General features: G+C 48.9%; 3 protein-coding genes, 1 long non-coding RNA gene, 1 other non-coding gene and 1 pseudogene across 8 annotated transcripts; 3 read left to right on the top strand and 3 right to left on the bottom strand.

Moving 5' to 3' along the window:
* The first annotated feature begins 12,917 nt into the window (after positions 1-12,917).
* LOC135318429 (uncharacterized) lies at positions 12,918-26,387 on the top strand. The gene is made up of 2 exons (XR_004138997.2): positions 12,918-13,241; positions 25,962-26,387. It is a non-coding gene; the product is annotated as an uncharacterized LOC135318429 (long non-coding RNA).
* PPP5C (protein phosphatase 5 catalytic subunit) lies at positions 24,838-47,066 on the bottom strand. Its single transcript, XM_031458930.2, has 13 exons — positions 46,863-47,066; positions 40,722-40,963; positions 33,643-33,790; positions 32,777-32,898; positions 30,691-30,756; positions 30,272-30,370; positions 29,365-29,470; positions 27,793-27,935; positions 27,584-27,671; positions 26,756-26,796; positions 26,483-26,661; positions 25,560-25,641; positions 24,838-25,353 (listed from the first exon to the last, which is right to left on the bottom strand). Exons 1-13 carry the CDS (start codon positions 46,981-46,983, stop codon positions 25,291-25,293), a joined length of 1,500 nt encoding a protein of 499 aa, XP_031314790.1. The 5' UTR covers positions 46,984-47,066; the 3' UTR covers positions 24,838-25,290.
* A 103-nt stretch (positions 47,067-47,169) lies between these two features.
* HIF3A (hypoxia inducible factor 3 subunit alpha) lies at positions 47,170-79,280 on the bottom strand. 4 transcript variants are annotated; one of them, XM_031458923.2, is made up of 15 exons: positions 79,226-79,280; positions 73,809-73,999; positions 72,567-72,712; positions 70,556-70,640; positions 70,141-70,253; positions 69,477-69,685; positions 67,917-68,023; positions 67,607-67,754; positions 62,731-62,849; positions 61,532-61,722; positions 60,511-60,615; positions 56,474-56,745; positions 55,417-55,534; positions 53,336-53,417; positions 47,170-52,141 (listed from the first exon to the last, which is right to left on the bottom strand). In XM_031458923.2, exons 1-15 carry the CDS (start codon positions 79,249-79,251, stop codon positions 52,044-52,046), a joined length of 2,010 nt encoding a protein of 669 aa, XP_031314783.1. In that variant the 5' UTR covers positions 79,252-79,280; the 3' UTR covers positions 47,170-52,043. The 4 variants fall into 4 exon arrangements, with proteins under 4 accessions (XP_031314783.1, XP_031314782.1, XP_031314787.1 ...); XM_031458922.2 differs by lacking the exon at positions 79,226-79,280 and having other exon boundaries at positions 73,809-74,631; XM_031458927.2 differs by lacking the exons at positions 72,567-72,712; positions 79,226-79,280 and having other exon boundaries at positions 73,809-74,011.
* A 12,154-nt stretch (positions 79,281-91,434) lies between these two features.
* LOC105104038 (tripartite motif-containing protein 60-like) lies at positions 91,435-93,951 on the bottom strand (annotated as a pseudogene).
* Positions 93,952-94,609: 658 nt separating this feature from the next.
* TRNAA-UGC (transfer RNA alanine (anticodon UGC)) lies at positions 94,610-94,682 on the top strand. Its single transcript has one exon. It is a non-coding gene; the product is annotated as a tRNA-Ala (tRNA).
* Positions 94,683-101,575: 6,893 nt separating this feature from the next.
* On the top strand, positions 101,576-103,037 carry LOC116154976 (insulin growth factor-like family member 1). The gene is made up of 4 exons (XM_064490015.1): positions 101,576-101,600; positions 102,294-102,347; positions 102,461-102,725; positions 103,028-103,037. Exons 1-4 carry the CDS (start codon positions 101,576-101,578, stop codon positions 103,035-103,037), a joined length of 354 nt encoding a protein of 117 aa, XP_064346085.1.
* The last annotated feature ends 3,980 nt before the right edge of the window (positions 103,038-107,017 follow it).

The raw sequence follows: 107,017 nt of genomic DNA, 5'->3' as shown, positions 1-107,017 counted from the left end.
AAGTTTAGTAATAGATTCAAGTGTGTTTATTATAGACTAAACAGATAAAGTGCATACGTAAACAGAAACAAAAGTGTGCGGGGTCCTGGGTATAGCTCAGTGGTAGAGCGTGTGCTTAGCATGCAGGAGGTCTTGGGGTCAATCCCTAGTACCCCTGTTAACAACAAAATAGTATAAATAAGTAAGTAAAAGCAAGCCAGTGACGAGAGTAAGTCACAAAAGGAGGTTGATGAATTAAATTCTCTGCATTGAGATCCAAAATGAAAAACAAAGTTCTCTACTTCTCTTTTATAATTTGTATGTCTGGATCAAAGACGATTTATCATGGATGTTATGGTTGATTTGAGAATATTTACTTCAGATTTTGAAGCAGCAAACTTGACATTCTGCTTTTAATTTCTCTTTTTAAAAAATTTTTATTTTATTGAGTTATAGTCACTTTACAATGTCGTGTCAAATTCCAGTGTAGAGCACAATTTTTCAGTTCTTCATGAACATACGTATATTCATTGTCGTATTCTTTTTCACTGTGAGCTACCACAAGATCTTGTATATATTTCCCTGTGCTGTACAGTATAGTCTTGTTTATCTATTGTATATATACCTGTCAGTATCTACAAATTTCAAACTCCCAGTCTTTCCCTTCCCACCCTCCTCCCCTCTGGCAACCACAAGTTTCTATCCTATGTCTATGAGTCTGTTTCTGTTTTGTATTTATGTTCATTTGTCTTTTTCTTTCTTTCTTTTTTTTTAGATTCCACATATGAGTGATCTCATATGGTATTTTTCATTTTCTTTCTGGCTTACTTCACTTAGAATGACATTCTCCAGGGACATCCATGTTGTTGAAAATAGCGTTCTGTTGTCGTTTTTTATGGCTGAGTAAATTCCATTTTATAAATATGCCCACATCTTCTTTATCCAGTCATCTGTCGATGGACATTTAGGCTGTTTCCATGTCTTGGCTATTGTAAATAGTGCTGCTATGAACATTTGGGTGCAGGTGTCTTTTTGAAGTAGGGTTCCTTCTGGATATAAGCCCAGGAGTGGGATTACTGGGTCATATGGTAAGTCTGTTCCTAGTCTTTTGAGTATAATCTCCATACTGTTTTCCACAGCGGCTGCATCAAACTGCATTCCCACCAGCAGTGTAGGAGGGTTCCCTTTTCTCCACAGCCTCTCCAGCATTTATTGTTTGTGGACTTTTTGAATGATGGCCATTCTGACTGGTGTGAGGTTTTACCTTATTGTAGTTTTGATTTGCATTTCTCTGATAATTAGTGATATTGAGCATTTTTTCATGTGCCTATTGATCATTCGTATGTCTTCATTGGAGAATTGCTTTTTTAGGTCTCCTGCCCATTTTTGGATTGGGTTGCTTGTTTTTTTCTTATTAAGTTGTATGAGCTGCTTATATATTCCTGAGATCAAGACTTTGTCAGTTTCATCTTTTGCAAGTATTCTCTCTCATTCCCATAGGTTGTCATTTTGTTTTGCTTATGGTTTCTGCTTTTAATTTCTAATAATTTTTCTTGAGTAACGCATGGCTTAAATGCAATGAAATTACTAAATATTACATACAGTTCTTCAGGGTTCTTTTATCTAGTGTTATGGATGCTAGTGTACCTGTTAATTCTAAAAGATCAGAATCATGGGGAATCACAATAAAATCCAACCCCTCAACCAGTGGCCATCCTGCTGCCCTCCCTGATCATTATGGGATGGATGGTGTCACACGGAGGGGCACTCAAAAGCCTGGAAATTGCTTGGCCACACCTACTGACTGTGTATCCCCAGTGATCAGGCTCAAGGCCTCCTGGGCTATGACTGTGGAGAACACTCCAGGGTCACCAAACATGACTGTGACTAGTAGTAAAGGATGCTGGGAAAATGAGTCCCTGGTTTTAAGCCTCAGAAGCAGAGGTGGGTAGTGAAGAAGGGGGCTGCGAATGGTGGTTGGGTTACCATAGTAACCACTGGAGTTCCGTGTCATGAATAAGGAAGAATTTGAGAGAAGGAGGAAAGAGAAAGTCCTATGGGTGGCGGTGGCGGTGAGGATAATTCCTCTCCCTGAGGTGTGGGGTTTACAGCCTGGGAGGCCATCCGTGGTAAGCTGTGACTCTGGAATCTTCTGTAACAAGGGAGAAATAACAATGACAACAGTAATAATTAGTATCTAACATACGTGCGGGGCAGCTGTTCTACAAACACAGGCTCATTTACTGCTCCAACAAACCCTATTATTATTCCTATGAGTATATCCTCGCCAGGCTCACAGCTTCACTCTTATTCCCCGCAATGTGTTCCCCACTCAGCAGTCAGAGGGAACTGTCTAAAAGTCAGGATTTGTCTCTCCTCAGCTCAAAGCCCTCCCATGACTCCTGCCTCACCCCCTCACAGTCCTTGCTGTGGCCCCAAAACTTCAGACAATCTGCCCTTCCTCCACCCGTCATCTCTCTGACCTCATTTCCCCCTCCTTCTCACCTGGCCAGCCACACTGGCTTCCTTGCTTTTTTGTTGAAAACTCCAGGCAGGCTCCTGCCCCAGGACCTTTGCACTTGCTAAGTCCTTCTGCTAAGGTTCTTCCCTGATTTCCATAGGACTTGCTCCCTTGCCTCCTTCAAGTCTCTACTGAAATGCCCCTTTGTCCATCAGGTCTTCCTAACCCAGTCCCCTAGCTCTGTCAGTTCTCCCTTCTTGATTTGTTTACTACATAGCAGTTACCACCATCTGACCTCCTAGAGAGTTTACTCATTTCTTTTGTTTTTCTCCTTCTCTAGAATGGAAGCTCCTCAAGGGCTGGGGTGTTTTGCTCTCATTCATGCTGCTTCTCCAGCACTTAGAACAGTACCTGGAACCTAGAAGATGCTCAATAAATATTTTTTCCAATTGATTTTTAAAATTGAAGTATAGCCAGCTTTTTTTCCCCCAGTAAATATTAGTTGGATAAAGAGAGCTAATGTTTATTGTGCACTTACTGGTTTCCAGCACCACCCTAAGCCCTTCCAATGTATCCATGCATCAAACTCTCATTTCCGTGCTGTGAGGATTCAGTTCTCCCCAGTATCCAGATTGAGAAATTGAGGTCCAGGAAGAGGAAGAAACTTGGTCTACCACGTTTCTGCTATGGTAACGAACTACAAACTTAGTGGCTTAAAACCACACACATTTATTGTCTTCAGTTCTGGAGGTTAGAAGTCTAAATAGGTCAGCAGGGCTGTGCTCCTTCTGGAGGCTCCCGGGGCGAATCCTTTTCCCTGCCTTTTCCAACGTCTAGAGGCCTCCGTATCCCTTGGCTCAAGGCCCTTTCTTGCATCACTCCAAACTCTGCCTCCCTCCCTCTCTGACTCTGACCCCTCTGCCTCCCTCTTTTCTTCATAAGAATCTTTTAGATTCCTTTGGGCACACCTGGATAATCTAGGTCACTCCCTATCTCAAGATCCTTAACTTGATCACATCTGTGAAGTTCCTTTTGCCACGGGAGACAACACGTTCCCAGGATTGTGTCTTTGGGGGGCATTATTCAGCCCATCCCCGTTCCTAAAGTTACATCCAGAAAATTAACAACAGCGCTGAGAAATTAACCACTGGCGTCTGGCTGACTCCAGCCCGCCCCCACCCCCCACCTCCGCCTTCCTCTATCCTTACTGGCAAGAGGGGACCCGCCACAGGCCCGCCTTTCTCTGGGGGCTCAAAGCGATACTTCCCGTGCCGCCTTGGAAGGCCTCCAAATTCTGGGCGCCGCGGCCCCTCCATCCCCGCAGCTCCCTCGCCCCTGCCACTGAGCTCCCGCTCCTGGAATGGAACTTGTTTCCTTTGGACCCTGGTTTCTGAACACTCTTCCAGGCCATTCCGTCCCCCTCCCCCTCAGCCTGGGGACATGCTCTGTTCAGGATTTTTGCTCATACTGCACCAGGTGGCGGGTTGGAAGGACCCACGGGGTCAGATGGCGCCAGATTCCAGGGCGTAGAGCGCACGTAGTATTTGCAGGTGGGCTGGGGACTAGAGAAGGGGCGCCACTTCTCCTCGGGCAAAAGCCATACCCTGCCACGACGCCGGGAAAATTCAAACTTGCCAGCCTCCCGGATTTCACAGAAAGCCCAGTACCACAAACCTCAAATGCATAACTCTCCTGTTTTTCTAGTAAGTTTTCCTCTCCAAGGCTGCGGCTGGTGAGTCTCCTGTCTCCTCAAACCGCCAAGGGCTCCCGCCCAGCCCGAATCCCCAGCTGCTGATCTGGCAACTTCCTCTATTAAGAACAGAGGCGAGACAGGCAGTGAGCGCAGAGAGGTATTGCCCGGTAGAGTTCTGAGTGTGGATTCTGCAGGCGGACTCCCCACCTTTAGGAAGCCTTGACTCTTCCCTTCTGCGTGACCTTGAGGAAGGCGCTCCCTCTCTCAGGGCCTCAGTGTTCTCATCCATAAGATGGGGATGAAATCATAATAGTATCAGCCTCAGAGGATTGTTATGCAAATAAAATGAATTATATCTGCAAAGTGCTTAGAACAGAGTCTGGCAGGGAAGTGCTATACAAGTACATAAGGACACAAATGAACTTATTTATGAAACAGGAAGAGACTTACAGACATAGAAAATAAATTCATGGTTACCCAAGGGGAAAGGGGGGAGGGATAAATTAGGATTTGGGGATTAGCAGATACAAACTACTGTGTATAAAACAGATAAACAACAAGGTCCTACTGTGTAGCACAGGGAACTATAGTCAATGTCTTGTAATAACCTATAATGAAAAAGAATATATATATATGTATAACCAAATCACACACAATTATATACCTCAATTTTTAAAAAATATAACCAATAAAATTAATAAATAATGAATAATTAAATAAAAATTAAAATAATAAAAATATACTTCAATTTTAAAAAAATAATTAATTAAGAAAAAAAGAGCCACCATTCTTGAAGTCTCAATGGACACACCTTCTGCTCACTCTTTCAGGGTCTGATTTCTGTCCCCACCTCTCAAACAGGAGCAACCCTTGCCAAGGTAGCCAGGTGTCTAACTTGTAAAGCCAACAGAACAGCCACTTCTTCACCATCATCTGACTATTGCCACTTCCCTGAAGCTCCCCCCTAACCCTGCGCTGTTAACTTCTTATTTAGAAATAATTTCAGGGGGAGGATACAGCTCAAGTTGTGAAGCACATGTTCAGCATGCACAAGGTCCCGTGTTCGATCCCCAGTACCTCCTCTAAAAATAAATTAATTTTAAAAGAATTTAAAACTTACAGCTGAGTTTCAGGACTAGGACCAAGAGCTCCAGTATTTCTGTAGCATTCTGCCATGTATATGTCATCATTCTCTCTTTCTCCCCAGCTTCTCCCTTCCTCCCTCTGTTATGAGGTATGTCCCTTCCTGCAAAATAGATACGTCGAAGTTCTAATCCCCCAGGAGCTCAGAAAGTGAATGTATTTGGAAATAGGGTCTTTGCAGATGTAATCAGTTGAGATGAGGTCCTACTGGAGTAGGGTAGCTCTGTAATCCCATGGGCCTTGTGTCCTGTAAGAAGACAGCCACGTGAATGAAGACAGAGGCACAGAGATGAGCCACGTGATGACAGCGGCCGAAATGGGAGTTGTGGGGCTACAAGCCAAGGAGAGCCGAGGCTTGTCAGCAAACCACCAGAAGCTAGGAAGAGGCACTGGTGGCTTCCTCTAGAGGCTACAGAGGCAGTGTGGCCCTATTGCTTTCAGGCCTCTGGCCTCCAGACCTGGGAGAGAATACATTTTTGTTGTTTTGAGCCACCCAGTTTGTGGCACTTTGGTCTGTCAGCCCTAGGAAGCTGACACACCCCAGCCCCTATCCTTTCTCTGTATACATTTTTTTTAACCATTTGAGGCTTGCACCCATCGTGTTTCTTTACCCCTAAATATGTCAGAGTTCACTTCCTAAAAACACCCTCTTTGCCTTTTTTTTTTTTAAAAAAAAAACAGTATCACACACTTTGCTGTATCGTGTAAGCAATACATCTTGAGGATTTCAGCGTATCGTTTCATAGAAAGGGAGTTTGGTCTAATTCTAATCTCTTGGTATTCAAACACACAGTCTCTTGCTGCCTCCCCTCATGTGCATTCTTTTCTCCTGTTTTGGCGGGGAGGTAATTAGGTTTATTTATTGATTATTTAATGGAGGTACTGGGGGAATCGAACCCAGAACCTCGCGCGTGCTAAGCACACGCTTTACCGCTGACCTGTACCCTCCCCCGCACAGTACCTTTTCTTGATTCCTTTCCTTCTGCCTGACAGCCATCCACCCGGGGGGCCACCTCTCCTTTCTCCACACCCTCTCTTTAGATGATCTCATCCTGCCCCTTGGCTTAAAATACTTCCCATGTGCCAATGACTTCTAAATTTATATCCAAGTCCCATCACTGCCCTGAACTCCGAGCCTGAGTGTCTAACTCTGGACGCCTGCTAGGCTATCAAATTTAAGACCTCCCCAAATGGAATTCCTGCCCTCCCACCTCGTTTCTCCCTCAGGCTTCCCCGTCATAGTGAATGGATGCATGGTCATTCTAATCATCTGAGCCAAAAACAGTCATTAAAAAAAAAAAATTTTACCGAAGTGCAATTTTTGTCATGTAAAATTAATCATTTCAAAGTGTGCATAAGTGGCATCTACTACCTTGACCGTGTTGTGCCACCATCACCTCTAGTTCCAAGACTTTTCACCACTCCCCCAAAAGGAAATCCGGCACTCAGGAAAGAGCCACCCCTCTCCCCCGCCAATCCTTGGCAACAACTAATCAATTTTATGTCTCTACAGCTTTACCTAGTGTGGATTACTTAATATACATGGAATCATACAACGATGTCCTCAAGGCTCACGGATCTGGTAGCACGTGTCAGAACTTCATTCCATTCCGAGGCTGAATGATATTCTATTGTATGGCAATACCGCACTTTGTTTATCCATTCATATATCAGTGGACAGATCTAGTTCTGTAAGAAGGTACATGTATCAAGGTAGGAGACTGCGCCATACTTTTTATTTAACAGCATGTCAGTTTGATGGATAACATTTAAATATTTAACTATATACAACGTAACAACAGCAATTCAAAATGGGGAAGGACTGGAAGAGACATTTCTCCAAAGAAGGTATGCAAATGGAAACAAGCATATAAAAAGATGCTCAACATCGTTAGTTATTAGGGAAATGTAAATCAAAACAATGAGATACCACAACACTCGCTAGGATGGTTATTATTTGAAAAAAAAAAACAGAAAGAAAATGAAAAGAATAAATATATTACTATTTATCTAAATATATATGACTGAATCACTATGCTGTACAACAGAAACTAACACAACATTGTTAATTAACTATACTTCAATATTAAAAAAAGTTTTAAAAAGTGTATGTGATGGAAAAAAGAAGTGTATATGCTGCAACTTTTCGAAGGACAGTTTAGCAAGAGCAGCTCTGTGGGAGCCCTGGAGCCCCGCTGTCTGAGTTCGTTGAATTCTGGGTTTGCCACTTATTAGCTATGTGGCCCAAAGCAAGTTAATTTGTTCTTTATGTGCCTTAGTTGCCTCATCTGTAAAATGGAACAAATAATAGTACCTTCCCTTAAAGGCTTGTTGTTGGGAGGATTGAATAAATTAATAGTATAAGGAGCCTGGGACCCTGAATGGGATTGTGGAAATGGGGAGGTAGTGCATTCAGTTGCATTTTTAGCCAAAAAAGTGTTTACTGAGCACCTGCTATAAGCAGGGCCTCGTTCCAGATTCCAGAGGCACAACCTCAAACAGGACAGACCCCTCTCCCACAGCATGGTGTAGGTCCCACTTTATCCACCCCCGGAGTTCCGGGCACTACTTTTTACTTGTATTGATGGCTGTTGGACTCGTGAATGTGTCCCTAGTGTTAGCATAAGGCTTGGAACAGAGCTTGGAACATAAATATATATGTATATTTAAACAGGATTAGTTGCCCAGGATCTGAAAATACTTAAATTCAGAAATCTATGTTCCCCAACTCCAGTGCTCTTCCTTGACCTGCAAATTCCTATAAATGCTTTGGTCCTTAGTTACCTTATTAAACCCCCCCACGCTGGGGGTCCCATGTCACCCAGAGAAAAATTTCCAAGTCCACATCAGGGGCTACATAGTCCTGCCACCCCCTCCGCTCTCCTGCCACCTGCTTTTTCTCCAGCTTTTTCCTTAACTCTCCCCAGTCACATGGCTGTCTCTCCAGTTAACTCTCCTTAACTCTCTGTCCCAGTCACACTGCTGTCTTTGCTATTCCTCAGACATACCAGGCAGGCTCCAGCCCCAGGGCCTTTGCACTGGCTGTTCTTTCTGCTGGGACCACGGTCCTCTCGAATATTCACAGGGTCACTCCTTCATCCCCTTCAGGTCTTGGCTCAGACATTGCCTCTGTGAGACTTTCCTCAGCACACTGTAAAACATTACAACAGCCCCCCAAACATGTGTGCATACACACTTTTTATCTCTCTTTCCTGCTTTATTTTTCACCAGACCACGCTTTATCATCACATGACCTATTATATACCTTTCTTATTTATTTTGTCTCTGCTCTGTCTGCCCCACAGAGTGTTGGCTCTCAAAGGGCAGGGAATTTTGTCTACTTCATTGACTGCTGTCTCTCCAGTGCCTAGAATCTAACAAGTAACTTATTTGAGATACATGATAACAGATAATATGCTCATTTCCTTTCTTTGTAAAGCTTTCTTACTCCTCAGCAGAAAAAGACCCTCAAATTTTAAAAAGTGAGTAAAGATATGAACAGAAATTTCACAGAACAAATGAAATCAAAATAACAATGTGAAAATTAACTGTGTGACCCTAGATAAGTGATTTAACCTCTCTGGTCTTTTTCCTGACTGTAAAATACAAGAGTTGCTGAACAAATGTTTGTTGAATGAATGAACAACTAAATCAATCAAACAACTCGTAGATTGGTAAAAATTAAATGACAGTACAGATACAGGGCTTAGAATGTTGCCTGGCACATAGCAGTCCTATGAAAGTGTTAGTGATGACTCATTTTAGAAATAGTATTATTGTTATGATTGTCATATGCATCCGTCAAGGTCCCTTCCAGTGTTACCTCCTCCAGGAAGCCTTCCCAGATGAGATCAAACAGGATCAGTTGCTCAGGGTCCCCAGAGCACTTTACGTAGTTCTCTCTTTAAATTCCAGCAAAACATGTCTCAATTAGTATACTCTGCATTCTTTGCCCCACACCAAAGTCAGAACACATCTTCGTGATAATTACAGGGCTTCTCTCCCTGGCTGTAAACAGGCTGCCCTGGCCTGCCATAACCACTGGACTAAGCTCCTAAAAGCAGGGCTTGTTTCATTCACTCAAGTATGCCCAACACGTCGCTGGAGCCTGGAACAAGGAAAGTTCTCAAGCAATATTGGTAGATCGAATAAGTGAACCATTCTGTTTCCCGCTTCTCGATTTGGAATGTGCATAAACTCAGGGGTATGCAATGGTGCCCCAAGGATTCATAAATCCATGGCAAAATTTTTTTTACCAAGGGGCGTGTTACAAACATCTTTATTACAAGTCTTTTTTCCCCTCGTTTTGTTGAAAAATAATTGACATCCATCACTAAGTTGAAGGCATACAGCATGATGGTTTGACTCACCTATGCTGTGAAATGATTACCACAGAAAGTTCAGCTATCATCCACTTTCTCATATAGATATAATAAAAAGGAAAAAAGGAAGAAAAGGAAAAAGATTTTCTCCTTGTGTTGAATACTCTTAGTACTTTTTTTTTCTTTTTTTACACCCTCATATTTATTTATCAGGTAAACAATATGTTTAAAAATCACTACTGCTGAGAACTCTTAGTACTTTTAAACCAACTTTCCCACATATTGTGCCACACTGTTAGCTGAAGTCATCACGTTGTACATTACATCCCTCATGCCTGTTTATCTTATTACTCAAATTTTGTATATTTTGACCACCTTCATCCATTTTTTCCACCCTTAACCCCTCTGTCTCTGGCGACCACCAATCTCTTTGCTATATATGTGAGTTTGAGTTTGTGTGTTTTTTCTTTAATTTTTTTAATTGAACTATAGTTGATTTACCATGTTGTGTTAATTTCTGGTGTCCAGCCTAGTGATTCATTTATACATACATATTCATTTTCATATTCTTTTTTATTATAGACTATTACAAGGTATTAAATATAGTTCCCTGTGCTTACAGTAGGACTTTGTTGTTTATCTGTTTTATATATAGTAGTTAGTATCTGCTAATCCTGAACTCCCAATTTATCCCTCCCCACCCCCTCACCCCCTGGTAATCATAAGTTTGTTTTCTATGTCTGTGAGTCTGTCTCTGTTTTGTAAATAAGAGCATTTGTGTCATTTTTTTAGATTCCACACATAAGTGATATCATATGGTATTTTTCTTTCTCTGTCTAACTTACTTCACTTAGTATGATGTCCATCTCCAGGTCCATCCATGTTGCTGCAAATGGCATTATTTTACTCTTTTTTAATGGCTGAGAAGTATTCCATTGTATAAATATACCACATCTTCTTTATCCAGTCATCTGTTGATGGACATTTAGGTTGCTTCCATGTCTTGGCTATTGTAAATAGTGCTGCTATGAACATTGGGGTGCATGTGTCTTTTCAAATTAGAGTTCCCTCCAGATATATGCTGGGTCATAGGGTAAGTCTAGTTTTAATTTTTTAGGGAATCTCCACACTGTTCTCCATAGTGGCTGCACCATACAACATTAGCACCAGCAGCATAGGAGGGTCCCCTTTTCTCCACACTCTCTCCAGCATTTATCATTTGTGGACTTTTGAATGATGGCCATGCTGACCGGTGAGAGGTGATACCTCATTGCAGTTTTGATTTACATTTGTTCTCTTTCTTTACCGGAACATGATGAAAACAAGATCTCTTGTTTATCCACACATACATTTTCTCTTAGTAACTCAGATGGTAATGAATGAATGGTGATGTGCATCCAAATCACCTAGGTCCTTATTAAAATGCAGATCCTGAGGCAGGAGGTCTGGGCTGGTTCCTGGGCGTCTGACAGTATATTTTATTCTATCATCTACTCACACATCCATCGCTACTTTTTAAGGCAACGGAGCCTACGCAGTGATTGAGTATCATCTCTGCAGTTAGATTCGCTGAGTGTCAAGACTTCCTGGATGTGTGATCTTTAGACAGGCAATTCATTTCTCTCTGCCTCAGTTTCCTCATCTGTAAAATGGGAATTATGACTAGTACCCAACTCATAAAAAGTATTAGAGGAGTCAACTCAATGACCCATCATAAGTGCTCAGTGAGCGCATGCTGTAATGATCAGTGTAAGGACGTTATAATGATGCAATGAGTTAATTCATCTGAAGTGCATAGGACAGTCCTGTGAAAAACACAGGATGCTTGTACAGTTTAACTATTACAATTACTAAGGAAAATGTTTTGATTTGGGGATGCAAGGTGTCATCTTTTTCTTTTCTTTTTTTAATTAATTATTTTTTGGCAGGGAGAGGTAATTAGGTTTGTTGGTTTGTTTGTTTGTTTGTTTTTAGAGGAGGTACTGGAGATTGAACCCAGGACCTCATGCTAAGCATGTACTCTACCACTTGCGCTATACCCTCCCCCTATAGTTACAAAGTAAGGTGAGATTTAAATCTATATTGATTCATTCAAAGCACATGAAAAGATCCTCAACTTCATACATCACTAGGGACATGAATATTAAAACCATGATGAGATATCAGCCCCACTGGCCCCCTTGCTTTTCTTAAAACACGCCAAATTCATTTCAACCACAGGGCATTTGCACTTGCTGTTCCCGTATTCTGGAATGCCCTTCCTCCAGGAATTCACATGGTTCCTTCTTTCTCATTTAGGTCTCAGGTTAAACGTCACCTCTTCAGTGAGGCCCTTGCTACTATCTATCTAGGACAGCTCTGTTCCCTCAGCCTGCTTTGTTCTTTTTAGCCCTTGATTTAATATGGTGTGTCTGTTTATTGGCCGAACATCAGCTTCCCAGGAGCAGGGATGCCTGTCTGCTTGTTCACTGCTGTCCCTCCAGTGCCTGTCCCTGGCTTCTAGAGCAGGGCTCTGTTGAATAGTGTCCCCCAACATTTGTGTCCACCCAGAAACCCGGTTCAGATGAACTCATACTGGATTAGAGTGGGCCCTAAATTCAGTGACCAGTATCTTGATTAAGAGGAGAGACACACAGATACACAAGGAAGGAGGCCACGTGGTGACATGGGCAGAGACGAGAGTGACCCAGCCCTAAACTAAGAGTCTGCCAACGACGGCCAGCAAATGCCAGAAGTGGAAGAGGCGAGGAGGGGTCCTTCTCTAGAACCTGTGGATGGGGCTTGGCCCTGCCAACACTTTGATTTCAGACTTCCTGCCTCCAGAACTGTAAGAGAATACATTTCTGTTGTTTTAAGCCACCCAGTTTGTGACGGGTGGCCAGAGTCCCTAACCCTAACCAGCTTCTGGTGGCCCCAGGTGTCCCCGGGCTTGAGGCTGCATCACCCTAATAGGGAAGAACAAATCGGACTCCATACTGGGTCTGTCTCTTTTACTTTAACTTTTGTATTCTATCACTTTTGCTACAAGGTAATCACTAAAGGGATGTTGCCTACAAGTTTAAGTTGTACATAATGGCCCATCCCTGGGAATCCTGCCTCCCAGGTAGTAAGCATTAAGCTAAAATACCTTTGTTTAGCTCACAGGAGACATCCTGACCAGGCCCCCCTGTGAATGACAGCGGGAAGGAAGCAATGAACACCTCCCCTCCAAGTTTGTCCCACCCTTGAACGAATCAGACCCCACAGCGGGGGTTCTCAAACTGGTCCTTCATCAGAATCACTTGGAGAGCCTTTTAAACACAGATTGTGGCCCCTCCCTTCTCTGCCCTCTGCCCTCCGCCCTCCCATCCCCAGCAAGAGGATCCGGTGAGGCCCCGGAGGTGGGAGGTCCCTTGGGTAGCCTGAACTGGTACCAGGGCTTTCAGTAGTATTTTAAATCCAAGGAGGCTTCCAATGGCGCCAGCAGATCCCAGTCCCCAAATGCAGCCTTTTGGTCCTGCCCGGGTTGTGGTTTCAACTGTGATTTTCAGGGAGGAAGTCCCAGAACTGCAGTTTTGACTCCAAACCTAGCTGCCCCTCACGTCACCAGGGAGAAAAACCGTGAGTCACAGACATGGAGGGGATAGACGCCATCCTGCAACAGGTAAGGACCATCCCAGGCCCCATGGTGGGGTGATAGGAAAAGAGGAAACTGTTGAGGGAATAAGGTAAGGAGGGATTTGGAGCCTGGCTCACCTGCGGCACTGCCACCTATAAGCTGTGTGACCTTGGGCGGAATACTTAACCTGAGAGCTTTCAGACACCCCTGCCTAGCCGCGCTCCCAGACTTTCTCATGGAACTGGTACAGGGTATGTACAGTTGGGGGATCAGGAGTTCCTAAAACCTCCCAGGTGATTCCAATGTTCGCTAAGTGTCAAGAACTGCTACCCTAGGGCTCCACGAGAGAACCATACCCCACAGCAGGGGTTCTCAAACTGGTCGTGCATTAGAATCACCTGGACGGCCTTTAAAACACAGATTGCTGGGCCCCTCCCTCAGTTTCTGAATCTGAAGGTCCGGAGTGGGCCCATTCTTAAGTTGATGCAGCCGGTCTTAGGACCTTACTTTGAGAATTGCTGCCCTACAGGAAAGCCCACTTTCCGCAGTCCGGCGTACAAAAAACAGCTTTGGAGCTTCAGGGCGGTGGAACAGTGCCCCACGCACCATTAGCGCTCGAAAAGCGTCGTCGCGTCCACGATTTTAATCAACGGTCCGGGAGCGCCTCCTGGTGGGGACCGTACGAGCACCCCGAGAACCATCGCGGGCGCGATTTAACTGGCGGTCTTGGAGCGCCACCTGGTGGGAAACTGGAGCACGGCAACTCGCCAGAGTTGATGCTACCTCGGCAGGCCTAGTAGGGGGTGGAGCGGCCTGTGCGAGGGGCGGGGCCCTATGGGCACCCAGCTTTGGGGAACCCGATGGAGGGAAAGGGGGGGGGGTCGTTTTCCGTTCCTGGAGCCCTGGCTTCTCCCTCTGGGCCATTGTAGGACCATGTCACGGCCCTGAGAGTCTCGGGCGCCCGAGTATCAGTTTGATCTGATCCAGGGGTTGGGACAGGGTCTTCCTTGAAGTCCCAGCTGGAGGCAGCCCTGGCCTGTCTGTACGCCGCGAACCCCTCAACCTCGACCCCAGAGACCTCTGTACGCTCACAGTCTAAACTCCTGTCACGTGGAATTCAATTAGACAGCCACCCCCACAAAGGCAAGTGGATATTTTGGAGACACCGTCTCCCCTACGCCCAGCAGGGAATCCTGGCACCGGAGGGGTCAGGGGTTACACGTGAAAAAACCCTGATCACCACAGTCTTGGCTCTGGGCTTTTGCACCCGTTGCTCCTGACTCCTGAGGGCGCTTCCCTTTGGCATCCGCCAGCCTCACCCCTCACGTCCTTTGGACTTGGCTCAGCTGGCTTCTCTGAACAACCTTAATTAGTTGATGACTGCAAACCCTCTCCTGTCCCGGCCTTCTCATGCCTCTGCCCTCCAAACTTTTCTGCCCTGCAGTCACCACTGCACAGGGCGGTAACTTGTACTTGTCTGGGAAGTTTATGATCTGTCCCCCAGGTGATGCTCTCCCAGAATAAGCTCTTACCCGTCCCGCTACCCGAAGCAGCCGCGGCTCCAGGGCCTGGATACGCATCCTTTGTGGCCCGCTCGGCTTCCTCCGGCCTTTCTCGAGACGCTGCCCTCTTTTCCATATACCCACCCCCTCGGCCCCCGAGGCCGCTCATCTTCTCCGTCCTCGTCGGGGCCCGCGGCAGCTCCCGGGCTTCTCGCATTGGGACCAACCCGCTGCTGCGGGGCCTTTGCGGGGTCCGCCTGCCGCGCGGTCCAGGCAACATCTTGGCGCCTTGACGTGTGAGGACGGCGGGAAACGCTCCTCCCCGCGCCTCCTTTGGCTCCGCTCCCACCCGGGCGTAGCGTTCTAGCACCTTCCTCGCATCTCGGGTGGGGTTGCCACGCCCGCGCGATTCATTCAGTCCGTCAGTCATTCAGCAACTAGAACCTGCGCAGCCACGTGAGCGGGCGCTGTGCCGGCGCTGGGGACGCAGGGGACCCGACGGACCCCGGGAGCCGCCCTGGCCGCGGCGCGGAACCTGAACCGCTCTGCTGTCCCTCCCCCCTCGTGTCCCTCCCCTCCCCCTCCCCTCCCCTCCCCCCTCGCTCCCTCCATCACCGCGGAGGACCCTCGGCCTCAGCCGCCGTCCCTCTGCAGCCGCGCTGCCGCCGCTGCTGGCCCATGAGCACTGGTGGCAGTTGGGAGAGGGAAGAGGGGGGTGCTATCTAGAGGCTGCTCCGGCTGTGGTGGCGGCAGCAGCTCCTGGGTCGCTCCTCAGGCAAATGGTCTCCTATCATGGAGCCTGGGCAGCGCAGCAACCTGGGCTGGGTCAGCAGTATTTCCCCGGGGCGGGAGCGGCAGTTGCCTTCCTGATCTTTTGACAATCTGACCTTCCTCTTTTTCCACTTTGCCTGCAGTACCTGTGTCACCAAAGCCTCTACTAACCCCCATAACAAACAGCCAGTGCACTGTGTGGAAACAAGTGTGGCAGGTGGCAATCGGAGCTCGGAAATAAAGTAAGGATGTGAGGGCAGGGTTAGATTTTTAGTAGAGTGGTCAGGAAGCTCTCCCTAGGAATGTGACATCTGAAGAAAGACCCACACGAAGTGAAGGACAGAGTCCCGCAAATATCCTGGGGAAGGGCACTCCCGGCAGCGGGAACTGCGAGTGCAACGGCCCCGAGGCAGGACTACGCCTGGTGGTGTGTCCCCTGAACATCACAGAGACCTGGGCAGCTGAAGCCACATGAGAGTGGTGGGACAGAGGCAGAGAGGGGACACGGGGACAGAGTGAGTAGACCAGTGCTGTCCAAGATGCACTCTACCACTGAGGTATATACCCTGCCCCCAAGAGAAGTTTCTGTGAGGTTTCTGTGAGGAAGGAAATATCCTGTACTTGCTCTGGAATAGCCACGGGCCATGTGTGGCTCTTGAGCACCTGTACCGCGGCTGGATCGACTGAAGAAATGGATGCTCAATGTTATTTAACGTTAATTATATTTCAGTTTACATTGTCCCAGTTGGCCACTGGTTGGTTATCCTATTAGGACAGAGCAGGTTTAACCATTGAAAGGACTTTGGCTTTCACCTTAAGTGACATAGGAAGCCATTAGAGGCCTTGAGGAAGGGAGTGATTGTCTGGGACTGGACTAATTATTCAAACCAAATTATAAGACTCCCTCAGACTCAAGCAGAGGAGAAACAGACTCAACCTCTTGCTGGGAGAAGTACCAGGCACAGACAGGGAGGGGAAGAATTGATAGCGGCCGTTTCGGAGACAGTTCTCCACGGTGCGCCCTCTGGCGGCGGCTGGCAGAGAAGAGACCTGTGTCACTTTGTTCTGCTGGAGAGTCTACACAACTTTCTCTGCCCTCAGACTCCAGAGTGAGCATCTGCCAAGGGCTCCGATGTGGGGTGGACATTTTGATGATCTGCAGGTGGCTGCAGGAACGTTGATTATTTTTAAGGCAAGGAGGGTTTAAATAGTGCTTGCCGAGCCAGTCCCCAAATTCAGCCCTTAGATGCCTCTGGGGTTGTGATTTTAGACTCAGCAGGATTTTCAAGGCAGTCGCTTCAGGGAGCCAGGGTTTTCACTCCAGATCAGTGTTTATCTGGAATGTCCCAGCCACCCCTCACTGTCACCAGAGAAACGACAGAACACAGATGGGGAGGGGAGAGAACTTACCTGGGCTTCTGGGAGGGAGCTGGATGAAGACATCCATTGGTCCCCTATTCTTACGGGATGGGGGAGCAGGGGGGATGCGGAAGCAGTGAATTGGGGTACGGATACTTCAAGTGGGCTGCTTGGGCTTGCTCCCACCCTCCCCCCATCCTTCTTATGACCTTTGCTGGTTACTAACCTTTTGGTATCTCCATTTATCCACCTAAATAAAGGGATTGTGTTCCTTTAGCAATGTCAGGAAGATGGAAAAGGCTGTGATGTGCTTGTTCTTAGTGCAGGATGGGACCTCCTCCCCTGTCCTCCCCAGGACAGTCTGATAAAGTTTATTAATCAGCCTCAGCCGCTCACTTCCAGTCCACCCCCCAACCCCGTGACCCTGATGCTGGTGCTGCTGTGTATAGAGACCACTGTGAGCACCAGGGGGTTGCACCATCCTGTGTCTGGTGACTCAGGTCCCTTGTGATCTGCCCTAGTGCACTCCAGTCCTCCCCCCAACACCCCACTTTCCCCGTGCCCCTGGCATCCGGAGGATCACAGGGGGAATGGGGTATCTAGTCACAGCCTCTGGAGTCACAGGGAGGTGCTTGGAGTCAAGCCAGACCACCTGGGTTCAGAGTCCAGCCCTGAGTGGCCCTAGGCAAGTCATGTACCCTGAGTCTCAAGTTTCTTCATCTGTGATAAAACAATATGTTCTCCTAAACTTGTTAAAACAATCTGAGTGTAAGAGCTGGAACACGGAAGTAACCTAAGTGTCCAGAAACATGGAATTAATCCCAGTGTCCATCCACCAATGAACGGATATGCAAAATATGTCCTATACATTCAGTGGAATCTTATTCAGCCTTGGGAAGTTAACATGGATGAACTTTGAGGACATGATGCTAAGTGAAATAAACCAGTCCCCACAAGACAAATACTCTGATTCCACTTATATGGGGGCTTGGAGTAGCCAAAATCATAGAGACAAAGTATAATGGTGGTTGCCAGGGGCTGTGGGGAAGGGAGAATAGGAAATTCTTGTTTTAATAGGTGTAGTGTTTGAAATTTACAACACGGAAAGAGTTACAGGGGTGGATGGTGATGACGACTGCACAACAACGGGAATGTGTTTAAGACCACTGAACTGTACACTTAAAAATGGCTGAGGTGGTTAAGTTTTATTTTATGTTATGTGTATTTTAACTGGAAAAAAAGAAAAACTCATCTGAGCGCTTCAGACAGTGCTTGGAATGTAGAAGAGCTATAGAAAAATTGTTTCTGTTATTTTGTAATTAGTGTGGCATCCCACCTCCCCACTTCAGAGTTGAATCCGTCGGGGCAATGAGGGCACCTTTCGTATTTCACTGTTCACCTGCCCGCCCTGGGGCGGCATCTTTGCTGCGTCTTTAACCAGAGGTCTTGGGGCGCCTCCTGCTGGGAACCACCAGCTCTTTAGCTTTGTGGTTTTCTTTCTTAACAAGGCTTTTATCTGTATGTTTGTTTTTATTTGTTTGGGGCCAAGATATTTTTTTGTAGATTCCTGTGAGTCTATTTCTGTTTTGTAAATAAGTTCATTTGTGCCCTTTTAAAAAGATTCCACATATAAGTGATATCATATCACAGTTTTCTTTCTTTTCTAGCTTACTTCCCTTAGAATGATAATCACCAGGTCCATCCATGTTGCTGCAAATGGCATTTATTCTTTTTTAATGGCTGAGTAGTATTCGTGTGTGTGTGTGTGTGTGTGTGTGTGTGTGTGTGTGTGTGTGTGTGTGTGTGTGTGTGTGTGTGTGTCTCTCACACCACATCTTCTTTATCCAGTCATCTGTTGATGGACATTTAGGTTGCTTCCATGTCTCGGCAATTGTAAACAGTACTGTGAACACTGGGGTGCATGTCTGTTCTAATTATATTTTTCTCCAGATAAATGACCAGGAGTGGGATTGCTGGATCATATGGTGAGTTCTTAGTTTTTTAAGGAACCTCCATACTCTCCTCCATAGTGACTGCACCAACTTACATTCCCACCAACAGTGTAGGAGGGTTCCTTTTTCTCCCCACCCTCTCCAGCATTTATCATTTGTGGACTTTTTAATGATGGCCATTCTGGCTAGTGTGAGGTGATACCTCATGGTAGCTTTGATTTGCATTTCTCTAACAATTGGTGATGTTGAACATCTTTTCACGTGCTTGTTGGCCATCTGGAAGTCTTCTTTGGAGAGATGTCTATTTAGGTTTTCTGCCCATTTTTGATTGAGTTGCTTGGTTTTTGTTTTTGATATTAAGCTGTATGAGCTGTTTGTATATTTTGGAAATTAGTCCCTTGTCAGTTGCATCATTTGCAAATATTTTCTCCCATTCTGTAGGTTGTCTTTTTGTTTTGTTAATGGTATTCTTAGCTGTGCAAAATGCTCTGAAGTTTAATTAGGTCCCATTTGTTTACTTTTGCTTTTATTTCCATTACTCTAGGAGCTGGTTCAAAAAAATATTGCTGTGTCCAAGAGTGTTCTCCCTATGTTTTCCTCTAGGAATTTCATAGTATCTAATTTTACATCTAAGTCTTTAATCCATTTTGAGTTTATTTTTGTATATGGTGTTAGGGAATGTTCTAATTTCATTCTTTTACAGGTAGCTGTCCAGTTTTCCCAGCACCACTTATTGAAGAGACTGTCTTTTCTCCATTATATATCCTTGCTTCTTTTGTCATAGATTAATTGACCATAAGTGCATGGGTTTATTTCTGGACTTTCTATCCTGTTCCATTGATCTATGTCTGTTTTGGTGCCAGTACCATACTGTTTTGATTACTGTAGCTTTGTAGTATAGTCTGAAGTCAGGGAGCATGATTCCTCCAGCTCTGTTCTTTTTCAAGACTGTTTTGACTATTTGGGGTCTTTTGTGTTTCTACAGAAAGCTTAACGTTTTTTGTTCCAGCTCTGTGAAAAAATGTCATTGGTAATTTGATAGGGATTGCAATGTCTTCCTCCCCTTTACATGCAGGTAATGAACTGCCTTCAAGTTAGCTACAGGACTTTGGAGCCCAGGAGAGAGGAGGGAGCTAGAAAGGGCTGAGAGAGGGAGGGCTGGGCCAATAGGGAAGGTCTGGAGGGGAGTGTCCATCATGCCTGTTTGGGGATCCAGCAGCCTATAAACCAGTTCCAAAGAGAGAGAGAAACTGCCCCTCGTGAGTCATGGGGCAGCTCTGGGAAAGAGGCCCAGAGAAAAATCCTTTAAGTTCTCCTGTCTGAGTGACAGGAAGACTGAGGCTCAGATAGGAGGGGACAAAGAAAAGCATGAAAGCATGAACGCTAAGTATTTTGATTCAGGCTGTTAAAATTGACAGTCGAAACCAAATTATGCAAATTAGAAATATGTGTATCCTATACAAATTATAAAGATTAGGGTGGAAAACAGCCATGCAGATTAGAGAAAAAGTATTCCCTTTACCTGGGTACTTTACTGCCACCTGCCGGAACAGTGTTGTAATGACTATAGAACACCATGGAGCTAACAGCGCCCCCTAGAGCTGTAGAGTTGACAGTCAAAAAAGTAATGAGAAATCTCCATGTTAAAAAAAGCAAGTAATGAGAAATCTCCAAAGGACAGATGGTTAACAAAAATGCTTTGAGAATTGCAAAGCTCTGAGGGTGTTACGAATATTTCAGTGGTAAGACTGGGAACTATCCACGTAACATTTTCTAAAAGAAGAAAAAAGAGCAGATTATCCAGGTGGGATGAAATCTTTATTTAACTTAAATCTTTATGTATGGTGTCTCCCCGTGATGAAAATTTAGTATATTTTGTTTGCTGAAAAGGTTTAAAAGCTTTCTCCCAAATGTTCTGCTTTTAGCATTAGCATCAAAGGTTTCATTATCTCCTACTCAAGAAGCTCTGTCCCTTCCTAGCTGGGTCCTCAGGCAAACTGCTGCCTGACTCCATGCCCCGGTTTCCTCATCTGTAAACTGGTAATACTTGTGGTGAGAAGCCAGTGTGTCCCTGCCTGTAAACTCCCTGACACAGAGTGCTCAATAGCACTGCACACTGGGTGAAGGGCACAGACTCCAACCAGCTCTATGTTCAAATTCTAGCTCTGCCATTTGCTGGCTGTGTGACCTGGGGCATGTAATTCAACCTCTCTGTCCTTCAATGTGCTCATCTGTAAAATAGGCATCAAAAAGTGTGTCTATTCATAGTGTTGCCATAAAAAGTAAATGTTGGGGGGAGGGTATATAGCTCAAGTGGTAGAGCACATGCTTAGCATATACAAGGTCCTGGGTTCAATCTCCAGTATCTTACAAGGTCCTGGGTTCAATCCCCAGTACCTCCTCTAAAAATAAAATAAATAAACCTAATTACCTCCTCATAAAAAAAAAAAAAGTAAATGTTAATACATTTTAAGTACTTAGAACAGAGCTGGCCATGTAACAATTCTGAGTTGCCTGAAAGGGTTTCCATTTTATAGATGAGGAGACTGAAGCTTGCACAGATGTAAAGCTTTCCTTGAAGGCCTTCCCTTGGGACCTAAGTGTCAGTGGGAGAGAGCTGCTGGTTCTGGGCAGACTGCTTTCCTGCCCAGGGTCTCTGGGAGGCCAGGGTGAGTGGTGTTCCCCCAGCACCCCTGCTCCACCTGACTTCCTTCCCAAGGTCCCACATTCCTGTTTTTTAAAAAAAAATTTTTGTGGGGGGAGGTGATTAGGTCTATTATTTATTTTTAGAGATAATGGGGATTGAACCCAGGACCTCATGCACGCTAAGCATGTGCTCTACCACTTGAGCTATACCCTCCCCACCCTGAATCCCTATTTTTAAAGTGAATGTTTCTTGTCTTGCAAACGCTGACCCCAAGTGTTTTTGTTTTGTTTTGGGGTTTTTTGGGGGGGTAATTAGGTTTATTTATTGATTTATTTATCATCATTTAATGGAGGTACTGGGGATTGAACCCAGGACCTCGTGCAGGCTAAGCACTGCAGTCTACCACTGAGCTACACCCTCTGTCCCCCATTTATTTTTCACTGTAGCTAAATACACATAGCAGGCAATTTACCCCTGAAACCATTTTAAAGTGCACAGTTCGAGTGCCTCAGTACATTCACTGTGTTGTGCAACTAGCATGTCTGTCTAGTTCCAGAACATTTCTATCGCCCTTAGAAATCTCTCGTACCCCTTAGGCAGTCACTCCCCTTTCTTCCTTCCCTCCAGGCCCTTGGCAACCACTCCTCTGCCTTCTGTCTCTATGGATTTGCCTGGTGCGGACATTTCAGATAAATGGGATCCTACAATATGTGGCCTTTTGTGTCTGGCTTCCTCGCTCAGCATCGTTTTCCTGGTTCATGCTGTAGCATGCATCAGAACGTCACTCCTTGTTACCGTCACTCCTTGTTACCGCTGAGTTAATAGCTCATTGTAAGGATAGACCACATTTTTTTTTCCCACCCATTTATCAGTTGACGGGCACTGGGTTGTTTCTGCCTTTTGGCTGTGGTGAATAATGCTGCTCTAGTACTAGTTTTGTTTAAACAACTGTTTTCACTTCTCTGGAATGCATACCTCAGGACAGAACACTGGGACTATACCTGGGGATGGTAATTTTAACTTCCCGGGAAACTACAAAACCGTGCGCCACAGCGGCTCTGCCCTTTCCCATTCCCTCCGCCAACGGAGGAGGCTTCCACTTTCTCTGCAGCTGCTGGTTTACAGGACAGGCTGCAAAGCACAAGTCTCCCCAGAACGCCTGACGCCACCCCTTTAGTCATCCGGAGATAGATGCTTGCCCCCACCAGTCTGGCCCCATCAGGTTTCAACTGCTCACATCCACGTTCATTTTCAAATTCCTCAGTCGGGCTCCCCTCCATCTTTGGGCCTCTAGCCCCGTGGTCATGTTAACTGTGGATGTAGGCAGAGCTGGGGGTCCAAACCCTGACTCCTTGCTCACTCTGTGTGCCCCAGGGCAAGTGGCTACTGTGTCCCAGCAGCCTCCCCCTTGTGGTAGAAACACCAGAAGAAAAGCAGAGGGAATTTCCCTGGAACCCGGGTGTAGGGAGGGCAAGGCCTTCAAAGTGACTCACAACCCGGAGGCAATACAAGAAAAACCAACATATCTGATTTCTTAAAAAACAAACTTTTGCGTGGCAAAAACACAAGCAAGGTCTAAAGATAAAAGGTTAGGATATGGTAAATAATATGACTTAAAAAATAGACTGAGAGAAAATTATGTGCAACACATACAAATACAGGGCCTTCTTGTCTATCACTAAGTACTAGTCCAGCTGGAAATCCACAACCAAGGCTGATGAGGAAGAAACCTCAGACAGACCCCAAATAAACATCCCTTAGCCAAAGAGGGGGAGGGGGACTGCATTCTTCACAAATGTCAGTGTAAAAGACAAAGAGGCTGAGGAAATGTTTCAGATTAAAGGAGACCAATGAGGCAGGAAAACTAAATGTAACCCAGGGCATTATTGATGGGGTCAACAGATACAAGGGGAATACAGTCAGGAGATTTAAATACTATTATCATACCAATGTTAAATTTGCTAGTGAATAACTACTGTGATTATGTGAGAGCATCCTTACTCTTCGGAAAAACACAATGAAGTATGTAAGGATAAAGGGTCATGACGTATGTTCTGCAACTTATTCTCAAATGACTCAGGAAAAAAGTGTGTGTGTGTCCATGTGTCCGTCCGTCTGTCTCCACACACACACACACAGATACCTGGATCCAGTGTGACAGATGGAACAGAAGGTTTTGTAATAGGTGAATCCAGGTAAACAATACACGGGTGTTCTTTGGACCTTTCTTGTAACTTTTCATCTTTAAAGTTGTTTTCAAAGTGAAAAAAAAAAAAAAAAAAAGAAAAGAAAAAGAAACCATCAGTATTTTAAGAGGAATGCCAAGCAGTATGCAATCCGAAATGGAGTCACCCTTAAAATAAAAAACAAACAGGTGACAAATTAATGGCTAGCTGTAGGCTTCTTTCTATAGGAATAATCGCGTATCTGGGCTTAAAAGTTAATTCTAGGCATCTTGGGGTCAACCAATAAACTTGCTTTGAATCAAAAATTAAAATTATTAAAAAACTTCGTCTGAAACTGCTGCCAACAGAGGGTCTTGGTGAGGCCTTGTGAGGCAGGCAGCATCCTGGGGAGACAACCTCTACAGGATCTATTTCCCCACCCCCTTGAATCTGGGTCAGCCTAGTTGGCTTGCTTGATGGACACATGCAGTGGAACGGATGCACCCGGAATTCCAAGACCAGGTCAGGAGCCCCTGTGGCTTCTGCCTGGGCATCCAGGATGCTCGCCATGGGCCCCAGCGGGAAGCCCAAGCCGCAGGGAGGCACCTGAGGGGTCAAAGTCCTCACTGGAGCCCCCACCCCCCGCATCTGGTATCATCTGAAAAAGGGGGATCCAGAGGAGCTCAGACTTGAAAACAGAAATCTCTCCAGGGGCCCAGGCCAGGGAGAGCAGCCTGAATGTGATTCAGTATTACCCTTTGATGGAGAATAAAAGGGGAAGTGGTAGAAAATACCGCCAGTCTTTCTTGGCAGGTGGAATCTTCTGCTTTGTTGTGTGATGTAGGAACCAAGGCTGGCCTGCCCTGAGGGGGGTCTGCCCTGCTGGACTGGGAGCAGCCTCGGTAAACACTTGCTGAAGGGGACTGGCAGAGGGAAGGATGAGTTTCTTCCAGCTTCTGCTCTGACAGGGCCTCAGTCGCCCAACCTGCACTTTGTCTCCCCATCCGCATGTGTCCTGGTGACTGGGGTTCTCTGTCCCAGCGTTAGAATCCTCCCTCAGAGCCTGCTATGATGGGGGACACAGGGGTGGCTGGGCTGGTCAGCCCAAGACCAGCTAGCTCCACAGCACCCCAGGGAGACGAGATGAGGGGTGGGACTCTGGCTCCCCCACCCCTCTGGATCTCCTAATGAAGTGGTCTCACCCCAATCCCAGCAGCTCCCACGGTTCCACCATCTGAGACAATCTGACTTACAATAGTGACTTTATTTTTAACATATTTAATTACAGACATAAAATAGCTGGGGAATGGGGTGAGCCCCAGCCTAGCCCCGCCCTGGGGCTGCCAGGAGTGGGGGTGCAGGTGAGGCCTCCCTGATGACCCTCCTTCAGGGGGTCTTCCTATGGCGGGGCCCTATTGCTTTAGCAGGGGAGGAGCCATGCAAACAAGGGGGGGCGGGGAAGCCTCTGAGCCCCGCCCCACCAGCAGCTGGCCTCCCTCCAGAATGCCCAGTCGGTGCCCCACCCTCAGCCTCTCCCACCTCCTTCTTTGTCCAGGGAGCAGACTGTCTGGCCAGCCCCCACCCCCTCTGCAAACCTAAAGGGGAATAAATACAAATTTTACAAAGTAAAAGGGGGTCCAACGTTGCCCTGGGCCGGGCCTGGGGTCGGATGGGGAGCGGGGCCCTGCCACGCGGGCCTCACATCATCCCTAACTGCAGCAGCGTACTGGCGTAGGCCATGGGCTTGACGTCGGGATGAGGCTGCGAAACGAGAGGCACCAGGTCAGGCAGACAGGAGTGCGCTGGCTCGGGGGAGCAGGGTCTTCTGAGCACCAGGTGCAGAAACCAGCCCCACTTCTGAGAGCTGTGTCCCCCACTCCTCTTGACCAGCCTCTTCCTCCAAGGCCGGGGAAAACAGGGGACATGGGGAGGGGATGGGGGACGGGGGGATGGAGGGGGTGACTCACCACTGCTGTGAACTGGTGGAACTGGGGCCGCAGGTCAGAGCCCCGGAGGTGGATGTAAGCGGCTTTGTTCCCCATCTGGTCGCTGCAGGGACAAGGGTAGAGTAGTGAGTAGGGGTCAGGCAGGGGCGGGGTGGGGCGAAGAGGAGGAGAACCCGGGAGCAGGAGGGGGAGGAGCCCCAGGCAGAGAGGCTCACTGAGGAAGAGAATCCAGGTGGAAGAGGGGCCCAGGCAGAAGGAGCAGGGATGAGTGAAGACAGCCATGTGGGAGCGGGGGGGGGAAGGCAGGAGAGGCCCAGGAAGCAGGGGCCCTCCTGGTGGGATGGGTACAGGCAGCCCCACAAAGGCAGGACTCTTGCCAAACCCTGGTCTCTCATCTGACCTCGCCCTGGCTCTAACCAACAGGAAGCACAGGAGACAGAGGAACATGGTGACCTGGGGATGGAATCAGCCTCGTCCAGAGCACAAGAGACTCCAGTTTCTTCAACCAAAACAAGATGGAGGGAAAGAGGGACAGGAAACTTGAAGATAAGGAGAATGAAAACATGCCCCTTGTTTGAGTCTGACTTGGAAGAAATCAACCAAAAAGACATGAGAGACAGGGGAAATGGAACTCTGGCTGGGTTTGGGGTATCACTTTTGAAGGTATGACAGTGGTTATGTATAGAAAGGAAGACACACTGGGGCATCAGTGGACAGAAGGGATGATGCCTGGGGTTTGCTTTAAAACAGCCCGGGGTGGGGGTCGTTAGAGACACAGGGCTGGTAACTGTTGAACCTGGGTGATGGGTATGTGGGTGTTTGTTTTACTAATTTATCTACTCTTCTGTATCTTTGGAATTTTCTATCATAAAAAGTTAAAAAAAGAAAAACAACCAGTGGGCCAGGAAGAGAGGCCCAGATGGGCGGGGGAGGTGGGGATGTACCAGTAGTTGGGGGCAGAGAAGACGGTGACGCAGCGGCCACTGTGTGCCACCTCATAGCCCTCGGCCTTGACCTCATGGCTGCGGATGATGTAGTCCAGGTGGTTCTCCTCCAGGAAGGCCTTGGTGACATCGGGCCCGAACTGGCAGCTCACGCCCCGCTTGCTGACTGAGCGCCCGTTCTAGGGAGAGAGGGAGCTCAGGGTGCCTGCTGCTCCCTAACCCCGCCCCCTCCACCCCACCCCACCTGCCAGCCACGCCCCCAGGCAGACTGACCTGTGGCTGTGGGTCCGACCAGAGCAGGTCACACATGGGACCTGGAGGGGAGCAGAGGGGAACGTCAGGGACCACTCATCTCCCTGGACACGTGCTCACAGGTCACCTACTAGGCTGCCCCACAGCACACCCTGGGTGAGGACTGGGCAGGGGAGGGGACATCCACGGTGGAGCGGCACGGGGCACATGAGATGGGATGCTGAGCTGGCCATAGGCCTCCCTGCTGCCCTCCCCTCCAGAACCCATGTGATCCATTATAGTCTCGAAGGTGGAGGGAAATCTTATCCTCGCAATTCAGACCAGGGACTTCTCTTGCTCCCGCTGCCCTAGGAACAAAGACCAAGCTTCTCATCCACACTCGTGAGGCTCAGCAGGGTCTGGCCTCACCCACCCCTTTAAAGCATGCCCCCGCTCTGCCCCCGCGCTGGCCTGGCTGCTCTCCTGCCGGGTCAGCTCTCACATGCTGTCCCCAGAGAGGCCCTCCCACCGCTCCTGAACCCACCACCCTATCCACACCCTCTTCCCACAGCCGTGTGCGAAACACTGCAACCTGTCCCCATCATACCACTCCAGAGACTCATAAATGAATGACTGACTGCTGGGGACACTCATGCTCCCTGGCCAGCGTGGCCCCTGAGGGAGGTACACTGACCCAAGTTATAGGTGAGGAAACTGAGGCTCAGCCTGGCTGTCCCTTGCCAAGGCCACAAAGCCTGTCCGGGGCAGGGCTGGGGTCACAGCTCAGAACGGGGAACCAGGGCTGCTCCTCTCCACAGGAGACCCCGAGGCCCTGGGACTGCGGAACTGTCACCGACCCGCCCTGGTCACCTGAATCTGGGGGCTGCCGATTCCGCTCAATCTTCCTGATGTCGTCCAGGGTGACGCCGTCTTCACTGAACAAGCCCCCGTGCATGATCTAGGGTCGAGGTGGGGCAGCAGTGTGAGGGGAGGGGCCGGCCCCACCCCTGCCCTCCACTGGCTTCACCAGCACTCCCACCCATGAGTGGCGGCGGGGCAGGCAGGGGAGCCTTCCTCACCAGCACTTTGCCATTGATGCACTGGGCCAGTGGGAGCCACTCAAACACCTCACTGAAGAGCTCATACATCTGGGCTGTGTACTTGGCCTTCACCTCACCCTCGAAGCCATAGATCTGATTCATGTTGTCCGTCTCATGGTTGCCTGGCCGACAGCAGAAAGAAGGGAAACCTCAACCCCTGCCTCCTGGGTGCCCTCGGGCTCAGACCCGGGCGGGGTGGACTGCCCGGAGGCCCCAAGCCAAAGACACTCATGCAGCAGCTCGCTGATCCCTTCTAGAAACCAACCAGACACTGTTCTCAGTCCCCCTTCTAGAGGGGTGAACAGGCTGAGAAGATGCCCAGGCATGGGGCCATAAGACCCAGACTGTGCTGGTCACCGTGGAGTGGCTGAGGCTGGGGTTCAGCCCTGGCCCCAACCCCAAGGGACTAAGTGGCACATCTCTTGCCCCTGAGAGCCTCAGGCTCCTTCTTAAAGGACCTGCCAGAAATTTCAGGCTGGAAGGACCAAGGAGGGGGAGGTCTGTACAGAAAAGGGGCCCCTGCAGAGCGCCTATGGGCCGGCCTCCCGCCATGCTTCTTTCCCCACACGCAACCTTCCCCTTCCCTCCCAGGGCTTGGGGGAGGCAGGGCAGCTGCTGGGCCCCCCATCTGCTAAGTCCGGACTGTCTGACTACTCAGCCAGCGCCAGCCCTCTGCCGCCGCCTACAATGAGGCCTGAGAGCAGGTGCTCATCTCACATCTGCCACGTGCCAAGTCTGCTGTGAGAACTCCCTGGACCTGGCTGTGAACCTGGCCAGTGTCAGCACTCATGCCCCTGGGAACCCCTGACCCAGCCCACTGCCCTCACTCCCTCCTGGGTCTCCTCCTGCTCATCCCCCCACCCCCTAGCGGGCAGGCCCTCCCCCAGTGGCCATGCTCCCCAGTGAGCTCACCCTGCCTGATACCCCATGTCTGCTGAGGACCCCACAATTTACAGCCCAGACATCTCCTCTTAGTCTCACAACCACATCCAGGGCCAATCTCCCCATCTTCCAGGCTACACCCTGCTTTCCCATCCCCTCTTGTGTCAGTGGCAGCCCCAGCCCTCCAGATGCTCCTGCCAAAACCATGGAGCACCCAGCTCTGGCCCCTTCTTTCTCTCACACCAGTATCTAGCCCACTGGCAAATGCTCTGGGTGCTACTTTGCAAAGAGAGCCCCAATCTAACCACTGTCCCTACCCAGGTCCAGCCAGCAACAGTTTCCCTGCTCCCACTCTCAGCCCTTGGTCTGTTTCCCATCCAGAGGCCGTGTTAACGTCGGTCAGCCCCTGCCCCTCCTCTGCTCAGAGCCCTCCCATGACCAAAGTCCTCAGCAGGGCCCATGGGGCCCCATCAACATATGATGCCACTGTACAGTGCACAACCTGCCTGACCTGATAGGGCAACCCTGTGTGCAATCTCAGTGAAGGCACAAAATAAACACAGCTGCAACCCCTACCCCTGCTTTACAGATAAGACATTGGAGGCTCACAGAGAAGAACGTGAGCGCCCTGCCTATGCTGTCCCCAGACCCTGCCACCTTCCGGCTCACCTCGAAGTAGGTGAAAGTAATCTGGGTAAAGGAGTTTAAAGCCGAAAAGGGTGAGGATCACTTCTACGGAGAAGGAGCCACGGTCCACGAAGTCACCATTAAATATCTGCCCTGCTAAGGAAAACAAGATGAGGGGAGAGGGGTGCCTCTCTGCATCCTGTCAGCAGGGCTCCGGGCATCTAGGCTTTCGTCTCTGCTCTCTGTGTGGGTCTGGCCCAGTAGCCTGGCCTCTCTGAGCCTCAGCAGGATGGTACTAATGTCCTCAACCTCGTCTGTTTCTCAGGGAATCTGACAGTGGAGGAAGAGATCCCAGGTGGTCAGCCGGCTTCAGCTCCCCGCCAAGTACAGGCCCAAAGCCACAGGGGAAATGGGACCCGGGCGCTCCCACTGGTCACTGCACAGGCCCGGAGGCCCCTCAATGATCACATCAGCAAAAACTTATACAGCCTGGATCGTGGGCTACTGAGCACCTCCACGTATTAACGCATCACTCCTCTCAGTAGCCAGACAAGGTAGGCCCATTTCACGATGACTGATCCTCATTTTACAAATGAGCCTGAAGAGCTGAGAGGTGAAGTCGCCTGCCACAGTCACAGCTAGAGAGGGAAGCCAGGTGCGGGCAGCGCCGGGTGCTGCACGTATGTGCTCCTGTATCGTGCACATCCAGCCCCATTTAAGTCGAGGAGAAGCCGGCGCTTAGACACAGGGGCCACCCGCCCTGGCCTGTCTGACCCCGCAGCACAAGGCCACCAGCAGCTCCACCTGGTCTCGGTGGCTAAGCAAGTGCTCAGGCGTCTCCATTTACAGGTTCACGCCTTTTTCTCAGGCTGGGGTTCCTCTCCCTCCTGTACCCCAAACCCGGGAAGAGGGGCAGGGGAGGGGCTTGCTCTGCCGAGAGGAAGGATACGTAGGGGTTGGTGTCCGAGGGTAAACCGTTGAGCTCAAATATGTTGAGGAGGTCATAGAACTGGCCATGGGTGTCCCCGCACACTGTAATCTTCTCTGTCTGGAAGAAAAGAGGCCACCGGAGAGGGAGGGGCCCAGAGAGAGATGTGGGGAGGGGGTAGAAGTGAGGGGAGGGGTAAGAGGTCACAGCAGACCGAGAAGAACCATGCGAAAGACACAGGCAGGGGACACAGAAATGAAGAGGGGCAGGGAAGGACAGCCAAGAGAGACACAGGGTGGGGGAGGAGGGGAGACGTCAGGGAGAGAGAGAGAGGCAGACCAAGCCAGGGGGGTCCATGAGTTTCTGAGCTCCGTGGCCCCTTCCCAGCCAGGGAGCCACCCACCCCCCGGCCCATCCACACACCGCCCCCCGGCGCGCACCTCTTTGATTGTGGTCTCCACGAGTGTGCTCAGCTTAGAGAGGACCTCTTTGACCTGTACCAGGATCTGGAAGGCAGGGCAGGCTGTGAGTGGGGCCGGCTGCCCACCCTGGCCCCAGAGAGACTGGACTTGCCAGGAGGCGCTGGGGACGGGCGGGGAGAGGAGGGGAATGGGCAGGGGAGGCCTGGCCAAGCAGGTGCTGGCCGGGAACAGAGGTGGCTCCACAGCTGTGACCCGAGTGGCCTACGTGGCATTTAAACATCAGGATTATTTCATGTGAAAACCTAGATTCTTGGTTTCTCTTCAAACAATCAGCATCACAAAGAAATACACAATGGATGAACCCAGAAGTGGACCATTTTATACAACAACTGGCTTGGAAACGTCTATGTGTCAATGTCACAAAAGAGCCTCCCCCAAAGGCATGAGACTGTTCTAGATGAAAAGAGGTAAAAAGGCCGGTCATGTGCAGTAACTGATCCTTCAGTGGATTCCGGATTTTTAAAAAACAGCTGAAAAGAATGGTTTTGGGAAAATTAAAATATCTGTCTGGAAATGTAGATAGAATTAGTTCCTACAGATTGAAGATGACCTTGACAATGTCATGTATATCTGACAATGTTTGCTGATTCATCAACAGCCTTGTGGACTGTCTGCATTAGTCAGTATTATCACATCAATGCTAAATTCATAAGATGGGACGACTGAACTGTAGTCACGCAGAATTTCCTGTTTTTAAGAGATAACAGGTTATGATGCGACTTATTCTCAAATGGTTCAAACAAAAAGAAAGAAAAAAGTGTTTGTGTATACACATACGCATATATATAGAAGGATAGAATAAATGTCAACATGTTAACAACTGGTGAATCTAGGGGGTATGGATGTAATTCACTGTACTGTTCTTTTGACTTTTCTGCAGGTTTGACAATTTTCAAAATAAAAAGTTGGGAAAAGACTGTTTAAAAAAAAAGGTAGGAGATATCTACTTCCAGTCAGAATGTGGAAAGTTATAAAAGACCGTTGCTCTTGCCCTAAGGATGAGAACAAGCCTACAAAACAAAACCAAAAGACCAAAACCAAAACAAACAAAATCCTGAAACATCTGAGAGCCAAGGATGCAAATAAACCTAAATTAATCAAACTGCAAAGTGCAGTGACGCTGACAAGCCCCTCCCTGGGAGAAAGAGACTATGACCACGTTCCTCCGGGCAGCACAGGAGGACAAGATCCGCCAAGGCCAATGAGGGGAAGCGGGCAAAACCCTCATGCCTGTGTGGGCCGCTGTGGCAGACAGGGCCCCAGGGAGCCCGGCGCAGAAGGCCTCTGCCCTCGCCTGCCGATCCTCACATGGCCACACAGGAGAGGTGCAAGGCGGCGTGGTGGAGAGAGGCCTCCGAAGCACAAAAGTAGGGGCAAGACTGGAGAGCAGAGGACTCCCCAGAAACCCCCAAATCTGGCGGTGGGGCTTTCATACAGTTCTCCAAAAGCTGAAGACTTTACAGCGTAAAGACACCCCTGGATTTGCCAGAGTCCTGATTCCACCCTGAAAACATCTGAAGCCAGTGGTGAACTAAGTCCAACAAGAGCTGCCCCTAAACTACAGATGAGGTAGACACTGCCCCTCACACAAGCAGCCCAACAGAACTGGGTCCTGCATTATCTGCAGAAAAGTTTTATTTGTCTCGGCCACTACTGTTCTTTTACACAAAATGTCTGGCATTCAATAAAAAATTATAAGACACGATGAGCAGACAACGGAAGCAAACCCAGAGATGACCCAGATGGTGGAATATCCAGACAGAGACTTTAAAATAACTATGAAAAATGTGTGAAAGGATCTAGCAGAAAAGGTAAATGACATGCATGAACATATGGGGCAGAGAGATGAAAGCTATTAAAAAAAATAACCCAATGGAAATGCCAGGAATAAAGACTCCATCTGCGCGGTGCCGGCGCACCACCAGCTCAGCAAGTGTCCACCACCATTCCCACCCAGCTCCTCGTGTGGCCCTTTGTAGCGGGGTCCAGGCACAGCGAGCGCGGCGATGCGATCCCGGGTGTGCAGACCTGACGGGGGCGTTACCTGGTAGGCGCACTTCCGGTGCAATTTCTTCTGGTCCTTATACCACTGCATGAGCTCCTTCATGAAGGTGATTGTCACTTTGCCGTCCTCAAGCTTGGGCCCACTGTACTCGTCCTCGATGGCTGGTGTGTGAATGGGGAGAGGGGGCGAGAGTCAGTGGCCACGGCCACTGTGACGGTGGGAAGTTGGGCCTGGTTCCCAGGCACGGGGCAGACACGGCTCTGGACACACAGGTTGAGAGAGGGGCGGAGTGAGAGATTCTACTCCCCGGCCAGTCCTCTCTAGGCCCACTCCTTCCGTTCAGGTCAGCTCAGAGGCCGTCTCCCTGACCTCCCCAGGTATCGTGTCCTGCTCCCTCCTGCACCCCGTCTCCCAGGCCTGACGAGATAGCACTTAACACTGCTGACTGACTAGTTAATCCCTCCTCCTCACAACACCACCTGATCCACCAGGGCAGGGGCCGTCTTGTTCCCAGCTGTACCCCCAGTGCCTAGAATAGTGTCTGGGACCCAGCAGGTGCCCAGTAATCATCTGTGGAATGAATGACAGAATCATCTGAGCGCCTAGAGGACCTCCGGACAGATCAGACCCAGGAGGCCCGTGACGGGTGGGTGCTCCTGTGGGGCGCAGCATGGGTACTACGGCAGGGGAGCTCACCCCAACCTGGGACCTCCACCCCAACTCTGGACTGTGGGGTCCCCAGGAGGGCAGGCAGAGGAGCAACAGACAGCGTGTGGGGACAAGGACCAGAGGCTGCCCCCCAAGCCCCGCCCCCTGCCCCTCCCTGGTATGCACAGGGAATGGAGGGCCCAGGCAAGGACATGGAATGTTCTGGGCAGCATGGCAGGCACTCAGGCCCTACTCACTCATGCTCTCGATGTCGAGTGAGTCCACGACAGAGCGCTTGTGCTCGTCGCCTGCGATGGCACGCTCAAAGGCCTTCTGCTTCACGATCTTGTTGCACTCCTGGTACTTCATCTTGGCGTCCTTGTCGTGGGGCTTCACCTTCACCACCTGGGCACATGGGCGGGAGGGAGGACAGGAGGGAAGGAAACAGGCATCAAGGCTCAGGCCGCGGTGGGGGGCAGAGTAGCCATCAGGAGGCGGGGACACCGCTGCTGCCCTCGGCTGGCCCGGCCCCGGGCTCCATGAACTGGAACCGCGCACCAGGGCCGCGGTGCACGAGGGCTGCAAGCCTGGACCTGCTTCACCTCCCGGCCTGTTTCTGCCTCCCTGAACTGGGCCTAACAGAGATGCCCACGGGGGCGGGGGTTTGTGTGTCAACAAGTTAACTCACACAGATGCGCTTATAAACCTCAGCTCTGACTACTGTTAAAATAAAACCACCCACTGGAGGGTCAGGCCCAGCTTCATGTCCTCCTTGGAACCAGGGCGGGCAGGCTTGAGAGCAGATGGTGGGCCGATCCAGTCATGATTATCAGCCCAGACTCATGTGAAGACCCAACGACTTGCTGGATAACCCAGACTCCCTGAGCCTCAGTTTCCTCAGCTTGAGGACAGGGGAGACGACAGGTTCCGCCAACAGGGCTGTTGGGGACAATAAGTAATGGACGTGGGGACTGGAGGGCAGCCCGGACTGGCAGGCAGCAGCTGGCACTGAAGGTGACACATGCCCTGTTCAACCTTGGGCTCTGGGGAGACCCACAATAAATGAGTTCTCTCAGTTTTCCCTTCTGAAGGGAGGTGGAGACTGGGGGGTCACAGACCCAGGTCACTTGGGTTCAAATCTCACCTCCACCAACCATCAGCTGAGTACCCTTGGGTAAGTGAGCTTGCCTGTGTGACTCAGTTTCCTCCTCTGCAAGGTGGAGGTGACAGAGTACCCACCTCGGAGGGGGGCTGGGAGGACCACGAGTGAGGAAGCATGTGCAGTGGTCAGGTAATAGTAAGCCACGGAAGTGTAGGCTACTCTTTGTGGCCCCTCTCACGGGCTGCTGTGCTGACTAAATGAAATCGTATGCAAAGAGCACGGGACACGTAGCTTTGGGACACACTTAGTTCTCAGTAAAAGCAGCCTGTCCTCTCCCCTCTCCCTATCTTCTATCCCACTTCCTACAAAACTCTGATCTTCCAAGCTAAGGAGCAGCCAAGGCTGGATTCAGATCCCGGCTCTGCCACTAACTTGCTGTATGACCTTGGGAAAGTGAGTTCACCCCTCTGAGCCTGGGTTTAGTTATCTGTAACTGTTATTGTAATTATCAGTGGACCCTACCCGACCAGCCTACCCTGCTGGCCTCCCTGGGAGTGGGCCCCCACAGCTCCTGTGCCAGGGGGCAGAATGGCGGGTGCCAGGGCTGACCCTCAAGGGCAGGGATGCCCCCTGGTGGAATGCCTGGCAGGGTGAGTCAGAAGCCTAGGCAAGGGGACTCACTGGCTCCTTAGGTCAGTGTGGCTCACCCCCTGGGAATGGGTGTGCAGACCAGGTTGGGGGGCAAGGACCTGGTTCGGGCAGGCTCAGGCTAGGGCATCCTGCCAGGCGGCTCCACCTGGGGTAGGGGTGCGGTATAAGGCTTGGGAGAAAGGCAGCACCAGACATTGCCTGGAGTCCTTTCCGACACAGAGAGGTTATGAGTCCACACCCCAGGATAAAGTCCAAAGTACCACTTGGCCTGGCCCATGAGAGCCCGCCCACCCCTTCACTTTCTCTGTTTGCCCAGCACTCACAGCCAGACCAAACACAAAGTCCCCACATGTGCCGGCTCCCTCTCACCTCAAGCCCTTGTACAGGCAGCCCCCCGGGCCCAGAACACCTCACTCCTACCTCCAACTCCTTTCTAGCTCCTCCTCCTTCTCCTCTTCCTCCTCCTCCTCCTCCAGGTCTCAGCTCCACCAACCCCTCTCCAAGGAACAACCCTCCCCCAACCCTCAGGCTGGGTCAGGCACCACCTCTGGGCTCCCACAAGGCCCTGGGCTCCCCAGCCCCAGCCCTGAGCATGGCTGGAGCCGGGTCCTAGCAGGGTGGACAGATTGGACGGATGCGCCACTAAGCACTTCCTCTGAGCCCGGGCCCTGCTCTCAGGGAGCCCACGGGCTGGGCTGCTGGATGGAGGCCAACACTGATAACGCAGCAGGAAAAGTAACAGCAGCAGCAACAAGAGCCCGCAGCTCAGTCTTCAAACACTTACTATATGCCTGTGTAAGCAATTAACTTGCTAGTTGACCCTCAAAGCAGCTCTATGTGGTGTTATCACAATCTACATTTGACAGATAAGGAAACTAAGGCCCAGAGAGGTGAAGCCACTGACCCAAGAGACGAGGACTCAAGTTCTCCCCCTGCTTAAGATCCTGACTCTCACCACACACGCTGGGACTGCTCCCACCTCCCCGCTGCCACCACTCCCACAGCACCCTCACACCCTCCAGGAACATACTGTGGGCAGTGGTGCCAGTGCAGGCTCTGGGGCCAGGCCTTCCAGGGCAGGCAGCCCCACCTCTCCAGCATCCCTCAGCCTTCAGCAAGTGGGGAGGATGCCAGCGCCCGTGGGGAGGGTTGGTGTGCGAATTTAACGTCAGGCCCACCACAGGGCCTAGCAGCGGGCCAGTGCCTGTCCCAGGGCCTGTGGCTGCCGCTGCTACTGTGATCAGCCACCTGGATGGGAAAGGGGAAGTGGCCCTGCCAGGCTCTCGCTCCTGGGGAAGGTCCTCTGCTCCAGACTGGAGGGGCCTGGGGGCTCCTTCAGGAGCTGAGGCCTCCTGGGTTAGAACTAATGCTAACTTTCCTTTAAAAAGTGGGATCTGGACTGTATCCCTGTCAGTGTCCTGACTGATATTAAAGTAGCGATGCCAGGTAGTCACTGGGGGAAACTGGGAGAGTAGGATCTCTGTATTACTTCTGGTAACTATGTGTGAAGCTACAATTCTTTCAAAATAAAAAGCTGCTCTAAAAAACTGGTATATTCAGCTGGGAGTATTCACAGGCAATAACTACAATGGCTCAAACTGAGGAAACGGTAATACAGGCTCCTAATTCCCACATGAAGCCACACGTGTGTGTGGGAATGGGGAACTTTCTGGATTTCAGAAAGATGATCCAGTGCACACACTCTGGGTTATGACACCCCCAGCAGAGTGGCACCTGGTAATCACATACCCTCCTGTTTCTGCAGCAAAACCTCCAGTCACACCACCTGGAAGCGATCAAGACCCTCAACAGCCTCCCGTTAATGAGTTCAGGTCAGATTTTGCCACCAAACAAACTGCCTGAACTTAGTACCGACTGTTTCTCAGAATGGCTTGGGTTTAGAACTGAGGGTAGGGTCTGCAGACCAGGTGCAAAAGCTAGACCCCTCGCCGAGTGCTCCTGACCTCAGGGGACCCACATGACAATGTGTGGTGGGCCATTATGATTATTCACAATGTAGAGGTGATGACACTCGGCCCAGAGCGGCTGTGCCTGCCTGAGGCACACAGACAGCTGAGGAGAGCCTCCAGTGAACCCATTTAGGGGAAGGCATCCCAACATTCCTTTTATAATAAAACAGACAGGAGCACACTGCCTGAGCAAGGATTACGCCAAGAGATTCTGCCCGTTGCAAATGTCCAGTGGTCAGGACCCTGACTCTGGAACCAGGCTGTCATTTCCTGGCTGTGGGACCCTGGGGGGTGACCTACTCCCTGGGCCTTGGATTTCTCATCTGTAAACCAGGGATAACAACAGTCCCCACTGCGCAGGGTTGTCGTGGAGAGCCCATGAGTTGTTACAACTGCACCCGGCCCAGGGCGGGCGCTGCCTTGGGTGTCGGCACGACCACTCCTGTCACTTTCACGTATCCACACCTTAGGTATACTGGCGCTTGTACAGGCTTGCAAGTCAAAATGTATTTCTAACTGACTGCACTGGACTATGCTGTAAGAAGAAACCCAAATGCAAACCGTATTACAAACCAAACCCAAAAAATCCCAGGGAGGGGTGGGGAGTGCAGAAGGGGCCCCCACATCCAGCCTGGGCCCACGTGACCACCTGTGTCCCAACCAGACAGGAAAGAATACAGCTGGCATCTTCCGCAAAGAGGACCCAATAAGGGGGCGGGGAATCCTGGAGCCAGGGTCCCTCTGAAAGGATGAACTTGGAGCTGAGGCAGGTTGGTGGGGGGATTCAACATGGACCCGCAGAGAGGGGAGACCAGCTCCTGTGGAGGGTCCGAGGCTTGGCCCTGGAGGGAGAGCAGAAGGGAGACACTCCGAGCTCGCCACCCCCTAACAAGGTCTGGTGTCCGCACACAGCCCTCCCTGTGGGCCTCAAGCTTGGCCCCAGACACCCCCAGGAGAAATCACACTCAGTACCGAGGAGGCCCTACTCTAAACACATTGCTCTCGATGAATCGTCACAGGGACACTGAGGCAGGCTCTGCTATTCTGCTTTCACAGATGAGGACACTGAGGCCGGAGACCCAAAGCCCTCAGCTCAGAGCAGGGCATCCTGATGGTGGAACGGCAGGGGGCCTTCAGTCCCAGCACAGGTGACCTTCAGAACTTTTAACCATGACTCACAGTAAAAACAATATATTTTATCACACCCAATACACATCTGTGTTCACATAAGCAAAAAACATTCGTTCACAAATATATACATACTTTCTCCAAACAACGAACCATTGTTTTCTTCTCTGGTTTACTTGACGAACACAGAAGTGCTGGTCTCAAACCATTACACTGACTCCACGGCCCAGTAACAGTTACAAGCGTGGACTCCGGGTTCAAGTTACAGTTCAGCCACTTTTCTGCTGGGCAACCTTGGAGGGGGGACTTGCTCTCTCACAACAGAGCTAGACTCACGGTGAGAGTGCACATGAGGAAACTGAGGCTGAGACAGGAAAGGCTTTCACCTGAGGGCTCTGGCTGCTGAGACACAGAGCCCTGAGCTCATCTGTTTAACCAAGGTCATGTCTTGATTCCATCTCCAAGGATGCCATGGTCTCAGAGGGGGCCTGGGTATGTCCTCTGTGAAACTCCAGCATGTCACAAGATAGCTCTGGATGGGGAGCCACCCCAGGGCCCAGCCCCTCTGCCCTGTACCCACAGAGCCCAATGAAACATGTCAGAAAGAACAGCCCTGCGGGGGAGTAGGTGGCCTAGGCAGGCAAGGGTCTCAGACTCACGCGTGGACTCCCCAGTGCTGCTGGCAGAGCCCCCATCAGGAAATGGGCCATGACCCGGCTCTCCATGGCATCCACAAGGCCTGGGATAAAGCTCAGATGTGGTATGTCCACCAGGTGGCTGGAACTGACCACGTCAGTCGGCCTCATGGTCCCAGTCTAGGCCAGAGCTGTGAGAAAACCCCCGTTCCTTACCCTGGGAAAAGACTCCCCTGCAGCCCTGGGAGTGGGAAAGACCCTGCCGCAGGCCTGTGCTGGGGGCTCCTCTCATCTTCTGCCCCCTCCTGTCTCCTCCAGGCACCCCCCGACCCCTGCAGAAAAGCCCTGCCCCCATCCAACCCCGACTGCCCCTCTGGGTTACTCATTACTGAGCCTTCCAGCCCCAATGACCTTGACTCACACCACTTTGCCAGAGCCCCACAGTTGCCCAGGAGGTGGCCACTCCTCTTGTCACCATTCTCCAAATGAGGACACCAAGAGACAAAGGAGAGGCCCGGTGGGGAGTGGCTCAGGAGCCCAAAACTGTAAGGACTCTGCTGTGTTGCTCTTGCCCCCATCCCCTGGGGGATCACCCCAGCCCCCTCGCCTACTCTGCCCCTGTCTCTAACTTATCTCCTCCTCCAGGACTCTGGCCTCACCCTGACACAGGGGTCCTCTGGCCCAGGGCTTGGCTCAAGCCTGCACTTGGCCGGAAAGCCGCCCTCCTCTCCAGGCCAGCGGCAGCCCCAGCAGTCTGACCTGGCTCTCTCCCGCTGCAGCCTGTGGCTCCCAGCATCCCTGCTGCCCCACCCTATACAACAGAGCTGCTTAGAGCGTTTGATGAATGAGATGAAAGAAAGGAGTGAGGGTGTATACGTGTACGTGAGGGGCAGAAAAATAATTCATTTAACAAACACTAAGCCCCTTCAGGGTGCCAAGGACCATCCTAGTGAGTAGAACAAACAAGACCCCTCCTCTCAGGAGCTCCTCTCTAGAGTGGGAGAGATGGGGGCAGGAGAGCTGGGCTGTCACTTGCCTGCTGCATATTGCTGGGCAGGTGACTTAAACCCTCTGGGCCTCAGTCTCCTCATCTGCACAATGGGTGTGATCACATTTACCGTCTTGCAGGGCTGCCGTGTGAGACCCTCAGCCAGCTGACAAGAAAGGCATAGAGCAGGCCTGGCAGGAAGTCCTCACCACGGTCGCTATCATCAGAGCAACTATGGCGACCAGAGTGGCAAATGAGCAAGCGAGCTGGCAAACTTGCCATCCCGAGGTCCCCTCTTTCATCACCTCATGCAAATACCCCCATTTGCTGTCCTTCTACAGCATACTGCCCTATTCCCTTTTCTCCCTGCAATGATTCTGTTTACCCTTCCAGTGACATGGGTGTGTTTTTTGCCTTCCTCCAAATGATAAGCTGTACCAGAGAAAGGACTGTGGCTCTAGTTCATCAACAGTAACAACAAGAATATTGGTAAGTTAATTAGTGCAGAACACTGACCACGTGCCAAGCGCTATTCTAAATGCTTGAAAAGCAGTAAGTCGTTTATCCTTTGCAGCAACCCTTAGAGGCAGGCCTTACAGGTCTCCCATTTCACAGATGCGAGAGAGGCACAGAGAAGTCAGGTAATTTGTCCAGGGTCACCAGGCAGGGATGGCTGAGCTGGGAGGTGAACCCAGGCAGCCTGCCGCAGGCTGCAGGGCCTCGCAAGCATTTGCTGGATGAGTGAGTGGTGAGTAAACGTGTGAACGGCCTCCTCACAACTTCCCCAACCTGCCCCATCCGGCCCTCGGCACCCACCCGGCAAGGGTGCTGGGAGCTGGCCCACCCCCGAGGCCCGGCTCACCGTCTCGTAGTCGCGCAGGGCAGCCCGGAACTTGCCCAGCGCCATGTTGCTGGCGGCCCGGCGGTAGTAGCCCTTGATGTATTTCTTGTCGATCTCGATGGCCCGCGTGGCATCAGCCAGCGCATAGCCGTAGCACTCCGTGCGCAGGTAGGCCAGGCTGCGGTTGCCATAGTAGATGGCATTGCTGGGGTTCAGCTCGATGGCCTGGCTGTAGAACTTGATGGCGTTCTCGTAGTCCTTGGCTGTGAAGATAGAGGAGGAGGAAGAGGCAGCATGAGGCCGGGATGCCAAGGCCCAGCAAGAATAGGCCCTGGGCTGGGTACTGGTCTAGTCTCCTCATTTATAGATGGGGAAAGTGAGTCCATAGCTGAGCTCAGAAACATCCCTTCAGCCTGCCCCCTTCCCTGCCCTGACTGTTCCAGCCTAGCCCAGGTCTCATCTCAGCCCTAAATCCCTAGGTCCCCCAATCACTTCCATACTCCCACCCACCCACCCATCACCCCTGAAGGAGCCAAGCTGGGCAGTACTTCCGGCAGGACTGCAGGATGGTCTTATCTAATGTTCCCCATGGCCAAGGGAGGATTCGTTACTGAGTGCCAGACCTGAGATGTGAACCAGCAAATGCGAGTCTGCCCCGAGCCCCTTGGTTGTCCAGCTCCCCCAAAGCAAGTAAACAAGCCCAAAAGGGGGGTCTAGTAGAATAGGAAGTGGGGAAAGAAAAGGAACTACCTGAGTCTCAAAAGGGGGAAGTATCTGTAGAGACTCAAAGGAAATATCAAAGCAGACTAGAAGAGCATTCCCGGCAGAAGGAAGAGCAGGTGCAAAGGCCAGGCGTGGGGGCAGGGGCAGTGAGAAAGCATTATGTTCTAGGATCAGCGAGAGGGTGGTATGGCTGGGGCAGAGTGAGCTGGGGGAGTGTGGGAGATGAGGGCAGGGAGGCTGGCAGGACAGGATCCCAAAGACCACAGCCACAGCAGGGGGTGGGCATTGATGTTTTAAGTGTGGAGTGACAGCATTCGACATCTGGCTAAGGGGAAAAGGTCCATTTTATTTGAAATGAGCCAGAGAGGTCTTGTTCAGGTTCAAACACTCGGTCTGTACCTGCAGAGCTGTCTTGGAGCCCTCCCATGTGGCCACCCAACAGGCAGGAGACGAAGCGAGGTGTTCCCGAGCTAGGGAACCACGATGTGCCAGGTGCTGTGTGGGGCTCTTGGTACATGAGACCCTGCACTGAACCCTCACAGCAACCCTGAGAATGACTGCATTAGCCCCATTTTCAAGATGAGGGAACTGAGGCTCTAAGAGGGAACCTCTGTCACGTGGCAAGTGATGGACAGGGATTCTGAGCCAGGCCAAGACCCAAGTCCTCCCAACCCCATCCTCTACACCAGGGGGCCCCTGGGTGGGAGCTTGGCAGAAGGGCAGACACAGACACAGGGGCAGGTAGCCTGGGCCCAACCCCTGGTTCCACGCTCTGGGCTAAAGTTTCAGACAGTCCTTCTCCTGACACTCCGCCTACAATGAGAATTCCTCCCCTAACTCCCACTATACTTTTCTCCAGTCACCTGATAAACCATGACTTTCTTTTGTTTTGTTTGCTAATAACCCATCTTCCCAATTTGAACCTAAGCTCCGTAAGGGCAGGGGCCTGTCTATCTTACTTCTCCGAACCCTTGCCCTGTCTGAGGATGCGGCAGCCCTGCTCTCCTGGGGCTCACAGTCCAGCTGGGGTGGGGGCAGGTGACACAACACACACAGATCCGCCCCGGACAGGGATGCCCTGGAGCGTTTACAGCCGGGGCAGCCCAGAGGGGATCCCGGACCTGAGACCTGGAGGAGGAGAAAGAGTGAGTCACGTGAAAAGAATGGAAGAAGAGGGTTCCAGGCTCCATGAATAGTTCTGGAAGGAAGGAAGGAAGCAAAGAGAGAAAGAGATGGATACACCAACACCTGAGAAAGGAGAAGCCAGGTGCTGGGAGATGGCCAGGATACTATAACAAAGATTCCTTCTGCAGGCTAACGTCTGGCAATCTTTCAAATGGCTCAGATGTCCCCTCCTTCAGAAAGGCGTCCTTGACACTCAGGCTGGGTCAGGTACCTCTCTGGGCTGCCCCAGCCCCTGGATAGTAACTGTTCGGTGATGGTGATGGGTGTGTCCTCCAGGACGGTGAGCCCCAGAGGGCAGGCCCAGGACTTCTCAGAAACAAGCAAAGGCAGAACCAGGCAGCCCAAGTCTGACCAACCCTCCCTGGAATGCGAACACCTTCGAGGACTCCTTCCAGCCTCCTGGCTGTGTTCCAGAGGCCAGCTGGCCAGTGCTCTTGCCGGGGGAGGTGTTACTTGAGTGGCCCTCTGGCATGGGGTCGGAAGTCTGGTGTCTTTGAGCCTGACATCTGACCTTGGGCAGACAGCCTCCCTCCTCTGAACCTTGGCTTGCTCACCTGACATGCAGGACTCACAATCAGCCCCGCCTCATGGGGTGGTTGTTAGGGTTAAATGAACTCATGTATGAAATGTAGCTATGGCAGAAAAAGCAATCAGCAGATGCTTGTAAAAGAAGTGAATAAATGACTAAATGAAGGGAAGAGTACAGAGCAGAGGAAATGGGTGGGGCCGGTACTTCCTACCCAATGACACCAGATCCCAGCCCTACATGCTTTTCAAATATGTGCACATTTAATCCTCAAGGTAGTCCCCATTTTAGAGAGGAGGAAATTGAGGCACAGAGAGGTCAAGGTGTGCCCAGGGGTCACACAGCAGGTGAGAAAGAAACAAGATTTGAAACCAGGCAGCCTGAGCTCTTAACCATGTCTATAAACTCTTAGACCCCGAGGCCTCCCTGGGGGTTAAAGAGAATCCCTCTCATTTTACAGGAGAGGGTGGGGGCCAATGAGGCCCAGAGAGAGGAGAAGAGAGCTGAACAACTTCGGGCACCAGGCTCTGCCACCCCAGGGCCTCTGGAACGGGCCCGAGCTCACAGGCATGATCCAGGCATATGGCAGGGGCAGGTTGGGGGGTCCTCTGAATCCATGGGGCCCCTCTTCTCCCACCAGGGCCAGGATGGCTCCAGGTAAGGCTCTGGGTAAGGACTCTGAACGTGGGAGCTGAGCACGTGGAGAGGAAGGGGGATATCCGGGCTCTGCTGCTCACACACTCTGACCTTGGGCTAGCGGTTTCACTTCTCTGAGCCTCAGCTTCCTCTATAAAGCAAACAGGGCTGCTCCTACTACCTCCCAGTGCCTGGGGGAGGATTAAACAAAGTGCTGTACCTGGCCACCACAGGGGCTCAATTAAGGCGAGCTGTAATTATTCTTTTTATTGCCATCCCCTCAGCCCTGGAGACTGGGGCTCTGTGCCTGCCTCTGCCTGCCACACGGCAAGGGGCCTGGACCAGAAGGGGCGTTCCCCTCCGTTCCAGCTCAATGCCAAGACCTCTGGCTATCTGCCCAGGCTCAGGGCTCATATGAGCCTTGATCCCAGGTCCTGAGATGGGGGGGGGGGGCGCAAGGAGCCCCTCCCAATGCCTTACTGTTTCCCAGAATTCCCCTCGCATACTTGCTGCTGCTCTCGATGCTCATTTCATGAACAGCTCCCCCTTTCAGGTGTCCAGACTGGGTCCTGTCCTGGACACCTCCTGATCCTTCAACCCCCAAAGCCAGCAGCCACCATGTTCTGTCACATCAGCCTTCCTAGACATCTCTCAGATCTATTCTTTCACTTCCATCCCAAGAGTCCCTCCCTGCCCTGGTCTGGCCTTCCTCTGCTCCTGCCCAGGTTCCTACCCCAGCCTCCTTAGGGGCCTCCCAGCCTCCAGTTCTGCCCCTCCAGAGGGGTCTTTCTAAAACACAAACCTGACCCTGTCCTTTCCCCACTCAGAACCATCCACAGCTGCCCAGAGAGCTCAAGCGGGAAGCTCAGGCTCCTCGCTGCAGCCTCACCATAAACTCCTCTCCTCTAACACTCCAGCCCCACTCACTTCCTCGGTGCCAAGCTCTGCTCACCTTTGGGCCTTTGCCATCCTGTTCTTTCTGCCTGGAGTTCCCTCCTCCCGCTCTCCAGGCGGCAGCTGTCATTCTCCCTCTGAAACGTTTCTTGAGTCAGTTTCCGAGGTGGACAGCAGCTCCACCTCCCACCTGTCCATCATTCTTCTCCCCTCCCTGGTCTCCAGCCTTGCCCTTGTGTCCAATCACTGCGAGGCAGCTAGGGAATCTTCAAATGCTCATCAGACCATGCTGCTCCTCTCTTAAAAACTTCCATGGCTTCCTACCACCCTCAGGATGACTTCCACACTCCCTGACCTGCCTGTAGGGCTCGACCTCCAGCGTCGTCTCTTACCAGTCCCACCTCCTCCTCGCTGCTCCAGCCTGACCAAACTTTCCTACTCTTTCCACATGTCTGCTCCCAACAGAGGCCAACTTCCCACTAAGGCTCTAGATCCCTTCTACATCCAACTCTTCTCCAGGGCTCTGCTGCTGTTCAGTCTCCTCTCTCTCCTGCAGGATCAATTCTCTCTATTGGACCATACGCTTGGTCTCCTCCATCCTTAAAAAACAAAGAAGACCCCACCTGATTTCTCTACTCCCCCTTAGAATCAAACTATTAGAAATCTTGTCAACTTATGCTGTCTCCACTCCCTCGTTTCCCATTTACTCTTCGGCGCCCTCTGAAGCACCTCTCTGGCTACCACCTGCATCATTCCCTAGAAATTGCTCTGGTCAAGGTTACACTATTTTGTGGAGCCAAATCAATGGTCAATGCTCGGTGCTTGCCTTGGCAGCATCTAACCTAAGGCACAGCTCCTCCTTTTAGAAGCAGTCTTCTCTCAGCTTTCCAGACACCTTTCCTGATTTTCCTTTCACTTCACTGACCGCTCCTACTCAGCCTCTTCTGTTTCAAACATTAGAATTCCATGAGGTTCCGTCTTAGGCCCTTTCTCTTCCTGGGTGACCTCATCCATTCTCAGGGCATTCTAGTCCATCCAGAAGCCGATCATGTCCAAATACCTCTCCTCAGAGTTCTAGACTGGCCCGTCTATCTACTTAATGTCTTCTCTTGGACAGTCGAGTCAAAGCCAAACTAGTCTTTGCAATGACTTTGAAACCCTAAATGACCTGGCCCCCATCCTAAACTCATCTTGTATCAGTCTCCCCGCTAATTCATTAAAATTCCAGCCAAGTCGGCCAGTCTCCTTTCATTTTCTACCTCAGGGCCTTTGCACATGCAGCTCCACCCACCTGGGACACTCTTTCCAATTCTCCTTCTCAACTTAAATGCCTTCTTCTCAGTAAGGTCTTCCCTGAACATCCTCTCTAAAACAGCTTTCAACTCTTACTCCCTACTTCACACCCTATTGGGGTTTTTTCAAAGGACACATCCCAGCTTATTAATATTTTATTATTTACTTGTGCATTGTCTCAAAGAAAGATCTCCTGCTGAAGTACAAGCTATAAAAGGATAGAGCCACATTTGTCTCATCCCCTGCTGTATCCCCAAAGTCTAGCACAGTCCTTAGCACCTAGCACGTGCTCAATAAACGTACTGAATAAACGGGTTGAATGAATGAATGAATGGGTGCCCCCACATCTTTACTTTCCCAAGAACCTAAGTCATACCATTCTTGGGACTGCATCACCTCTACTCCCAGAGCCTGCTCCTAATGTAACCCCGAACCTCCTACTTCTTTGCCCTCCCATCTAATGATCTATCTCCCATTCCCACGATTCCCTACTCTATGGGGAGTCTTCCCCCACCCCCACTTGGTGTCTCTCCACTGGGGTCTCCCCACTTAGCGCCATCACTCCGCCCCATGTCACTACTTGGTAGCGCCCTCTTCAGGTCTCACGTTTGGTAGTGCCCACGTTACCGTCCCCCTTCCGCTTCACACTTGGTAGCGCCCTCCTCAGTCTCCCCACTTAGTAGCACCCGCTCGGTACGCCACTTCTAGGTACCACCCCTTCTCTCAGAAGCCCCCTCTGTCGCCCCTTGGTAGCGCCATCCTCGGCCTCCCCACGCCTGGTCACTTGGTAGTGCCTGCCCCGCGCCCAGGCTGCCGCTCCGCGTTGCCATGGTTCCGCGCGGGCCCGGCACCCCTTGACCTGGGCCGCTCTCCACCCTCCCTTGCTCCCTCCAGGGCGGGCGCACCTTTGAAGTAGTCGTTGGCCTGCGTCTTGAGCTCCTCTGCCCGCTTCAGAGCGCCATCAGCCGGGGGCTCGTCCCGGGGGGGCTCAGCACACTCAGCCCGCTCGCCCTCCGCCATCGCCATGCCGCAAAGCGACCCCCACCCTGGCAACCGCCGCCAGCGGCACCCGGCCGAATCGTCGCGAAGGAGTGCCGAGTAGCCGCTGCTGCACAAGTGTCGTAAAGCGCGGGCCCCGAAGGCGCCCTTCGCGCGCCTGCGCGGAACCCTTTCCACATAGAGCGCGCGGAGGACAAGGTGACCAGAGGGCCCCCTGACGGCGCCCTTCCTAGAATGAGCCAATGGGGTAGGCGAAAAGGGGCGCGCGGGGGAAAGAGGTCCGGCGTGGCTCCCCCTCCCAAAGTTACCATGTTCCGAGCCGTATAAGTTTCTCAGGGTCCTAAAGCGGGATCTCCCCGCCGTCTTCTCCCGTTGGTAGGAGGGTTGCGAATACCGCCAGTGAGAGTGACTTTCCTGCGAGGCGGCATCCTGCAAAACGCAGAACTGGAGCCGTGGGTCTAGCCCTACTGTCGATTACCTGTGTGACCTTGAACAAATCTCTTCCTTTTTGGGGTCTCAGTTACTCCTCTCTGAAAAATGAGTGGTTTCTCAAACCAACAGAAGAAAGGGTCAGTGTTTCTAGGTTATTGACTAAAGGTGCCCTGGATCCCCCAGCCCTGAGCTAGGCTCAGAAGTTTGTTGCACCATCTCCTTTCTTCTCCCTCGCCCCCCACTGACCAGCCTTCCATGGCTCCTCAGTGCCCCTAGGAGAAAACCCAAACTCTGATGTCCTAGGAGACCCTGAATAGTCTAGCCTCAGCCAGCATCTCCAGATCCCCATTCACTGTACACTGTTCCAGACCATCCTTTCCGAGCCCACAGCTGCTACTCATGCTGTTGCACTAAGTCCTTTAAGGCTCTGCTCTGGCTCCCCTCCTGGAAGAAAGCACAAGCTATTGCACCTGCAAATCTTGTCCTGGCAGTATGACCCTACCACAGCCAAAAGTCATCCTAGAAAGTAAATACTAGTATCATCTCTATCTTACAGATAAGGGCATAGATTTGCAGAAGTCAACACACCTGCCTAAGGTTATACAACAAGAAAGTGGCAGAGCCAGAACTTGAACTTGTCCCACCTAATTCCTGTGCTCTCAATTCCTACTCAACTATCTCTTTATGCTCCAGAGCCCATCTTGTGGATTAGATTTCTGAGATTTTTTTGGTCTCTGTGGGAAGAATGCCATAATGGATTTGAATCCTGGATTTGAGTCCAGCTCTTCCCTTCCCTTCCCTGCTATGTGACCTTGGACAAGTGATTATTGTCTTTGAACCTCAGTTTCGTCCTCTGCAAAATGGGGATAACAACTGTGCCTACTGTATAGGATTAAAGGAGAGATTGAAAAGCACATAGGTAAAGTGACAGAGGGCCTACCACAGAGTAAGTCCTCCATTATAAATATTCAAAGTGGGACAGAGTAGAGCTGTGGTGGGGGTGGAGGCTCTTAGGAGGTTGTGAGAGGACCTCACTCAGCTTGGGCAGACAGAGAAGACTTCTTAGAGGAGACATCTGAACCAAGATCTGAGTAGGAGAAAACTAAGTGTGTAGGGGGGGAGGCATTTAAGGCAGAGAAAACAGTAAATGCCAAGGCTTAAAAGTGCTTTTCTTCCTTTGAGAAAACTCCTTTGTCAAACATAGGAGAGGGGTTATGAGGGTTACATGACAGGACAGGCACGGCCATCCACACGTGAATCTAGAGACAGACAATCTTTTGTGCATGTGTGTGCACACACACACACTCAAGGACAGAGAATCATATCACACAGAGATCAGTGCACAGAATTATAGTGTCAAATAGTCCCATACGGGTACACAGAATTGCAACACCACACAGACAACATGCAGGTACTGAAAAAAAAAATGCCTCCTACACTCAGGAACACAGAAACCCAAAGTAATGAGAAACACACAGAAGGCTGAATCATTTCACCCAGATACTAATACACGTAGGAGGAATTACAACCCTCCCCATACTCTGGTTCACAGAATTATGTCACAAATGCACACACACAGGATGAAAACATCACCAGACACACAGTATTACATAGATCTACACAGGAACACAGTGTCACACACGGAATCACAGAGTGACATGGACACCCCGTCACCCACACCCCCTGAAGTAACCCCACAGATGAGTCAACACACAGAGCTCTGGTGCCTACCAAGGCAAGATCTTTATGGTGGTTTAGAGATTAGTGGATTTCAGAGCCAGCATGGCTGGTCTAGTCCCTTCCCCTCCCCTAGCCTAGCCCAGTTCCCTCCAGGGAGGGCCCAGGTCACCCCCTGAGGGAGGGAGAGGTCAGACCCTTCTTCCCCCATAGCACCAATCTGGACAGGCCATCCCTTGACAAAACAGTGAGAAGTGCCTTCCAAAAGGGGGTTGAATTGGGTTGAAAGAGGGAGGTCTTTTCCTGTGGAAAACCAAAAGTAGCACCATCGTAGAAAGGTTGGGGGGTAACGGGGACACATAGGTGGTAGTGGAGTACTGAGGAGTCCTGGCCTCTCTCCCCACCCTGTGATTTGTAGGTAGGGCTGTGCGTGTGCCTGTGCGGCTGGGGAAGTCTCCTGGGTTGCGAGGGAGCCCCAGGTTCCCCAGATACCTGGGGTAAAGTAAAGTTAAGTGCATCTGGAGGGCTGAGTTTGGGGAGTGGAGGGAGTTTTGAGGCAGAGAAATTTGAGGGATATGAGATTGAGAACCTTGAGCATGAAGTCCATTAGCACAAGAACCTGGAGGGTAGGGATCTGGAATGGGAAGACTTTAAGACAGAGGAGGACTTGGAGCCAGTTGAGTTGGGTGGGAAGCCCAGAATAGAGTTAGGAGCATGGGGTATGGAATCAGGGAGTCAGAGGTCAGAATTTAGAATCAGAGGAATCTATAGGGCAAGGTCCAGATTCTAAAATCAGAAGCATTTGGAGGCTGAATTCGAGAACCAGAAGAATTTGGATCTGAAACCAGAGGCAGTTGGAGGCTGTGAGGCCTAGAATCAGAGGAATTTATAGAGTAAAGACTAGAATTTGAAAAAGTCTGAAGACCAAGTTCTAGGATCACAGGGATTTTGGAGTCATAAGATCTAGAATCAAGAGTTTAGAATTACAAGGTCTAGAAACAGAAAAACTTATAAGGCAAGATCTCTAATCAGATGTTTGAAGACCAAGTTCTAGATGCAGGGTAATTTGGAGTCATAAGATCTGGAGTAAGGGGGAATTGGAGATTGTGAGGTCTAGAACCAAGGGGATTTATAGGATGAGGTCTGGAATCAGAAGACATTTGAAGTCAATTTCTAGAACCAGAGAAAATGGAGATCATCAGATGTGGAATCAGAGGGCCATGGAAATTGCAAGTTATAAAGTTTGTATAGTCTAGAACCAGTCGGTGATAGAAGTCATGAGGTCTAGAGCAAAAAAGAACTGGAACATGGTGTCTAGTTCTGAAAGTGCTGGTTCTAAGATCAAGACACGAAACTCCACAACATTATAAAATGACTATAACTCAATTTAAAAAATGTTAAAAAAAAAAAAAAGACATGAAACTCATTTTACTTCTTTTTAGTGGGAAAAGCAAGTCTCGAGTGTAGAGTTGGAAAGGAATGAGCTGGGCATCATGAGGTTTAGAATCAAAATGATTTAGGCATTAAGAAGTCTGGATTTGGAACTAAATGCATTACAGATCAGGAAGACTAGAACCAATTCAAAGCTTGTGGTTCTGGGGGTCCAAAATCAGGCAAAATCATTGGTTGTAAGATCTGGAGTCAAGAGGAGTTGGAGCATGTGATACTGAGAACAAGGGAGATTTATGGGGAGAGCTCTAGAACCAGAGGAATTCAGAGAGTGAGCTCCAGAACCAGAGGACCCTGGTTGTCAGAGGCTCTGGGACCTGAGGGATTTGGAGGTTGTGTGGCCTAGAACCAGAGCACTTTGGAGACTGTGAGGTAAGAAAATAGTTAGAGGTTGTGAGATCCAGAATGAGAAAGAGCTGAAGATTATGAGATCTGAAATGAGAGGTTTGGAGGATCAAGGTCTAAACCAGACAACGTTGGGGCTTGTGCAGTCTAGAACCAGAGAAGACCTGAAGTTGTGTGGCCTAGAACCAGAGAACATTGGAGGTTGTGCAGTCTAGAAACAGAGAAGGCTGGGAGTGGCACACTCTAGAACCAGAGAAGGTCAGAAGTTGTACTGTCTAGAACCAGAGACAGTTGGGAGTTGCACGGTCTAGAACTAGAGAAGGTCAGAAGTTGTGTGGTCTAGAACCAGAGAATGTTAGAGGTTGTGCATCCTAGAACCAGAGAAGGCTGGGGTGGTGCAGCCTAGAACCAGAGATCAGTGTGGTGTGGGCTAGAACCGACAGGGTTGGAGGTTGTATGGGCTGGAAGCAGAGGTTAGAGGCTCCATCTGGGATAGGAAGACCACCAGTGCAGTCAGTGTCCAGGTCAGACTGGGGCTGGCAGAGGTCCAGAGTGGAGGGCTGGGCAGAGCAGGGTGGCCGCTTGGGAGGCTAGGGGTTCAACCAAAAGCCACTGGGGGTGAGGTCTGGCCCAGGGGCCTCCCCTCCCCCATTGACACCTGCGTTGGTGGGAAGAAGATCAGAGTCCTGCATTCTTATGGCCTCCAGGCAATTCAGAACGACTAAAAACACATCATGAAAACAATAAAAATAAAAAATAAGAATGAAGGAAAGATGGATAGGAAAAAACATGATTATGGTTATCAATACTCCCCAGTGCCCAGAAATCCAGATGTGAACCCCAACCTCCCCCATCCCTAATTACCAAAAATAAAGCCAAGAGAGTTGGAGAAAGGGGTGAGGAGATCAGTACTGAGAACCCCAAGGGAAGTCCTGAGAGAAGGAGGAGGGGGCTAGGGTCCCCCTCCCAGAGGTCACTGAGCTGAGACCACCCCAGAGAGCCCCCAGACGGGGTGGGGGGAGCAGAGGGATGGGAGCTGAGGTAGGCCCGAGGTGGGTGGGGGTCACAGAGAGGAGAGAGGGAACCCCTCTCCCGGCACCCCCATCCTGTGCGTTGGCTGCCAGCTTGGAGTATGGTTGACATCCATTCTGGGGAGGAGAAGGGAGACAGGCAGAAAGGCTGGCTCAGTTGGCCTGCGCCAAGCTTGCCGCTGGCTGGAAGTGACTCCTGGGCTGGGCGGGGTCCTCGTCTGGGTAGAGAGAGAGCAGAGAGGGGCCCAGGCCTGTGGGGGAAGATGGAAGGTAAACCAATGGGGAGGGATCACCCCAACCCGTCTTCCCTTCCTGACAGTTAAATGTGGCTGGTGAGGCAGGCATGCCTGGATTCAAACAGGAGTGAAATCTTGGGCAGTTTTGCCCTCTGAACTTCGGGTGTCTGGATGTTAAGAAGCCTGGAGCCAAATGCTGCCTGAGTTCGACTCCAGGCTGTGCTGTTTACTTGCTATATGACCTGGGGCAGGTGACTTTACCTCTCTGTGCCTTAGTTACCTCATCTGTAAAATGGGCTTATCACAGCACCTCCCTCCCAGAGCTGTTGTGAGGGGTAAATGAATGAATCCCTGTTAAAGTGCTTTGAGCAGCACACAGTGAGCTATCGTTATATGGTAAACCGGGCTACTTTGACCGACCTCACTCATGAAAATTCACTCATTCAAAAAATATTTATTGAGCACCTACTGTGTGCCAGGCACCAGGGACACAGTGCTGCATGGGACTGACATTCCAGTGAGGGGCGTCAGTTGCGTCATGTACGTAACAGATTTAGCACAAAGCTCGGCACAGAGCAAGTGCTAGATAAATGTTAGCTCGTTATTAACAAATATGTACCGAGGCCCTGTGCTGCACAGTCACTGCCCAGCCTCGCACACACGGTAGCCTACAACAGTGACCAAGAAAGGCAGGGCCCCTGCCCTCAGAGGGCTCACACCTGCACGGAGTAGACAGCCAATAATCAAATAATGACACAGACTCCTATGTAAATATGGACCGTGATGAGTGTTATGAATCATGAGCTTGGGAAGTAAGGGAGAGCTTTGTGGAAGGAGTAGTATTTGATCTGAGAACTAAAGGGTGCGGTGATTAAAAATAGAGGGAAAAGCATTCCAGGCGGAGGGATCAGCATATACAAAGGCCCTGCTTGCAGCCTCCTCAAGCAAGATGACTTCAAAGCCTACTCAGTGCCAGCAGAGGCTTGGCTTCCACCTCAAGGGGCAGCTTTGGCCAGCCCCTGCCTTCCCGAAGGTCTCCTTTTCCCTCTATAGTGCCCCTGAGAAGAGGGAGGGGCTGCCTGTTTCCACTAAGGTCATGTCCAGCCACTGACCATACCCCACCACCCTCAGAATTGCCCCACCCTCTAAAGCACCACCTGTGGGAAGAGGGGGACCCAGGGCCTCTCTGTCTACTGGGTTGCTACTCACTCATGGGCTCATTCAGTTCCAGGAGGTGGGTGCTGGGATCCTGCTGGCTCCCTGAGGCTGGTCCTCCTGTCAGAAGGAAACTCTGTGGGACAGAGACAAAGCCACCATCATCAGCAGCAGCATCACATCCAAGGAGGCAGGATGGTTCCGTGGTTAAGGGCACTATGGGCTGTGTGACTTTGGGCGAGTCACTGTCCAGGCATCCTCCACAGGTCCCTCCAGAGCCTTGTTCTCCCTTCTGTGCCCCAGCAAGCTGACCCATGCATGTGGACTCCATTAGTGTGCAACCTTGCTCTGTGTGTTCCTTTTGGGTTCATGTGATGGGAGATACCAGCAGGCAGGAGGAAGACAAGGGGTACTGGATCTTCTAGCTGCTTCCCTGCTGGGCCATTGTGGGTTGGCTGTGTCCCTCCATGGAAGGTTTCAGCTCTAACAAGGTGGTCCCTACTCTATCTAGGATCTGGTGACCACCCCCTGCCCTGGGCCTTCAGGCTAGGGATGCTGCCAACTCATTGATGCCTACACCTTTGCCAACAGTCCGGTTACTAAATTCTCCTCAACACCCCATCTGGGCATGCTGTTTCCTGTCCAGATTCTGATGATATGTTTGCTTAACCTCTTGTGTGTAAACGTGAATGATAATACTAATAATTCAAGAGTGGTTGTGGGGTTGAATAATTTAATGATGCAGGGCCCTGAGTACAGTCAGTGTCTGGCTGTAGGCACTCAGCAAATGAGAGCTGTTGATATTCTCAACCATCCCCTCATGTTCCCTTCATGTTCCAACTACCCTGTTCAGAGTGAGGAGCCAGGGTCACTGCTTGTGTTTGGTTTGTCTGTATTCTACCATTTACCAACAGCCCACTAAAGATCAGCTCAGGGCCTGATTTCACTGGACCTCATGCCAGTCCTGTGAAATGTCACTATACCCACTTCCCAGATGAGGAAACTGAGGCCAAAGTGGTAACGTCACCTACCCAATGTCTCACAGTTATTAGGTGGTGAACCTGGGACTCAAACCCAAGTCAGTCTGACTCTAGTGTCTGTACTTTTTTTAAAAATTGAAGTATAGTTGATTTACAGTGTTGTGTTAGTTTCCCATATACAGCATAGTGATTCAGTTATACATATACATACACATATACATTCTTTTTCAGATCCTTTTCCATTATAGGTTATTACAAGATATTGAATATAGTTCCCTGTGCTATGCAGTAGGACCTTGTTGTTTATCTATTTTGTATTAGTATTTTGTATCTGCTAATTCCAAATTCCCATTTTATCCTCCTCCCTCCACTTTCCCCCCGGGTAACCATAAGTTTCTCTTCTATGTCTGTGAGTCTGTTTCTGTTTTGTAAATAAGTTCATTTGTGTCATTTTTTTTTAGATTCCACATATAAATCATATTCTATGATATTTCTCTTTCACTGTCTGACTTACTTCACTTAATATGATCATCTCTAGATCCATCCATGTTGCTACAAATGACATTATTTCTTTCTTTTTTATGGCTGAGTAATATTCCATTGTATATATATATATATATATATATATATATATATATATATACATATATATACACACACACTGCAGCTTCTTTATCCAACCATCTGCCAGTGGACATTGCTTCCATGTCTTGGCTATTGTACATAGTGCTTCTATGAGCATTGGGATGCATGTATCTTTTTGAATTAGCATTTTCTCTGGATATATGCCCAGGAGTGGGATTGTGTCTGTACTTTTAGAGCTACACTCATAATCCAAGGCCAAGACACGTGCTGGGTTTGGGAAGGGAAGATCCATGGGAGCAGAGATTCCTACAGGTATTTACCCTTGCCATTTCTCCCCTTATTCTGCTTATTTTTGCTTCTTAATACTTACTACCAACTTATATATATTTGCAAAGCCCTTCCATACCTATTACCTGAACCAGCAGATCAAAGTCCTAGCCCCAGTGGATGACTGACCATCCATTTGACCTCTGGCCAGCTCCTGTCCCTCTTGTTTTCCCATCTGTAAAACAGTAGGGTTAAGCTTGCTAGATTCTAACGCCAGAGAACCCCACAACTCCCCATACATACCAGGCTGAGCGGAGGCAGCAGGAAGTTTTCGGGTTCTGCGCTGGGAGACCGTTTTGGGGGTCTCACTCCCAGCAGCTCCATCCCCTCAGCTTCGTCCTCTGAGCTCTGGACCAGGGTCCTGGGGGAAGACAGGCAAGAATCTCAGAATCCAGCAAACCTGGGCAGGTGTGAACACCAGTGTGAGCAGGTGTGAGCATTCATTCCTTCCCCCAAACACCTGTTATTTCTTATCCATCCATCCATCCATTCACTGGTCCATCTTCCCATTCATCTAAATGATCCATCACCCACCCATCCAAGCCCACAACCTCCACCCATCTATCCTTCCAGTCGTCCACCTAGCTATCTGTCCACTCATCCACCCACTCCCCATCCATCCATCCATCCATCTACTGTATTTCCTTCCTCTCTCATCTGACAAATCTCTATTAGGCACCCATGGTCTATCCAGTGCCAAGCTGGGAGCCTTGGGAAATAATGAGATGTACCCATAAAGGCCTTCTAAGGATAGTACAGAGACCACCCTGGAGATTAAATGGGCATGTGTCCACGATGTGGAGAGCAAAAACTTGAGTATTAGTAATCTCGTATCTTTGGAAAGGGTTCATGGATCCTCTGAAATTGCAGAATTGTGTGTCTGTATGTGTGTACAAATTTTCTTGGGGAGGGTCCATAGCTTTCAACAGATTCTCAAAGGCGTTAGGAAACTTAGTTCAAGACAGTTTCTCTGACACTGTGGTAATGTCCTCTTAACTATGACAAAAATTGTTACTAGGCCAGATAGAAATATATTCTAAAGGAGAGGGCCCTGGTTGACTGGTAGGATTTGGATAAACAATGAGTAGAGGCCACTCCAGAAGGAAAGCACAGCCTCAGCAAAGGCATAAAGGTTGGAACAAACATGTTATGTGCTGGGGACACTGAGGCCTGGCTGGAGCAGAGGTCAGGGTAGGAGGACTGACGAGGGATGAGGCTGAAGTAGGAGGCAGGGACAAGATGTGGTGATCAGGGACCTTCTCTTTACTTCCTTTATATCTTGCCCTTTACTGCGGCTCACCTCTTCCGAGCCCCAGCCATGGGGGAGGATGCTGACGGGTCCCCTCTGGAAGGGCTGGAGCAGCTCAGCCGGGGGTCACTCCCCCAGCGGGGCAGCAGGGAAGGTTCAGGGGTTGGGGGTGACATGCCGTGGAAGCTCCGAGCCCGGGGCCGGGAGACAGCCCCTGGAGGTCTGTGGTACGCCCTGGGTAGCTGCTCGCTGGAGTTGAGCTGGAAGTCATCATCCATGGAGATGTAGGGGGCCAGCATCTCCAAATCCAGAGCATCGACGTCCTGCGGAGGGCAGGAGGGAGTTAAGAGCATGAGCCTTGGCCTTAGGTGGACCTCGGCTGGCGTCCCAGATCCACCACTTCGGAGCTGTGTGCCTGAGGTCAAGGGTCTGAGCTTCAGTGTCCTCATCTGTAAAACAGGTAGAAGGACTCTACGGTAGCCAGCTGCTCCCAAGGATCCTCACCTCTTGGTATTCACACCCTAGTTTAGTCCCCACTACAGTGGCTGAGGCTGGCCTGGTAACAATATGCTGTTGAGATGATGGTGTGTGGCTTCCAACATTAGCTTTTAAAGATACCGAGGCTTCCACTGTTGCTCTGCTCTCTCTCTCTCTCGGGTCACCTGACAAGAAACACATCATTGCCTGGGGTGGGGGTGATATCATCCCTGGGGACATGAACGCTTTGCACGGGGGACTCTCGCAGTCCCAGATTCCACCCTCTGAATCTCTTCCTCTGGCTATAATATTCGTTTGCTATAATAAAACTCTAATCATAAGTATAATGCTTTCCTAAGTTTTATGCCTAGTGCTAGTGAGTGAATTACTGAACCTGCAGGAATCTGTTGGAATCTCTGAATTTGTAGGCAGCTGGTCTAAAACTGACACCTCTTGCCAACAGCCGAGAGAGATCTTGGAAGTGGATCTTCTAGTCCCAGTCAAGCCTTCAGATGACTGCAACCCTGGGTGGGATGTCTTGATTGCAACCTCATGAGAGACTCTGAGCAAAAGCCACCCAGCTGAGTGACTCCCAAACCCCTGACCATCAGAAAGTACACAAAGTAATACGTGCTCATTGTTTTAACCTGTGAAGTTTGATGGTAGTTTCTCATCCAGAAATAGAGAACAAATAAGCTTTTGATACAGAGAGAGGGGTGTGGCCATAACAAAAACCTAAAATGTGGGAGCAGCTTTTGCACTGGGCAAGGGTGTGGGCTGGAAAGACTTTGGAAGGCCTGTCAGAGGAAGCCCAGATTGCCTTGAACAAGCCATTAGTCAAAACCTGAACCATGAGGAGCCTGCCACTGGAGGCTTGAAGGGAAGTGTCATCAGAAGCTGGAAGACAGGAGTTTTGGTTGAGTAGTGGCTGAAAGTTTAGCAACACTGTCACCTGCAGTTTTATGGAAAGTAGAAAACATAACTAATGAATTGAGTGATCCAGTTGAGGAGATTTCCAGCCAGAACACTGATTTCTTCTTGCTCCTTGGAGTAGAAGGCAAAGGGAGAGAGAAGATAAAGGAAGAAATGTGCAACATGAGTCTGGAGCTTGAAAGCCTTGAAAATTCTCAACTCCTCTGTGTACTAAAGAATTAACCTTACCCCCAAAAAGAGGTTCCTTTGTCCTGGCTCCTGGGAGGTAACATCTGAACCTCGGAATTTCCTGAGTGATAGGTGTGTCTTTGCTACTCGTGGGAGACCCCTTGGACCACACCTGGTAGTTTATGCTGACGACATGACTCAGGATGGGGACTGGCCATACTGGAAAGGCCAACCACGTGATTCGAGGGCTAGGGCTCTGGGCCACATGAAATCAGACTGACCTCCAAGGAAAGTGTGTGTGTTGGAGGAGGTGGAGTTGGAGATGGAATTCAACTACATCGGCAATAACTCAACTGATCATGCCTACATAGTGAAACCTCAATAAAAACTCTGGGGACCAAAGCTGGATTGGCAGTATTCCATGTGTGTTGCCACACATCAATGCCTGGGGTGGGGGTGATATCATCCCTGGGGACATGAACGCTTTGCACGGGGGACTCTCGCAGTCCCAGATTCCACCCTCTGAATCTCTTCCTCTGGCTATAATATTCGTTTGCTATAATAAAACTCTAATCATAAGTATAATGCTTTCCTAAGTTTTATGCCTAGTGCTAGTGAGTGAATTACTGAACCTGCAGGAATCTGTTGGAATCTCTGAACTTGTAGGCAGCTGGTCCGAAATGAGGGTGGCCCTGGGAACCCCCAAACATGTGACTGATGTCAGACTTGGCAGTCTGGATGACTGTGCCACTCACCTTGGGTTTGGCTGACTCTGGGAACTCCCCAGATATCAAAGGATGCTAAAATTAAGAAATGGTTTCTAAAAAGAAAAGAAAAGAAAGAAACGGTTTCCGAGCAAAGAGGGCACTCTCAGGAAAGCACAGTTTAAGGATGTAGCCCAGGGTATGTCTCTAAAATTCCTTGTTAAGACTTCAGAAAGATAGGTGGTCCCTAGAGTATCTTTCAGTCAGATACAAGGTTCTCTAGTGGATGTGTCTCATGGATCTTCTCAGTCAAACAATAGGGCTTCTATTAAACTTCGGGGCAGTGTCACTCAGCCATCTCAGCAGAAGCCCAAGGTAGAGAAGGGTTTATCTCAGAGATTTGTGGATATGACTTTTGTCTAATGGAGTGAACTCCGAAGAGATTCATGTAAGACATACACAGTGTTTTTCTTAACTTAAAGAGAATTATATGAAGTTTTTATGAATTTTTATGAAGAAATATTGCCAGCTTGGACTGAAAGGGACAGAGATGGTATAAAATGAAAAGAGACCTTTGGACCATCAAAGTTCTATAAGCAGGAAGAAGGTTACGAAAACCACTCAGCTGCAACTCCAGGTTACCTTTTTATGAAAAAAAAAAAAAAAAAAAAGGATGACTCAGAGTGAAGTGCCAAGAGCCCAGAGGGTGGAGCCAAGAACCATGGAGAAAAACTCCTAGGAAGTAGTAAGAATGAGTTGACCCAGGAACTTTTGATATTTGCCCAACTGGATTTCAAAACTGCTGTTGACCAGTGTGCTCTCCACACTGGTGTGTATGTTGGGTTTGTGGGTGACAGGTAACTTGTCTCTTTAGTTCACAGGCCAGCAGATTTGAAGTGCTTTGCCACACCTAGACCTGATTTAGGTGATGAGATTCTGGACTTAAAGCTGACACTGTAATGGGAAGAGACTTTGGAGGGCCTTGGGAGAGGGTGAGTGTATTTTGTGTGAGGGAGAGACATGAATCATTGGAGTCCCTAGTGATCCTTGCCTTTTGGAGTTCACCCTTGTTTGTGTTTGCCTTCCACATTGTCAACATAATATGGCAGCAGTGATGGTATGTCACTTCTGAGAGTAAGTTATAAAAAACAGCATCTTCTGTCTTGGGTTCACTCTCTGTCTCTTGGATAACTTGCCTTGGGGAAAGCCAGCTGCCATGTTGTGAGGATGCTTAGGATGCTCTGTACAGGCCCACATGGTGAGGAACTGAGGCCTCCAGCTGAAGCCAGTGAATGACTGAGGCCTGTCAGCAACCACCTGCATGAATTTGGAAGTGGATCCTCTAGCCCCAGATATCTGTAGCCCTGACTGAGAACTTGACTTCAACCTCATGAGCAACTCTAAGAAAAAAAACATCCAGTTAAGCTGCTCCCAGTTTCCTGATTCTCAGAAACTGTGTGACATTGAAGGTGCTGAGTTTAGGGGTAATTTGTTACACAGCAGTAATATAGCTGATACATCATGCCACTGTAATTAATCTATCCAATCATCCAAACATCCGTCATCCATTCAATAGTCTTATCTATCTAACTACCCGTCCAAACATCTATCATCCACCCATCCATCCATCCTAATATCTGTCTAAGCATCACCAATCCACCTCTCCACCATCATCCATCTGATGAATACAATGGCCCATCCATCTATCCATCCATTCACCCCCTTACCCATTTCACCATCTTTCTCTAAAGCTTAGATATGTCAGAACCCAAAGGTAAAGAGGGTTCCTTCCATGCCAGGTCTTACCTGAGCTATATCCAGATCTGTCTCCACTGCCTCAAGGTCTTTCCCAGAGGCTAAGAGTTTGTGTGCATTCTCCACATCCGCAAGTAGTTCATCTGGGAGATCAGCCTGTGGGGAGAGAGGAAAGACTTAAGGAAATCTTGAGCTTGGGAGATGTTGGCTGTAAGGGAGTCTAAACATCTAAGCTCAGGAGTAGAAGTGAGGGTCAAGCGTCAGACAGCTGGGACACCAAGGGGGTCCAATTGCACATGCAAGTGAGTTCTGAACCTGGGTGTTCAAAAGTCTGAGTGCCTATGTATAGACTGACTAAGCAAACATCAAAGGTTCCAAAGACCAAAGCCTGAGGCCAAGATATGGGGGCCTCTGGGGTTTAAGGTCTGGGGGGAAACAATGTAGAGTCCAGCTGCCCCAAGGGTAAAGGGCGGGGTCAAAGGTTACAGTCTGTAACCCTGGTGGACAGAAGATATTTGGGAGGGGGGCATGAGGGTGGGAATAAGGAAAGTCAACACCAGGTAATATGGACCCGAGTCAAAGGTCAGACTATCTGGCCTCTTTAAGTAAAAACAGTAACTGTTAAGGTCTGTTGAACACCTACTAGGTGCCTCCCAGGAATGACTGCATTGAACCCTCACAATAACCGATGAGGTGGCTACTTGCTATTACCCTAATTTTATAGGTAAAGAAACTGAGGTCCCACTTATCCAGGGTAACACAGCTGGTAAGTGGGAGAGTCAGGATCTGAATCTAGGTTTGTGTCATTTAAGGCATTAGACATTCTTGACTCTGAGATCAAAATTCAGAGAGCCTGGATGCTTGGGTCATGCCAGTCCCACACATCTTAGATTTTGGTCCAGATAACAGTCGAAGAATCAGGAATCTATGTCTTGAAGGAACCCCAGACTCCACCTCATCCCAGCCTTTCCACTATAAAGATGGAGAAGCTAAGGCCCAGGGAATAGCAGGGTTCAAGCCAAAGGCCAAAACAGCTTGGACCCTGAGGGCTGAAGTGGAAGGGACTGCTTACCGGAAGAGGACTCTGGGGGTGCCGTGTGGCAGGGGGTGCGCTGGGGGTGGCAGCTACTGAAGTCCCATCCAGGATAGGTGCCAGGAGGCGACGCAGGTCAGGGCTACAGAAACGACGGGGGTCAGCGGCCAGGGCGGCCTCACTCAGGGTAGGGGGGTGCAGGAAGGCCAGGATCCGGGGACCAGAGGTGTCTGCAGGACACATCAAGACGGGGAGGACACAGGATGGTCACCCAGGGATGGGGGCCAGAGTCCTCCACACCAACCCCAGGTAGCATAGTTGACTTTGTCATCAGTATGAAGACCGTTCACAGTGCTGGGAGCTGAGTCCTGGAGAACCCCTGCTGGGCCAGGTGCTGTCCCTTCAGTTGCCAGATTATGGTGAGGCCCTGTAAGGTCCTAGGGGAGGGGCTGACATGAGGTGGGGGCACACAGTAGGCTCGGGAAAGTAACAATTATCCAAAGGTGGGGGAATGTTTTAATATTGAAAATTGACATGGCTGGACCAGGGCACATGACTGACCCGATTCTCCAGGGGCATAGAACAGCATTCAGCTTGCATGTTAGGAGGAAAGACTGGCCCAAGGCCCTCAAGGAGGTTCTAAGGTCCCTGGAGGCCAAGATGTGGTCCCGAGCCAGTTCTAAGCCAGAAAAGGAAAGGATACCCATAACCTCATACTATGCCCAGGAGCCTGGGCTGCCAGCAACAGTTTGGAGGTGGTGCAGCCTTAAAGAACAAACAGGGAGGGAAGCTCATCCATCTAGGATTGGGAGGGGAGGTCAAGCAGGGGAAAAGGAAGAGGCAGAAAGAAGCCAGACTTGGAAGGGTCAAGATTACTGGAAGTCAAAGAACACTGAGGTGGGAGCAGGGAACAAACTGAAATTGGGGGCAATGGGGAGCCACAGCAGAATTCAGAGCAGAGAGCAAGACTGCAGCAGTCATCCCAGGGACACAGGAGAAGCGGGAGGACAGAAGAGAGAAGAGCATTCTGGGCAGAGGAAACTGCATGTACAAAGGCCCTGAGGCATGAAAGTGTTTGGGATGCTTCAAGAGCACTGAGGAAACTGGTGTAGTTCAGAGAGTAGAAGGGGAGGGAGGCAGGAGTCAGATCGCACAGGAGTAGATGAGTCACATTAAGGCACTTGGGCTTTCTCCCAAGTGTCCTGGGGACACACCCCCTCCCCAGCCCTGCCCCATACCAAGGCTGTCCCCAGGATTAAGGGCATCCTTCTGAGAGGGGGCGCCCCGCTGAACGGGTCTGCGAGAGTGTCGCTCCGTTTGCTCCAGGGACAGCACCACTTCGGTCTCTTCCACCCGGCTGGGGTACAGGGCAGAAAGGGGAGTGGGAGTCAGGGAGGGGCCATGGCCCCAGCCCAGGCAGCCCCCTCATATGACATCTGTTAAGGGGAGGCAGTATCATCCAGGGGCTGGAGGGCATTGTGCAGAAAATAATTTGCCACCTTTACTTGTTTCTTTTAAGGATTTAAATTTTGTTGAATGCTTTTTATTAGAATAGCATTGAAAAGAAAGTTAAGTGTGTCTTCCCAAGCTCCCTCTGTGGAGGGAAAGACAGAAAAAAAGAGTTGGCATTTAGCGCAGCCTGGGGGGAGAGAGAGGAGAGACTGAGGGGCCATGAGGGGCAGAGAGAAGGGGGAGTGAAAGGCAGAAACTCAATACTGTCTTTATAGATACTTACTTATAAACACATTCTTATAAATGCATTGATGAAGAATAAATATTTAATGTATTCTTATGCTACCAAATATGAAGAATTTATAGGGATATATTTTTATGAATAAGATTTTATTTATGAAGCTTCTATTCATAGACATTTGTCACATTCAAGAGACGAATTTATAACTACATCCTTATGTCCCTCACGCCTCCCCTCCTCCCCTCCCCAGTCTCTAGCCGCAGAAGCAACTCAAATTGTTCCCTCTGCAAATTGGCTTCTGGAGAACTGGTTTAGGGTAGAGGATCAGGCCTTCATTTGCATCTCATTTGCATAACACCATCCAGGACAGACCATGGGTGGTCCTTCCACCAGCTCTTTGAAAAGCTGTGGCCCTTTCCCACCCTCACCAACCCCTTCTGGGCTGGAAACATACCAATTTAGACTGGAACAAAGCCATTCCACCTTTTTTGAAAAACTCAAGCTCAGACAGTCACACTTGTACCCACGCTGGGTACTCACAGGCACAGACAGGAACACTCACTCATACATGCCCAAGTGTATACATGGTCAGATTTGCACACATACTCTGTACACCTGGGCTCGCACAGCATACATGCCATGTGGAATGCACGTGTTCATTCATTCCACAAACATTTCCTGGACAACCAGTAATAAATACTGAGAGGTTAAGAACAAGGGCTTTGCAGCCAGCAGCCTGGGTTCAAATTCCAGTTCTAAGGGGGTAGGGTATAGCTTGGTGGTAGAATGTGTGCTTAGCATGCACGAGGTCTTGGGTTCAATCCCCAGTACCTCCATTAAAATCAATCAATCAATCAATCAAATTACATACTCCCCTCCAAAAAACCCACAAATTCCAGCTCTGCCACTTATGAGCTGTGTGACCTTGAGTGCATGGCTAAACCTCTCTGGGCCTGATTTTCCTCTTCTGTAAAGAGACTAATCATATTACCTCCTCCCCAGGTTGTCACAAGGCCTAAATGAGTTAATATATGTCAAGTGCGTAGAACTGTGACTGGTACATGGTAAGCTCTATGTAAATATTTGCCGTGATTGTTTATTGAGCAGCTATTGTGTGCCGGGCATTGTTCTAGGTGCTGGAGATTTGGCAGTGAAGACAGAAAAAACTCTCTGCTCTCATGGGGCTGAAATGTTAGTGGGAAAAGACAGACTTTAAATAAAAGATATTATTTGTTGGTAAATGTATCTATCTAGTTACAAAATGTATTATATCTCTACACTAAGTGAAGCACTTGAAACATGGCTGGTTGGAATTGAGACGTACTGTCCGTGTAACATACACACCAGATTGAAAAAATTGGGTATAAAAAAATCTAAAATATCACATTAATAATTTTTCATATTGATTACATATTGAAAAGGCATTTTGGGATGTATTGAAATATATATACATATACATATAACACAATGTATAGTATATTAGTGTATTATTAATTACCTTAATTAATAATCTATTATTGACTTAACAATGTATTATTGATGTGATATAACATATTATTACTGTATTTAATAAGGTATTATTAAAACTACTTTCACCTGTTTCTTTTTACTTTTTTAACAGCTAGGAGAAAATTCAAAATAACACATGTGGCTCGCAACACACTTTTATAGGACAGTGTTGAGTTAGATAGTAAGTATTAGGGAGAAAAATAAAGCAGAGAAGGAGATTTGGGATTTTGAAAAAGGCAATCAAGGAAGAAGGCCTCCTTGAATACACAAATATAGGATAATTACAAATGGTTTTAACTGCTCTGGAGCAAAAGTACAGGATATCAGGAGAGAAAAAAGGGAGATCTGACCTCCTCTGGGGGCTCAGGAAAGGTCTCTCAGTGAGTAATGACTGAGCTGAGACCAGAAGGATGAGTGGGTGTGATTCAGGGAAAGGGGAGGAGGGAAGAAGGAAGAACATCCTGGGCAGAGGAAACCACATGTGCAAAGGCCCTGAGGTTTGGAGTGAGAAGGGGAGGGAGGCAGGAGTCAGGTCACACAGGGCCTGGTGAGCCCTGTTAAGGTACTTGGGCTTTCCCTCAAGGATACTGGAGAACCACAGAAGGGCTCTGAGCCAGGGAGAGATATGAACTGATTTGTATTTCAGAACCTTCACTCTGACCTCGGCTGGTGTGTGATTAGTGGAGTCCAGACCAGCTTTAGATCTCAGTTGGGAGGTTAATGCTATAAACAAGGAAAGAGATGGTGGTGGCCACAGAGACACAGAGAAGGGAAGCAAATTCAAGATACATTCCTGAGGCAGATAGAGTGGATGGGGGTAGGAGGGGTGAGAAAAAGGACTCAGGAGAGACTCCCAGATTTCTGGCTTGAGGAAATGGTAAGATAAGAGATTGTGTGGTTTGGTGGTGATTCATGTAGCCTCCAGACTAGCCTTGGATCAAACCCAGCTCTGTCAGTTACCAGCTGTGTGACTTTGGGCAAGTGACTTCCCCTCTCTGGTCCTCAGTTTTCTCTCCTAAAACAATGAGGATCAAAATAATAGCTATACCTCACAGGGTTGTTGTGAGCACAAAGCACAGGGCCTGAAATGTTGTAAGTGCCCCGTATAAGTGAGTTTTATTTTTATGGAGCAAGTGTTCACTGCAGTGGAAGGAAGCTTAGGTGTGGAAGAGAAGGGATGCATTCCCCAAAGCATCAGCACCTGAGCACGCACACAGAGCCACACAGCTGCACGCCACACAGTGTGTACACAGGGTTCAGGATGATTCATACCATATGCTCATCTCACTGTTACTAAGTAAACCCCTATTCATTCTTCACTCATTTTCTGCCAGTAAAACTGAACTCTCCGGGCCTGCTCTTTGCTTAGAGTGCAAAAGATAGAAATTCCAGGGTCTGGTCATCAAAAGGCAAATCTTCATAAGGAATAAAAGGAGCTCCCAGGAGAGATGGGGGCGGGTTCCCTCTCCTTTGCTCTGACAGTGAAGAGACTTCCTCCCGTGGCTACAAGTTATTCAAAGATTCTGATTTGAAAGGGTGTTAAAGTGAGAACATTTCAAAGACGATCAGTCTTGTTTTCTTGTGCAGTATGAAGAATATTGTATGAATATTCCTGTTACCAATCTCTTTTCTAATAGGATCTGTTCTTGACCAAAAAGACCTGGGAAAAGCCCTACGGCTTTAGAAATTAATGCAGATAATCTTCAAAGAAAAGTTGCAATTCTCTCTGTCTTAGGCGATTATTGGCTGCCCTAATCACAATGTTATTATGGTGAGAAACTTCTCAGATGCCTGATGGAAGGGGGCAAGCCTATGATTTCCCATTATACATCCATTAGCATAGTTCCAATTAAGACAGAACAAGACAAAAACAGACAATACAAAACGCTGGCAAAGATGTGGAGGAACTGGAACCCTTGTACATTGCGGATGGGAAAGCAAAATGGTGCAGCCACTTTAGAAAGCAGTTTGGCAGTTTCTTACAAAGTTAAACATACACCAGCCACATGACCCATCCATTCCACTCCTAGGTGTTTACCCAAGAGAAATGAAAACATGATCTCACAAAATCCTTTATGAGAATATTTACAGTAGCTTTTTTCATAATCATCCCAAGTAGGAAACAGTCCAAATGTCCTCCTACTGTTGACAGGATAAACTGTGGTCCATACACAGTCATACCACAGAATGCTACTCAGCATCAAAAAGGAACTATTGATACATATCATCACATAGATAAATCTAAAATATATTAGGCTAAGTGAAAGAAGCCAGACTATATACTGTAGGATTCCGTGTACATGACATTCTGGAAAAGGTAAAATTCTAGGGTCAGAGAACAGATCAGTGCTTGCCAGAGACTGGGGGAGTGGGGTGGAGTTCACTATGAAAGAATGTTTTTTTGGTGATGAAATTACTCTATAGCTTGACTGTGGTAGGTTACACAATTCCACGCATTTTTTGAAACTCACAGAACTGGGGGTTTGGGGGTGGTACACCTCAGCGGTAGACCAAATGCTTAGCATGCACAAGGTCCTGGGTTCAATCCCCAGTATCTCCATTAAAAAAAAGAAAACCTCATAGAACCATATACGAAAAAGAGTGAATTTTCTATATGTAAATTACACCTCAATTTTTAAAAAGCAAAAAAAGCCCCCATGATTCTGCTTGATTTCTTATTTTAACTTGAGTAGAGTCCTTTTCATTTAAATTAACAGTACACACCCAGGCACATCATGTCTACATGCAGATACGTGTGGTCACTCATGTTCCACATACACATACATGTGCATGCTCCCTCTCACACACATGTGCACGATACACATGCACACTTGTACATACACACACGCACCTGTTCGCACATATGCAGACCGGACCCATGCACACAGCCACCCCACCTCCTTCCCACTTACCTGATCAGGAAGTGGACGCAGACGATACTCTCAGACTGGGGACCCCGGCCTCCTGACACCACTGTGGCCTGGGTCTGGGTCCACAGGTAGCCACCACTCCGGGCCAGGAAGCGGTACTGCCCCGTTACTGCCTGGCCCTTGCTCAGCACTGGGGAGGGGGAGGGGGAGGGGTCAGGGCAACTGGGGAGGGAAGGCTCTGGGGGCAGGGGACTGAATATGAAGGGGCCGGGGAAGAGAAGGTTCCTTGGGGAACTGGGAGCTGGTGTCGGCTGGGGCCATGCAGCACAGGAAGTGGAACCGGAACACATACAGGTGTGGATGCTCTGGCCGACTGCATCCGAGTCCAGCGCGTGGATGTACTCGTAGGCAGAACAGCCAATCAGGTCATCAGGGCTGTAGCCGGCAACCTCCGCGATCCTGAGGTGGGTGCAGTGGGGCCCAGTCAGGTCAACTGGCTGAGGTGGAGGTGAGTGGAGGGAGGGGGAGGGGAAGGCAGGGATGAAGCCAGAAAGACAGAGAGAGACAGGGTTGTAACGGAGAGAAAAGGAGAGTGAGAAATAGAAAAAGAGGAGTGTGGTAGGCTGAATAGTGGGCTCTGATGATGTCCACGTCCTAACTTCCGGAACCTGTGAATGTGCTACCTGCCAAGGCAAAAGGGATTTGGCCGTTGTAATCAAGTTAAGGATCCTGACACGGTGAGATTACCCTGGATTATCGGGGCAGTCCCAGTGTAATCACAGGAGTCCTTATAGGAAGGGAGCAGGTGATCAGAGTGAGAACAGGAGATGTGATGTTGGAGGCAGAGGTTGGAGGGATGTGCTTTGAAGATGGAGGAAGGGGCCATGAGCCAAGGAATGTAGGAGATATTCAGAAGCTTTCATGGCAAGGAAATGGATTCTTCCCTGGAGCCTCCAGAAGGAACACAGCCCTTAATTTGAGCCTCATAAGATTCATTTTAGACTTCTCACCTCCAGAACTCTGAGATAGAGAATCTGTTTTGTTTTGAGCCACTACGTTGGTGGTAACATATCACAGCAGGCACAGGAAGCTCACACAGGAGGAGAAAGGGGGTAAAAATGGGAAGAGTGATGAAAAGAGAGAAAAAAGAGAATGTGAAAGAAATAGAAGAGGGGAAGAGAAAGGAAGAAAGAAGATCACAAGAAGAAAGATAAGAAAGAATAAACAGAAATAGAAAGTAATAATGATGATAATGATTTAAAAACTAGGCACTTCTAGACTGCCTCATCCCAGGTGACTCACTGAGTGCTCAGGACAACTGCTCAAAGGAGGTTCTGCTGTCATTTCAGAGGATGGGTGAGGAAAGTGTAGCACAGAGAGGTGAAGTCATTTGGTCAAGGATGCACAGCCAGCATTTAAACCCAAGCAGTCTGAACCCAGAGTCGCCCATCCTAAGCATGACTCCAGGGAGAGGAAAAGAGGAAAGAGGCAGAAAAATTAAGGTAGGAAGGCACGGGAAGAAGGGCAGAGGGAAGAAAGGGAGAGAGAAAAAGAAAGAGAAGGATAGACAGAGAATTAGCAACGACAGCTTTTGAGTGCTTCCTGCATATTGGGCACTGTATTAAAGGCTTTAACCAAATTGACTCATTTAGGGAACCCAAAAGAGGGACAAAGAGGGAGAAACTAAGAGAAAGACTCAAAGAGAGAGAGAAGAGGGAAAATCAAACATAAGAAGACCCACAGCAAATTCAGAGACAGGCAGACACACTGGGAGAGACAGAAACAGACCAGAGAAAGAAGCTGGGGGTTGGAGAGGAGACGGTGCGTGAACTTGGATGGAAAGGAAGAGGAAGAACGGGCCGGCAGGTGGGTGGGTGGGCCCTGGGTGGGTGGGCCCCTGGCTCCTGCCCACCTCTCATCGCAGTAGGTAAACTTCATGTCCAGGCTGTGGCGGCTGAGGAAGGCTCCCCGGCCCAGCGGGGGCTCCAGGCTGCCGGGGTGGGGGATGGCTTCACAGATTAGCACCAAGCATTGCAGGGGGGGCTCCAAGTTGGGGCTCCCGGCTGGGGAAGTCTGTGCAGGGGGCTTGTAGGCCCTCATGTGTCCAGAACAGTGCAGTACCTGGTGTGGGGGGGGAGGGGGCGAGGAGGGGGATGCACCCGGGCCTGGGGCTACCCAGGGGGCTGGGAGGTGTGTCCCTGTGGGCCCCTCCCCTCAGGGAGCTGAGAAGAAGAAATCCCTGGGGACTCCAGAGACCCAGCTCAGGGAGCTCTGAGGACCCCCAGACCCCAGTTCCATAGAGATCCAACCTAAGGAGGTTCTGGAAATCTCTGGATTTGAAGACTCAGGGCGCTCTGAAGACCCAAGATTCCAACCCCACGGAGACCGCAGGCCCAGGTGGCTGAGGACCCCAGCCCCAGGCCCCCAGAGATCCAGATTAAGAAAGGATACAAGGACCCCCAAATCCCCAACGTCCTAGATACCCAAAGGATGCCCTAGACCCAGCCCACTGGATCCATGGCCCAGGAGACCCCAGACTCCAATGCACTGTGAGGCCCCCAGCAGGCCCTGCCCACCTTCCAGGTGGCCGCCTTGAGGTTGAGGGTGCGCCCGCGGCTGGTGAGGGTGCTTTTCATGCGCAAGGAGAAGCACCGCTCAGTGGGGGCCTCCGGCTTCTTCCTGGACAGGCCTGAGGGGGGCCGCGGAGGGGCGGGGGGAGGAGCAGGTCAGTGGGCAGCTTGCGGCAGGGCCCAGTCCCCTCCAGCACCCTGGTTACTAAACTCTCCCCAGCCTCATCCCCAAAATTGAGACCTGGAACCAGAAAGGGTCTCCCGGGGGAACAAAATGCTCCTTCAGACCCCCAGGGTGGGGCCACGCCCTCCCCTTCCCATTTTCTCTGTCCAGTATTCCAGAAGGGGAGGGGATATGCTAAGGGGAAGGACAGAGCCTCAGTTTCTGTAATGTGGGGGCAGAGGCCTCCAGGGAACTCACTCTGCCGGGGGGTCAGGGCGTCCTGAAGCTCCTCTTGGTCACAGGGATGGATAAAATCAAAGATACTGTGTCCAATCAGCTCAAGCTGGGAGGGAGGGAAACGAGGGGGGTGTCTTGGAGGAAAAGCACTTTTTCCAGGGCCTCCTTCCCATCCTCATTTTCTGCCCTAATTCACGAGCCTAGATTACTTCACCAGTCTCCTTATTCATTCAATCACTCATTCATTCATTCATTCATTCATTCATTCCTTTCTCCAGTATATAATTTGCCAGGCCCTCTTCTAGATCCTATGGCTACAGCAGTGGCTACCAAGACAAAAATCCCTGCTTCTCAGACCTTACTGGCTAGTGAGGAGAGAGAGCCAATGAACAAACAAAACAACATACATCTATAAAACAATATCATAAGTGAGATGAAGAAAACTAAAGCAGGGTAAGATGATGGAATGATGGGATGCTATCTGAGAGGCAGTAGTCAGGGACAGTTTCTGGAAGAAGTGACATTTACACAAATTGCTGAACAAAGCCAGTGAGGTGGTCCCGTGGGTCTCCGGAGCAGAGTGTTCTGAAGGAAAGAGGGAACAGCAAGTGCAAAGGCCCTGAGGTGAGACCCCATTCAAATCCCACCTGTTTAGCAAGCCAAAGACTCAACTTTTGGTTTTAATTCAGGAAGTGAGCCTGGTGCTGGGAGGAGGTGACACAGGTGAAAGGGGACCCACCTAGCTCACGGCCCAGTGCTGATGCTGAGTAGCAGAGGAGGGAGAGCTCCTTCCCCCTAACAGCACCTCTTGTAGCTGGATTTGATTCCTGGCGCTGCCACTTGCTAGCTTTGGGACCTCGGGACATTCACCTCTCTGAGCCCAGGAGCTCAAACTAACAGAGAAACTGGTGCCAAGAGTGGGATAACAAGGAGGGGAAAGGAACAAATGTCAACTATGGAGCCCATCATGGGAGATAGGAAAAAGAATCGTAGTCCTCTCATGGGTCTTGCTGTAAGGATTAGCTGAAATTAGTTCTACTCCCTAAGCGTCTCTTGTTTGTCTTTCTATCCCCAGACGCCTCCTCCTTCTTCTCTTCTCCCACTTGGGGCCCTGCATCCACCCCCTTACACATCTCCCAGCTTCTAGTCTCATCCCTCCAATTCTATCTCTGTGCGGCACCTAGAGGGCTCTTTCTAAAATGTATATCTGAATCTACCTTTCTGACACAACCTCTCTCTTGCTTAAAATCCTTCCATGGCTCCCCAGTGCCCTGGAGATCAACCTTCTATTTCAGTCCTAAGTTATGGCCTCTTTAGACTTTTTTCTCTCACTTTCTCCCATGGCACTCTGCACTTAGTGTGATTCAAGGGCTTTATTTCCCCCAAATGCTCTGTTTTATCTTACCTCTGTGTCTTCACATATTCTCTTCCCTCTCCTCCACATACACTCCCAGTCTTCGCTGGTCCCATCCACTCCCCATACTTTTTTAAAAAATTCTTTTTTTTTTAAATGGAGGTACTGGGGATTGAACCCAGGACTTCATGCATGCTAAGTATGTGCTCTACCATTGAGCTATATCCCCACCCCCCATTCCCCATACCTTTAAATTTTTTTCTCCCTCTTTTTTTGGGGGGGAGTAATTTGGGGTTTTATTTATTTATTTACTTTAATGGAGGTACTGGGGATTGTACCTAGGACCTTGTGCATAATAAGCACACGCGCTCTACCACTGAGCTATACCCATCCCACTCCATACCTTTTGACTGGCTAAGTCCTTCAGGTGTTAGCACAGAAGTCTCCTCCAGGAAGCCCCCAGTTTCCTCTCAGGCTGGGTCAGGTACCACCCTCCACCCCTAGCCTGCATAACCCCCTAGATTGCCCCACCCCAGCCCTGACCATTCCAAGTCTTCCTGTCTGGTGACATTATTTGTCTCCTCTCTGCACTGTGGGCCTTGTAAAAACAGGACTCAGGTGGTTCTGGTCACTTCTGTATCCCAGCATCACCTGCACGAAGCAGGCAGCTCCTCTTACCTGACTGAGGCCCAGGTGTTTGCTGACATTCTCTGACAGGTAAGCCATGTCTCCCTCGGCGGTGAGCACCATAACGAAGCCCTCCAGGGCCTTCAGGTAGCAGGCATCCAGTGGTTCGCCCCCTGCTCCCACCTGGTTCCACTCCCCTGGTGTCCGGGCCAGGGTGGATGGGGCATCTCTAGTCAGCCGTGAACCTGCCCTGGCTAGCCTCCCTCTGCCTTCCCTCACTCAGAGGAGCTTATAGGTACCCCCAGGTGAGTGGGGCACATCCCAGTCACTTGGAATCCCAAGGAAGAGGGCAGGGCCACCAAGGATTGGAATTCTAAGGGGGCAGGGCCTCCTGGGGGACAGAATTCTAAGGAGGTGGGGTCTCCCAAGGGAACAGATCTCTTAGGAGGACAGAATTCTAAGAGGATAAAATTCGCAGGGGTCAAAATTCAGAGGGTCCAGGGCCTAGGGGAGCCAGAATTCCAAGGGGGCCAAGACCTTCCAGATAGGCAGAACTCTAAAGAAGCAAGGACTCCCAAGTGACAGAATTCTAAGGAGACAGAACCTCCTAGAGAAGTAAAATTCTACAGGACAGGGAAGTCTAAGGGGCAGAACCTGTCAGAGGATGACTCCACTTTCCCCGTAATAAAATCTTTACAGGGTCCTGGGATTCCAAGGTGCGTGTGTGTGTGTGTGTGTGCGCGCGCGCGCGTGTGAAAGCCTGCCGCAGAGGAGAATTCTAACAGGGTGAGAATTCAAGGAGAAGGCTACTAAGGGGACAAGCAGTAGAACCAGGGATCTGGGGAGGAGGGGAAGAGGGACTCTCTCAAGTAATTAAACGTTGGGCTGCAAAGCCTCCTGGGGATATTACTTACACGGGGACGAAGCCTAGAGGAAAATCTCCCAGGGGACCAAATCCTAAGGGTCCATGGGCCTTAGGGAGTTAGCCAGCCTCCTTCCTATTCCTTACAGTTTTAACCCTAAGGCTCCGCCGGAGCTTCCCAAGGGAGCATCCCAAGGGGCGGGGCCTCAAATGATAGACTTCTAAGGGGGTGGGACTTCCTAGGAAACTGGGCTCTGACTGGACCGGAACTCGAAGGGGTCAGGGCCTCTCCAGGAAAGTGGATTCCAGAGGGATGGGGCTCCGCCGGGAAGACATGGGGGGCGGGACCTTGTCCGGATAAGGCTTCCCGAAGGAAGGGCCTCCCTGGGACCGGCCTTGCCGAGGTGGGAATTCCCGGGGGCGAGGCTCACCTGCGGCGCAGAGGCGGTGCATGCGCAGATAGCTGATGGTGAGGCGCATGATGGAGGCCTTGTCCAGGTGGGCGCTGACCCCACGCGCGAAGGGCAGCGTGTGCGCCAGCTGGTACAGCACCTCGGTCTCCTGGCTGCGCCGGCTGCGGGCCGCATCCCGGGACTTCTCCTTGCGCAGCTCTGTGCTCGACCTGAGGGCATGGGAAGCGTTCACTGGCGACGCCCCGGGAAGGGAAAGAGTTGGACGGGACAGACACATGGGGTGCTGCCACATGGGGCCCGGGCTAATAGAGGGCAGGGCTGCGACTGTGCAGGCTTCGCTTTGTGGCCCAGGCGAGTTCCTGGAGCTCTCTGGGCCTGGGAGGGTTATACTCTGGAGTCGCTCCTCGACTCAGGTTTTATCTGTCCCCAAGCCAGCCCATGCTGCCCTCCCTCCGGTGCCCCACTCCTCTCCAAGGCGCGCCCAGGACCGCTCTGTCCTCTCCCTGACTTATCTGCTGTTTATTCTCTGGGCTTGGGACTCCTAGGGAACAAGGAGGCCTCCTGCTAGGAGGGGGCTGGCAGAGCTGGCCTGGAGCCAGGGTTGGGAGGGCTCATGAAGAGGATGCCTGCAGTCCCCCCAGGCCCCCTGCCCTACAGCCTCCCAGAACCCCCTTGCCTGCCCTTTCCCCTTCTCAGCTGAGCTGAGTTCTCAGAATCTTGGAGTACAGATCTCAAAGTCCAACGACCCACCAACAGGGGCCCTGCTGGGGTGACCCAGCAAACCAACCCCAGGGATCTGTCCAGCCAACAACGGCTAACCACTTATCCCTGCCCTTTAATCCACTTCAAATGCCTGAATTCCCTGTGTGGGGTTGGGAGTAGAAGGATGAATATCTTTTTTTTTTTTTTTCCAGAAATATCTGCCACTTACCCAGCTTTTACTATTATGTCACTCCCTGTGCCAAGTGTGTAACTTACATTAATATGTTTAGCTCATACATCCCTAAAAGGAAGGTAATAACATTATCCCCATAGAACAGATGAAACCAAGGCACAGAGAGATGCAGTGCTTGCCCATAAGGAGTGAAGCCAGGGTTGGAACACCGATCTGCCTGAACTCTTCAATTTCCTCTGTTGTATGGCCACAGGTTAATTTCCAGGTTTAGTACTTCTCCCCATTTCTGCCACTGTCTTAAAAAGTCAAACATAGGAGGTGGGCATAGCTCAGTGTTAGATCGCATGCTTACCATACACAAGGTCCTGGGTTCAATCCCCAGTACCTCCATTAACAAATAAATAAATACATAAATAAACTTTATATCTTCCGTGCAAAGCAAAAAAAAAAAAAAAAAAAAAAAAAAGGTCAAATATCAGGTCTGTCTGAATCCAAACTCTAGCTTTGGGGAAAAAAATTATACAGTATGTTACATATTGTATAGTATATGTAATCTTATCTATATTTATACTATTGAGAAAACCATTCATAAGCAGCTATAATTTGCTAAGCATTTATGTGTCTGGCATTGCACAAAGTTAGGACTCAGCCTATACGTACTCATTCCATCAGACAACCCTAGGCAGAGGGCACTTTAAACCTCCATTTCACAAAGGGGAAACTGAGGCTATGAAAGGTGATGACGTCCTTTGCCCCCAAAATCACAAAGTCATTGACTGAAGGAGCTGAGATTTGAACTCAGGCAGTGAGGTTCCAAAGCCTTCATTCTTCTAATTCCTTCCCTGTGACCTCTGCTCCCTAGTCCCTGGAAAGCAGAACTCTAGGAGGGGAAGCTGCCCCTTCCTAAAAGCCAGAGGCCACTTTTGGGGCACCAACCTCACCCTGAAGCAGGAGACCTGCAGCCCCACCCATAGGCAAAGACGGGTGAGAGGACAGGACACTCCTCAGTGCCACTGGGTGGCAGGCACAGAAGGGGGAAGGCTGGGTGGAGGGAACCAGCAATTGCCCTCATCCCCCCCCTCAGGGCTGGTGTGGGGCAGGGGCCTCCAGTCCTGCTCTACCCAGAGGACATTCTGTCCTGTCCCGTTCTGTTCCAGCCCTGTTTGTCTTCCTGCCCAGAGGGTGGGGGTGGGAGGGCCTCGCTGAGCTGGGGGCCCCAACAGAGGGAACAGGGAGTGGGAGCGGGGGTGGGGGGTGAGGTTGGCCCCCACCTCCCAGGCAGCTGGGCTCTATAATCCTGTGGCCGACTGACTTCTCCCGCCCTAGAAGGAGCTAGCTGGTGGCTGCAGCGGGACCCTCTTTCCAGCTTCCAGCCTGTTCTCCGGATGTTCTTCTGACAGGAAATGTGGCTCTCTCCTTTGCTTCCCAGATGCCCAGTCTCTGGCCTTTCCATTTAAACAGAGTAGGGGCCAGTTCCTCTGGTCCAGGGTTCCAATCTTTACTGCATTACTTATTAGCTGTGTGACTTTGGGCACATTGCACAGCCTCCCTGAACATAATAATGACACAACTCATAGGGTTATTTTGAAGGTTAAATGAGTTAATATATGTCAAGGGCTGAGAATAGGGCTTGGCAATTGGTTAGTGCTCTATAAAGGTTAAACTTTTATTTTTTTCCCTTTGTCCACATCAGGGGTGGAAAGTTTAGGAGCCTCTGAGGCCCTGGAGAAACCCTTGGGCTTCGGTGGTGTAACCCCATGGTGTGGTGTGTGCGTGCAGTTACATACGTGACTTGTACACAGGCACATTGGGAAGAAGACTAAATCACAGGGGTAGTAATAATAATGATAGCTTTGCTATATTGAACACTCATGAGCTTAGAGACCCCGTTAAATCCTTTCAGTGACCTTACAAACCAGGAAAAGTGATCTGCCTTTTGCAGAATCAGAAACCAAGGCTCCGAGCAATGGAGTCACTGGCCCAAGTAACCAAGTGGGAATTCCCAGGGCCCTCCATCAATGTGCAACTCTGCTCGACATGTCTGTTAGTCCTACCATGCGTCTGTTTCTGTCCAGTTCTCTGTCTGACTTGGACACAGCTTACTGCCCACATGTCAGGTGTCCTGCCCCAAAGATCTGTCCCCTCATTGTTCCTCTTCTTGATCTGGTGCAGGGGAGGGGAGACATAATCCTCATTTTCCAGGATACAAAACTAAGGCTCAGAGAGCCGTCACTGGCACAAAGCCACACAGCAAGGAAGCGGGTGAGCTGTGACTTAAACCCTGACTTTGGGGCCTGTGCTCTTAAATGCCATGCTTGGTGGGCATGCCACCCAGGGGACCCCTGTCCTGCCCCTCCTCTGCCCAGTGGCCTCAGTCCCTTCCCTTCCCCTTGTCCCACCCCTGCTGCCTCCGGATTTCCCCAGCTGGCCAGTCTCCCCAGTTGGCCGCACGCCCAGCCCTGGTCCAGCCCCTTGGCACTCTGCCCAGGTTGGGACGTGCAGCTGGAACCCTGCCACCCTTCCTCTGTGTTCCAGCAGAGAACAGGGGGCGGGAGCAGGCTGGGAGGCCCCAGGGTAAGGCCTAGGAATGGGGACTAGGGCCTGGTGCCCCCCTACCCAGGAGAGGGAGAGGCCCATCTCTTCCCCACCCAGAAGAACTTGCCATCGGAGAGCAAAGGCAGGGGGAAAATGGGGAGACCCTACCCACACATTCAGGGCTACTCCTGGCCCTCTCTTCTGACACTCAGATGGGTATTGGGGGTCTTGCAAAAAGCATAGAGGATCTGGGGGAGCCTTAGGTTGAATCTGTGCAGAGACTCCACTTGGATTGCCCCTATGTGGCCTGAGAGGCCAGAGGCAGGGTTTGGGTTTGAGAAGCGACTTGGGGTGGGGATCAGGGAGTCTCTCCACCCCGACTCTGCTCATTCCCAAGGACATAGTAATCCAGTGGGGCACCCATACCCAAAGTCCTATGTTCTCTGGGAACCCTCTGACCTAGGGGACACCCGGGAGCGAGTGCCCCTCAGGGACTTCCCAAGAAACATCCTTGCATGGGGTGGGATGGCAGTAAGCCCAAGCTGGAAAAAGGGAAGAAGGTAAAGGGGTATGGGGGGCCCACTCACCATCACCCAGACCATCTTTGGCCCAAGTGTCATCTTAGGGGTGCAGGAGGGGATGGAGTATGGCCGGGATCCGGGTGCGAGTTATGAGTGGGTGGTACATGGCGCTCAGATGACACCACAGGAAAGGGCTGGCCTTGGATGGGGAGAGGGGAGCGCCCCAGCTCAGCCAAGTGGGGCCCCCACCCAGCCAGGAGGGGTGCTGGGAGGGGCTGAGCTAGGGCTGGCCTAGAAAGGGTGGGATGGAGTTCTCTGGCAGGCCCAGAGCCAGAAACTGGAATAGAACTGGGGGGGGGGGGGGGTTGGATGGGGAGGTGAAAAACATGGGGGTGTGGATGGATCCAATCAGACCTGCCAAGACAGGGAGGAGGGAAGGGGGTGAGGCTTTCTGGACTCCTCAGATTGGACAGGGGAAACCAAGGGCCTGGGACATTTTCCGGGGGTCCCATGAAAACATGGACAGATAGGACCCCCGTGGACCCAGCGCACCAGTTCCCTGTGCTGCTTCAGCAGATCTGCACCTGCCGGGAAGGGAACACAGAAACCCACCCCCCTGCCCAGGATGACCCCAGCTGGGCACTGCGGCAGGGGGCGCTCCCATCACAGCCTGGACAGAATCAGGCACAGCACCCTCTGGGGTCTTCCCAAAATAAGGCTTGGGTGCCCCTTCCCACTGTCACAGGGACTGAGTTGGGGTGGGGAGTGGAGGAGTGAGATAAGAGGCTAGACTTTGGGAAGTGGGTCAGGTTGTTTTCCTGTTATTAAAAGGGTGACCCTACCTTTCAAGGCTACAAAAAGGCCCCTGGGGTGGGTCCTAGGTGGCTTCTGAAAGGTGGCCCCCTCTGCCTATTTCTAGGGAAACCAAGGTTTGGAAGACTGCTTCAGGGAGGGTCCAATTAAAGGGGATCTCTCTTCTCTTGAACTCAGCAGCTGACTCCCCGTTCCAAGGGACTCCCTATATCTGGGAAGGCTCCATTTGGGGGTACCCCATGTCTCCGGGGATCCCAGGGGTCTGGTGGCAAAGAACAAACTCAATTCTGGGGGCTCGAAGGCCAGAAGGGTCAAAATGTGGATGGAGAATGCATCCCGCAGAAGCCCGGGAACTGCTCAAACGCAACCCACCTCCAATTCCGTGGGGACTCCAAGTTTCACCCCCACCGAGGGGAAGCGAACCCAGAGCAGCAGGAACTTGGGGATCAGGGACCCCGAAGTCGCACCCGGCTAGAGGGGCGTGGCACCTGGGGACCTGGGAAATGCCCCCATCCCTGCAGTTCCCCAGGGTAGAGGGTGCGGCGGGGATGTGTCTGCAGCCGCGAGTCGGAGGGCGCCCTAGGCTTGAACCCGCGCCTTCCCCACCCGGCTCAGGGGTCGCTGGAAGAAGAGTCCCCAGATTCCCATCTGTTGTCCCCAAAGCCCAGTACCTTGCGCGCTGTAGCCCCAGCGCCATGGCTCCCCAGTCGCCGCTCTGGAGCCCTTCGAGGCCCCTAGCCCCCTCCCCTGCCCTGCGAGCCCCCTCCCCAGCTCCTCCCCGCGCCGCGCGGTTGGCTGCGCCTCGCCCGGCCCGCGGCTCTGGTTGGGCGACCGGCCTGTCACTTCCAAGAAAGAGGCGGGACCAGAGACGAAGACTTGGAACACCAGGAGGAGTGTGTGTGTGTGTGTGTGTGTGTGTGTGTGTGTGTGTGTGTGTGTGTGTGTGTTGCGGGGGTGGGCACCGTGGAATACACCCCCCCCCAGCCACACCCCTTGCCGCTGACTTCTCAGCAGTGTGTGCCCACACGGTGCACGGTCGGCGGGCCGCGCCTTCTGGCCCAGTCTCTCTCGCCAAGTTCCGACCAGTACTCTTCTGAACCCACCGAGTTCACTCTGCTCCTTACTCCCCAGCCCCCACCCTCTAACTCCCACCCCTGGCTCACCCCTCCATTTCCTACCCTCGGGTGGGCCGCTCCGACCTCCAATCCCACCCCTCCAGTGGCTCAGCTCTGCCTCCTCCGTCTCCTCTCCCTTATCCCCCAAGCACCCCGCTTTTCCTCTCTACCCCCAACTCCCAGCTCTACCCAAGTCTACAATTCCCCCTCCTCCCCTATACGCCCACCGTTCCCTCCCAGTCCTCAGCCCCTCCCTTCCACTCTCAACCCTCCATCCAGTGCCCACCCACCCTGGCCCTACTCCTCCAGTCTGGCACCCTCTGTACCCCAGCCCCACCTCCTTGCCTCTCTAACTCCCTTTTCAGGTTCCCACTGTTGAGTGATTAACTATGCCAAGTAAATATGTATAACTCAATCACACCCACTTTTAAAAAGAGCAGAGAAATGGTATCTTTCTACCACAGAAGTAAAAAGCGAGAGGCACAAGGTCACCAAGGAGTGGCAAAAGTATTACACTTGGATAAGGAATGGGTGTGTGTGTGTGGTGGTGGCGGCGGCGGCGGCGGCGGCCGCGGCGGGGTGCTAATCCACAGCGGACCAATATTCAGGATGCAGCTTTGGGCAAGGAAGAGGACACTATAGCAGAAGTCTCTGGGTTTTGCCCACCCCAGACCTACTCAGTTTTCTTTTGGAATACCACATTCTCTCCCCTCTTAGTTATTTAATTTGAATAGGGCTGGCCATAACCCTCCCCTCGCCAGCCCCAGGGACTAGACCTAGCAGATTTATTCTATTTCCCTGATCACGGTGATTGACTCAGGGAAGGCATGTGACCTAACCTAGCCCAGTGAGAACCAACCCTGAGACATTTGCTGCAGCTATCAGGAAAGAGAATCTCTTTCTGCTGGAGTTACCAGGCTGGTGGGATGTGAGTCTGGAGCAGATGGGGCTCTGTTACCAAGAAAGGAGAATCTTTATGAGATGAAAGTCAATGCAGAGGAAAGCAGAAATGAAAGTTTGTGAAAGACAGTCTTGACACTAGCACTTAGGTGCCTGGATCCAGCCATACCTGAACTCCAGTTTAATATTGGTGGGGAGGGTATAGCTCAGTGGTAAAGTGAGTGTTAAGCATGCACAAGGTCCTGGATTCAGTCCTCAGTACCTCCATTAAAATAAATAAAAATCCAATTACCTACCCCTCAAAACAAAAACAAACAAAAAAGTTAATCTTGGAACCATTATGGGGGTTTTGAGTTGTTGTTGTTGTTGCTACATATTGTTTTATTCACTTATGTTGTGCTCAGATTCATTTGAGTTGATTTCAGCTGCTTAATCCCCAAAAGAATCTTGATAAACAGAGAATATCCCCCAAGCTTCAGTGTAGAGACATGTGAATGGGAGACTAAATTAGAAAGGTCTGCAAGGGAAGCAGTGTCCTATCCAAGAAAGCAGGGGCTATCCAAGCCATAGCAGATAGCCAATCTGAGGATTTACAGTGCCTGACGAAAACTGACACTTGTCTAAACAAACATTAAAACAGAAAAAAAGCTTATGTCTATGGATGTACCAGGTATCTATGATCTAGGTTAGCAGTAAACTTTATTTGGTGGTTCTTGGTGGCAAAGGCAATACGGGTAATGTGTTTGTTGAAATGATTTCCAAGTTTTGCAAGAAGGAAATGTTCTTGTTTGTCTGGAGAGACAAGTGTTTTTCCTGGAGCTGAAGCTTAGGGGAAAACTTTTTATGATTAAAATGTAGAGGGATCCGAGCCCCCAAGGATGGTGGGAGCTCTGTGGAGGCACCTCACCCAGCCTGTAGGGGTTGTCAAGGTTTCCTAAGGAGGAGACATCTGAATGGAGACTTGAAGGATGAATAGGAGTGAAAAAGGTAAAGAGAGCAGGAGAGAAAACTATTGTGGGCTGAATGAAGAGAATACAATGGCTTAGAGTTTGGTACCTTGAGATACCTGAGAAGTACCTGTGGCTGTAACATGTAGTCTAAAGAGAGGAGGTGGGAGGTGATGGTGGATGGTGCATGCAGGTGAGTTCAAGCCAAGGCTGAAAGCCACTAAAGAAGCCTGGGCAAGATCCTGGGAGCACCAAGGAGCCATGGCAGAGTTTTGAGCAGCACAGGAACACAACATGTGCCTTATAAAGATTCCTCTGGTTGCTATGTGGAGAGTGGATAACACAGGTGAGACTGGAGGTCAGAGAACAGGAAGGAGACTGGGGTGCAGACCTGGGTGTAAAAAAGACATGCCTGGGCCGTGGAAGGGGCCATGGGGGCAAAGGAGAGGAGAACGATTGAAAAGGTATTGAGGTTTACCTGTATATCAACATCCTAATATATCGATATGGATAAACAAGCAGTGGTGCACCCATCAGTGAACACTACTCGGTAAGAAAAAAGAATGAACTACTGATGCACATACAACATGGATGAATCTCAGAATTATTATGTGGAATGAAGGAAGCCAGGCACAAAAGAGACTATGGTATGTGATTTCAGTTCTATGAAGTTCCCGAAGGGGCAAGGCTGATCTACGGTGGACAAAAAAAATCAGCACAGTGGTTCTTTATCTTGATAGAGTTTGGTTTACAGAGGTATATGCATTTTTCAAGGCTCAGTGAATGGTACCCTTAAGATTTGTGCATCTTTTTATATGTAAATTTTACCTAAAATAGGAAATATGAAGAGTAAACAAATATTGACAGACATACTGAGGGACTTAGGGGTTAGAGTACTGATGTCTGCAACTTTCACTGAAGCACATAAAAAATAAGCTGGAGTGATGGATGAATAGATAGAAATATGACAAATAGAGCAAAATGTTAATGGTAGCATCTAGGTAATAAGGGTCACTGTAAAATCTTTCAAATTTTCTATATGTTTTAAAATGCTCATAATGAAATGTTAAAAGAAGTAAGGAGGCAAGAGGGACGTGGTTTGGAGACTGATTATTTGGTTGTGGGGATGAGACAGTTTTTAAAAACAGTGTGCTCTGCCTTGGGCAGAGTCAGTGTCTTTTCCTTTTCTCCTTTTTCCTCTTCCCTGGATCTACTTATCCTACAAAACACCTACCCATTAACTCATTCACTCATTCATTCATTCAACTTATCTAACAAATATTCACAGAGTGATAAACATATGTGAGGCACTGTTGTAGACAATGGGGATACAGTGACCTGCCCTCATGGAATTTATACTCTAGTTGGGCAGAGAGACTACACACAAGAAGTGTAAGTGAAATACAGAGTACATTAGATTGTGATAAGTGCTATGGAGAGATGTAATCCAGAGAATGGAGATGGGTAGTAATATTTTTTGTTGGGGGTGAGGAGAAGCTGTAATTTTAAATGGTTTGGTCATAGAAGAGCTTAATGAAAAGGTAACATTTGAGCAAAGACTTGAAGGTGAGGGGGTGCTCTGTGGATTTCCGGGAGAAGAGCGTTCTAAGCTAAGAGAGCAGCAAGTGTAAATGTCCTGAGGTTGGATTTGCCTGGTAAGTTCAGGGATCAACAAAGAGCCCAGTGTAGCTAGAGCAGAGGGATGGGTGGGGAGAGTGGAAGATGAGGTCAGAGAGGTGATGTGAGGAGGAGGTGGACAATGGTGTGGAAAGATCACGTATGATGAGTTTTTTACGTTATGTGTGGACTTTGGCCTTCACTCTGAGGAAGATGGAAGCATGGAAGGCTTTTGAATAGGAAAGTGACATCTGAGTTATGTTTGAATGACGTCCTTTTTTCCCTCAGGTTGGAAAGGACTGGAAGCTCTCTAGTTTACAAAACAAACCACTTCGGCCAGATTTATTTTGCTCATGAGTCTGCAAACTGGGCAGGGCTCAGTGGGATCAGTTCATCTCTGCTCTACCTGGCATCAGCTGAGGCAGCTTAAAGGCAGTGGGCTGGAATGATCTGAAGCTTCCTCACTCACCTGCCTGGTGGTTGATGCTGCCTTTTGGCTAGGACCTCACCTGGGGGCTATGGCTGGAATGTCACATGTGACCTTTCCACATGGCTGCTTGGGCTTCCTCACATCACGGTGATCAGGTCCCAAGGGAGAGGGGGAGGGAGCGAAGAGACAGGCAGAATCTGTGTCTTCTTTAAGACCTAGCCTTGGAAGTCTTGCAGCATCACTTCCTTCTCATTCTTTTTATTAAGGCAATCACAAAATCCTGCCCAGGGGAGGGAAATAGACTCCACTTCTTGATGGGAAAAGTCAAGCTTTCACAGGGAAGAACATGTGGAACTGGAAATATTACTGTGTCCATTTTGGGGAAATACTGTGTCTTAGGCTTTGGGATACTGGAGAAGAAATATTTGTTTTATTGACAGGGAAATAGGGTTCAGCAGCAAAACCCCAGATTTGCACCTACACCCAGTCTGACAGGCCAGGGTCTCTGGCCACTGTCTTCTGTACACCTGCTCAGACATTTTACTTGCTGATGTTCACCTCTGTGTGACTCACCGTCTTTACTGCCCAAGGCTGAGGGGAATTGCTCCTAACCTCTCTACAGCTACCTCTTATGATCAGATTTTATCTCTGCTCTTCCTTCCCCTTGAGACAGGAAGGAAGGGGGCAGGGCTCAGCCATTCAAGAAATAACACAGCAATTAACACCAAGGTGGCAGAAAATTCAACTCCCAACAGGATTTGAGGCCCAAGATGGCAGGAAATTTGACTTCCAGTAGACCCTGAGCTTCATTATATGCTCATTGTAATATATTAACATGGTAAATGGCACTGCCATGGGCACCATGACAGTTCCGAGGCTAACCATAAAAGATCAAAAACTGGGCAGTGGCCCAATTCCTGAGGATCCCAGCCCCTTCCCCAAAAGTAGTTGGAATAATCCTCCCACTTATTAGATATAAAATAACCCATAAAAACTAGCAACCCCCACACCTCATGGCCGCTCTCCCTTCTGAGTGAGACAGACCACACTCTGTCTATGGAGTGTGTATCTCTCTGAATAAATCTGCCTTTACTCAACTGTGGCTTGCTCTTGAATTCTCTCCTGCACAAAGCCAGGGACCCACACTTGGCCGGGTACATCCCGGGGACTCAACCAAGACCTGGGACACGGCCATCCTCTTGCCCCACGTTCATTTTCCTGTATCACCCTGACTGCTGACTTCTAATAATATGGGTTTATAAAGGCCAGCTGGCATTCCTGGAACAGTACCAGGGGCAGAAAATCCCCCCAAAAGCAAGTCAAGGCCAACCTGGAATCAGATGATGGAAGTAAATGGGATAAGTCCTAAGCATTATACACAGGCCCCGTGCCAAGTGCTGCTCCTGCTCTTACTGGTTATGATCCACGGTCCTAGAGCTAGCCTTCCTGGATTCAAATCTTGGATCCATCAGTTGCCTGCTGTGTGACCTTGGGCATGTTACAGAGAGTCATTTCTCAGAAATGCATTTAATCAAAAATAATGTCCCGTGTGGCAGACTGGATTATCGTTTCTAAATCTCCACTCCCTCCTTGGTATAGAATTGTCCATCTATAACTTTACCAATGACTTTGGACGCCCTCCTGAGTAAGTCAAATAAATTCTCTGGACTATTGATGTTGGGCTTGGTCACATGACTTCCTTTAGCCAGTGAGATGGGAAAGACTCCATTGTCATCTCATGATGTTGTGCAACCACCACTTGTCTCTAGTTCCAAACATTTTTTTTTTTAAAGTTCCAAACATTTTTATCACCCCAAAAGAAAACCCCAGTCATCCCCCATCTCCACTCCCTCCAGCCTCTGGCAACCACCCACCTACTTTTTGTCTTTGTGTATTGACCGATTTTAGATATTTCATATAAATAAAATCATACAATATGTGGCCTTCTGTGTTTGGCTCTTTCATTTAGCCTAATGTTTCCAAGATTTATCCATGTTGTAGCAGGGATCAATACTTCATTTCTTTCTATAGCTGAATATTGTTCCATTGTATGGCTAGCCCACGTTTTATTTCTTCATTCATCAGTTGACAGACATTTGGGTTATTGCTACCTTTTGATTATTGTGAATGATGCTGCTATGAACATTTGGGTCCAAGTATTTGTTTGATGACCTGTTTTCAGCTCTTTTGGGTTTATGCCTAGGAGTGGGATTGCTGTATTGTATGGTAATTCTGTTTAACTTTTTGAGAACTATCAAACTGTTTTCCACAGGAGCTGAATGATTTGATATTACCACTAGCAATGAACAAGGATTCAAGTATCTCTACATCCTCATTACACAAGGGCTATGGATCCATGATGATGAAGGAGGATGAAGGGCTCCCCCACCCCAATTCTTCTTCCCTAGAATTAAGTGTCCACAACCTCCTACCATGCCCCCCACTTCACAGAGCCAGGAGTTACCACTTCATACAGAATTTCTGAGACTCATTGGTCTGATTTTTTTTAAATGGGGGACTGAACCCAGGACCTCATGCATGCTAAACATACTCTCTACCACTGAGCTATACCCCCTACTCCCTGCTCATTGAGATTAAAGTGTCTCTACCTCTACTCCTTCTAGCTCGCTGAGCGCCTGCACTGGAAGGATAGCGGTGTCAGACATTGGGGGAGGGGATCGTCCCATCACAAACAGGACAGGCCAATGGCTAAGCTAACTCTCTCATGTTAGAGGTTGGGAGACTTGGGTCAAATCAAGGCTCTGCCACTTACAGGTTGTATGACTTTGGGAAAGTTACACAGTGTCTCAATGACTCAGTTTCCTCAACTATACAGTGAGGTCGTACTAATCCCTACCTCATAGAGACTGTGGCATGTATTTAATTAGATCAGGCATGTGAGTCCTTAACACAGTACCTGGCAACTGCCAAGTTTTTTTTTTTTCATCTACATGAGGTGTTTTATTTTATTGAACTACTGATTTCATTCATTCACTTGCTCACTCATTCAAGCATTTATGATGCATGCTTGTTGATGTTGGCCCATGGATGCACGTTGATGCGCACACGTGTGGCTATAGATGCCCCAAGCACGTCTATGGTCACACGCACGTAACTGTCTCTTGCATGCCGCGGTTCCCTGTGTAGACGCTGATCTATCTGTTGGTGTTGATGCAGGTAACTGCCCCGCAGCGGTGTGATATTCCCGCCCAAGTCCCCTGCTGGGGAGCTGAGCGCCCTGGCGCCCCCTGCAGGAGAATCTCTCTCTTCACTCTGGGAGGTCAGGAGGCCTCTCCCAGCGCCCTGTGTCCCCCACCTCGCGTGCACATCCCTCTCTCAAGGGCCCAGTGAGCAAGTCTTAGTAGCTGTGGCCGTCCCAGGAGATGTAAGTAAATCTCTAGGGGTTCTGGCATTTGCTGGCCTGGGCTAAGGAATCCAGGTTCTTGCGATGCACAGCGCATCCCAGACCAGGAGGGGTTGCCTGGGTTCCTGCAGGTACAGGAAGAATCTGCTAACAATCAGCTTAGGTTACAGCCGCTCCCATTTTACATATAAAATGCGCAAGAATTTTGCACCATTTTAATATACTCTGAATTGTCCGGGAAAGCAACAACATGTGAATGAAGGGAAGATTCTGTTTTGGGCAGAAGGCTGTATTAGGAGTGTGCGCCACGTCAGAGAATTATATTACTAACATTTCCCCTCTTTATGGTATTTGAATCCCAGACAATCCAGCCAGTTACTCTATTTTGGCTTCTCTCTTAATAGATATATGAATGTTCGTATTTAGCCCTTATTTCAAAATGTCAGCTATAAAGAAGACATTTGACTGTATCTTGTCTTATTCACCTTAAATCTAAACTTATAATTCATCAAAAGTAGGAATATCTGGCCCTAGAATGTCTGTGAACATTGACCCTACTGGAACGCTTCATATCTGTCATAAACTACAGGCTTACCCTCAGTCAGCCACAATCCCAAGATCCAAATAGCTCTGAAAAGGAGAGATTGTGATCCAACCTTCTTGACGGCAAAACCTGACCTGACACAGGCTATTTTAGTCATCTGTATTTATCCCACTGTGGTGCGAACAGCCCACATTGCACTGCGGAGATACTTATCTATTGGATTCCAGGAGCCACCCTGAACCCAGCTGGGCTGACATCATATATGCCGTATATACATGCCACCTTTCTGAAATCCAGACGCCTCCTTAATTCTTAAACACACGTCTAGTAAAGGACAGTAGAGTGTATCTTTCTTTTGTTTCTTTTCTGAACTACAAAGAATGTATTGTAATAATTTTAAATTAGAGATTATATGTACAGATATGTTAGGCTGTGCATGAATTTCATTTCCTGGTAATAAAAGGAATATTATAAAAATCTATTTTTTAGAGGGGGTACTTTAAATTTAGATTTGAGAACCGAAAATCTAATCCAGTGATTCCCAGAGTATGGTCTGCTGAACCCCTACCCCTGGGGGGTCTCTGAGATCCTTCCATGAGCTCCACAAGGTCAAAACTATTCTCACAAGAATACTAAGATGTTACTGGCCTTACTCTTCTTCCTACCTTAAGGTGAAGTTTTCCAGAGGCTATGAGATATGTGATGATGTCATTGCTCTGATATTAACATGTAATAGATTTCTACTTTTCAATGAATAAATATATCTTTAAAACTTATCAGTTTAAATTTATGTAAGGTAAATATGAATAGCTATCCTGTGGTGTGCTGTGCCAGCCCTTACTGGCTTGGGAGAATGAATTGTTAAATTTTCAGGATCATGTGTGCCAGTTGTTAAAACTTTGGTACTGTGAAATGGGCTATAGTGGAGTATTTATTTACACCATGGGAACATTGAGGGCTTTTTTTCAGAGAGCTGGTTGACAAGTACACCATATTGTATATAACCCACACAAACAAAAACTCTTTGGGGGCCCTCAATAATTTTTAAGAGTATAAAGGAGTTCTGAGCCTATAATGAAAAAGACTATTAAAAGGAATATATATATATATATATATATATATATATATGGCCGAATTACTATTCTGTACACCAGAAATTAACACACAGCATTGTAAATTGACTATACTTCAATTAAAAAAAAAAAAAAAAAAAAGGAGTTCTGAGACCAAAACATGCAAGAACCAGTGGTCTACATGAACTAAAAAGCCATCAAGCCCTAACCTAAACCTGACACGCCCCCTTCTGGATGTGATGATACATGCACTCAAACATACATACCTAAAAAGTGTGTGTGTGTGTGTGTGGCTGTGAAGAAATGGCAACACATAGTTAAAGGTCACATTGATTACATATTTTTAGTCTCTTGATTTTACATAATAAAAACACTTTAAATTCAGTGAAAGATTATGTGCCAAGGAATGTAACGAGATTTCACATCATATAATTTAATCCTCACATCTATCCCATGAGATAAATATCATTACCTCGCTTTTGTTTCCAGAGCCATTGAGAGTAAGTGGCCAACATAATGACTCATCACTTCACCTTTGAATATTTTCGGTGTAATTGCTGCAAACAAGGGCCCCTTTCCTACATAACTAAATTCAATATCAGGAAATTAACATGACACATGACTATCACCTAAACCTCAGACTGCATTCAGGTTTTGCCAATTGTCCTGATAGCTTTCTTTATAACAAAAGGGCCCAAGTCAGAACCACACACTACATTTAATTATCATGTCTTATTTGACTTTCATGGCCTTCACCCTTTTGAAGCTTACAGGCCAATTATTTTGTAGAAGATCCCTCAATTTGGGTTTGTCTGATGTTTTCTCAGCATTCACTCCAGGATATGTGTCTCTGGTAGGAATGCCACAGAAGTGATTCGGTCTTCTCACTGCAACCTTTCTAGTGATACATGGTTATAATTTGTCTCATTATCCATGAAATTAACTTTGATCACTTGAAGAAGATGTTGTCTACCAGGTGTCTCCTCTGTTAAGTGACTCTTTTTCTCTTTGTAAAGTATTTGATGGGGATAAACTTTGACAGTATTTAAATATCTCTTTCTAAAGACTTAAATATAAGGCAAGACATGATAAATTTCCTAGAAGAAATCATAGGCAAAACATTCTCTGACATAAATCTTAGCGATGTTCTCTTAGGGCAATCTACCCAGGCAATAGAAATAAGAACAAAAATAAACAAATGGGACCTAATTAAACTTATACACTTTTGCACAGCAAAGGAAACCATAAGCAAAACAAAACGACAACCTATGAGAATGGGAGAAAATATTTGCAAATGTTGCGACTGACAAAGGCTTAATTTCCACAATATATAAACAGCTCATACAACTTAATAACAAAAAAAACAAACAACCCAATCCAAAAATGGGCAGAGAACCTAAACAAACAATTCTCCAATGAAGATATACAAATGGCTAATAGGCACATGAAAAAATGCTCAATATCACTAATTATCAGAGAAATGCAAATCAAAACTACAATGAAGTATCACTTCACACCAATCAGAATGACCATCATTCAAAATTCCATAAATGATAAATGCTGGAGAGGGTGTGGAGAAAAGGGAACCTTCCTACACTGTTGGTGGGAATGCAGTTTGGTGCGGCCATTATGGGAAACAGTATGGAGATTCCTCAAAAGACTGAAAATAGATCTACCATATGATCCAGCGATCCCACTTCTGGGTATATATCCAGAGGGAACTCAAATTCGAAAAGATATATGTACCCCAATGTTCATAGCAGCACTGTATACAATACCCAAGACATGGAAGCAACCTAAATGTCCATTGAGAGATGACTGGATAAAGAAGATGTGGTATATTTATACAATGGAATACTACTCAGCCATAAAAAAGAACACAATAATGCCATTTGTAGCAACATGGATGGATCTGGAGGTCGTCATTCTAAGTGAAGTTAAGCCAGAAAGAGAACGAAAAATACCATATGATATCACTCATACGTGGAATCTAAAAAAAGAGAAAAAAGGAAAAAAAGGACACTATGAACTCATCTACAAGACAGAAACAGACTCACAGACTTAGTAAACAATTATGGTTACCAGAGAAAGGGGGTGGGAAGGGATAAATTAGGGAGTTTGATATTTACAAATGTTAGCCACTATATATAAAGATAGATTTTTAAAAAAGCTTCTTCTGTATAGCACAGGAACAATGTTTGATATCTTGTAATAACACTTAATGAAAAAGAATATGAAAATGAATATATGTATGTATATGCATGACTGGGACATTATGCTGTTCACCAGAGATTGACACATTGTAATTGACTGTACTTCAATTTAAAAATAAATAATTATTTTAAAAAAATTTTTTAATTTAAATAAAATAAATAAATAAACACCTCTTTCCTCATCAAACTTTCACCCTCTAATTATAGTGTCCATTGATGTTTCTGGGCTGAATTATTACTATGAAAGCTGCCAAATAAAGATTTTCTAATTCTGTCTTCCCTTCTATATTTATTAGTTGTCCTTCCACTGTAAAAATATTTCCCTTTTATGTTTTAATTAATTAATACATACCATTATGGACTACTGGATTCTTATTTTATTCATTGGGTTATCCTCTATTAATATCATTATTTTGATTCTCAAATCATCCAAGATTTGGTGAGTGGGAGCCCCTTCCAGCTGGCTCTTGTCCTTTTTTTTAAAAAAATAGGTTTTATTTTTCAGAGTAGTTTTACATTCACTGTAAACTTGAATGGAAAGTATATTCCCATTCAAAGCAGTCCCATATGTCTCCTGCCCGCCCCCCCAGAAAGCTTCCCCCCGCCCCCGGCAACCTCCCCTCCAGAGTGGTACATTTGTTATAATCCATGAACATAAAATGACACATGATTATCACCTAAAGTCCACAGTTTACATTAGGGTTCACTCTTACTGTTGAACACTCTGCAAGACAATGTGCTGTTTCAGGATCTAGAATCACATCTACTTGAAACTGCTTCATAATTTTGTTTAGGCCAGAATACTGTGGAGGAAGACGGCAACCATATTCCTTCAGTTGGAATGAAAAGGTCCAGGAGACTCTATGGTTTTACAATTGTGGTGGATACTTTTAACATCTGTCAGCAAGTCCAGTTCTAACTCCGTATATATGCTCCTTACCTCCTTTAACAGATACATTAATGTGGAAACATGATCTGAAAATTTTGTTAGATTTTCATTTAGTTTTGCTAAAATATCCATTTCTTCATCTTGTAGTTGCCGAAGAATACACTTTTGCTCATTTTGGAGAAAAAACACAAGTTACTCAAATTCAACATTTATTTCTTCTCTTCTATAGTCTACCTTCTTCTTCAGTTCCAATGATCTCCTGGTTTGCATAGTTATCACTTTTTCAGCTTGTTCCACTCTCTCCTTCCAAAGCTCAGTGCAAAGCTCCAACCTTTTCCTATGACAGGGAGCAGCTTTTTCTATGGGCCAAATGTAGTGATTCCAGTGATCAGTGGAGAAACTGCACTATGGAAAACTGGAAAACCTCTCCATCCTTCTGACAGAAAAAAAAAAAATCAAAGCCTGATTGTGCTTTTCACACATAAGCTTCTCTTCCTGCCTCTTCCTTTTGCTTTTCTCATCTGGAGTAGCTAGCAATTTCAAATTGCCCAGCTGGAGATTGAATGAATTTCTTTTCTGGACAGCAAAATCTGCAAAAAAGGCAGGGGAAAGTGTCATTTAGATCCTTCCAGGACGTATCGATACAGGATCGACAGAAGTTATGCCCACAGATGATAGTCACTGGGTCTTCCAGGTAGTCCAGCCAGATGGGACAGCTCGCCCCTGCTTGGAGGTCTGCCAGGGCTGTCACAAACTCCACTGAACCACGAACAAAAGTGGTAAGGTAATGAGTCCTTTAGCAAGACCTAGGTCTCTGGTGCTCAAGACTCAGTGAGCAGTGGGTATCTTCCCCCAGACCTTGCAAATGGACCAACTTTCAGTTTCACTGGCTTGGCATGTTGATGGCAGCCTCTACAGACTAGTCCTCTCGCCCTGAGTTCCAGAGTCTGTTGCCAAAGCTCACAGGCTGCAGTCTACTGCCTACTGGAACACAGTAGCTGGGCTGCTCCTCTGCTCACTCATGTAAAGTCAAGTTCAACGGCTTTCTTGTTTAAGAAAATACTCTTAGGTCCAAGACAAGGATTCCTTCCATATAGCACAAGGAGCTACATTCAATAACTTGTAATAACTTACAGGTCTTGGTAAAAGACCTGTTTCTGAGTCACATGGCCAGTTTCTGAGTCAGTCGGTCTTTTACATTTCTAAGACATTCCCAGAGGATGCTACGGGCCTGGGGCCATGCTCTGTGAGCCACTGGAGAACACGGCTCAGTCCTCTCAGACAGGCGACCCAGAATGACTCTTGTATATGGGTATTTCTCTCTTGGATATAATGGATAGTTCCCACTTGTATCTTTGAAATAAATAAATTTAAAATGTGCAGTACAGAGGTGTTGTTATGGGACATTCCTGGGATCCCAGCTTAGAGCCAGTACAGGAAGTCTTCCCCTGAGAGGCAGTCATCACCCTGTATAACCCTCCTTATCCTTATAGTAGTTTGAGGTGTTTCTTTTTGTTGGAGTTCTTGCTGCTGCAGCAGTGCACTTGAAGCAGGGGTGGTATCTGGACCATCCAGGTATTGGCACCCAGGGCCCCTTTGCCTGCAAGCCTGAAGTATGCAGGTGGTGCAAAGAGCACTCTTCCCCCAGGCAATCAAATACTGGAGAGCGGCTCTCTGGCACTGGGGAGTCCCAGCCCCTCCTCCTCAGTGGCATCTGCATACCTGACATTCTTCCTCAAAAACAAATTCCCACAGGTTGCTGCCTGTTCACTGGGAGAGGCTGCCTGAGGCCAGATGATTATAACACCCTGATGACATCAAGAGAAAGATTCAGCCTATTTAGCTCTTGGTGCAAAGGGGAAGCCCAATAAAGTAGGAAATGCCAAAGTTCTCTTGTGTTTCACATTCCAGAACCACAGATGTCCCAGAACCAGCCAGCAGACGTCGGAATATCCTACCTGGGGCTTGTCTGGGGTACCTGAGATTGGAATCTGCTCGCCCTTTCTGGAGGAGCTGGGAACAGACTGAGGAAGAGCTCTGCCTGGGAGTTGGGTGCCAGGGTCCCGTTCAGAATTTGCCTGTAACTTGCAGCAGGACCTGGTGCCTGGGCCTCCCCTACATGGAGGGAACCGGGGGGAGACAGTACAACTGACAGGGTTTCCAGTCTAGTCTTATTTCTGTGAGGCACTGAGCATCGTCTGTATGGAAGGGGGAGGGGCAGGCAGAATCTCCAATACCTGGGGTCCTGGCAGCCCTGGTGGCTGTCCTCACAGAGCTTTAGATCCAGAGAAGGTGGCAGACTCATCCCCAGACAGTGAAAACCCAGAGTGTGCAGGGCTGGGAAGGAGAATATGGAGAAATCTCATTTGGAGCTTGTTTGCTTAGGTTTTCAGTGCCCGTGTTGACTGCTGTGCTGTCCCCTCACTCCCCACCCCCATCCCGGGAATTCTGATGGACATCAGGCGTGACACTTCCTTCTTGACTTTCCTACTAAAATGACACTACTATCAACCTTAGATTAAATAAACCCCTCATCAGAAAGATTAGAAGGAAAGATGATGTAACAACTCAGATTAGATGAAATGGACAAATTCCCAGAAACACACCAAATACCAAAACAGACTGAAGAAGAAATAGAAAATCTGAATAGATCTTTAACACATAAAAAGATAAAGTCACGAATCAGTAACCCCCCAACAAAGAATTGCCCAGAACCAGATGGCTTCATGAGCCAATGTCATTAAATATGTAAAGAATAATGACCACTAATCCTCTTCAAACTCTTCCAAAAATAGGAGGGAACACTTCCTAACTCACCCTACTAGGCCACTAGTCCCCTGACGCCAAAGCCAGACAAAACATCACAAGAGGAGAAAAGTACAGATCGACAGACTTGAGACTATAGAGGCAAAAATCCTCAGCAAATATACTAGTAAGCCACTATGATGAACAATCCAGGGAGGGGAGGGTATAGCTTGGTGGTAGAGTGCGTGCTTTGCATGCACAAGATCCTGGGTTCAATCCCCAGTACCTCCATTAAATAAATAAATAAATTTAATTACCTCCACCCCCCCAAAAAAAATAATCCAGAGAGATATTAGAAAAACATTTCCTTTACATCAAAGAGAGCAAAGTACTTAAGAATAAATTTAACAGAAGGTCCAAGACTTGGGCACTGAAAAGTAGAAAATATTGCTGAAGGAAATTAAACAAGACCTAAATAAATGGGAAGACATTTGTTTGTGCATTGGAAGACAATATTTTTAGGATGGCAATACTCCCCAAAGCAATCTACAGTTTCAATGTAATTCCTTTCGAAATCCAAGCAGGCTTTTTTTTTCCTTCTTTCAGAAATGTAAAAGCTTATTCTAAATTCATGTGGAATTGCTAAGGATCTTGAATAGCTAAACTAACCTTGAAAGGAAGAACAAGTTTGAAGAGTCACACTTGCTAATTTCAAAGTTGCTACAAATCTACAGTAATCAAAACAATGTGGTTCTGGCATAAGGGTAGACATAATAATCCATAAAATGGAACTGAGAGCCCAGAAATAGTCCCTAATATCTATAAGCAATTAATTTTTAATAGAGTTATCTTTAATTTAATAAAGACAGAGAGACCATTCATCGTGCAAAGACTGATCTTCACCATGTGGCGATGATTGAAATGGATATCCAAGGCATAAAGATGAAGGTGAACTTCTACCTCACATAATACACAAAAATGAACTCAAAGTGGATGAAAAGCCTAAACACAAGAGTTAAAACTATAAGTCTTAGGAGAAAACATAGAGCTAAATGTTCATGACCTTGGATTTGGCATGGTTTCTTAAATATGACACCAAAGGCACTGAGGCCAAAACAAAACAAAACAAAGAAACACCAACCCAGGATACATTGGACTTTATCAAATTTTAAAACTTCGTGTATCAAAGGATACAATTAATAAAGTGATGGGGGAAGGTATAGCTCAGTGGTAGAGCGCATACTTAGCATGTACAAGGTCCTGGGTTCAATCCCCAGTACCTCCATTTTAAAAAATTAATTAAAAAATGAAAGAAATAAAGTGAAAGACAACCCAGAAGACATTGCAAATCATATATCGAATATGGATATAGTATCCAGAATATATAAAGAATTCAATAACCCAGATGAAACAACCGTTTTTAAACCGGCCAAGGACTTTAACAGACATTTCTCCATCGTTATCCTTAGAGAAGTGTAAATCGAAACCACTAGGAATCACCGCTTCACACCACTGGAATAGTGAAAAGATTTTTAAGCAATCAAAAAACAAAACAAAACAAAACAAAACAAAACAAAACCAAGAGTTAGGACATGGAGAAATTGCAACTCTTGTTCATTCTTGGTGGGAATAAACTGATGCAGCCACTGTGAATACTAGTTTGTCTGTCCCTTAATAAATTAAACAGAATTATCATGTGAACAAGCAATTCACTTATGGGTTGTAAAGAGGTGTTCAAACAAAAGCTTGTACACAAATAGTCATATTAGTATTGGTTGTAATAGCCAAAAGGCGGGAACTTCCCTAGTGTCCTGAAATTGATGAATGGATAAACAACACATGGCATATCCATATAATGCAATATTATTTGTCATACAAAGAATGAAGTACTGATACATGCTATACCATGGATAAACCTTGAAAATATTTTGCCTAGTGAAAGAAGTCAGACAGAAAACACCACATATTATATCATTCTAACTATTTAAAAAATACAAAGCAGTTATACGCATTGAGACAGAAAGCTGATTAGTGGTTCCCAGGAAATGGGAGGAGAGTGGAAAGGCAGTGATTGCTAAATCGGTATGGGGTTTTCTTTCGAGGTGATAAAAATATTCTGGAACTAGATAGTGGTGATGGTTGCACAACAGCGTGAATGTACAAAATTCCAATGAATTATATAATTTTTAGTGGTTAAAATCTTAAATTTTATATTATGTGTATTTTAACACACACAAAAGAGTTAAGTAAAAACATTTCAAATGGGGGTGAGAATGGGAAGAGCAGAAAGAACTGTCCACACCGATGGTGCTGACCAGTTCAATCAATTTGAATATTTCTATTGTCACATGATACTTCCCCTGAGTATATTCACTTCATAGTGTGATTCTGTTTCCCACCTGCTTGCATGGCGTGTAGGCTGGTCTAGTTTAATGAAATTTAAGCCCTTAATCTATTTGGTCCCTGAAACAACTCCTTCCCTTTCATTGATGATCCAAAACCACAAGAACCTGATTCTTGAGTACCTTCCTTAACAGCAAAGCCACAGAGAGCTGTGACAAGTGCTCGGCAGAAGATGTCCAAGATGCTGCTAGGATACAGTGTGGTTGCTGACCTCATTCCCAGGGTTCAGGGGTGTTTCTGGAGGGTGACATTTAAAGGGAAAGCTGAGGAGTGAATAGAATGCACATGAAGAAAGTAGGGAGAGGGTCAGACAAGACCCATTGTGCATAAACCCTGGAACAGGTGAATGTAGGGGGCACAGACATTGAAGTCGAGGCACAGAAAGTGGAACAAAAGTGATGAAGCGTGCAGCTGGGGACATGAGAGTCAAGCCACAAGAGACATTTTGGGTTGTAATAAGGAACTGTGATAAGTCAAGGGCAATGAGGAATCATGAAGGGTGTGCAGGACACTTGGCATCATTCCCATGCACTAAGGACCTCCTTGTCTGAATGAGCTGGGAAGCTTCAGACTGCCTTTCCCACTTGGCCTTACATCCAGGGTTGATTGTGGATGCATTTGAACTTCTGAGTAACACAGCCATGGAGTCACGAGGTGTTTTGGCAGGAGCAAAACCATGAGTCCATGCAACAATTTTGAGGTGTCAGGAGGCCACTGAACAGAAACAATGGCATCTAGATCCTGGATCACAGCTCAGGAGTGCTGTCCCTGGCACCACTCATGGAGGCACAGTCTACAGCCTGTTCCTCTAGCTACTAACTCTGACATCTAGGCTCTTAATTCACCATTATCACATGGAGGATCCAGCCAAGGCTGGGTCAAATCTGATCGCCCATTCTCTCATCACTTGAAGTCACTCTGCAGGGAGAAGGGATCCTTTTCTGTAATCCCAGGGATGTGGTTGGTGCAAAGGAGTGACAGTCTCCCCCTCAGCCAGCAGAGGAGGAGCCTTCTGGCTCTGGGGAGCCCCACCCCAACTCCTGCATACCTGACATTCTCTCTGTATACCTGAAAGTCCACCACATTCCTGCCCATTTCCTGGGAGGGGCTGAGGCCTGATGGAAAAAATACCCTGATACTGCCAGGAGGAAGACTTAGTCTATTTCTGGGGCAAAGAGGAAGCCAGTGGGGAATCCGGTGAGGGCAGAAACTGACAGCATTCCCCTCTATCACATCCAAGAGCCCAGCTCTGCCAGCCCCAACAAGGACACATGGGAATGCCAACCTGGGTCTTGCTCAGGGTTGTCTGTGAGCAGAATCTGCCTGTCCTTCCTAGATGGGCGGAGCCAGGGTGTTCGGAGGCCCCTGGGCTGGGGTTCAGGAGACCTGGGTTCTAGACCAGCCTGAGTCACTGACCAGCAGTAGGACCTCGGGTCAGCATCTTGCTTGGATTCAGGGAGCAGAATGAGAGAACACAACAAATAGCCCTTTGAAGTCAGGATCTTACACTTATTGCCAAGAGAGCTAGAACCTTCTTTAGCCATAAGCAGAGGCAGGTCCCAACACCTAATCATGGCTTCAACCAACAGAGGCCAGGTCCTTCCTCACAGATCTGGGCTCTCGTGCAGAAGACAGAGCTGTCCCCAGACAGTGAGGTCCCCTAGTGGGTACAAGATGATGAAGGTTTCTGGGAGGCTGGTGGGGGGACTGACAGGGCTTTGTGTAAGGGGGGTGGTAATTAGGTCTACTTGTTTATTTATTTAGAGGAGGTACTGCGGATTGAACCCAGGACCTAGTGAGGGCTAAGCATGTGCTCTACCACCGAGCTATACCTCCCCATCCCAAAGGCTTTTTCTGATACCTTGAGAAGGGGCCGAGGCAGGATGTGACCCCAGGGGCGATCTCACCCCAGAGTCTCAATGCTGTTGCATTAGTGGCTCTCGGTGTCTACAGATCTCAGAACCAGCACTGCCCTCCCATCAGCAGATCCTCCCGGGACCCCTCCCCATCCTGATCTCCCTCTACTCTCCCACTCTTTAGTGACTCAGCTCCCTTGAGACACGAGGCTCCAGGCTTAGGAGGACAGTCTGGGCTCATCCCTCTTCAGAGACAGAATCCCAATCATGCCCTTGAGAATGAACTTTCCTCCCTCCCCTGGCATCTACTGCATCCCAGATTTTGGCAAAGGCAACCAGCGCTGGGTCTCGTTCTGCATGGAGCCATCCCACAAAGTGAATGGAATCAAGGTCTTGAGCCACAGGCCCCAAACTGCAAAACATGACGGAGTAGCTAAATTGGTAGCGCTTAGCAAAGAAAGAATCCACCCTTGCCTCGAGCCTCCTCCATTCATGAGTTTCTTAACCAATAGGCTGCAACTCTCTGTGAAAAAATAAATATTACATCATTACATCGATTCCGAATCCTTGAAGCCAGGTTTCAGTACAATATTTAATAAGATTCTGTGCAGCACACTCTAATCCATTGCCCAATCTTTTCCCTTTTGTCTTTCTTCCTTTTTGTTTTTTTAATGGAGGTACTGCGGATTGAACCCAGGGCCTAATGCATGCTAAGCATATGCTCTACCACTGAGCTATTACCCTCCCCTCATCTATATTTTTCAATTAAAAAATTATAGAGCTTCTGACCAACTCAAGTGGTTATCTAACCTACTAAAAGGTTGCAATCCACAGTTTGAAAGCACCGCTCTACTCCGCAGGCTGCAGGAGATGGGAGGCCAGAAACTGGTTGGTGGCGGGGGTGGATATGTGGGGCTGGGAGGGGAGCATACCTCTGCTCTCATGGGAGAAAGAAAACATTTAGGAGCTCTGGTAATTGCACAGATATTTCTGCTATAGCAGGATCTTCCCTGGGCTCTGAACTCAGGTCTCAACCTTCCTGTCCACCCTCCTCACAGCAGACAGATACTAGGATATTTGTAGACACAAATCTGAATGTCTTCCTTCTGTGCTCAGGGTCTGGCCATGGTACCCAGTGCACTGAGAATAACATCCTGAGTCCTCCTGGGGGCTCACAAGGGGTTGACCCTGCCCCCCTCACTCCCTCTACCCTCTCTGGGCTCAGCCTTCCTGAAATACTCACAGTTCTAGTTCATCCTTGAAATCTTAGCTCACATATCCCCTCTTCCAGGAAGCCCTCCTAGAACTCCCAAGGCATGTGATCACCCCCTGATCTGGGCTCCCACATCCCCTGGGTTTCCTCTACCCAAATCTGACCTCTCTGAGCCATCATGATCTAAGAATGGTCTATAGCCCCCTACAGTGGGACCAGACCTGCCACTGAGTCATCACTGTGTCTCCAGCAATCTCAGCACAGGGCCAGGCACACCACTCATCCTCAGCGAATCTTTACTGTCAGGCTCTTAAATGTGTCTGTCATCTCTTTTAGATCAAAAACCAACGGGTCAACAGGCAGTGATCATCCCCATTTGACAGGGAAGGGAACTGAGGCTCAGAGAGGAAAAGTCACTTTCTACACAGGAGACCTGGCGTGTGAGTATCAGTGTCCACCCCACGACTACCCCCTAGAGCTGGGCCTGCGAGGACAGCTCTGCCTTCACCTGAGAGACATCAGACTTGCCTTGGGACAACCCTTGGAGCTGACCTGGATATCTCCCTGAATCCTCCATCACTGCTGGGTTGGGGCACTGATGCAGTTCCTGCCTCATCATGAGGCTCCATTCCTGCCTCACCAGGTCACTCACGTAGCTTCTGCCTGGTATGCGGAGCATGTCAAGGAGGAGCCCGAGTCTATGCTCCAGTTGGAGGGGAGTCTGGAAGAACAGTGTTGGAGGCTCTACTGTGGAAGCAGAGACACAGAAGGCAGGGATTTTCCAAGTGCAGGAAAGGGGTGTGGAGGGGCACAGCTCCTGCAAATGTGACAGGTCACCTTTCCAAGCTCTGGAGAGAAACTTGACCTTGCTGGGGTACAGTTTGGGGTCATCCGCTCCACCAAGGGATGGACTCCTGCAGGATCTGGGAGAGGGACCTCCTAGTGCTCACTGCACAGGGTGACATGGACCCACAGAACTCACCCCACAGCATCACCCAGGTAAGTGAATCCTTCACCTTCTGACCCCAAGACAGCTCTTCCCAGAAGAAATTACACATCCATCTCCCACTCAATATGCATGCGAAGGGTCAATGCCTTTGAGAATCTACTGAGGGTGGTGGAATTTCTCCCACAGACAAGGAGCATTGATAGTGACATTGACTACAACCCAAACTCTCATCCTTTACTTTCCCATTGTCTTTCTCTTCCTCTCTCTCAGAAACTCCTTGAAAACTGTGACTTTGGAATGTCCCACTCACCACTCTGTCACCTATGCCTGAATTTAGCATAAGGTGCTAAGTGGATTATTTGCTTCTGAATAAATGACCATTAACGAAGAGACCAACGGGAGGAGAGTGTGAGTCCTGGGGGTCCTCTAGGGCCTTTTTCATGTTTCCGTTTCATGAGCCACCCCAGCATCCTCCTGAGGCATTTCCCCTTTTTCCCAACCATGTTCAATCTGGTATTTCCAAACGTGCAAAAAAAGAGTCTCTTTTTGCCTAAATACCATGATCTGTGGTGGGGAGCTGTTCCTATATTGGGGGCCCTAGCCTGAAGCTGTGAGTCCAGGGAGCTGACAGCCCCCCACCCCCCAGTCGGATGTAAGAGGTCAGCAATCAGCAAAAGTGTGGAAAATACTGAGTCACGGGGACTTCATGTTGGACTGTGACAGACTCCACATCTGAAACCTGCTCCTGCCCCAAGGGCACGGCATGTCTCTGCCGGCCAGGCAGGAAGGTGGGAGGGCTGACATCAGAGCTCTTCGCTGGGGAATAAAAGCACCTGCTGGGATCTGCCAAACCTCCATTGACTCCACTGCAGCCAACTCAGAGCCATGACTCCACAATGCTGCGTCCTGGGTAAGGAGGACCCGACCCCGATTCTTTTGGAGCCTATCTCCAATCTTAGCTACAACCCCATCCTTGCCTCAACTCAATCTTCCCCCTCAGCCTCAAGCCAGACAGGTGACTCCATCCCAGCTGTACCCTTTCCATGTCCCAAGATCAGCCCCATCCACATCCCTGACTCAGTTCCCAAACTCATGCCCAAGTATCCTAAGTTCCCACTCCAAACCCAATCTTCTACATTTTCATATTGGTCACTTACGTAACACGATACCAGTGTCAGCTCAGTCCCCTTTAGAGCCTGACTCCACCTGAGCCTCCTACTCTAAACTCTTCCCTCCCTGGAAACACCTACATTCCTCAGAACCCTAAACCCACTTCTTCTAAGAGTCCTGCCTGTATCCCCTCGACTTCCACAGACCCGTAATCCCCAGACACTGAACACAGGTCTGCCCCTAACTGTCTCCTGAGCCTCAATCGGGACAGACGATCTCTCGGACCCTTCCCTTCCTTCCCAAGACTGGGCTCCCTGGGTGGACCAGTGGCTGCCCCATCAGCCCCGCCTCATCCCTTTCTTCTCCCACAGCTGTATCAGCCGCTGTCTGCATCCTCTTGTTCCTCTGCTCACACGGAGCCCCAGGTGAGCCCAGGAGGGACACAGACCCTTGGGGGTGAGGGTGCAGCTCCCAGAAGATCCCAGCCTAGGACTTGCCTGCCCTGCTGCCTGGCCCACACCAGCTCTCTTTTCCACAGTGTCCCCCACAGACACTCATCTGATGCTGTGCCAGCCACACAGGAGATGTGGGGACCAGTTCTATGACCCCTTGCAGCACTGTTGCTATGATGATGCTGTGGTACCCTTGGGCAGGACCCGAAAGTGTGGCAACTGCACCTTCAGGGTCTGCTTCGAGCAGTGCTGCCCATGGTCAGTTAGGAGGCCCCAGGAATCCTTCGTGGTGAAGGTGAAAGGTCAAAACTGTTACTTGGCCCCATCCTCAGATGATAGGATTTGTCGCAGGTAAGGTTCTGGTCCTTCCAAGGGATGAGGGGGTGCAGGAGAGCAGGGAGTGTCTGGATGCCTGTTCTATGACTCAACCACCCCTAGCACTCTTCTCCGTGTCCTTCTGTCCCTGTCCACCCACTCTATTCAATCTACTTCTCTCTTTTTCTCTGCTTACTTCTTTCTCCTTTCATTTTTATTTCTCTCTCATCCTCTTTGTTGTCCTTCTTATGTGTTTCTTTTCCACTCTTCTGCCTCAATTGTTCATCTCCCCTTTTCTGTCCATCACTCTCTGGCTCACTCTCTGTCTCTCTCTTCAGTGTCAGCTGACCAGAGATCAGGGAACCAGAAGACGGCTAGATTCTGCTTCCTGAATGAGCCTGGAGAGAAGGATGTGATATTGCCTTAGATCTGGGGTGTGGCGTGGATATTTGGGGATCGGAGACACTCAGGCTCCACCCTCCCTCCTCATTCTTTCTCCTCTTAAACACTCAGCCTGAATCTGCCCTGAGCAAGGTGACCAGTCCCCTTTCTATGAACCTGGACAATTGTGAGAGATTATTCTATCGTTGGAGATGCTGAGGGCCCTGACGTCTCACAATTACCCCTGTGGCCAGTATCATCAGACAATCCCTAGGCTGGCACTGGGGACCCTTCGTGAGATATTTCATCCTTTCCGGCATTTTCTCCACCAGGTGCAAAACACAAGGCACTTAATAAATTTTGCAGCTTTACATATCCTGTCATGGTGGGAGCCTGAAGCGTTGGGAATGGTCTTACTCCTTGGACATGAGTCCTTCCTCTGGTTTCCAAGAGTGCAAGGTCTGCCTGCTTTTCACAGAGATAAACAAATTTCAAGATACCACGACCTCCTGGTTTCACTGAATAAAAAGCCTCATCTCAATCACAAGGCTCAGGTTTCTCGCATTGACCTCGACAGGGTGTGGCACAAGGTGGGGAACGGACCCACAGGGAGGGAGGGGCCTGACTCCCCTCCCAGGAGGGCGGTTGGGCCAGCGCGCCCCCTGGCGGGCAAAGGGCTCAGGGCAGGTTGGGGCAGCTCTGAGTGCTAATGGCGGGGGGGGGGGGGGGAGGGGGAGGGAGGGCCGGAGGGGGAAGCGTCGGCACTGCAGAGAGAAGTCTTTTCTCCTGAAAATCCAAGCCCAGGGCTGGACTTTCCACCAGCCAGTACATTGTGATGTGAGGGGTTGAGACTCTCACACAGGAAGAACTTACTTGTCTCCAAAATTATTTCCTTGGAATAAATCAAAATTTGTCAGCATTATTACTGGAAACAGACAGATTGGACTTGGTATCACAAAGCAGAAGAAAAGGTCCAAGTAGACAATCTGTAAGATTCTTACCTTCCTCCTTTTGTGTCAGCTCTGGTTAGTTGTTACCAAGTCCAAGCTCATACTGCTCACTACACAGCAGGCCAGTAAATTGAGGGACGAGTTGTTGGGGCAAGGAATAGTGACTTTATTCAGAAAACCAGCGGACCAAGAAGATGGTGAACTAACGCCCCCAAAGAACCATCTGGCCTGAGTTAGAATTCAGGCTTCTTTTTTATACTAAAAGGGGAGGGAGTAAAGGCAAACATTTCCTGTTTCCTGTCAGCCTCCGGAGGGGAGGTGTTAATTTCTTCCTTCCCGCAGCCCTTCACAGGGGGGGCCTGGTCAGGATGTCTCCTGTGAGCTAAACAAAGCTATTTTAGCTTAATGCTCATTACCTGGGAGGCAGGGTTCCCAGGGATGGGCCATTACATATAATTTAAGCTTGTAGGCAACATTCCTTTAGTGATTAACAAGCAATAGAACACAAAGTTTAAAGTAAGAGAAACATATCCAATATGGAGTCAGATTTGTTCTTCCCTGTTACACTCTCAGAACTGATCTGCTGTAACCCTCCAGCTGCTAACACTGGTGCTTCCAGCACCTACAACGTGGAAGCCCGATCCCAGGACAAAAGGACAGAACACTTCAGAAAGTGAATCTCTGCATATCTGTCTGCTTTGTTCATTTGTGCGTTCCTTTGGAGGACACACTCCCTCAATGCACGCGTACAAACACACAGACACACAAGACATACACACACACACACAGACACACACACACACACATACACACACACACGAGACACAAGCCCAACCCCCGGTTCTGTAGTCAGAGGAGCGGGCAGAAAGTCCCAGGAGCAGCCAGTTTCTCTACCATGTCTGCATCTCAGGAGACAGGGGTCAAGTTTGGCTCCACCCCTAAAGGGTCCCCCAACTTTGACTTTCCAGGTAACAGGCCAGTCTTCCCCAGCATCTCACTCTCTCCTCCCAGCATCACAAGGCCAGGAGAGGATGCTTCACCTCACACTTACTGGGGACTCCCCCCACCCCAGGCCAAACCAGCCTCACCTCCACCGCAAAACTTCACATTTCCCCATGCAGATCACACAGGGCAGTCACCTGACTCAGCAAACTCGACTCCAACTTCTTCCTACGAGGTGGCTTCAGAGTCACCTGACTTAACAACCATATACAGTATGTTTGCACCGTTGTTGCCCAGTCATCAACGAGAGCCCTCAGATCTCCCGTGTGTCCCAGCTACGCCCCAACCATCCCAAGATTTCTCAGTGTCCGCTCGTCCCACCCAGGAAACCGCTCTCAGCCCACAGATCTCAGGGCTTTACTCCCCCACCCTTCCTGTTTATCCAGCAGTGACTCCTGGATATTTTCCAGTGTTCGCATACTCACCTAATTTCACATGCAAAGATTCCCAGAGCATCACCCCCGCTCTCCCTTAATACGTTTCCCTAAGCCTTGGCCAAGGGATGGGCCAACAGGAGCCTCCGTCTTGTCTGTTTCTCCATGGCACCGGCCACAGTCACGCACCTCCCTGCAGAAGAGACCCTTTTGCATCCCGCTGTCACACACACCGTTGCCCTTCGAGTTGCTATTGTTACCAACTTGCTCTCAGAAGAGAACCTTCTCATGGTCAGCTTTACCACCCCTCTGCCGCCGTTCAGTGGGAACCCTCCCCCCTACTCCCAGCTCAAGTCCCAGAACCCTGGAGAGGGACCCCCAGCTTGCCTGGGTCCTTATGGGTGACACTGCAGCTGATGGTGACCATTCCTTCAACCCCTTCCCCCACCCCTGGTGGACTCATGTCCCTGCTGGACTCATCCCCTAGCTTCTAGAGGGACCTCCTTCTGGAAGAACACAAGCTGATTCTTTATTTACATCACTCTATTTCATCCCTTCTCAATAATATATTATTTCCAGGCAATTATGGAGTTTCTCATTTTCCATTTGTCATTGATTTATAGCTTAATTCTTTTGTGGTCAGAGAATATATTATCAAGGACTTTGATCTCTGGAAATGTGTTCAGGATTTCTAGCATAAGGTTGACTTTGGTAAGAATTCACGGGTATTTGAAAAGAAAGGATTTTCTTATTAGAGGTGCGCTATTCTGTCAATATCAATTAGGTCATGTTTTTAATTATGTTGTTTATCATCTTTTAATATCCTTTCTAATTATTTCTGCTTGTTCTCTCTGCTATTGAGAGGTAAAACTTCCCACTATGATAGTAGGTTTATCTTTCTCCCTTTAATTCTTTCATTTTTTGTTTTACTTCCAATGCTAATATTTAAATTATGTCACTTGTGAAGATGGAGTTGGGCTTTTTTTCCCCAATCCAGTTTGATGAATATATATATATGCATGACTGGGACACTGTGCTGTACATGAGAGATTGACACATTGTAATTGTTCTTCAATAAAATAAATCAATAAATAATAAACCTAGTTTGATAATCTTACCCTTGAGCTTTCAGTACTTAGTATAATTACCACAAACTTAGTGGATTAAAATAACAGAAATTGATTCTCTCATAGTTCTGGAGGTCAGAGGTCTGAAATCAAGGTGTCTGTAGAGCCATGCTCTCTCTGGAAGCTTTAGGGGAGAATTTGTTCTTGCCTTTTCCAGTTTCTGGTGGATGCTGGTGTCTTTGACTTATAGCCCCAAACCCTGCCTCTGTCTATGCATCACCCTGTTTTCTGTCTGTGGTCAAATATCCCTCTGCTTCCCGCTTAGAAGGATACACGTGATTGTATTTACCAGCTGGATTATCCGGGATAATCTCCCCATCTCAAAATCCTTAACAGACTCCATCTGCAAAGACCCTTTTAGGGGTTGTAGTTTTGCCATATAAAATAACATTCACAGGTCCCAGGGACTAGGACATGGATATCTTTGGGGGGGACCATTTTTCAACCTACCACAGCAATTATATTAGACAGTCTTTCAAAGATGCAGTAAATAC

This window comes from Camelus dromedarius, chromosome 9 (genome assembly GCF_036321535.1).
Source record: "Camelus dromedarius isolate mCamDro1 chromosome 9, mCamDro1.pat, whole genome shotgun sequence".
Classification (NCBI taxonomy): domain Eukaryota; kingdom Metazoa; phylum Chordata; class Mammalia; order Artiodactyla; family Camelidae; genus Camelus; species Camelus dromedarius.
This window is presented reverse-complemented; position numbering and strand designations above follow the sequence as displayed.

Coding starts and splice junctions, on each gene's coding strand:
- LOC116154976 (XM_064490015.1), top strand. CDS start 101,576: ATGTCTCTGCCGGCCAGGCAGGAAG. Junction 101,601..102,293: donor TCTGCCGGCCAGGCAGGAAG/GTGGGAGGGCTG, acceptor CTTCTCCCACAG/CTGTATCAGCCGCTGTCTGC. Junction 102,348..102,460: donor CTGCTCACACGGAGCCCCAG/GTGAGCCCAGGA, acceptor TCTTTTCCACAG/TGTCCCCCACAGACACTCAT.
- HIF3A (XM_031458922.2), bottom strand. CDS start 74,082: ATGTGGCAGCACCCCATGTGTCTGTCCCGTCCAACTCTTTCCCTTCCC. Junction 72,713..73,808: donor GCACCGCCTCTGCGCCGCAG/GTGAGCCTCGCC, acceptor CCCGGACACCAG/GGGAGTGGAACCAGGTGGGA. Junction 52,142..53,335: donor GGAACTGAATGAGCCCATGA/GTGAGTAGCAAC, acceptor CTTCCCCCACAG/GCCTGGGCCCCTCTCTGCTC.
- PPP5C (XM_031458930.2), bottom strand. CDS start 46,983: ATGGCGATGGCGGAGGGCGAGCGGGCTGAGTGTGCTGAGCCCCCCCGG. Junction 27,672..27,792: donor GCATCAATGGCAAAGTGCTG/GTGAGGAAGGCT, acceptor CCTCGACCCTAG/ATCATGCACGGGGGCTTGTT. Junction 26,797..27,583: donor TCGGCAGCCCCCAGATTCAG/GTGACCAGGGCG, acceptor GCTCCCCTCCAG/GTCCCATGTGTGACCTGCTC.